Source organism: Mesoplodon densirostris (genome assembly GCF_025265405.1).
Source record: "Mesoplodon densirostris isolate mMesDen1 chromosome Y unlocalized genomic scaffold, mMesDen1 primary haplotype SUPER_Y_unloc_1, whole genome shotgun sequence".
NCBI classification, from domain to species: Eukaryota; Metazoa; Chordata; class Mammalia; order Artiodactyla; family Ziphiidae; genus Mesoplodon; species Mesoplodon densirostris.
In genome coordinates this window covers 4,385,529-4,488,069 of record NW_026778236.1, presented here as the reverse complement: position 1 = coordinate 4,488,069, position 102,541 = coordinate 4,385,529, and the positions used below count along the sequence as shown (strand labels likewise).

At 40.8% G+C, this 102,541-nt stretch overlaps 1 protein-coding gene across 1 annotated transcript; it reads right to left on the bottom strand.

Moving 5' to 3' along the window:
- Positions 1-11,814: 11,814 nt before the first annotated feature.
- LOC132482984 (BCL-6 corepressor-like) lies at positions 11,815-81,042 on the bottom strand. The gene is given in 15 exon segments (XM_060088249.1): positions 11,815-12,103; positions 13,441-13,594; positions 13,814-13,891; positions 15,615-15,760; positions 44,041-44,207; positions 56,686-56,940; positions 57,284-57,597; positions 58,444-58,662; positions 59,002-59,316; positions 62,505-62,688; positions 62,962-63,845; positions 64,296-65,027; positions 66,533-66,539; positions 67,060-67,182; positions 81,025-81,042. Coding segments are annotated over 15 exon segments (3,885 nt in total).
- Positions 81,043-102,541: the final 21,499 nt, after the last annotated feature.

Genomic DNA, 102,541 nt, shown 5'->3' with positions numbered 1-102,541 from the left:
AACAGGTGATGAGCATTATAAGCACTCTTATAATTGTCTTTTTATAAATTGAGATATAACTGACATATAATATTTTGAAGATTAAGGTGTATGAGACATTCTAAGGCTAATTTAATGCATTTATATATGTAGCATACAATGAAGATCTAGTGTCTTAGGAAATCTGAAGTTTATAATACAGTATTGTTGTTTGTTATTGCTATCTGTTATCTACCAGTTGCAAGTCTGTACCCTTCAACATCTCAACTTCTCCATCCTCTAGCTCCTGGAAAGCATCATTCTACTCGTCTTTACAAGTTTGGCTTTTTGAGATTCCATGTAGAAGTGAGATCATACAGCAGTTGTCTCTATCTTACTGCCCACAAGGCTCTTCTGTGTTGTCACAAAAGGCAGGATTTCATTTATTCTCATGGCTGAATAATCCATGCTCTCACTGTTCGTTTTTGTGTTTTAGATCTAAAATGAATTTCTTGTAGAAAGCAAAGAGTTGTATCATGTTTTTGTTTAATTCATTTTGCTCATCTGTCCCTTGATAAGAATTTAATCCACTTATATTGTAAAAGTAGTTACTCTTCAACTATACTTCAACTTAAAGAAATAAATTAAAATTAAAAAAATAAAAGTAGGACTTACCTGGTGGTGCAGTGGTTGAGAGTCCGCCTGCCGATGCAGGGGACACGGGTTCGTGCCCTGGTCTGATAAGATCCCACGTGCCGCGGAGCGGCTGGGCCCATCATCCATGGCCGCTTAGCCTGTGCGTCCAGAGCCTGTGCTCCACAAGGGGAGAGGCCCACGTACCGCAAAAAAAAAAAAAAAAAAAAAAAAAAACTCCCCACAAAGAAAAGTTCTGGATCATGTCCCGGGAAGATGGCGGAAGAGTAAGACGCGGAGGTCACCTTCCTCCCTACAGATACATCAGAAATTCACCTACACGTGGAACAACTCCTACAGAACACCTACTAAACGCTGGCAGAAGACCTCAGACCCGCCAAAAGGCAAGAAACTCCCCACATACCTGGGTAGGGCAAAAGAAAAAAAGAATAAACAGAGACAATAGGATAGGGACGGGACCTGCACCAGTGGGAGGGAGCCGTGAAGGAGGAAAGGTTTCCACACACTACAAGCCCCTTCGCGGGAGGAGACTGCAGGTGGCGGAGGGGGAAAGCTTCGGAGTAGCGTAGGAGAGCACAGCAACAGGGGTGTGGAGGGCAAAGCGGAGAGATTCGGGCACAGAGGATCGGGGCCCTCAGGCACACACCAGCCCGAGAGGCTTGTCTGCTTGGCTGCCGGGGCGGGGGGGACTGGGAGCTGAGGCTCGGTATCGGCTTTCAGTCAGAGCACAGGGAGAAGACTGGGGCTGGCGGCAGGAAGAGAGCCTGAAGGGGTTAGTGCACCACGGCTAGCCCGGAGGGAGCCCGGGGAAAGGGTCTGGAGCTGCCGAAGAGGCAAGAGTCTTTTTTCCCTTTTGTTTCCTGGTGCGTGAGGAGAGGGCATTAAGAGGGCTGCTTGGGGAAGCGCCGGAGACAGATGCGGACCTCGGAGACGGGCGTGGGACGGTGGGGCTGCTGCTGGCGCCGCCGCCGCGGGGCCTGTGTGCAAGCGCGGGTCACTATCCGCCCCGCCTTCCGGGGGGTCTGTGCACCCCGCCACTGCCGGGTTTCCGGGACCCGGGGACGGCTTTCCCGGGAAAGCGCACGGAGCGCCTCGGGCTGCTGCAACGTCACGCCGGCCTCTGCCGCTGCAGGCCCGCCCCACACTGCGCGCCCCTCCCTCCCCTCTGCCTGAGTGAGCCAGAGCCCCCGAAGCAGCGGCTCCTTTAAACCCGTCCTGTCTGAGCGAAGAACGGACGCCCTCCAGCGACCTACACGCAGAGGCGGGGCCAGGTCCAAGGCTGAGACCCGGGAGCTGTGAGAGCAGAGACAGGGAAATCTCTCTGTGCAGCCTTGGAGGCAGCGGGTTAAAGCTCCACGGCCCATTTGATGTGCCCTGCGTCTGTGGAGTGCATAAATGGACAGCGAATCATCCCAAATTGAGGAAGTCAACTTTGAGGGCAAGATTTAAGACTTTCCCCCCTTTTCCTCTTTTTACAACAAATTATCCCAAATTGAGGGGGTGGACTTGGAGAGCAAGATTTTTTATTTTTCCCCCTGCTCTCTTTTTGTGAATGTGTATGTGTAATCTTCTGTGTAAGATTCTCTCTGTATAGTTTGCTTCCACCATATGTCCGGGTTTTTTTTAATAATTACTTTTTAATTTTACTAACGCTACTATATTTCATACTTTATTCTATTTTACTTTACCTGCTCTTTCTTTTTTTGCTACCTTCCCTTCTTCCCTCCCTCCCTACCTTCTTCCATTCACTCTTCCTTTTGCTTTCATTCCTCCCTCCCTCCTTTCTTTCTTTCTTCCTTCCTTCCTTCCTTTCTTCCCTTCTTCCTTTCTTTCCCTCTCTCTTTCTTTCTTCTAATAATTCTTTCTTTCTAATTTTTCTCCCTGTTATTCTAAGCCGGGTGGATAAAAGGCTCTTGGTGCTGCAGCCAGGAGTCAGTGCTGTGCCTCTGAAGTGGGAGAGCCAACTTCAGGACATGGGTCCACAAGAGACCTGCCAGCTCCACATAATATCAAGCAGCGAAAATCTCCCAGAGATCTCCATCTCAACACAAGCACCGAGCTTCAGTCAACGACCAGCAAGCTAGAGTGCTGGTCACCCTATGCCAAGCAACTAGAAAGGCAGGAACACAACACCACCCATTAGCAGAGAGGCTACCTAAAAACATAATAAGGCCACAGGAACCCCAAAACACACCACCAGACATGGACCTGTCCACCAGAAAGACAAGATCGAGCCTCAAACACAAGAACACAGGCATTAGTCCCCCCCACCAGGAAGCCTACACAACTTACTGAAACAACCTTAGCCACGGGGGACAGACACCAAAAACAATGGGAACTACGAATCTGCAGCCTGCAAAAAGGAGACCCCAAACACAGGAAGATAAGCAAAATGAGAAGACAGAAAAACACACAGCAGGAGAAGGAGCAAGATAAAAACCTACCAGACCTAACAAATGAAGAGGTAATGGGCAGTCTACCTGAAAAAGAATTCAGAATAATGATAGTAAAGCTGATCCAAGATTCTATTTCCAAGATCCAAAATCTTGGAAATAGAGTAGACAAAATGCAAGAAACAGTTAACAAGGACCTAGAAGAACTAAATATGAATCAAGCATCGATTAAAAACACAGTAAATGAAATGAAAAATACTCTAGATGGGATCAATAGCAGAATAACTGAGGCAGAAGAACGGATAAGTGAGGTGGAAGATAAAATAGTGGAAATAACTGCTGCAGAGCAAAATAAAGAAAAAAGAATGAAAAGAACAGAGGACAGTCTCAGAGACCTCTGGGACAACATTAAACGCACCAACATTCGAATTATAGGGGTTCCAAAAGAAGAAGAGAAAAAGAAAGGGACTGAGAAAATACTTGAAGAGATTATAGTTGAAAACTTCCCTAATATAGGAAAGGAAATAGTTAATCAAGTCCAGGAGGCACAGAGAGTCCCATACAGAATAAATCCAAGGAGAAATACGCCAAGACACATATTAATCAAACTGTCAAAAATTAAACAAAAGGAAATCATATTAAAAGCAGCAAGGGAAAAACAACAAATAACACACAAGGGAATCCCCATCAGGTTAATAGCTGATCTCTCAGCAGAAACTCTACAAGCCAGAAGGGAGTGGCAGGACATAATTAAAGTGATGAAGGAGAAAAACCTGCAACCAAGATTACTCTACCCAGCAAGGATCTCATTCAGATTTGATGGAGAAATTAAAACCTTTACAGATAAGCAAAAGCTGAGAGAGTTCAGCACCACCAAACCAGCTTTACAACAAATGCTAAAGGAACTTCTCTAGGCAAGAAACACAGCAGAAGGAATATACCTACAATAACGAACCCAAAGCAATTAAGGAAATGGGAATAGGAACATATATATCAATAATTACCTTAAATGTAAATGGACTAAATGCTCCCACCAAAAGACACAGAGTGGCTGAATGGATACAAAAACAAGACCCATATATATGCTGTCTACAAGAGACCCACTTCAGACCTAGAGACACATACAGATTGAAAGTAAGGGGATGGAAAAAGATATTCCATGCAAATGGAAATCAAAAGAAAGCTGGAGTAGCAATTCTTATATCAGACAAAATAGACTTTAAAATAAAGACTATTAGAAGAGACAAAGAAGGACACTACATAACGATAAAGGGATCGATCCAAGAAGAATATATAAGAATTGTAAATATTTATGCACCCAAAATAGGAGCACCTCAATATATAAGGCAAATACTAACAGCCATAAAAGGGGAAATCGACAGTAACACAATCATAGTAGGAGACTTTAACACCCCACTTTCACCAATGGACGGATCATCCAAAATGAAAATAAATAAGGAAACACAAGCTTTAAATGATACATTAAACAAGATGGACTTAATTGATATTTATAGGACATTCCATCCCAAAACAACAGAATACACATTTTTCTCAAGTGCTCATGGAACATTCTCCAGGATAGATCATATCCTGGGTCACAAATCAAGCCTTGGTAAATTTAAGAAAATTGAAATTGTATCAAGTATCTTTTCCAACCACAATGCTATGAGACTAGACATCAATTACAGGAAAAGATCTGTAAAAAATACAAACACATGGAGGCTAAACAATACAGTACTCAATAACGACGTGATCACTGAAGAAATCAAAGAGGAAATTTAAAAAATACCTAGAAACAAATGACAGTGGAGACACGACGACCCAAAACCTATGGGACTCAGCAAAAGCAGTTCTAAGGGGGAAGTTTATAGCAATACAATCCCACCTTAAGAAACAGGAAACATCTCGAGTAAACAACCTGACCCTGCATCAAAAGCAATTAGAGAAAGAAGAACAAAAAACACCCAAAGTTAGCAGAAGGAAAGAAATCATAAAGATCAGATCAGAAATAAATGAAAAAGAAATGAAGGAAACTATAGCAAAGATCAACCAAACTAAAAGCTGGTTCTTTGAGAAGATAAACAAAATTGACAAACCATTAGCCAGACTTATCAAGAAAAGAAGGGAGAAGACTCAAATCAATAGAATTAGAAATGAAAAAGGAGAAGTAACAACTGACACTGCAGAAATACAAAAGATCATGAGAGATTGCTACAAGCAACTCTATGCCAATAAAATGGACAACCTGGAAGAAATGGACAAATTCTTAGAAATGCACAACCTGCCAAGACTGACTCAGGAAGAAATAGAAAATATGAATAGACCAATCACAAGGACTGAAATTGAAACTGTGATTAAAAATCTTCCAACAGGGCCTCCCTGGTGGCGCAGTGGTTGAGAGTCCGCCTGCCGATGCAGGGGATACGGGTTCGTGCCCCGGTCTGGGAGGATCCCATATGCCGCGGAGCGGCTGGGCCCGTGAGCCATGGCCACTGGGCCTGCGCGTCCGGAGCCTGTGCTCCGCAACGGGAGAGGCCACAACAGTGAGAGGCCCGCATACTGCAAAAAAAAAAAAAAAAAAAAAAAAATCTTCCAACAAACAAAAGCCCAGGACCAGATGGCTTCACAGGCGAATTCTATCAAACATTTAGAGAAGAGCTAACACCCATCCTTCTCAAACTCTTCCAAACAATATCAGAGGAAGGAACAGTCCCAAACTCATTCTACGAGGCCACCATCACCTTGATACCAAAACCAGGCAAGGATGTCACAAAGAAAGAAAACTACAGGCCAATATCACTGATGAACATAGATGCAAAAATCCTCAACAAAATACTAGCAAACAGAATCCAACAGCACATTAAAAGGATCATACACCATGATCAAGTGGGGTTTATTCTAGGAATGCAAGGATTCTTGAATATATGCAAATCAATCAATGTGATACACCATATTAACAAGTTGAAGGAGAAAAACCACATGATCATCTCAATAGATGCAGAGAAAGCTTTCGACAAAATTCAACACCCATTTATGATAAAAATCCTGCAGAAAGTAGGCATAGACGGAACTTTCCTCAACATAATAAAGGACATATATGACAAACCCACAGCCAACATTGTCCCCCATGGTGAAAAACTGAAACCATTTCCACTAAGATCAGGAAGAAGACAAGGCTGCCCACTCTCACCACTCTTATTCAACCTAGTTTTGGAAGTTCTAGCCACAGCAATCAGAGAAAAAAAGGAAATAAAAGGAATCCAAATTGGAAAAGAAGAAGTAAAGCTGTCACTGTTTGCAGATGACATGATACTATACATAGAGAATCCTAAAGATGCTACCAAAAAACTACTAGAGCTAATCAATGAATTTGGTAAAGTAGCAGGATACAAAATTAATGCACAGAAATCTCTGGCATTCCTGTACACTAATGATGAAAAATCTGAAAATGAAATCAAGAAAACACTCCCATTTACCATTGCAACAAAAAGAATAAAATATCTAGGAATAAACCTACCTAAGGAGACAAAAGACCTGTATGCAGAAAATTATAAGACACTGATGAAAGAAATTAAAGATGATACAAATAGATGGAGAGATATACCATGCTCCTGGATTGGAAGAATCAATATTGTGAAAATGACTCTACTACCCAAAGCAATCTACAGATTCAATGCAATCCCTATCAAACTACCACTGGCATTTTTCACAGAACTAGAACAAAAAATTTCAAAATTTGTTTGGAGAAACCAAAGACCCCGAATAGCCAAAGCAATCTTGAGAACAAAAAACGGAGCTGGAGTAATCAGGCTCCCTGACTTCAGACTATACTACAAAGCTACAGTAATCAAGACAGTGTGGTACTGGCACAAAAACAGAAAGATAGATCAATGGAACAGGATAGAAAGCCCAGAGATAAACACACGCACATATGGTCAACTTATCTTTGATAAAGGAGACAGGAATGTACAGTGGAGAAAGGACAGCCTCTTCAATAAGTGGTGCTGGAAAAACTGGACAGGCACATGTAAAAGTATGAGATTAGATCATTACCTAACACCATACACAAAAATAAGCTCAAAATGGATTAAAGACCTAAATGTAAGGCCAGAAACTATCAAACTCTTAGAGGAAAACATAGGCAGAACACTCTATGACATAAATCACAGCAAGATCCTTTTGGACCCACCTCCTAGAGAAATGGAAATAAAAACAAAGATAAACAAATGGGACCTAATGAAACTTCAAAGCTTTTGCACAGCAAAGGAAACCATAAACAAGACCAAAAGACAACCCTCAGAATGGGAGAAAATATTTGCAAATGAAGCAACTGACAAAGGATTAATCTCCAAAATTTATAAGCAGCTCATGCATCTCAATAGCAAACAAACAAACAAGCCAATCCAAAAATGGGCAGAAGACTTAAATAGGCATTTCTCCAAAGAAGATATACAGACTGCCAACAAACACATGAAAGAATGCTCAACATCATTAATCATTAGAGAAGTGCAAATCAAAACTACAATGAGATATCATCTCACACCAGTCAGAATGGCCAGCATCAAGAAATCTAGAAACAATAAATGCTGGAGAGGGTGTGGAGAAAAGGGAACACTCTTGCACTGCTGGTGGGAATGTGAATTGGTACAGCCACTATGGAGAACAGTATGGAGGTTCCTTAAAAAACTAAAAATAGAACTACCATATGACCCAGCAATCCCACTACTAGGCATATACCCTGAGAAAACCATAATTCAAAAAGAGACATGTACCAAAATGTTCATTGCAGCTCTATTCACAATAGCCCGGAGCTGGAAACAACCTAAATGTCCATCATCGGACGAATGGATAAAGAAGATGTGGCACATATATACAATGGAATATTACTCAGCCATAAAAAGAAACGAAACTGAGCTATTTGTAATGAGGTGGATAGTCCTAGCGTCTGTCATACAGAGTGAAGTAAGTCAGAAAGAGAAAGACAAATACCGTATGCTAACATATATATATGGAATTTAAAAAAAAATGTCATGAAGAACCTAGGGGTAAAACAGGAATAAAGACACAGACCTACTTGAGAATGGACTTGAGGATATGGGGAGGGGGAAGTGTAAGCTGTGACAAAGCGAAAGAGAGGCATGGACATGTATACACTACCAAACGTGAGTTAGATAGAAAGTGGGAAGCAGCCACAGAGCACGGGGAGATCAGCTCGGTGCTTTGTGACCGCCTGGAGGGGTGGGATGTGGATGGTGGGAGGGAGGGAGATGCATGAGGGAAGGGATGTGGGAATGGATGTATATGTATGACTGATTCACTTTGTTTTAAAGCAGAAACTAATTAAAAAAAAGGAAAAAAAAAAGAAGAAAAGTTCTGGACATGAGGCTTCATTACTAAATTCCACAAAATATTTAAAGAACTAATCCCAATACTCCCCAACATATTCAAAAATACTGAAAAGTAGGGAACACTTCTGTGCTCAGTCTATAGGGGTGCCATCACCCTGATACCAAAACCAAACCAAGACACCCTAAGGAAACTACAGACACATATTTCTTATGAATGCAAACAAACATCCTCAACAAAATACTAGCAAAGTGAATTCGGCAGCATATTAAAAGGATTCAGTGGGAGTTATTCCTGGAAGGCAAGGACAGTTGAAAATTTGAAAATCAGTGTAATATATTTTTAAAAATTAAGAAAATGGCATATAATCTAAATTGATAAAGAAAAAGCATTTAACAAAACTCAACACACGTTCATTACAAAAACTCAACAGAACAGAAACAGAAGTAAACTACCTCAACATAATAAAAGCTGTGAATGAAAATACCACAGAGAACATCATACTCTGTGGTGAAAGCCTGATCACTAACCCCCTAACTACAGGAACAAGACACAGATGTCCAGTCTCATCACTTTTATTCAATGCTAGCAAGAATACTTAAGCTAGAAAAACAGTTGGAAGTATTCAAATTGGAGGGGAAGAAGTTAAATTATCTCTGTTAGCAGATCTGACTTTATATGTAGAAAACCCTAAAGATTCTACCAAAAACACTACTGGACCTAACAAGAAATTCAGCAAATATGAGCTTACCCAGTCAACAATACAAAAATAATGCATTTCTATACACTAACAAAAAATACAAAAAGAAAATAAGAAAAAGCTCCAGTTACAACAGCATCAGAAAGAATAAAATACATAGAAATATACTTAAGCAAGGAAGCAAAAGAACTGTACAGTGAAAACTACAGAACATGCTGAAAGACTTAAGGACATAAATATATAGAAACATATTCCGTCCTCATGAATTGGAAGAATATTGTTAAGATGAGCATACTATCCAAGGCAATATACAGATTCAATGAAATCCCTATCAAAACACCAATGACATTTTTTACAGAAATAGAAAAACCTATCCTAAAATTCACATGGAATTGCATGGGATCCTGAGTAGCTGATATAACTTTGAGAAAGAACAAAACACTTCCCAACTTCAAATATTACTACAAAGGTACAGTAATCAAGACGAATCATACTGGCATGAAGACATTAAGATCAATGGGGCAAAATAAATGCTCAGAAATAAACCCTCACATACACGGTTTTCTACAGGATGCCAAGACCATTTAATTAAGAATTCAACAAATGACGCTGGAAAAACTGGATATATCCAAATGCAAAAAATGAAGTTGGACTAATATCTGACACCATATACGAAAGCTAACTCAGAATGGATCAAACACCTGTATGTAAGAACTGAAACTATAAAGCCCTTAGAAGAAAACTGAGCAAAACCTTCACAACATTATTAGATTTAAAAAATGATTTCTTAGCTATGACCTCAAAAGCACAGACAACAAAAGAAAAAATAGGCAAACTGAACTAACAAAAATGAAAAAAATTTCTGCAATAACAAGTGCTAGTGAGAACGTGGAAATTGGAACTTTTGTTCATGATTGGTTACAGCCGCTATGAGAAACACTGGCAGTTGCTGAAAAAAATTAAAGACAGTATTAAATTATAAACCAGTAATTCAACTTCTGTGTATGTACCTAAAAGAATTTAAAGGGTCTTGAAGAATTATTTTTATACCCATGATCACAGAAACATTATTCAAAATAGCTAAACACAGAAGCAGCCCAAGTTCCATCAACTGATGAATGGATAAGCAAGATGTGGTATACACATACTATGAAATATTATTCAGCCTCAAAAATGAAATTCTGACATATGTGACAACATTGATGAACCTTGAAAACATTAAGCTAAGTGAAATAAGTAAGTCACAAATACTGTATGACACCTCTTTATGATGTATTGAGAATCGTCAAAATCTCAGAGACAAAGAATAGAATTTAGTGGCTAACAAGGAAGAGAAAGGGGGACAGGAGGGTTATTGTTTAATGGGTACAGTTTCAGTTTTACAAGATGAAAAGTGTAATAAGAGATGTATGATAGTGGCAATAGCATAATAATATGAATGTATTTAGTACCACTCCACATTTAACAAACTGCACATGTAAAAATAATTAAGCTAGTAAATTTGACAGTATGTGTGTTTTGCCTCAATTAAAAAATTGGAATAACTTAACAAATAAAATGTATGTAAATAATATATGTTTCTGTATGTTTATATCTGTGAATGAACGTATACATATACACACAGACACTCCTAGGAGTTGAGATTATAGGACAGGAGTGTAGGATGTATTCAGAGTATATTTCCTCTGAAATTTCCAGCTTGCTTTGGTGTATAGAGAATACAAATTGATATAAATATAACTATAAAAATTAGATCACCAACATTTTTTTAAATAGCAGTAAACACCATTTATTTTAGGAACACGATAGGAATTTGGGAATACAATTCTCTCACTTCCTCAATGGATGCCTTTCAGAACATTTCTGTAAAATTGTTAAAAAGGCACAGAATTTACTTATAAAGTTAAAATACAAGAACACAATTCAAAACACTTCCATTTATATACATTTTTAAGCAAACTTCAACTTACAATAATAATTTTCAATATTCTATATAGTAGATAGAAAAAGAGCTCTAAGTCTCCCTTAAATAAGACAATAGAATACATAAACAATCCAGTTAAGGTATGAAAACTAATTTCATAACTTTTAAGTTATGAAATGGAGTTCATACAATTAGTTGTTGTGTACAGATGTGGTTTTAAATTGACTTATATCCAATAACATATACTTGGGCATTAGCATGTAGTCTCTAAACAAAACAAAAAGTTGTTTTCCCAAACATCTTCTCAATTTTGGTGACCTCTCTTAACTGCCTCTGTCACTGGGACTTTGTATGAAAAAAAGTCAGTGAATGAAGATCTGCTATAATTTGTTTTTTCCTTAATAAAAAAAAAAAGAAAAAGAAAAGAAAAACGTTCCATGTAAAACAAACTTATTCCAAAAAACCCGGGCTTCCCTGGTGGTGCAATGGTTGAAAGTCTGCCTGCAGATGCAGGGGATGCGGGTTCGTGCCCTGGTCCGGGAAGATCCCACATGCCGAGGAGCGGCTCCTCAACGGGAGAGGCCACAACAGTGAGAGGCCCGCATACCGCAAAAAAAAAAAAAAAAAAAGCCTCCGTACATTTAAAGGTAAAACACTTGAACTTCATAAAAACTAAAAAGAAAAACAAGCTTGTACGTTTTCCAAATCGTGTTTTAGATAAAGCAGATATATACTTTCATATGTAATAATATCCCTTCTTTACAGACAAAGCTGTATTTAAACAATAATGCACAGGATTAACACCACAACATATTTTGTATACAGTAAAACTAAACTGCTCATTGGTCTTCCAGGGCTACATCACTGGGATTTAACCACTCCATAGAGGAGCTGAGCAGAGTCTGAAGTTCATTTGTTAATTCAACCAAATCTAGTAGCTCTTTGCTTTCAGGATTAAAGGCTTCCAGGTCTTTGGGGCAAGAGAACAAGAGACTTGCAGAAACCTGCCTGTAAAACTCTGCCTCTGCAACTGTGACAATTTCAATATTGGGAAAATTGCAGTGGAATACACAGGAGGACATTTTCAATTTTTTAAGCACATCTGAAAGCAATAACCAGTTTCGTGGCCTACAAAATAAAAAAGAAAGCGGTTCGAGTTTCTGGCAAAAATTACTGACTATCCTGAATAAACCCATCTACAGCCATAACAAGAGCCAGTAGCTTTTTCTAACCACACCCATCATTGACCAATGCTCTCTTATCAAAGTAAGGGAAAGTATTTACTTCTAGTATGAGTAACTCAGAACTCATCTGGTTTTAAGAGAACATCTACAGAAGACCATCTGATTTTTAGAAAGCAGAAGGAACATCTTAATGAGATTCATCAAATGTGATTTTCACTGCTCTCACTGCTAACAGAAATGGGTTAATTCCTATTCACTCAGTTCTGATCACAGTTCAAGTTATAACTCTCTATGTGTTCCACTATATTCACTGAGGGAAGTCTGTATCCCAACACAAGAGGATTGATTACAAACACCTTTTCTGATCCCACCTCCTACCCCCACAATAGAACACATTTTAAACACACATTACACCACATTTCTTTTTACACATGCCACACCCTAACCTTCATCTCTTTCAGCAAACTGTGACATTCCTTACATGCACACTGCAACACAACTTTATGTTTTCTGTTACTATAAAATTTCACTGTTTTAATGGCATATATACTTTTATTTATTAAGTACCTTTGTTAACACAGCAAAGGATTCATCTTTTATGTGTATACGATATATAAAAGCCCATGAATAAATTATTTTTCTAATCCTACACAAGAAGGCAGATTATTGGGCCTCCCTGGTGGCGCAGTGGTTAAGAGTCCGCCTGCCGATGCAGGGGATACGGGTTCGTGCCCCGGTCTGGGAGGATCCCATATGCCGCGGAGCGGCTGGGCCCGTGAGCCATGGCCGCTGGGCCTGCGCATCCGGAGCCTGTGCTCCACAACGGGAGAGGCCACAACAGTGAGAGGCCCGCATACCGCAAAAAAAAAAGAAAAAAAAAAAAAAAAGAAGGCAGATTATCAATACACTGTTACACACTTCATGTGCCTAAGAAGTCCCCTATGTTGGGAGCTCCTTGGACTCTTTCCCAAAGATTTCGTGACCGAAGTCTCCAAGGGAGCAACTATTCTGTGAAACTCCACTGAATGACAACTTCAACACTTTGGGCCCAGGGTCTTATTTGCCTTGGTGGCATTCTATTGAGGATAGTTTATACTGTGCTATGAATCTGATCCCCACTGTGTATAATTAATCTTTTCCAGAAATTTTCATTAAGTGAGGTTCATGGAGAATTAGAAATCATTCACCCACCCTCATCTGCTTAAAAGGGGTTTTAGGTCCTGCTTCCCAAAGAAAACTACTGCAAGCTATTTTTCAACCACATGATATATACATCCTTACCTCTGAGCAACAGACACTTGGATGTTATAACAAGGTAAGAGAGGACTATCTGAAAATTCAAATTCAAACACATCGCTGGAAGCCTTATCATCATCCTCATCCTCTGGTCCTGGAGGATTTGTCAAAACATTAAATCCATCCTTTTTATCTGGTTCTAATGCAGGTAAAAAGAAAGAAAGGAGTCAGTAGGCTCTATCAGATTTCAGCTCTCAATAATTAAATAATTCTAAATAAAAACAGATAATTTCCTAATGATCCCTGCTTACAGTATCCATCACCCATCATCCCCTCACCCATACCAGAAAGAAAGACATATTCTGTAACTCATTCACTTCCCACTGAAAGAAAAATGTGGAGAAAAAATGTTTCTTACCACATACAAAGCTTCCATAAAACTCCCAAAGGCCACCAGGTTCATCATCATTGTGACCCTGTAAGTTCTTTAAATAATCTAGAGAGGTGACAAAATAAAGGTTTTTAAAAAATATGTTAAAAGTAAAAATGATTTCAGCAGAGTTGCATGATACATAGTCAACATACAAAAATGAGTTGCAATTTTACATACTAACAATAAACAATTCAAAAAGGAAATAAAACAATCTCACAGTAGCATTGAAAAAATACTTAAGAATAAAGTTAATAACAAAGGGACATCTAAAAAAATAATGGTTCTGAAAAATCTAGGGGCAGGACAGGAATAAAGACGCAAATGTAGAGAATGGACTTGAGGACACGGGGAGGGGGAGGGGTAAGCTGGGATGAAGTGAGAGAGTGGCATGGACATATATACACTACCAAATGTAAAATAGATAGCTAGTGGGAAGCAGCTGCATAGCACAGGGAGATCCTCTTGGTGCTTTGTGACCAACTAGAGGGGTGGGATAGGGAGGGTGGGAGGGAGACACAACAGGGAGGGGATATGGGGATATATGTATACATATAACTGATTCACTTTGTTATACAGCAGAAACTTAACACACAAGCAGTTATACTCCAATAAAGACGTTAAAAAAAAACAACAAAGGGACAAAGACTTGTACACTAAAATCTACAAAACTTAGCTAAAAGGAATCTAAGAAGACTCATATAAATGGAAAGATATCCCATGTTCACAGATTAAGCAGACTTTATTGTTAAAATGTCCATACTACCCAATGCAGTCTACAGATTCAAGGCAATCTTTGTCAAAATCCCAGCCATTTTCTTTTTTTTGCAAAAATAGAAAAGTCTACCCTAAAATTCACATGGAATCTCGAGGGATTCTGAATAGCCTAAATAATCTTGAAAAAGAATAAAGTTGGTGGCCTCACACTCCCTGATTTCAAAACACACCACAAAACAAAGTAATCAAAACAATACAGCACTGGCATAAAGACAATACACTGTAAAATAATCTTTGACAAGAGTGCCAAGGCTACACGTGGAGAAAGTCTCTTCAGCAAAGGGTGCTGGGGGAACTCCCTGATGGTCCAGTGGTTAGGACTTGGTAATTTCACTGTGGTGGCCCCGATTCAATCCATGGTCAGGGAACTAAGATCCCACGAGCCATGTGGTGTGGCCAAGAAAATAAAACAACAGCAACAAAAAAATGATGTTGGGAAAAGAATGAAGCTGGACCCTTACCTTACACCAAATGCAAAATTTAACTCAAAATGGATATAATAAATAAGACCTAATGCCATAAAAACATAGGAGGAAAGGTTCAGGAAATTGAATTTGACAAACATTTCTTGGATATGACACCAAAACACAGGCAACAAGAGCAAAATCAGATAAATCTGGCTACATCAAACTAAAAAATTTCTCTGTATCAAAGGAAATACAGTGAAAAGACAGTCTACAGAATGGGAGAAAATACTGCAAGTCTGATAGGGGTTTAGAGCCAGAATATAAAAGGAACTCCTTCAAGTCAACAAAAAACAAATAAGCTAATATTAAAATGGGCAAAGAACCTGAATAAACTTTTCTCCAAAGAAGATCTATAAATGTCCAATAAGCATATTTTCATTAATTAGCAAATAAAAACTATAGTAAGATACCACCTCACATCAATTAGAACAAAAAACAGTGAGTGAGAGGATCTAGAGAAATTAGAAGTGTTGCAAATTACCATCTAATTTTTAATTTAAAACATTTGTTAAACTTTGTCATTCCTATTCTTTGAAGTTACCTACCTGCCAGAAACATTTCCATAAGTTTGCTGCGAGTCATACACATGATGGTTCTACCGGAATATGTAGCCAAAGTGGGGTCAGCACCATAGGAGAGAAGCAGGCGAACAATCTCCAAGAAATCCCCCCCAACTGCATCATGAAGAGGCCTAGGAAGAGATGTGTAGTGGGATTAAACTTGTGTACACATACTTGTTTCGGGAGTAGTTTCATTTGACAATAAGCAAAATACGGTGTGTGTACTATGTGTGATAAACCCCCTACATGGAATATTTCACCAAGAAAGTACGTACTTTCAAACCATTCTACACAAAGGGAAACTGAGGCATGGTAACTGACCCAAGATGAAATGATAAATTACTGTTAGTTCTGTATCAGTCATTTATAGGACAGGTGAATGAACAATTTCAGAAATAATTCTCAAATGAAAATCTATTTTAGTCCAAGGCCTAATTCAAGACAAAGATGAAAATATTTTGAAGGAATTTAACTAATGACAGACTGTATAAAGATAAATCAGAGGGAAAAAATCCCATCGTTATGGAAGCCAATAGAAGTATCAATTGTTACACAATTTTTTTAAAATACCTACTCCATTTCAAAAAGAACCAGGATACAAATAACAGTGATCAATGAAAATTTCTCTTGGAAGCTGGGCCCTAGGAACTTATAGACATTAGTGATGAACTCTCTGCCTCAGAACCTCAGTTACTGATGGGGAGAGAAAAAACAGGGTCCAGAGTCAGCCCAGAACCAGAGTCATTATGGTGAGTTCTCATGAGGATACAGAGTCCTCCATCCATTTCCACTAGGGGTTGAAACACTGCCTGCATTTCCAACCTGAATAAGTAGTAATTTGAAACTATAAAATACCACAAACATTTCAATTTTGCTTATTTTATAACTGTGAGGAGAGCCCTAGTACATTGCCTCTCCATAGTATTTCATGTACACAAGCGCAAACTTGGTCCTCAGTCCAATAAATTGTGATCATGTTGGGGATGGGGCCAGGTCTGAGGATGTGGGTTATGACAGCAGGTTGTACACAAAGCCAACACAGGTCTGTACTCTGTACTGTTGGGACTTGAAGATCATATATATTTTGAACACAGTGATTTAAAGAAATGATTAAAGAGTTCAGTGTCTTAAAACTTAGCACTACTATTTATTCATGTAACCCTTGATTATTTCAGGGACTAACGTATGGGGGCATTGTACGACTGACCAATGTTTTATGCCTTGACTCTATAAGCCATCTGAGGAGAAGAAATAGACAGAAAATTAGGAAGAAGCAATAGTGCAAATTGCCAATAATGTGCAAGAGGAGGCCCCAAAACAAAGGCTGGTACTGAACGTTGGAGTAGGAGCTTGCAATTACTGAGAACAGGCATAAAGTGTGGAGAAGGATTATGGAGGCCAAGCAGACCTCATGGAGCAGGACGTTTCTTCTGCTGGACATAGTGGAAAGCTATGTAAATTCAGGGGGAAAAAAGTGGTCAAAATAATGTCTCGTTGCCCTGAACTGAACTGTATCTTACTTTTTATTGCTTCTGAACAGTAAAATAGTTTAGTTACTGACGTTTGGAAAGAAAAAAACTGAAAGACCAAGAAATAAAGTGGAAATGACCAAGGTTTTTTAAAAACAACAGTAAACAGTAATATTACAAAATCAGAACAATAAAATTAGAGTCCATCACTGAAGCATCCCTAACTGGCCTGAACAAGCACACATGCACACATGAACACACAAACACACACACTTATCAACTTAGAAACCATAATCAATCCTATGAGGGTAACTACTTACAGAATGCCTTTTTTTCTTTCAATTTTGTAATTTTATTTTATTTTTTTTTATACAGCAAGTCCTTATTACTTATCCCTTTTATACATATTGGTGTATACATGTAAATCCCAGTCTCCCAATTCATACCACCACCACCCCCATCCCCCACGCTGCTTTCTCACCTTGGTGTCCATACGTTTGTTCTCTACATCTGTGTCTCAATTTCTGCCCTACAAACCAGTTCATCTGTACCATTTTTCTAGGTTCCACATATATGCATTAATGTACGATATTTGTTTTTCTCTTTCTGACTTACTTCACTCTGTATGACAGGCTCTAGATTCATCTACGTCTCTACAAATAACTCAGTTTCGTTCATTTTAATGGCTGAGTAATGTTCCATTGTATATATGTACCACATCTTCTTTACCCATTCATCTGTCGAACAGCATTTAGGATGCTTCCAGGTCCTGGCTGTTGTAAATAGTGCTGCAATGAACACTGGGGTGCATGTGTGTTTTTGAATTATGGTTTTCTCTGGGTATATGCCCAGTAGTGGGATTGCTGGGTCATACGGTAATTCTATTTTAGGTTTTTAAAGAACCTGCATACTATTCTCCAAGTTGGCTGTATCAATTTACATTGCCACCAACAGTGCAAGAGGCTTCCCCTTTACTTCACACCCCCTCCAGCATTTACTGTTTGTAGATTTTTTGATGATGGCCATTCTCACTGGTGTGAGATGATACCTCATTGTCGTTTTGATTTGCATTTCTCTAATGATTAGTGATGTTGAGCATTCTTTCATGTGTTCGTTGGCAATCTGTATATCTTCTTTGGAGAAACGTCTATTTAGGTCTTCTGTTCATTTTTGGATTGAGTTGTTTATTTTTGTCATATTCAGATGCATGAGCCACTTGTAAATTTTGGAGATTAATCCTTTGTCAGTGGCTTCATTTGCAAATATTTTCTCCCATTCTGAGGGTTGTCCTTTCATCTTGTTATGGTTTCCTTTGCTGTGCAAAAACTTTTAAGTTTCATTAGGTCCCATTTGTTTATTTTTGTTTTTATTTGCATTACTTTAGGAGGTTGATCCAAAAAATTCTTGCTGTGATTCATGTCAAAGATTGTTCTTCCTATGTTTTCCTCTAAGAGATTTATAGTGTCCGGTCTTACATTTAGGCCTCTAATCCATTCTGAGTTTATTTTTGTGTAGGGTGTTAGGGAGTGCTCTAATTTCATTCTGTTACATGTAGCTGTCCTGTTTTCCCAGCACCACTTATTGAAGAGACTGTCTTTTCTCCACTGTATATCCTTGCCTCTGCTGTCATAGATTAGATGCATGGGTTTATCTCTGGGTTTTCTATCCTGTTCCACGGATCTATATTTCTGTTTTTGTGCCAGTACCATATTGTCTTGATTACTGTAGCTTTGTAGTATAGTCTGATGGCAGGGAGTCTGATTCCTCCAGCTCTGTTTTTTTCCCTCAAGACTGCTTTGGCTATTCGGGGTCTTTTGGTCTCCACACAAATTTTAAGATTTTTTGTTCTAGTTCTGTAAAAAATGCCATTGGTAATTTAATAGGGATTGTTTGCATTGAATCTGTAGATTGCTTTGGGCAGTATAGTCATTTTCACAATATTCATTCTTCCAAGAACATGGTATATCTCTCCATCTATTTGTATCATCTTTAATTTCTTTCATCAGTGTCTTATAGTTTTCTGTATACAGATCTTTTGTCTCCCTAGGTATGTTTATTCCTAGGTATTTTATTCTTTTTGTTGCAATGGTAAATGGGAGTGTTTGCTTAATTTCTCTTTCAGATTTTTCATCATTATTGTATAAGAATGCAAGAGACTTCTGTGCATTAATTTTGAATCCTGCAACGTTACCAAATTCACTGATTAGCTCTACTAGTTTTCTGGTGGCATCTTTAGGATTCTCTATGTATAGTATCATGTCATCTGCAAACAGTGACAGTTCTACTTCAGCTTTTCCAATTTGTATTCCTTTTATTTCTGTTTCTTCTCTGACTGCCATGGCTAGGACTTCCAACACCATGTTGAATAATAGTGGCGAGAGTGGACGTCCTTATCAGGTTCCTGATCTTAGAGAAAATGCTTTCAGTTTCTTCACCATTGAGAATGATGTTTGCTGTGGGTTTGTCATATATGGCCTTTATTATGTTGAGGTAGGTTCCCTCTATGCCCACTTTCTGTAGAGTTTTCATCATAAATGGGTATTGAATTTTGTCAAAAGCTTTTTCTGCACCTATTTAGATGATCATATGTTTTTTCTTCTTCAATCTGTTAATATGGTGTATCACATTGATTGATTTGTGTATATTGAAGAATCCTTGCATCCCTGGGATAAATCCCACTTGATCATGGTGTATGATCTTTTAATGTGTTGTTGGATTCTGTTTGCTAGTATTTTGTTGAGGATTTTTGCATCTATATTCAGTGATATTGGTCTCTAATTTTCTTTTTTTGTCATACCTTTGTCTGGTTTTGGTATCAGGGTGATGGTGGCCTCACAGAATGAGTTTGGGAGTGTTCCTTCCTCTGCAAATTTTTGGAAGAGTTTGAGAAGGATGGGTGTTAGCTCTTCTCTAAATGTTTAATAGAATTCACCCATGAAGCCATCTGGTCCTAGACTTTTGTTTGTTGGAAGTTTTTAAATCACCGTTTCAATTTCATTACTTGTGACTGGTCTGTTGATATTTTCTATTTCTTCCTGGTTCAGTCTTCGCAGGTTGTGCATTTTTAAGAATTTGTCCATTCCTTCCAGGTTGTCCATTTTATTGGCACACAGTCGCTTGTAGCAGTCTCTTAGAATCCTATGTATTTCTGTAGTGCCTGTTGTAACTACTCATTTTTTATTTCTAATTTTATTGATTTGAGTTCTCTCCCTCTTTTTCTTGATGAGTCTGGCTAATGGTTAATCAATTTTGTTTATCTTCTCAAAGAAGCAGATTTTAGTATTATTGATCTTTGCTATTGTTTTCTTTGTTTCTATTTCATTTATTTCTGCTCTGATCTTTATTTCTTTCCTCCCAATAACTTTGGGCTTTCTTTGTTCTTCTTTCTTTAGTTCCTTTATGTGTAAGTTTAGATTGTTAATTTGAGATGTTTGTTGTTTCCTGAGGTAGTATTGTATTGTTACAAACTTCCCTCTTAGAACTGTTTTTGCTGCATACCATAGGTTTTGTATCATCGTGTTTTCATTTTCATTTTTCTCTAGGTATTCTTTGATTTCCTCTTTGATTTCTTCAGTGATCTCTTGGTTATTTAGTAATGTATTGTTTTGCCTCCAATTGCTTGTGTTTTTGATTTTTTCCCCTGTAATTCATTTCTAATCTCGTAGCCTTGTGGTGAGAAAAGATGCTTGGCGGGTGGAGACTGCGGGTGGTGGAGGGGGAAAGCTTCGGGAGCCAAGGAGGAGACCGCAGCCACAGGGGTATGGAGGGCAAAGCAGAGAGATTCCCGCACAGAGAATCGGTGCCCTCAGGCACACACCAGCCCGAGAGGCTTGTCTGCTCGGCTGCTGGGGTGGGCGGGGCTGGGAGCTGAGGCTCAGATATCGGGTTTCAGTAGAGCACAAGGAGAGGACTGGGGCTGGCGGCAGGAAGAGAGCCTGAAGGGGTTAGTGCATCACGGCTAGCCCGGAGGGAGTCCGGGGAAAAAGTCTGGAGCTGCCAAAGTGGAAGAGATTTTTTCTTCCCTTTTGTTTCCTGGTGCGTGAGGAGAGGTCATTAAGAGCGCTGCTTAAAGAAGCTCCACAGAAGGGCACGAGCCGCGGCTAAAGGCGTGGACCCCGGAGACGGGCATGGGATGCTGGGGCTGCTGCTGCCGCTGCCACAAGGCTTGTGTGCGAGTGCAGGTCACTGTCCACCCTCCCTTCCAGGGAGCCTGTGCAGCCCGCCACTGCCGGGGTCCCGGGACCCAGGGACGGCTTCCCAGGGAAAGCGCACGGAGCGCCTCGGGCTGGTGTAACGTCACGCCGGCCTCTGCTGCCGCAGGACCGCCCAGCACTGCGTGCCCCTCCCTCCCTGCGGCCTGAGTGAGCCAGAGCCCCCGAATCAGTGGGTCCTTTAAACCCGTCCTGTCTTAGCAAACAACGGAGGCCCTCCGGCGACCTACGCGCAGAGGTGGGGCCAGGTCAAAGGCTGAGACCCGGGAGCTGTGAGAGCAGAGAAGAGACAGGGAAATCTCTCTGTGAAGCCACGGAGGCAGCGGATTAAAACTCCACGGTCCACTTGATGTGCCCTGCGTCTGTGGAGTGCATGAATGGACAGCGAATCATCCCAAATTGAGGAAGTGGACTTTGAGGACAAGATTTAAGACTTTCCCCGCTTTTTCCTCTTTTTACACCGAATTATCCCAAATTGAGGAGGTGGACTTTGAGGACAAGATTTAAGACTTTTTCCCTTTTTCCTCTTTTTACAATGAATTATCCCAAATTAAAGAGGTAGACTTTGAGAGCAAGATTTCAGACTTTTTCCCCTTTTCCTCTTTTTACAACAAATTATCCCAAATTGAGGAGGTGGACTTTGAGAGCAAGATTTTCGATTTTTTTCCCCTCTTCTCTTTTTATGAATGTGTATGTCTATGCTTCTGTGTGAGATTTTCTCTGTATAGCTTTGCTTCCACCATATGTCCCAGAGTTCTGTCTGTTTTTTTTCAATAATTACATTTTAATTTTAATAACGCTACTATATTTCATACTTTATTCTACTTTACCTGCTCTTTCTTTTTTTCCTACCTTCCCTTCTTCCCTCCCTCCCTCCGCCCCTGCTTTCCTTCTTTCTCTCTTTCTTTCCTTCCTCCCTCACTCCCTCCCTTCTTCCTTTCACTTGCTTTTTCTTTCCGTCCTCCCTCCCTCCCTCCCTTCTTCCTTTCACTCTTTCTTTTTCTTTCCTTCCTCCCTCCCTCCCTCCTTTCTTTCTTTCTTTCTGTCCTTCCTCGCTCCCTCTCTCTCTTCCTTCCTTCATTCCTTCCTTTCTTTCCTTCTTCCTTTCTTTCTCTCTCTCTTTCTTTCTTCTACTAATTATTTCTTTCTACTTTATCTCCCTTTTATTCTGAGCTGGGTAGATGAAAGGCTCTTGGTGCTGCAGCCAGGAGTCAGTGCTGTGCCTCTGAAGTGGGAGAGCCAACTTCAGGACACGGGTCCACAAGAGACCTCCCAGCTCCACATAATATCAAGCGGCGAAAATCTCTCAGAGATCTCCATTTCAACACCAGCACCCAACTTCACTCATCGACCAGCAAGCTACAGTGCTGGTCACCCTTTGCCAAGCAACTAGCAAGACAGGAACACAACCCCACCCATTAGCAGAGAGGCTGCCTAAAAACATAATAAGGACACAGGCACCCCAAAACACACCACCAGATGTGGACCTGTCCACCAGAAAGACAAGATCGAGCCTCAGCCACCAGAACACAGGCACTAGTCGCCCCCACCAGGAAGCTTACACAACCTACTGAAACAACCTTAGCCACTGGGGACAGACACCAAAAACAAGGGGAACTACGAATCTGCAGCCTGCAAGAAGTAGACCCCAAACACAAGAAGATAAGCAAAATGAGAAGACAGAAAAACACACAGCAGGTGAAGGAGCAAGATAAAAACCTACCAGACCTAACAAATGAAGAGGTAATAGGCAGTCTACCTGAAAAAGAATTCAGAATAATGATAGTAAAGATGATCCAAGATTCTATTTCCAAGATCCAAATCTTGGAAATAGAATAGACAAAATGCAAGAAACAGTTAACAAGGACCTAGAAGAACTAAAGATAAATCAAGCATCAATTAAAAACACAATAAATGAAATGAAAAATACTCTAGATGGGATCAATAGCAGAATAACTGAGGCAGAAGAACGGATAAGTGATGTGGAAGATAAAATAGTGGAAATAACTGCTGCAGAGCAAAATAAAGAAAAAAGAATGAAAAGAACAGAGGACAGTCTCAGAGACCTCTGGGACAACACTAAACGCACGAACATGCGAATTATAGGGGTTCCAGAAGAAGAGAAAAAGAAAGGGACTGAGAAATATTTGAAGAGATTATAGTTGAAAACTTCCCTAATATAGGAAAGAAATAGTTAATCAAGTCCAGGAGGCACAGAGAGTCCCATACAGAATAAATCCAAGGAGAAATACGCCAAGACACATATTAATCAAACTGTCAAAAAATAAACACAAAGAAATCATATTAAAAGCAGCAAGGGAAAAAAAACAAATAACACACAAAGGAATCCCCATGAGGTTCACAGCTGATCTCTCAGCAGAAACCCTACAAGCCAGAAGGGAGTGGCAGGACATAATTAAAGTGATGAAGGAGAAAAAACTTCAAACAAGATTACTCTACCCAGCAAGGATCTCATTCAGATTTGATGGAGAAACTAAAACGTTTACAGACAAGCAAAAGCTGAGAGAGTACAGCACCACCAAACCAGCTTGACAACAAATGCTAAAGGAACTTCTCTAGGCAAAAAACACAACAGAAGGAAAATAACTACAATAACGAACCAAAAGCAATTAAGGAAATGGGAATACGAACATACATATCAATAATTACCTTAAATGTAAATGGACTAAATGCTCCCACCAAAAGACACAGAGTGGCTGAATGGATACAAAAACAAGACGCATATATATGCTGTCTACAAGAGACCCACTTCAGACCTAGAGACACATACAGATTGAAAGTAAGGGGATGGAAAAAGATATTCCATGCAAATGGAAATCAAAAGAAAGCTGGAGTAGCAATTCTTATATCAGACAAAATAGACTTTAAAACAAAGACTATTAAAAGACACAAAGAAGGACACTACATAATGATAAAGGGTTCGATCCAAGAAGAAGATATAACAATTGTAACTATTTATGCACCCAAAATAGGAGCACCTCAATACATAAGGCAAATACTAACAGCCATAAAAGGGGAAATCGACAGTAACACAATCATAGTAGGGGACCTTAACAACCCACTTTCACCAATGGACAGATCATCCAAAATGAAAATAAATAAGGAAACACAAGCTTTAAATGATACATTAAACAAGATGGACTTAATTGATATTTATAGGACATTCCATCCAAAAACAACAGAATACACATTTTTCTCAAGTGCTCATGGAACGTTCTCAAGGATAGATAATATCTTGGGTCACAAATCAAGCCTTGGTAAATTTAAGAAAATTGAAATTGTATCAAGTATCTTTTCTGACCACAATGCTATGAGACTAGACATCAATTACAGGAAAAGATCTGTAAAAAATACAAACACATGGAGGCTAAACAATACACTACTCAATAACGAAGTGATCACTGAAGAAATCAAAGAGGAAATTAAAAAATACCTAGAAACAAATGACAATGGAGACAAGACAACCCAAAACCTATGGGACTCAGCAAAAGCAGTTCTAAAGGGGAAGTTTATACCAATACAATCCCACCTTAAGAAACAGGAAACATTTCGAGTAAACAACGTGACCCTGCACCTAAAGCAATTAGAGAAAGAAGAACAAGAAACCCCCAAAGTTAGCAGAAGGAAAGAAATCATAAAGATCAGATGAGAAATAAATGAAAAAGAAATGAAGGAAATGATAGCAAGGATCAATAAAACTAAAAGCTGGTTCTTTGAGAAGATAAACAAAATTGACAAACCATTAGCCAGACACATCAAGAAAAGAAGGGAGAAGACTCAAATCAATAGAATTAGAAATGAAAAAGGAGAAGTAACAACTGACACTGCAGAAATACAAAAGATCATGAGACATTACTACAAGCAACTCTATGCCAATAAAATGGACAACCTGGAAGAAATGGACAAATTCTTAGAAATGCACAACCTGCCAAGACTGAATCAGGAAGAAATAGAAAATATGAACAGACCAATCACAAGCACTGAAATTGAAACTGTGATTAAAAATCTTCCAACAAACAAAAGCCCAGGACCAGATGGCTTCACAGGCGACTTGTATCAAACATTTAGAGAAGAGCTAACACCCATCCTTCTCAAACTCTTCCAAACAATTTCAGAGGAAGGAACACTCCCAAACTCATTCTACGAGGTCACCATCACCTTGATACCAAAACCAGGCAAGGATGTCACAAAGAAAGAAAACTACAGGCCAATATCACTGATGAACATAGATGCAAAAATCCTCAATAAAATACTAGCAAACAGAATCCAACAGCACATTAAAAGGATCATACACCATGATCAAGTGGGGTTTATTCCAGGAATGGAAGGATTCTTCAATATACACAAATCAATCAACGTGATACACCATATTAACAAATTGAAGGAGAAAAACCATATGATCATCTCAATAGATGCAGAGAAAGCTTTCGACAAAATTCAACACCCATTTATGATAAAAACCCTGCAGAAAGTAGGCATAGACGGAACTTTCCTCAACATAATAAAGGCCATATATGACAAAACCCACAGCCCACATTGTCCTCAATGGTGAAAAACTGAAACCATTTCCACTAAGATCAGGAACAAGACAAGGCTGCCCACTCTCACCACTCTTCTTCAACCTAGTTTTGGAAGTTTTAGCCACAGCAATCAGAGAAGAAAAGGAATCCAAATTGGAAAAGAAGAAGTAAAGCTGTCACTGTTTGCAGATGACATGATACTATACATAGAGAATCCTAAAGATGCTACCAGAAAACTACTAGAGCTAATCAATGAATTTGGTAAAGTAGCAGGATACAAAATTAATGCACAGAAATCTCTGGCATTCCTGTACACTAATGATGAAAAATCTGAAAATGAAATCAGGAAAACACTGCCATTTACCATTGCAACAAAAAGAATAAAATATCTAGGAATAAACCTACCTAAGGAGACAAAAGACCTGTATGCAGAAAATTATAAGACACTGATGAAAGAAATTAAAGATGATACAAATAGATGGAGAGATATACCATGCTCCTGGATTGGAAGAATCAATATTGTGAAAATGACTCTACTACCCAAAGCAATCTACAGATTCAATGCAATCCCTATCAAACTACCACTGGCATTTTTCACAGAACTAGAACAAAAAATTTCAAAATTTGTTTGGAGAAACCAAAGACCCCGAATAGCCAAAGCAATCTTGAGAACGAAAAACGGAGCTGGAGTAATCAGGCTCCCTGACTTCAGACTATACTACAAAGCTACAGTAATCAAGACAGTGTGGTACTGGCACAAAAACAGAAAGGTAGATCAATGGAACAGGATAGAAAGCCCAGAGATAAACACACGCACATATGGTCAACTTATCTTTGATAAAGGAGACAGGAATGTACAGTGGAGAAAGGACAGCCTCTTCAATAAGTGGTGCTGGGAAAACTGGACAGGCACATGTAAAAGTATGAGATTAGATCATTACCTAACACCATACACAAAAATAAGCTCAAAATGGATTAAAGACCTAAATGTAAGGCCAGAAACTATCAAACTCTTAGAGGAAAACCGGCAGAACACTCTATGACATAAATCACAGCAAGATCCTTTTGGACCCACCTCCTAGAGAAATGGAAATAAAAACAAAGATAAACAAATGGGACCTAATGAAACTTTAAAGCTTTTGCACAGCAAAGGAAACCATAAACAAGACCAAAAGACAACCCTCAGAATGGGAGAAAATATTTGCAAATGAAGCAATTGACAAAGGATTAATCTCCAAAATTCATAAGCAGCTCATGCATCTCAATGGCAAAAAAACAAACAACCTAATCCAAAAATGGGCAGAAGACTTAAATAGGCATTTCTCCAAAGAAGATATACAGACTGCCAACAAACACATGAAAGAATGCTCAACATCATTAATCATTAGAGAAATGCAAATCAAAACTACAATGAGATATCATCTCACACCAGTCAGAATGGCCATCATTAAGAAATCTAGAAACAATAAATGCTGGAGAAGGTGTGCAGAAAAGAGAACCCTCTTGCACTGCTGGTGGGAATGTGAATTGGTACAGCCACTATGGAGAACAGTATGGAGGTTCCTTAAAAAACTAAAAATAGGGCCTCCCTGGTGGCGCAAGTGGTTGAGAGTCCGCCTGCCGATGCAGGGGATACGGGTTCGTGCCCCGGTCTGGGAGGATCCCATATGCCGCGGAGCGGCTGGGCCCGTGAGCCATGGCCGCTGAGCCTGCGCGTCCGGAGCCTGCGCGTCCGGAGCCTGTGCTCCGCAACGGGGGAGGCCACAACAGTGAGAGGCCCGCATACCGCAAAAAAAAAAAAAAAAAAAAAAAAAAAAAAACTAAAAATAGAACTACCATATGACCCAGCAATCCCACTACTGGGCATATACCCTGAGAAAACCATAATTTAAAAAGAGACATGTACCAAAATGTTCATTGCAGCTCTATTCGCAATAGCCCGGAGCTGGAAACAACCTAAGTGTCCATCATCGGATGAATGGATAAAGAAGATGTGGCACAAATATACAATGGAATATTACTCAGCCATAAAAAGAAATGAAATTGAGCTATTTGTAATGAGGTGGATGGACCTAGAGTCTGTCATACAGAGTGAAGTAAGTCAGAAAGAGAAAGACAAGTACCATATGCTAACACATATATATGGAATTTTAAAAAATGTCATGAAGAACCTAGGGGTAAAACAGGAATAAAGACACAGACCTACTTGAGAATGGACTTGAGGATATGGGGAGGTGGAAGGGTAAGCTGTGACAAAGCGAAAGAGAGGCATGGACATATATACACTACCAAACGTAAGGTAGATAGGTAGTGGGAAGCAGCCGCAGAGCACAGAGAGATGAGCTCCGTGCTTTGTGACCGCCTGGAGGGGTGGGATGTGGAGGGTGGGAGGGAGGGAGATGCATGAGGGAAGGGATGTGGGAACAGATGTATATGTATGACTGATTCACTTTGTTATAAAGCAGAAACTAATAAAAAAGTTTAAAAAAATATGTGGCACATATATACAATGGAATATTATTCAGCCATAAAAAGAAACGAAACTGAGCTATTTGTAATTAGGTGGATAGACCTAGAGTCTGTCATACAGAGTGAAGTAAGTCAGAAAGAGAAAGACAAACACCATATGCTAACACATATATATGGAATTTTAAAAAATGTCATGATGAACCTAGGGGTAAAACAGGAATAAAGACACAGACCTATTTGAGAATGGACTTGAGGATATGGGGAGGGGGAAGAGTAAGCTGTGACAAAGTGAAAGAGAGGCATGGACATATATACAATACCAAACGTAAGGTAGATAGATAGTGGGAAGCAGCCGCAGAGCACAGGGAGATTGGCTCGGTGCTTTGTTACCGCCTGGAGGGGTAGGATGGGGAGGGTGGGATGGAGGGAGATGCAGGAGGGAAGGGATATGGGAACAGATGTATATGTATGACTGATTCAGTTTGTTATAAAGCAGAAACTAATAAAAAAAAAGAAAAGATGCTTGATATGATTTCAATTTTCTTAAATTTACTGAGGCTTGATTTGTGACCCAAGATGTGATCTATCCTGGAGAATATTCCATGCACACTTGAGAAGAAAGTGTAATCTGCTGTTTTTGGATGGAATATTCTATAAATATCAATTAAATCTATCTGGTCTATTGTGTCATTTAAAGCTTGTTTCCTTATTAATTTTCTTTTTGGATGATCTGTCCATTGGTGTGAGGTGTTAAAGGCCCCCACTATGATTGTGTTACTATTGATTTCCTCTTTTACAGCTGTTAGCAGTTGCCTTATATATGATGTGCTCCTATGTTGGAGGCATATATATTTATAATTGTTATATCTTCTTCTTGGATTGATCCCTTGATCATTATGTAGTGTCCTTCCTTGTCTCTTTTTTTTTTTTTTTTTTTTTTTGCGGTATGCGGGCCTCTCACTGTTGTGGCCTCCCCCGTTGCGGAGCACAGGCTCCGGACGCGCAGGCTCCGGACGCGCAGGCTCAGCGGCCATGGCTCACGGGCCCAGCCGCTCCGCGGCATATGGGATCCTCCCAGACCGGGGCACGAACCCGTATCCCCTGCATCGGCAGGCGGACTCTCAACCACTTGCGCCACCAGGGAGGCCCCCTTGTCTCTTTTAACATTCGTTATTTTAAAGTCTATTTTACCTGATATGAGTATTGCTACTCCAGCTTTCTTTTGATTTCCATTTGCATGGAGTATCATTTCCATCCCCTCACTTTCAGTCTGTAGTGTCCCTAGGTCTGAAGTGGATCTCTTGTAGACAGCGTATATATTGGTCTTGTTTTTGTATCCATTCAGCCACTCTGTGTCTTTTGGTTGGAGCATTTAATCCATTCACATTTAAGGTAATTATCAATATGTATGTTCCTTTTACCATTTTCTTAATTGTTTTGGGTTTGTTTTTGTACACCCTTGTCTTCTCTTGTGTTTCCCACTTAGAGAAGTTCCTAAAGCATTTGTTGTACAGCTGGTTTGGCAGTGCTGAATTCTCTTCGCTTTGCTTGTCTGTAAAGCTTTTGACTTCTCCATCAAATCTGAATGAAATCCTTGCCAGGTAGAGTAATCTTGGTTGTAGGTTATTCCCTTTCATCAGTTTAAATATGTCATGCCATTCCCTTCTAGATTGTAGAGTTTCTGCTGAGAAATCAGCTGTTAACCTTATGGGAGTTCCCTTTTATGTTATTTGTTGTTTTTCCCTTGATGCTTTCAATAATTTTTCTTTGTCTTTAATTTTTGGCAATTTGATTACTTTGTGCCTCAGCATGTTTATCCTTGGGTTTATCCTGTATGGGACTCTCTGTGTTTCCTGGACTTGGGTGGCTATTTCCTTTCCCATGTTAGGGAAGTTTTCGACTATAATCTCTTCAAATAACTTCGTGGGTCCCGTCTCTCTCTCTTTTCTTTCTGGGACCCCTATAATGCGAATGTCGGTGCATTTAATGTTGTCCCAGAGATCTTAGGCTCTCTTCATTTCTTTTCATTCTTTTTTCTTTATTTTGTTCCATAGCAGTGAATTCTACCATTTTGTCTTCCAAGTCATTTATCTGTTCTTCTGCCTCAGTTATTCTGCTATTGATTCCTTCTAGAATATTTTTCATTTCAGTTATTGTATTGTTCATCTCTTTTGTTTGTTCTTTAATTCTTCTAGGTCTTTGTTAAATATTCTTGCATCTTCTCGATCTTTGCCTCTATTCTTTTTCCGAGGTCCTGGATCATCTTCACTATCATTATTCTGAATTCTTTTTCTGAAAGGTTGCCTATCTCCACTTCATTTAGTTGTTTTCCTGGGGGTTTATCTTGTTCCTTCATCTGGTACATAGCCCTCTGCCTTTTCATCTTGTCTATCTTTCTGTGAATGTGGTTTTTGTTCCACAGGCTGCAGGATTGTAGTTCTTCTTGCTTCTGCTGTCTGCCCTCCGGTGGATGAGGCTATCTAAGAAGCTTGTCGAACCCTTTTTATTAACACCTTCTTAGGTACAAATTTTCAATTAACTTCTCCTGTTATTTTCCTTCTTACTGAATGTATCCTTTGACAATTAGAAATTTATATAATCCCATTTATCTGTTTTTGCTTTTACTGCTTCTGCTTTTGATGTCATATCCAACAAATCAATACCAAGTCAAATGTCATAAAGCTTTACCCCTAGTTTTCCTCTAGCAGTTTTATAGTTTTACGTCTTACATTTACATACTTAATCCATCATAAGTTAACTTTTGTATATGGAGTAAGGTAGGGATTCAACTTCACTGCTTTGCATGTGGACATGTAGGTTTACTTGCAACTGTGGATGAAGAAATTTGTCCATCCCATGAGAAATCTGGGCACACCTGCAGAGCCTCATTTAACTATATACACAATGGTTTATTTCTCTATTTTATTCCATTGGACAATATGGCTGTCTTTATGCTACTCACATGCCTCTTTTATTAGTGTAGCTTTGTACTAAATTTTGAAATCAGGACAAATCAAGACAAAAAAAAACCTTGCCTTTTAAAACAGATTTTTAAAATTATTCAGGGCTCCTTGAAATTCAATATGAATTTTAAGATGGGTTTTTCTCTCTCTTCAATAAATACTGTTGGTACTTTCATAAGACTGCACTAAAATCATAGAACTGAGTAACATTGACAAGACAGAGGAATCAGAAGCCTTAGGCCATCATTCCCCAACCAAGAGACACTGACTTAACAACAATATACAGACTGAATTGTCTTTATGATAATGCCAGAAACTGGTTAAGAAGCTGTAGCAACCCAAGCAAGTGCAAAATCAAGAAGAGCTGTAATGAAGCAGGTAAGAATATCTGTTCCATTTACATGTGAGGGACTCCCACCCCCTACTTAGCACAATGCAGGAACAATCAGGCAAAAGTTCTCAGCTTCTTCCTAGAGAGGGAAAGGCAAGAATGGAATGTGTAGCAAATGTTCTAGCATTGCAGTGGGTCTACCTGAGGGATTGACTGAGGGACTGAGTCTATATGCCTGACTCAGAACACTGAAGTGAACAGAGGTATTCTTTGGATGCTATATTAGTCTGTTCAGGCTACTGTAAATTAATAAAGCAAAATGGGTGGCTTAAATACGATAAATTTATTTCTTACAGCTCTGGAAATTGGCAAGTACTAGATTAAGATTCCTAGTGATTGACTCACCTCCTGATTTGCAGGTGGCTACCTTCTCACTGTGTTCTCATATGATAGAAAGAAAAAGAGATTCCTCTTTTAATAAGGCCACAGGCCTATTGTATTAGGGGTCCTACTCTTATGACCTCAGTTCCTTTTATTCATGTCGTATTTTTTTTCTTTGTGGTTACCATGTGAATTATTTACCTCTTCAATTTATACTATATGAAAAATGGATGAAATGAGCTAGTTGTTTGAAAAGATCAACAAAACTGTCAAACCTTCAACAAGACTCAAATAACATCAGAAATTAAAGAGGAAATGTTACAACTCATGCTATAGAAATAAAAAGAAATAATTTGCTCTGAAATTATTTAATATAAACAGTTAAATTTCCACAAATTGGATAACCTGGAAAAAAAGGTAAGTTCCTAGAAACATGAAACATTTCAAAGGTGAATCGTAAAGAAACAGGAAATCTGATCGAGTAATGAGTAAGTAATCAAGTTTCCCAACAAGCAGCCGCATAGCACAGGGAGATCAGCTCAGTGCTTTGTGACCATCTAGAGGGGTGGGATAGGGAGGGTGGGAGGGAGAGTGACACAAGAGGGAAGAGATATGGGTACATATGTATATGTATAACTGATTCACTTTGTTATAAAGCAGAAACTAGCACACCATTGTAAAGCAATTATACTCCAATAAAGATGTAAAAAAATAAATAAATAAAAGTTTCCCAACAAAGAAAACCCCAGGGTCCAATGACTTCACTGGTAAATACCAAACATTTAAAGTCAAATTAACAACATACCCCTCAACTCCTTCCGAAAAAAATGGAAAAGCGGGATCACTTCCAAACTTCATGGCCCAGCTTTGCAGGATCAGGGGAATGTATATAAGCTTAAGAATTCTGCCTCAAGAGGGCGCTAGAAGCATGGATCAGGTATAGCCTATCTACACAAGGTCTAAGAAAGCCTCAGAATCTATAGCAGGACTGACTTAAATGTATTTCCACCCTGAAGGAAATTAGCAAAAAAGTGGAGGAGGTGACTGTGCCAACATGAAAACTGCAACACTAAATTCCAAGGAACTTGAAAAGTCAAGGAAACATAAAATCACCAAAGGATTTCAATAATCTTCCAGTAACCAACCCAAAGACACAGACATCTATATTTACTAATTAAATAATTCAAATGAGCTATTTAAGGAAACTCAATAAGGTACAAGAAAAGACAGAAAAACAATTCAATGAAATAAAGAAAACAAAACATAATCCAAATGTGAAATTTAACAGAGACAAATCATAAGAAGTCATAGGGAAATTCTGGATCTGAAGAATTCCGTAAATGAAATGAAAAATGCAACAGACAGCACCAATATCAGAACACACCAAACAGAATACAGAATCAGTGAGACAGAGTCAATGAAAGGAAAAGAGTGAATAACACCTACATGATCTAAGAGATACCATAAAGCTAACAACAACAACAACATCCAAATCACCGAAAGTCCAAAAGGAAAAGAGAGGGAGAAGGGAACAGAAAGTTTAATATTGAATCACTATGCTGTACATCTGAAACTAACATAATATTGTAAATCAACTATAATTCAATGAATGAATCAATGAATGAATGAATGGAGGGCCAAGAACTTCCCAAACCTGGGGAGAGACTTGGAATCCAAAAATCATGAAGATATATATCACCCCATTATTTCAGTTCAAAATGTTTTTCTCTGAGACACATTTTAGCAAACTGTCAAAAATCAAAAATTCTAAAGGAAACAAGAGAAAAAAATTTTGTAACTTACAAGAAAATCCCATTAGGCTACCAAAAGATTTCTGAGCACAATTACAGGCCAGGAAAAAAAATAGAATAATATATTCAAAGTGTTAAAACAGAAAAGCTGCCAACTTATCCTTTAGAAACAGAGATGAGAGAATTCATCACCACCAGACACCTGTCTTAAAAGAAATGCTGAAAGGAGTTTTTCAAGCTGATATGAAAGGATGCTAATTAGCAATGAAAACATATGAAAATATACAACACACTGGTAAATGCAAATATATAGTCGAATTGTGAAACTCTAATACTGTAACATGAGGGTGTGTTAAACCATTTAACTATATTAAAAAGGTTAAAGGTATCAAAAATGACTCAGGCTACTATAATCTGTTGAAGAATATATAATATAAAAATCAAAGTGCAACTCTAAACACTTGAAGGAGTGCATAAAAGGATAATGTTTTTGTAAGGCATAGACAAGGTGTTGCTGACCACATAAAATAAACTGTTATACCTATAAGATGTTTAATGTAAGTCTCACGGTAACTACAGAGCACTAACTATAGACTCACAAAAATAAAGACAGGAAATCATAGCAAACTACCACAGAAAATCAATAGTTCACAAAGAAACATGCTGAAAGAATAAGAAAGTAACAACATGACTACAAAACAGCCAGAAAACAGTTATATGGCAATAGTAAGTCCCTACATATCAGTAACTACTCTAAATTTATATGGACTGAGTTGTCCAATCAAAAGGTACAAAGTGGCTGGATGCATAAAAAAACAAGACTCTACTGTATGCTATCTACAAGAGAGTAACTTCAGTTTTAAGGATATACACAGGCTCACAGTTAAGGGATTAAAAGAGGAATTCCATACAAATGAAAAAGAGAGTAGTGGTAACTATACTCATATAAGAAAGAAACAGATTTTAAGCCAAAAAGCATAAGAAGAGACAAAGCAAGTCATGATATAATGATAAAGGGTCAACCTATCAAGAAAACATAACAATGGTAAATACATGTGCACCTAAGATAAGAGTACCAAAATACATTAGCCAAATACTAACAGATCTGAAAGAAGAAATACACAATACAGTAAGAGCAGAGGACTTCAAAACAACACGTTCAGCAATGGACAGAAATCCAGATGGAAAATCCGCAAGAAAACACTGGACTTGAATCATACATGAGATCAAATGAACCTAACAGAGATATATATATTCCATCCAAAAGCAACAGAATACATTGAATTAAAGTGGAAAGAGTGGGCACACCCTTCTCTTGTTCCTGATCTTAGAGGGAAGGGTTTCAGCTTTTCACTGTTGAGTATGATATTAGCTATCAATCTGTCATATATGGCCTTTATGTCTGGTAAAGTTCCAGGATACAAAATTAACACACAGAAATTTGCTGCATTTCTATACACTGACAACAAACTATTTGAAAGAGAAATTAAGAAAACAATACCATTTACCATAGCATCAGAAAGAATAAAACACCTTTTGCCTCCTCGGTAGGAATAAACCTACCGAGGAGGGCAAAGACTTGTACTCAGAAAACTGTAAGGCTCTGATGAAAGAAACTGAAGACTACACAAACAGATGGAAAAATATACAATGTTCTTGGATTGAAAGAATCAATAATGTCAAAATGACTATACTACTCAAGATGATCTACAGATTCAATGCAATGCCTATCAAATTACTAATAGAATTTTTCACAGAACTGGAACAAAAAATTTTTAGATTTGTATGGAACCACAAAGACCTGGAATAGGCAAAACAATCTTGAAAAAGAATGGAACTGAAGGAATCAGGCTCCCTGACTTCAGAATATACTACAAAGCTACAATCATCGAAACAGTATGGTAGGGCAGAGTCAAGATGGCAGTCAGGGAGGACGCAGAGTTTGTGTCTCCCCACAAATAGGGCACCTGCTGGACACTGGTGGTTGCCCTCGACGCCCAAGGAGACAGCAGGAACCCCCGAGTGACTGGGTAGGATGCGGGGAGAGGAGAAGTTGAGACCAGACAGCACCAGTGCCCCTGAGGGGTGGCTGGGAAGGGGAGGGGTTCCCAGGCCTGGAGGGACCCTCAAGGGCTTGGAGAATCAGGCATTTCCCCTGCCCAGTCGGGGCCGGGAAGTCTGCGGGGCTCCTGGGCCGGGTACTCCACCCTCCAAAGCCTCCTCCAGGCCGTGTTGATCCTAGGACATAGGAGGGAGGGGGGTGAGAAGAAAAGAGGTGGGTGGGAGGGGTCCTCCAGGACTGGAGAATCAGGGGAGGTGCAGCAGGCATTTCTCCCACCCACTGGGGCCCCAGGAGGCCTGCTAGGCTCTTGGGCCTGGTCCTCCATTCTCTGGGGCCCCCTCTAGCCTCGTGGGTTCTAGAGGCATGGGAGAGAGGGAGGAGGGGGAAGAGGAGCAGAGGGGGCCTGTTGGGGGGGAACCATCCAGGACCAGAGAGGATCAGGGGAGGCATGGAGGGAGCTTCTCCCGCCCACTTGGGCCCAGGGAAGGATACTGGGTGCCCAGGCCTGGTCCTCTGTTCTCCATGGCCCCCTCTGGCCTCTTGGGTCATAGGGGCATGGGAGGGAGGGAGGCAGGAGGAGGATGGGGAGCAGAGGCAGACAGTGTAGGGGGAACCCTCCAAGACCAGGGGACCAGAGGAGGTGGAGCCAGCGCTCCCCCACCCACTCAGCTCCAGGAACCCTCTTGGGCTTCCAGGTATTGTCCTCTACCTTCTGGGGTCCCCTCTAGGAGCATGGGTCCTGGGGGCATAGGAGGAAGGAGCAAGAAGAGAGCCCAAGGGGAAGAGGCCCTCTGGGATTGGAGGATCAGGGGGAACGCACCTAGTGTTTCCCTTGCCCACTTGGGCCCAGTGAGCCTGTTGGGGTCCTGGACCTGGTCCTCTGCCCTCCAGGGTCAGAGGCACTCCTAGGCCCCTCTTCCTGCACTGAGCCTAAGCCCCACCCCCAAGACCCCCCCAGGGCCTTTTCCGGCCCTGTGGGTCCTAAGCATAGACTCCCCACAAGGGCCTAAAACCCGCCCCTGCCTAGGCCCCGCCCCCCACAGCCAAGGTCTTTTCTGGCTTTTGTTTGGTTTGGTTTGGTTTCACTCCTCTTTTTTTTTTACTATTGTGGTTCTGTTTTATCTTCCAGTTATTGTGTCATATATATTTTTATTTTTTAATTCTTTGTAACATATCTGTTAGTTATCTAATCTTATTTTATGTTTTTACTATTTGTTATTCTTCTGCTCCTTTGTTTCTTTTTCTTTTTTTTCCCCCACCCCATGTGGCTTCTGGGATCTTGGTTCATGAGCTGGGGATCAAGCCAGAGCTCCTGTAGTAGAAGCACTGAGTCTGAACCACTGGACTAACACAGAACCTCAGACTCCAAGGAATATTCCTCAGAGTGAGGTCTCCTAGAAGTCCTAATCTCGGTACAAAGACCCAGCTCTACCCAACAGCCTACAAACTCCAGTTCTGGAAGCCTCAGGCCAAACAGTAAGACAGGAACACAGTCTCACCCATCCAAAAAAAAAAAATTAGACGACAAAAAATATGTCACAGATGAAGGAACAAGGTAAAAACCTACAAGACCAAATAAATGAAGAGGAAATAGGCAACCAACCTGGAAAAGAATATAGAGTAATGACAATAAAGACCCAGAATCTCAGAAATAGAATGGAGACACGTATTGAGAAAATATAAGAAATGTTTAATAATGATCTAGAAGGACTAAAGAATAAACCAACAGAGATGAACAACAAAATAACTGAAATGAAAAATACACTAGAAGGAATCAATAACAGAATAGCTGAGGCAGAAAAACGAATAAGTGAGCTGGAAGACAGAATGGTGGAAATAACTGCTGAGAAGCAGAATAAAGAAAAAAGAATGAAAAGAATTGAGAACAATCTCACAGACCTCTGGGACAACACTAAACATACCAACATTCGAATCATAAGGGTCCCAGAGAAGAACAGAAAAAGAAAGGCTCTGAGAAAATATTTGAAGAGATTACAGTGAAAAACTTATGGGAAAGAAAATAGTCAATCAAGTCAGGGAAGTGCAGAGACTCCCATACAGGATAAGCCCAAGAAAAAACACTCCAATACACATATTAATCAAACTATCAAAATTAAATAAAAAGAAAAAAATATTAAAAGCAGCAAAAGAAAAGTGAAAATTACAAAGGAATCCTCATAAGGTTATCAGCTGATTTTTCAGCAGACACTCTGTAGGCCAGAATGGAGTGGCAGGATAAACTTAAAGTGATGAAAGAGAAAAACTTACAGCCAAGATTACTCTACCCAGCAAGGATCATTCAGATTCAACAGGGAAATTAAAACCTTTACAAAAAAGCAAAAGCTAAGCAAACTCAGCACCACAAAACCAGATTTACAACAAATGCTAAAGGAACTTTTCTAGGCAGGAAACAAAAGAGAAGGAAAATACCTACAAAAACAAACCCAAAACAATTAAGAAAATGGTAATAGGAACATACATATCGATAACTACCTTAAATGTAAATGGATTAAACCTCCAACCAAAAGACACAGACTGGCTGAATAGATAAAAAATAAGACCAATATATATGCTGTCTGCAAGAGACCCACTTCAGACCTAGGGACACATAAAGACTGAAAGTGAAGGGATGGAAAAAGATTCCATGCAAATGGAAATCAGAAGAAAGCTGAGCTGCAGTACTTGTATCAGAATAGACCCTAAAATAAAGATTGTTACAAGAGATAAGGAAGGACACTACATAATGTTCAAGGGATCAATCCAAGAAGAAGATATACCAATTATAAATATTTATGCACCAACATAGGAGCACCTCAATACATAAAGCAAATACTATCAACCATAAAAGAGGAAATTAATAGTAACACAATGTTAGGAAACTTTAACACCATTTACAACAATTCACAGATTATCCAAACAGAAACTAAATAAGGAAGCACAAGCTTTAAGTGACATGATAGACCAGATAAATTTAATTGATATCTATAGGATATTCCACCCAAAGGTGTGAGAATACACTTTCTTCTCAATTGCACACGGAACATTCTCCAGGAAGATCACATCTTGAGTCACAAATCAAGCCTTGGAAAATTTAAGAAAACTGAAACTGTACCAAGCATCTTTTCTGACCACAATGCTATGAGACTGAAAATCAATTACAGGAAATAAACTAAAAAAATAAATATATGGAGGCTAAACAGTGCGCTACTAAATAACCAAGAAATCACTGAAGAAATCAAAGAAGAAATAAAAAAAATACATAGAAACAAATGACAACGAAAACACAACAACCCAAAACCTATGGGATGCAGCAAAAGCAGTTCTAAGAGGGAAGTTTATAGCAATTCAATCTCACCTCAAGAAACAAGAAAAATATCAAATAAACAATCTAACCTTATATGTAAAGCAACTAGAGAACCCAAAGTCAGTAGAAGGAAAGAAATTAATAAAGATCAGAGCAGAAATAAATGAAATAGAAAAGAAGAAAACAATAGCAAAGGTCAATAAAACTAAAAGTTAGTTCCCTGAGAAGATAAACAAAATCGATAAACCTTTAGCCAGACTCATCAAGAAAAACAGGGAGAGGACACAAATCAATAAAATTAGGAATGAAAAAAGAAAAATCACAACTGACAATGCAGAAATACAAAGGATTATAAGAGACTACTACAAACGTGTATACGCCAATAAAAAGGACAACCACGAAGAAATGGACAAATTCTTGCAAAGGCACAATTTTCCAATACTGAACCAGGAAGAATTAGAAAATATAAACAGACCTATCACAAGTAATAAAATTGAAAACATAATTTAAAGTCTTCCACCAAACAGAAGTCCAGGACCAGATATGGCTTCACAGGTGAATTCTATCAAACATTTACAGAAGAGCTAACACAGATCCTTCTCAAACCCTTCCAAAAAACTTCAGAGGAAGAAACACTCCCAAATTCATTCTACGAAACCGCCAACCATCTGATATACCAAAACCAGACAAAATATCACAAAAAAAGAAAATTACAGATCAACATCACTAATGAATGTAGATGCAAAAATCCTCAACAAAATACTAGCAAACAGGGGCCTCCCTGGTGGCGCAAGTGGTTGAGAGTCCGCCTGCCGATGCAGGGGATACGGGTTCGTGCCCCGGTCTGGGAGGATCCCATATGCCGCGGAGCGGCTGGGCCCGTGAGCCATGGCCGCTGAGCCTGCGCGTCCGGAGCCTGCGCTCCGCAACGGGGGAGGCCACAACAGTGAGAGGCCCGCATACCGCAAAAAAAAAAAAAAAAAAAAAAAAAAAAAAAAAAAAATACTAGCAAACAGACTCCAACAACAAATTAAAAGGATAATACACTATGATCAAGTGGAATTTATCCCAGAGGTGCAAGGATTCTTCAATATGCAAATCAATTAATGTGATACAACATATTAAAAATTTGAAGGGGCTTCCCTGGTGGCGCAGTAGTTGAGATTCCGCCTGCCAATGCAGGGGACACGGGTTCATGCCCTGGTCCAGGAAGATCCCACATGCCGCAGAGTGGCGGGGCCCGTGAGCCATGGCCACTGAGCCTGTGCGCCCGGAGCCTGTGTTCTGCAACAGGAGAGGCCACAACAGTGAGAGGCCCACGTACCGCAAAATAAATAAATAAATAAAATTTGAATAAAAACCAATATGATCATCTCAATACATGCAGAAAAAGCTTCTGACAAAATGTGACATCCATTTATGATAAAAACTCTCCAGAAAGTGGGCATACAGGGAACCTATCTCAACATAATAAAGGCCATATATGACAAACCCACAGCAAATATTACTCTCAATAGTGAAAAACTGAAAGCATTTCCACTAAGATCAGGTAGAAGACAAGTATGTCGACTCTCACCACTCTTACTCAACATAGTTTTGGAAGTCCTAGCCACGACAATCAGAGAAGAAAAAGAAATAAAAGGAATACAAATTGGAAAAGAAGAAGTAAAACTGTCACTGTTTGCAGATGATGTAATACTATACATATAAAATCCTGAAGATGCCATCAGAAAACTACTAGAGCTAATCAATGAATTTGGTAAAGTTGCAGGATTCAAAATTAATGCACAGAAATCTCTGGCATTCCTATACACTAACAACGAAAAATCAGAAAGAGAAATCAAGGAAACAATCCCATTTACTATCACAACAAAAAGAATAAAATACCTAGGAATAAACCTACTTAAGGAAGCAAAAGACCTGTACTCAGAAAACTATAAAACACTGATGAAAGAAATCAAAGATGACATAAACAGATGGAGAAATACACCATGTTCTTTGATTGGAAGAATCAATATTGTGAAAATGACTACTGTGCCCAAAGCCATCTACAGATTGAATGCAATCCATATCAAATTACCAATGGAATTCTTCAAGAATTATAACAAAAATTTTACAATTTGCATGGAAATACAAAACACCCCGAATAGCAAAAGCAATCTTGAGAAAGAAAAATGCTGGTGGAGGAATCAGGCACCCCAACTTCTGACTATACTACAAAGCTACAATAATCAAGATGGTATGGTACTGGCACAAAAACAAAAATATATATCAATGGTACAGGATAGAAAGCCCAGAGATAAATTAGGTGACCATATGTGAATGGCTTTATGACAAAGAAGGCAGGAACATACAATGGAGAAAAGATAGCCTCTTCAATAAGTGGTGCTGGGAAATTACTTCCTAGAGTAATGAAAATAAAAATAAACAAATGGTACCTAATGAAATTTAAAAGCTTTTGAACAGCAAAGGAAACCATAAACAAGACAAAAAGACAACTCTCAGAATGGGAGAAAATATTTGACAAGAAAGCAACTGACAAAGGATTAATCTCCAAAATATATAAGCAGCTCATGAAGCTCAGTATCAAAAAAAGCAAAAAAACCCAATCCAAAAATGGGCAGAAGACCTAAATAGACACTTCTCCAGAGCAGACATACAGATGGCCAAGAGGCACAAGAAAATATGTGCAACATCACTAATTATTAGAGAAATGTAAATCAAAACTACAATAAGGCTTACACCAGTCAGAATGGCCATCGTCAAAAATTCTACAAACAATAAATGCTGCAGAGAGTGTGGAGAAAAGGGAACCCTCTTGCACTCTTGGTGGGAATGTAAATTGATACTGCCACTATGGAGAACAGTAATGAGGTTCCTTAAAAAACGAAAAATAGAACTACCATATGACCCAGCAGTCCCACTACTGGGCATATACCCTGAGAAAACCATAATTCAAAAGGACACATATAGCCCAATGTTCATTGCAGCATTATTTACTATAGGACATGGAAACAACCTAAATGTCCAACAAGAGATGAATGGATAAAGATGTGGTACAAATATACAATGGAATATTACTCAGCCATAAAAAGGAATGAAACTGGGTCATTTGTAGAGACATGGATGGACCTAGAGTCTGTCATACAGAGGTTAACCGGAAAAAGAACAACAAATATCATATATTAACGCATATATGTGTAATCTAAAAAAAATGATACAGATGAACCTATTTGTAGGGCAGGAATAGAGACACAGACATAGAGAATGGATATGTGGACACAGCGGGGAAGGGGAGGGTGGGACAAACTGGGAGATTAAGTTTGACATAAATACACTACCATGTGTAAAACAGAGAGCTAGTGGGTCGTGCTGTATATAGCACATGGAGCTAAGCTGGGTGCTCTGTGACAACCAAGATGGTGAGATGAGGGGGGTGGGAGGGAGGTCCAAGAGGGAGGGGATATACGTATACACATAGCTGGTTCACTTCCTTGTACAGCAGAAACTAACAGAACATTGTAAAGCAATTTTACTCCAACAAAAATAAATAAATAACAGAACATTGTAAAGCAATTTTACTCCAATAAAAATAAATAAATAAAAATTTAACAAAAAAAACCCCAAACAGTATGGTATGGGCATAAAACAGATAAAGAGATCAACAGAACAGGGTAGAAAGCCCAGAAATTAACTCATGCACTTATGGTCACCTACACTATGAGGAGACAAGAATATGTACTAGAGAAAAGCTAGCCTTTTCAATAAGGCATGGTGGAAGAACTGGAGAGCTCCATGTAAAAGAATATAATTAGAACACTGTCTATCACCATATACAAATATAAACTCAAAATGGATTAAACACCTAAATGTACGATGGGACACTATAAAACTCCTAGAGAAAAACATAGGGAGAACACTCTTTGACATAATTGCAGCAATATCGTTTTGGTTCTATCTCCTAAAGTAAAGGAAATGACAGCAAAAATTAACAAACAGAACATAATTAGACTTAAAAGATTTAGTACAGTACAGGAAACCAACCACAAAATTAAAAGACAACTTTTGTGCACACTGGTGGGAATGTAAATTGGTATAGCAACTGTGGAAAACAGTATGGAGCTTTCTAAAAAGAACTAAAAACAGAACTACCACATGATCCTGCAATCCCACTCCTGGGCATGTATAAGGAGAAAACTCTAATTAGTAACAATACATGCACCCCAATGTTCATAGCAGCACTTTTACAACAGCCAAGACATTGAAGCAAGCTAAATGTCCTCTGACAGATGAATGGATGGAGAAAATGAGAAACATATATACAAAGGAATACTACTCAGCCATAAAAAAGAATGAAATAATGCTATTTGCAGCAACATGGATGGACCTCGAGATTGTCATAGTAAGTGAAGTCAAAGACAAATACCATATGATACCACTTATATGTAGAATCTAAAAAATGATACAAATGAAATTATTTATAAAACAGAAATAGACTCAAAGACATAGAAAACAAACTTATGGTTACCAAAAGGGTAAGGGGGGAAGGGATTAATTAGGAGTTTGGGATGAACATATACACACTATTATATATAAAATAGATAATCAACAAGGATTTAATGTATAGCACAAAGAACTATACATCTTGTAATAAACTGTAATGGAAAAGAATCAGAAAAAATATACATATATTTATAGGTATAACTAAATCACCTTGCTGTATACTTGAAGCTAACACAACATTGTAAATCACTGATACTTCAACTGAAAAAAGTAAGAAAAATTGAAGTAATACTCAACTTGGCCAGAAATACACATTTGATTCAATTCTGGAGTACTTTGTCATCAATGTGATTACTCATATTTCCTTAAGTGTTTCTCACATACCTGAGGACCACTGCTAGTGCCCTAGCAAGACACACCACTAACCTGGTTCCATCCTGGGCACTGCAGTTGACGTCAGCACCATATTTAAGAAGATATTCAGCAATTTGGAGCCACCCTTCTGCACAAGCTTCATGTAGGGCACAGTAACCTGCATTGTCCTGATGATTAACGTCACAAATCTTGTTTTCCAGGCAGTGCAAGACCAATTTCTATGTGGAGGAGAAAAGGGGATGCCATCAGATTTCACACAATAAACCTCATAATAATGATCTCTCCATAGCTTGGTAGTATCCATTTTCAAAGACGTCCACCCTCAGACCTGAGACCCCACTGTAGCATGGGCAGGCAATATCTACCCTGGTGAAAGGTAACAGCATGTGTAAAAGTCTTGATGATGGAGACAGTGTTGTCAAGGGCTGCTAATACCTTAGACGATGCATTGATAAGTACAAAAGCACTCCCATTTGATGGGTATACTTGGTAGGTGGTAGTGGATGACAATACAAGTTTAGATAAAAGTATAGAAAACCAATACACAAGAAGAGAGTAAATGAGGTAAAGAACATCCCTAACCTTAAAGAGGGAGGGAAACCCAGGAGGTTAGCCAGGTCCTCATGCTCCTGTAAAGATCAGAACCTGGGAAGCAAATGCTTCTGTTTTTATATTAAAGAAGAGTCTCTCTCGAGAATGCTCGTAGAGAGAACCCAGATTGTCACAGAAGCAAGGGGCCACTGTTGAGTGACACACAGGAGTGGAGTCTGTTATCACAGCTTCTTTCTCCATGTGCTGGCCCCATGCCCTGCCAGGCACTACGAAAGTCCCCATCAGGGCTGACCTTCTCATGCCTGTTACCAGGAACTAGGAAAAGCCCCTCCAGGGCTGACCTTCTCATGCCTGTGGCCAAGGCTAAGAAAAGCCTCCTCCAGGGCTGACTTTGTCACACCTGCCACTAGGCACAAGGAAAAGCCCCCACCAGGGCTGAGCTTCTTGTGCCTGCAGCTAGGGCTAAGAAAAGCCCCCTCCAGGGCTAACCTTCTCACACAAATGGCCAGGTATTAGGGCTACATCTATTGTGCCCATGGCCTCCAGCTTTCTCATGCAGCTGTCACTGCCAGGGTCCCTGCAACCCAGGGAGTTGTGCCACCTCCACAACCTGCCCTCACAGGGGCAGACCCGAGTGCTCCAGGGCAGCCTCAGAAGCATAAACCTGTGGGTGGCCCACACACAGAGGTGGGGCTAAAACCACAGCTGAGCCCCAGGAGCAGGGCAACTAAGGAACAGGAACAAAAATCTTTCTGAGCAACTGCACAAGCTGCAGATTAAGTCCCTACAATCAGCTTGGTAAACCCTGCATCTATGGAATAATTGAATGGATTAGTGTTCACACAAATGACACTGGTCTAGCTCTAGCAGCTATGGACTTTGGATACTAGTACATGCAGGAGTTGGGCCAGGACAGAGTCCAAGCTGCCTCCACAGTGCCCAGAGGGGAAACAGAGACCTACTGAGAGGTTTTGGAGGGCCTCCTGGGGAGGCGGATGTTCGCCATGCCTCATGGTGGAGGCAAGAACACTGACAGCTGAGACCCAGGAAAATATTATTATTACTATTTTTTATGTTTTGTTCTGTTCTTTTTTGTTTGTTTTTATTTTTATTTCTATTGTTTATATTTTCCATATATTTTTAATTTTTTATATTTCTATTTCTCTGTTACTTTTTCCTTGTTCTGTGTTTCTTGTTTTTTCTTTTCCTTTGTTCTACTTTCTTTTTATCTTTTTTCTTTGTTCAATTTGTTCTTGTCTTTTCTTACTTTTTTTATCATTTGTGTGTTTGTATTTTTTGCTTTTTCCTTCAGTTTGCATTCTGCTTTTGTATTTTTTATTTTTGGTATTTCTTAGTTCTGTTTTTAATTGATTGATTTCACATTGGGATTCTTTTGTTTGTCTAGTTGTCCTCGTTTTTTGTTTTCTCTGTTTTTGTTTCTTATTTTGTATGTGTGTATGTTCTGTTCTGTTGTTTTTTAAAAAATTATTTGTTTTTATTTTCCTTTAGTTTTTAAAATTCTTTTTCAGATTCTTAAAATTGTTTTTATATTTCATCTCTGTAACTTTTTTCTTGCTCTGTGTTTCTTCCTTGTCTTTTTCCTTTCCTTTGTTCTATTTTGTTATTTTTTTCTATGTTCTATTTGTTCTCATCTTTATTTTTTGTTTAATCATTTTTCTGTTTGCTTTGTTTTCTTTCCTTTTTCCTTCAGTTTGCATTCTCCCATTTTATATTTTTGTTTTTGTCAGTTTTGCTTTTAATTGTTTGACTTCATTTTGGGGTTCTTTCATTTCTGCTTTTTCTCATTTTTTGGTTTCCCTGTTTTTATTTTTGTTTTTTTGTATGTGTGCGTGTTTCTTTGTTTTTTTGTTCTTGTTTGGTTCTGCTTTAACATCTGTCTGGGGTCTTGTCTGTCTGTTCATTTGTTTGTTCTTAATTGTTGTTGTTGTTTGCTTGTTTTTGTCATTGCTATTTGTCTTGGGGTTGAATGTTTGTTTTCATTCAACCCTTTCTTTTTTTTTTTTCCTTTTATGCCAAGGTGTGTGGCTTGCTGGGTCTTAGTTCCCAGGTTGGAGGTCGAGCCTGAGCCTCTGGGGTGGGAGAACCAAGTCCAGGATGCTGGAACACTAGACAATTCCCAGCCCCAGGGAATATTAAACAGCTAGAGCTCTCCTGCAGGTCTCCATCTCAACTCCAAGACCCAGCTCCACCCAACTGCCTGCAGGCTCCAGTGCTGAATGGCCCACGCCAAACAATAAGCAAGACAGGAACACAAACCCACTCACCAGCAGACAGGCTGCCTAAAGTACTAAGCCCATAGACACCCCAAAACACACCACCTAATGTGGCCCTGCCCATTAGAGGGAAAAGATACAGCTCCACCTACCAGAGTGCAGACACCAGTCCCTCCCACCAGGAAGCCTACACAAGCCACTAGACCAAACTCACCCACTGGGGGCAGACACCAGAAGCAAGTGGAACTATGATCCTACAGCCTGCAAGAAGGAGACCCCAAACACTGTAAGTTAAACAAAATGAGAAGACAGAAATATGTTGCAGATGAAGGAGCAAGGTAAAATCCCACAAGACCAAACAAATGAAGAAGAAATACTCAATCTACTGGAAAATAATTCAGAATAATGACTGTAATGATAATCCAAAATCTCAGAAACAGAATGAAGAAAATACAAGAAATGTTTAACAAAGACCTAGAAAAACTAAAGAACAAACAGAGATGAACAAAACAATACCTGAAATTAAAATATTCTAGAAGGAATCAATAGCAGAATAACTGAAGCAGAAGAATGGGTAAGTGAGCTGAAAGATAGAATGGTGTAAACAACTTCTGCTGAGCAGAACAAAGAAAAAAGAAAGAAAATAAATGAGGACAATATCAGAGACCTCCGGGACAACCTTAAATGCACCATATTTGAATTATAGATGTCCCAGAATAAGAAAGAAAGAAAGGGTCTGAAAATATTTGGAGACTGTAGTCAAAAACTTCCCTAACATGGGAAAGGAAATAGTCAATCAAGTCCAGGAAGTGCAGAGAGTCCCATACAGGATAAACCCAAGGAGAAACATGCTGAGACACATATTAATCAAATTAACAAAATTAAATAAAAAGAAAAAATATTAAAAGCAGCAAATGAAAAGCATAAAAATAATATACAAAGGAATCCCCATAAGGTTATCAGCTGATTTTTCAGCAGAAACTCTGCAGGCCAGAAGGGAGTGGCAGAATATACTTAAAGTGATGAAAGAGAAAAGCTTACAGCCAAGATTACTCTACCCTGCAAGCATCTCATTCAGATTTGATGGAGAAATCAAAAGCTTTACAGACAAGCAAAAGCTAAGAGAAATCAGCACCACCAAACCAGTTTTACAACAAATAATAAAGGAACTTCTCTAGGCAGGAAACACAAGAGAAAGAAAAGACCTACAAAAGCAAACCCAAAACAATTAAGAAAATGGTAATAGGAACAAACTTATCAATAATTACCTTAAATGTAAATGGATTAAATGCTCCAACCAAAAGACACAGACTGGCTGAATGGATACAAAAACAAGACTTCTATATAGTTGTCTACAAAAGACCCACTTTACTCAGGAACACATACAGACTGAAAGTGAAGGGACGGAAAAAGATATTCCATCCAAATGGAAATCAAAAGAAAACTGGAGTAGCTATACTCGTTTCACGAAAAATAGACTTTAAAATAAAGACTGTAATAAGAGATAAAGAAGGACACTATATAATTATCAATGGATCAATGCAAGAAGAAGATATAACAATTATAAATATATATTCATCCAACATAGGAGCACCTCAATACATAAGGCAAATGATAACAGTCATAAAAGGGAAAACTGACAGTAAAACAATAAGACTAGGGGAATTTAACAACCCACTAACACCAATGGATAGATCATCCAAAATGAAAATAAATAAGGAAACACAAGCTTTAAATGACACATTAAAAAGATGGACTTAATTGATATTTATAGGACATTCCTTCCAAAAGTGGCACAATATACTTTCTTCTCAAGTGCACATAGAACATTCTTCAGGACAGATCACATCTTGGGTCGCAAATCAAGCCTCGGTAAATTTAAGAAATCAGAAATCATATCAAGCATCTTTTCTAACCATAATGCTATGATATTAGAAATGAATTACAGGAAAAAACTGTAAAAACTACAAACACATGGAGGCTAAATAATATGCTACTAAATGACCAGTGAGATCACTGAAGAAATCAAAAAAATACCTACAAACAAATGACAATGAAAACATGACAACCCAAAATCTATGGGACACAACAAAAGCAGTTCTAACTAGGAAGTTTATAGCAACACAATCTTAACTCAAGAAACAAGAAAAGGGCTTCTCTCATGGCCCAGTGGTTGAGAGTCCGCTGCCAATGCAGGGGACACGGGTTTGTGCCCTGGTCTGGGAAGATCCCACATGCCGCGGAGAGGCTAGGCCCGTGAGCCATGGCCACTGAGACTGCGCGTCCGGAGCCTGTGCTCTGCAACAGGAGAGGCCACAACAGTGAGAGGCCCACGTACCGCAAAAAAAAAAAAAAAAAAAAAAAAAAGAAACAAGAAAAGTCTTAAAGAAACTAAACTTACACCTAACACAACTAGGGAAAAAAGAACAAACAAAACCCAAAGTTAGTAGAGGAAAGATCATAAAGATCATAAGATCAAATCACAAAGATCAGAGAAGAAATAAATAAAACAGAAATTTAAAAAAATAGCAAAGATCAATAAAACGAAAAGCTGGTTCTTTGAAAAGATAAACAAAATTGATAAGCCTTTAGCCATACTCATCAAGAAAAAGAGGGAGAGGACTCAAATCAATAAAATAAGAAATGAAAAAAAAAGTTACAACTGACACTGCAGAAATACAAAGGAAATACAAAGGATCAAAGGCTACTGCAAGCAGCCATATGTCAATAAAATGGACAACCCGGAAGAAATGGACAAATTCTAAGAAAAGTACAACGTTCCAAGACTGAACCAGGAAGAACTAGAAAATATGAACAGACCAATCACAAGTAATGAAATTGAAGCTGTGATTAAATATATTCCAACAAACAAAAGTCCAGGACCAGAAGGCTTCACAGGCTAATTCTATCAAACTCTTTTTTATTAGTTTCTGCTTTATAACAAAGTGAATCAGTCATACATATACATCTGTTCCCACATCCCTTCCCTCATGCATCTCCCTCCCTCCCACCCTCCCCATCCTACCCCTCCAGGTGGTCACAAAGCACCGAGCCAATCTCCCTGTGCTATACGGCTGCTTCCCACTAGCTATCTACCTTACATTTGGTACTGTATATATGTCCATGCCTCTCTTTCGCTTTGTCACAGCTTACACTTCCCCCTCCCCATATCCTCAAGTCCATTCTCAAGTAGGTCTGTGTCTTTATTACTGTTTTACCCCTGGGTCCTTCATGACAATTTTTTTTCTTAAATTCCATATATATATGTTAGCATACGGTATTTGTCTTTCTCTTTCTGACTTACTTCACTCTGTATGACAGACTCTAGGTCTATCCACCTCATTACAAATAGCTCAGTTTCGTTTCTTTTTATGGCTGAGTAATATTCCATTGTATATATGTGCCACATCTTCTTTATCCATTCATCCGATGATGGACACTTAGGTTGTTTCCATCTCCGGGCTATTGTGAATAGAGCTGCAATGAACATTTTGGTACATGTCTCTTTTTGAATTATGGTTTTCTCAGGGTATATGCCTAGTAGTGGGATTGCTGGGTCATATGGTAGTTCTATTTTTAGTTTTTTAAGGAACCTCCATACTGTTCTCCATAGCGGCTGTACCAATTCACATTCCCACCAGCAGTGCAAGAGGGTTCCCTTTTCTCCACACCCTCTCCAGCATTTATTGTTTCTAGATTTCTTGATGATGGCCATTCTGACTGGTGTGAGATGATATCTCATTGTAGTTTTGATTTGCATTTCTCTAATGATTAATGATGTTGAGCATTCTTTCATGTGTTTGTTGGCAGTCTGTATATCTTCTTTGGAGAAATGCCTATTTAAGTCTTCTGCCCATTTTTGGATTGGCTTGTTTGTTTTTTTTGCTATTGAGATGCATGAGCTGCTTATAAATTTTGGAGATTAATCCTTTGTCAGTTGCTTCATTTGCAAATATTTTCTCCCATTCTGAGGGTTGTCTTTTGGTCTTGTTTATGGTTTCCTTTGCTGTGCAAAAGCTTTGAAGTTTCATTAGGTCCCATTTGTTTACCTTTGTTTTTATTTCCATTTCTCTAGGAGGTGGGTCCAAAAGGATCTTGCTGTGATTTATGTCATAGAGTATTCTTCCTATGTCTATCAAATATTTACAGAAGAGCTAACAGCTATCCTTCTGAAACTGCAAAAAATTACAGAGAGGAACACTCCCAGACTCATTCTACAAGGCCAACATCACCTTGGTACCAAAACCAAAGATACTACAAAAAAAAAGAAAATTACAGACCAATATCAAATTTTTGAACACTGATGCAAAAATCCTCAACAAAATACTAGCAAACCAAATCAAACAACACATTAAAAAGATCATACACCATGATCAAGAAGGGTTTATCCCAGGAATGCAAGGATTCTTCAATATACGCAAATCAATCAATGTGATACACCATGGTAACAAACTGAAGGATAAAAACCATATGATCATCTCAATAGATGCCGGAAAATTTTTTGACAAAATTTAACAGCCACTTATGATAAATTCTCTCTAGAAAGTGGGCATAGGGGAACATTCCTCAATGAAATAAAGGCCAGATATGACAAACCCACGGCAAACACTATTCTCAGTGGTGAAAAACTGAAAGCATTTCCTATAAAATCAGAAACAAAAAGGTGCCCACTCCTGCCACTGTTATTCAATATAGTTTTGGAAGTCCTAGCCATGGCAATCAGAGAAGAAAAAGAAATACAAGGAATCCAAATTGGAAAAGTAAAACTGTCATTGTTTGCAGATGACATGATACTATACCTAGAAAATCCTAAAGGTGCCACCAGAAAAATACTAGAGCTCATCCATGAATTTGGTAAAGTTGCAGGATACAAAATTAATGCACAGAAATCTCATGCATTCCTGTACACTAACAATAGAAGATCAGATAGAGAAATCAAGGGAACATTCCCATTTACAATTGCAACAAGAAGAATAAAATACCTAGGAATAAATCTACCTAAGGAGGCAAAAGACCAGTACACAGAAAACTACAAGATACTGATGAAAGAAATCAAAGATGACAGAAACAGATGGAGAGATATACCATGTTCTTGGATTGGAGGAATCAACATTGTGAAAATGACTGTACTACCCAAAGCAATCTACAGAATCAATGTAATCCTTATCAAGTTACCAATGGGATTTCTCACAGAATTAGAACAAAAAATTTTACAACTTGTATAGAACCACAAAAGACCTCAAACAGCAAAAGCAAACCTAAGAAAAATGGAGCAGCAGTAATTAGGCTCCCTGACTTCAGACTATACTCCAAAGCTACAGTAATCAAGACAGTATGGTACTGGCTGAAAAGAGAAGGATACATCCATGGTACAGGACAGAAAGCCCAGAGATAAATCCACACACCTAAATTATGACAAAGGAGGCCAGAATATACAATGGAGAAAAGACAGCCGCTTCAATAAGTGATGCTGAGAAAACTGAACATCTACATGTAAAAGAATGAAACTAGAACACTCCCTAACATCATACACAAAAATAAACTCAAAATGGATTAAAGACCTAAATGTAAAATAGAACACTATAAACTCTTAGAGGAAAACACAGGAAAAACACTCTTTGACATAAACCACAGCAAGATCTTTTTTGCCCAGCTCCTAAAGTAATGAAAATAAAAACAAAAATGAAGAAATTGGACCTAATTAAACTTAAAAGCTTTTGCACAGCAAAGGAAACCATAAACAAGACAAAAAGACAACCCTCAGAATGGGAGAAAATATTTGCAAATGAAGCAACTGACAAAGGATTAACCTCCAAAATATACAAACAGTTCATGGAGTTCAATATCAAAAAAAACAAACCCAATAAAAAAATGGGTGGAAGACCTAAATGGAGAAGAACTAAATTTCTCCGAAGAAGACATACAGATGGCCAAGAGGCACATGATTATTAGAGAAATGCAAATTTCTAATCACTAATTATTAGAGAAATGCAAATCAAAACTACAAGGAGGTATAACACCTCCCTTCAGTCAGAATGGCCATCATCAAAAAATCTACAAATAATAAATGCTGGAGAGGGTGTGGAGAAAAGGGAACCTTCTTGCACTCCTGGTGGGAATGTAAACTGATACAGCCACTATGGAGAACAGTATTGAGGTTCTTATAAAAACTGAAAATAGAACTACCATATGACCAAGCAATCCCACTACTGGGCATATACCCTGAGAAAACCATAATTCAATAAGAGTCATGTACCACAATGTTTATTGCAGCTCTATATACAATAGACAGGACATGGAAGCAACCTAAGTGTCCACAGACAGACGAATGGATCAAGAAGATGTGGCACATATATACAATGGAATATTACTCAGCCATAAAAAGAACTGGGTCATTTGTAGAGATGTGGATGGACCTAGAGGCTGTCATACAGAATGAAGTCAGTCAGAAAGAGAAAAATAAATATCATATATTAACTATATATGTGGAATCTCAGAAAACTTGTATAGACGATCTTATTTACAAAGCAGAAACAGAGACACCAATGTAGAGAACAAACATATGGGATGCCAAGGGGGATGGGGGGTGAGTGGGATGAACTGGGAGTTTGGGATTGACATATATACACTATTATGTATAAAACAGGTGATTACCGAGAACATACCGTATAGCACAGGGAACTCTACTCAATGCTCTGTGGTGACCTAAATGGGAAGGAAATCTAAAACAATGGATATATGTGTATGTATAACTGATTCACTTTGCTGTACAGCAGAAACTAACACAATATAGTAAAGCAACTATACTGCAATAAAAAATACAGAAAAAAAGAAGAGTCTCTCCCCATGGACTACATAAAGTGCTGTATTTTGCTTCATTCTCAATCCCAATTGGGGTTGAATCAATATAATATTTCATATTTACTAATGTTAGTGACAGGGAATCAAGCTATGCATTTCAGGTATTAAGTAAAAGTGTATTCCTCCTACTTTTCAGAATGTGAACAGAATATAAAGAGTCTGTATTAGAATCACTGTTACTAATTTCATTTCTTTGGTATGTTATAATATCAGTAGTTAATCAAAACCAGAGCCTGTAGAAAACAGAGTGAACTTCAATGTAAACTATGAACTTTAGTTACTAATAATGCAGCATTATCAACATATCAACTGTAACAAAACATTAATAATAGGAATTTGCGAGGGAGAAGTTTGTACAAATACAGGGAACTCTGTATTTTTGCTCACTTCTAAAAATCTAAAGCTGCTAAAAAATAGTTTATTAAAAATGTGTAAATATATACACAAATATACTCCCACTAAACAAGAGCAGCAACTTATTCAATGTTTTATTACCTTGGTTAAGAAAGTTTCATAAACATAGAACAAAATGTGCCACCAATAAACAAGTTACACTGTTTTCCTAAAAGTCATGCTCAGCAGAGAGCTATCATGTTCTGACAACAAAGGAAACAAAGTAGATAGAGTCTACAGGGGACCCAATACTTGTTAAGGGGGAGCTCACTGGAGTCACAGCAGGCCTCATTGTGACAACTCTTAAATAACTCACCTGCTAAATTTAAAACAAGGGCCATTCTAGCCACTCACAGAAGTGAGGTGGGTTGTGAGAAGCCTTTTATGACTTTTCAAGGACACATCAACCAAAGGTGACCACCCACTTGGGAGCTAACAAGTATATTCCATTTGCTCATCCCATGAACCTAATGTGACATGCTGGCAAACCTGGTCAGCAGCACCCTGTTACTTTGGGTCACTGTGGCAGCCCCCTTCCAAAACAAGAGAAGAAAGAGAGAACGCACGCCCACAAATGGATTCCTTCATTCAGATCCTAACCTGCCAAAGAGCCCACAATCCTCTGGACTCCCAGGCCACCTGCACTGAAGCCCTGGTTACTGAACTAGGATACCGTATGAAGCTGCTCTTTTATCAGGCCCTCACTAGGCAGACTCGAGTGAACACCTGCAAAGCCAATGAGTTTTGTGCCCCAGCCAGGGTGAGGCCCTGTCACAAGGCTCTGAAAGGTACTGACTGCTCTGTACAGATCAATTTACCCAGATCTTGGCAGCCCACCTGGTATCCTATCAACCCAAGGTTTATTTGCTCTGACAATTATGGCCTTCACCTGGAGACCTTCATCACTACTATAGCTGATTCAAGGGTACACATAAACAAAAAGACATGATAACTAATGGCTATTTCAACTCTCTTCATGTGGAGGGTGGCAGCAAAGCATCAGTAACCAGGTCAGACTTTCTGCCATCAACTGTCAACTCAACTGTATTACTATCACACAGTACTTTTCATTTCTGCAAATGAATGTATCTTATGTTATCCCACAGAAATACCTATGAGATACCAGAAACAGGATTATTCTTACACAACACCTAGGGAAATTGCAGACAAGAGAGGTCAAACCCCAACTTCAAGTTTACATGACCTATGAAACTCATAACTCATGTCTAGTGTTGAGAGTCAAAAGGTCAAATCAATAGCCCTGGCTAGAGAGATGTAACCTAAATGTGACAACCACCTGAAAAACCTTCTCTGTTGCAGCCAAGTTGGTTAAATACATGCCTCATAGTTTTTAAGGGTGGTGGCTTCTAAACAAATGATAACTGCTCTCACCAAAAGTTAGAATGGTTAAGAGGCCAGGCAAGTCTCTCTATACATTTCTGGTTTATTTTTTAACACTAGAAATTGGGAATGTTTGAAGGTTACCCCACCCATTCCCAAACAAAATCAAACTGTTTTTGTTGCACAAATTTAAAATATCCTAGACTAAGAAAATGCTATTGTTTCAAAGGACTGTCCCACAGGGTGCTAGCTTACTTACAACTTCCCACCCACTCATGAAGTGTGCTCAGGGTCAATGGGAGACCTACAACTGGGCACTCAGAAAGGGCTCACAGGACAATGGACAGCAGCACAAATCTGGCCAAGGTGAAGGAGACACAATTTCAGTTCAATCCTGTGTGGTGGTAAAGACGCACAGTGGCAGTAATCTATTTCACAGATATTTCAAATTGTAAGTAGGACAATTCCAATGTGACGCAGTCCTTGGAGAGCAGAGGGGTAGGGGAGAGAAGGGAAGGTGGGGGGCCTTGGCTTTTGAGCCATACTGGTGAACTGCTACCTGCATAAGTATCATTTAACCCCTCTGGGGTTCAATTTCCTCATCTGAAGTCAAGATAACACTTGTTACTACCACACAAAAAGGTTGAAAGGATGAAATGCGTTACCATGATCTTGTGGGCTTAGAACAAGTGCTGAGACAATACAATCTACCACTGACATCAGCCACGTTAGGTGGGGAAATGCAGGTGAAATGGGCAGGGAGTTCGGAGCAAAGTCTTAGTCCCTCCTGTCACCTGCCCTTGGGCTCTCCTACCCTCTCAGGAATAGAGGTCTGTCCCCCTCCATTTCCACAGCCCTGCTGCCTCAGCATCTACACTGCAGACACTGACCAACAGCTGACCCCAATATGTATCTGTTCATAAACAAGCCAAAATGGGGCTACTAAGTTCTCTTCCCCTTGCTAATCAGAATCCAAAAGGCTTATTTCCACAAGCCCTGGGTTATGTCAAATTTGATAGCAGACATAAGTGAGCAAGACTAGAGGATGCCAAACCAAGCTACCTGCTTAAACAAAGTAAATATCAGAGCAGCCTTTCTTTTCACACCTTGACTGAACAAGTCACCAGCAGGGCTAATACAAATATCCTGGTAGAATACCTAGCCCAGCTCCTAATCTTAAGGGGGCTGGGCTCTGAATGCCATCTCCTCCCCTGCCCTGGTCCCAGGCAGTGCACCCTCCTACCCCATGTCACGGAGCAGTGGCCAGTGATTTCTGAATCCAGGAACCCACAAAAATACACACAAGGACACCCACCTCATAGCCAAGTCGGGCAGCCCGCTGCAGGAGGGTCTCTCCAGTATTCTTATTGACAGTAAGTCTCTGTGCTTTTGGGTGCAAAGGGTGACACTGGGTTGTCTGTGGAGATGACCCTGAGTATAGCAGCTGTGAGGTCTGTGAAGCTGGCAGCAATTGCTGAGAACCATTGAAGCACTTCTGGTCCTGCTTGGCTGGTGACCATTCACAGTTAGAAGTGAGCTCAGGCTCATTTTGGAATCTCTGGATGTTCACCTATCACAAAACCAGGCAGTACAAACATTTAAGGCCATCTTCCAAAAGCTTATTCTTGCCCTTCTCCCTGACATACAAACCTGAGAATGAGGCACTTTTTCCTTTTCAGTTTTTTGGAGGAGGGAGGGGTGTCTGAGGGTATTGGGGAAAGGATTTCATTCATACTAGTTTGAAACTTTGTCACCACCTAGGAGATATGTTCCCTAGGACAAGTGAGTGAACTTGGGGAAGGAGATCAGGAAAAGGAAAGCTTTATTCTTTGAGAAGCAGGGAACAGGTAGGCAAGCAATAACTTATGGAGTGCCTGCACAAGCCTGATTCAGGAAGAGATGTCAAAAGGTACCTTGCTATCTGCACTGTCGTTTTTCAGTGAGGTGCACTGCCTGGGCCCCTGAGGAATCAAATGCTTGGTTTTGCACAGTCTCTTCCCAGATGTTTTCTCAGTGTCATTAGTGTATTTCTGCAGCAGCATGGCACCCTGGCAATCCTCGTGATCATCTCTGTACAGTACATCTGGCTTATGGCTTTGTTTAATTCTCTGCTGTTTGATATGCATCATCAAGCCTGATATGCAGCTTGGCTGGGTCTGCATTTGATTGCCCACAATGGTAGATAAAAGCCTCTTCGTGGGCATGGAGCTGGAGAATACAGGAAAGTCTAAAAAGGGGGGTGGAGGGGTGAGGTGTAGGGAAAGCAGAAACAAGCGTTACAAGTTTTAGCTGGTACAGGAAGAAAAAACTACGGTTAACACTGATCACTTCAGTTTTCAAAGATATACTAATTACATTTCAAAGCCTTAATTTTTTTTTTTTTTTTTTGTGGTACGTGGGCCTCTCACTGTTATGGCCTCTCCCATTGCGGAGCACAGGCTCTGGACACGCAGGCCCAGCGGCCATGGCTCACGGGCCAAGCCGCTCCACGGCATATGGGATCTTCCCGGACCGGGGTACGACCCGTGTCCCCTGCATCGGCAGGCAGACTCTCAACCACTGCGCCACCAGGGAAGCCCAAGCCTTAATATTTTAATGACTCAAATTCAAACAGCAAATAAGTTAACCCACAAAATGACAAGTGTCATGTTTGTTCAAAGAACCATGACAAGAGAGCAAGAGTCAACTCTTCATGATTTTACACCCCCACCTAGTGGGCTCAGATGCAGGACCTTCCCAACCAAGGACAACCAGCCTACATTCTAAGGAACTACCAAATTGACATACTAAGATGCTGGAATGAGGGCACTTTCATGCCACAGGGTCAACAAGACTTACCTTCCTGAGCAGCCATGGTCTGGGTAAGAAAAGCCCAAGAAATAAAGTTCCCTCCTTTCAACTGAGCTCCTCACTGTACATTGCAGAAGGAAGTATGGAGACTAGTAGGACCTCAGGAGAGAACTCCCCACCTACCACGTACTACTCAGCCAACTTCTATGATGCTCAGGCCCCGTCCACGGCCCTTTGCCACAGACAACAGGTGACCCACCCTCCAGGAGAGGCTCCCGTGTACCTTGATCATTGTCACTGGATTTGAGGAACTCCTCCGACCAGCTTCTGTTGCCTTTGGCCTCTGCACTCTTTCTGCTGGGTTTCTCTTCAGAGATTTCACTGCCCTGGGCAATGACCTCAGGTTTAACAGCCTGGGTCACTTCCTTCCTGCCTTGCCAGGCAGGTTTGCTCTCTGATGCCAACATTTCCCTCTCAGGCCAGTCATCTAATGGAGAAATAACTACAAATTAATCAAAAAGTACCCTGGGGGTGGGTGTTAGCCTGTCTTACACATCAGTAATTGGAGTATAGGAAGGGAGGAGGAGTGTGGTCACTCTCTTTGCTGGAACATAAGTCTTGGGAGACTTTGTCTCTCTGTCTTTAGCTATCTTGGGGCTTAAGCATCTAGCAACGGGGAAGAGGAGGTATGAGCATCTTTCCAAGGGCCTGTAGGTTATATGTAATCATTAGTATACTGCCCTGGAGGTGGTATGAGAACAGAGCCCTCCACTTCTCCACCCTAAGACTTCCCCTGGGCATCCTGAGGCTAGCATGGGCAGCATGCCTCCTGTCAGTTCACCTTTGGCCTCCTGTTCAGGCCACTAAGCAGGCAGCCAAAGATGAATGAGCTCACCTTTGGAGATACGTCTCTTCTTGGCTTTCTGCAAAGAGTCTTCTGGCACCTCTTCTGCAGTGCCCTCAATGTGGTTGGTGTCACTCAAGATGCTGTGCTTTCTGTTAAGCCAAAGGGTGGGGCTGTGCAGCATGTTCAAGGCTACATGGTTGGAGGGTGGCTCACTTACAGGCTGCCTGTCCATGAAGCACTTCTCCATAGGAAGATCTCTATCCTCTGGGGCTTCAAAGGGGTGCTGTTTGTTTCCAGCACTATAGTTGACTGGGGGAGGGGAGACAATAATACAGAAATGAAGGTCCAAAGGTCATGATGAGAAGGCAGGATCTGGGGAGCATGTGTGACCTCCATACCCAAGGTAATCTGTTTTTAACAGTCTTCTACAGGGACTGGGGCATTATACACTGGAAGTAAAAACTCCTTACAAATAGAATTTCCTAAAGGAAGGGTAGCTGAAAAGAATCAGCATGTAAAGCAGAGAGCAGTATCTTCCACTACAACTGTTCAAAATACAAATGCCTTATCTTCTATACTGACTGGACTAGTAACTTTATGTTTTTACAGTTGGGGGCATGAAGAAAACAGCCAACATGAGGCATGAAGCATATGCAGTCCTTTTAAGCATACACGGTCCTTTCTTTTGGCAGCAAAATCTAAGCAAGCCAAGACTGACCTAAAAACCTCTATGAAAACATATGCTGAAGTCCATATTTTCAATTAAGTGAAGGCTGATATAATAAATAGACCAAGTATCTACCAAATATAACCTACAGAAAGAAAAACACTAATACTCACTTGGGTCAACAGGAAAAATGATGAAGGAAAAGGGACAGTAAACAAAGTGGTGAAAAACAGCTCACATCCTTTATGGGACAAAGCATATGGTCTCTACTATATGTTCTGGGCCTACAGCCCAGGCTACTACTGCAACCTTCAAGATAAGCAGAGGAATGCAGGGAACCTGAGAAGACCAATGGCACCAGGGCAAGGAACCCTTTAGCAAAGTTTATTAGTGTATGTACAGGTTCAGAGGCAACCTCAAAGAAATCAATCTAGTTACTGCTAATGCTTCTCTGTCCTCTCGTCACACTTAAAGGGAAAACCGTATCCCTGAAACAATGTAACTGTTACCATTTCCTGTCCAGAAGAAAGGTCCTTGATATCTCAGCACCTCAGTGACACTATGTACTTTCAACCCTTTCACTGGCACATATGCCTTTCACAGATGTCTCAAGACAGGTGGTTTGAAGACTGATTAGTTAGGTGATATTTTGTGTCTTCCAGATGAACAGCAAAACAGTTGTTGAATAGACAGGACCCTATCTTCCTTGCCATATAACTTATCATCAGATTAAGAATCAGTTTATCAGCACAAGTGTTTCAGATTCCAAATCCAAATTTTACATTTCAACTTCAGGTGTCATGTAGTCACCTGTATCTCTAATAACAGTTTCAACCATTCCTAAACAGGCATCATTCTCAAGGAGAATATTTTCTACTTAAGTTTTCACCCTCATGAAAACTTTGTAAAAGTGATATTAGTTTATATCTCACCCACCTGATTTTTTGGCTGGCATCTTCTGCCCACAGAAAATACCCAGAACATTTGTGATGACTTATTTCACATGTGCTGGCAAAGAGTGATGCACTGGTAACCTTATCTCCCTGCTCCTCACTGAATGACAGAACCCACACAAAATAAGCCCTTTCCTGACAGTCTCTGGGCTTCCCACCTGGTAAAACCTGCCTGGGTGCAGAGGGTGCCCCTTCACCCACCAGGTCTGGGAGCATGCAGCACATGTGTTGCCCTTCCCGCTCAGCCAGGCATGAGACTCTTGTGCCTGAACTTACAGACAGTCTCCTCATGCTTTGTCCCCAGGGACCCCAAAGTGTAATGTCTGTGGTGCCTCATTCTGAACTATTATCAGAAAGCTCCATTGCTAAAGTCATGGTTCACCGAAATCACTCACCCACACACACAGTTTAGTTGTTTTCTTCCACATTTCACAAGAGGATCTTTTTGCAAACTAGGCCCACCCACCCTTTCCCCAAATACCCACTTAAGACACTACGAGAAAAAAATAATTGAGACCTTTTCAGTGCTGCCTCTCAGAGCAGAGATTTGGATTCTCTTAAATGAAGCCCCCTCAAGAGGGCTCCTGAAGAACACCTATGACTGTACAAGATACACAGGCTATACAACCTACATGGGAGAGAAGCTATACGGCACATTCCTACAGACCTCAATTTAGTCTTTTGCAGTTGAGGTCATTTTAAGGCCTATCCAAATGACTACGCTTGAAGACAAAGAAGACAGACAAAGAGATATGTAGGGGTACTGACCATGAGGATCTGCCATTGTAGCTACTTTTCTAAAAACAGAAAGTCACATGTTCTTGGTCTTGCAGTCTAGGCAGATGTTACCATGTCTATGTTTTTTGTTTTGTTTTGTTTTGTTTTTTTGCGGTACGCGGGCCTCTCACTGTTGTGGCCTCTCCCGTTGCAGAGCACAGGCTCCAGACACGCAGGCTCAGCAGCCATCGCTCACGGGCCTAGGCGTTCCACGGCATGTGGGATCTTCCCGGACCGGGGCACAAACCCGTGTCCCCTGCATCGGCAGGTGGACTCTCAACCACTGCGCCACCAGGGAAGCCCCATGTCTATGTTTAACACTTGTTTCCTGCAGCACAGTTATATGATTCATAGCACATATGTCCCATAATATATCATGTTGTACAAACTTATTTCTTCTACAAAAGAGGCATTGGGAATCTCTGTTCAAAACTCAAAGTAGTTTACAAAACATACACATGCTGTAGTGTAAGAGAGATTTCCTGACCTAAAAAGTTTCATGAAGCTCTTTGACTCAGGCTTCTTCCAATTCCTGCCCAGCCATTTCCATTGAGAAGGTCCTAAGTCTGACCCAGACAAACAGCTGGCAAAGAAGACCTTCACTGCATGTTTGAGAAGGAAGGGATGAATGCCTCCTTGTCCTTCCCACTGATGGTTCCTATTTATGCACGTCCTAGTTTTAAGAACCTAACTCATTTGTTTTCTTCTGAAGTGAAAATTTAACTCAACTGCCTATACGATCATGGAGTAAATGAAAATCTTGACCACCATATTTTCAAGTTAATTCACCTTTTTGTAGGCCACTGCCACAGAGATGTACCCAGATATGTACCATATTAGAGTATTTCTAACTTCAGGGCCAGTGCTTCTTTGAAAAAGGATATGTGTCCCAAGAAATAATCCACCCTAGGTGCTTCTTTCTTGGATGGCACAACTTTCAAAAGGACAATCAACCCTTCACTCTGCAGACTGAAAGAGCAGCCTATTTCCCCCTGCAACCACCAAACTGCAAAGTGAATTCCTTCCTCTCACCTCCCTCAACTCTGAGAGTAGACTCAACCCCATTCTCATAGATGTGGTTCCACAATCAAGCTACTTACATCTCTTACTATCATTCTGGTTGTCAATGGCCTCCAGGGTTACCTTCTTCTGCTTTTTGTCCTGATTTCCTTTCAGCCTTTCCCAGTCTGCAGGGCTGAACTTGCACACCTCAGAGTCTTTGGTTGCAGGGTGGCCACATTTTCTCTCTTTCATCTCCAGCTCTGAGAAGCGAAACATTGCATGCTAGAAAGAGAATGAATATGGAAAAAATACACCTTACCATAAAAGATAATTTAGTTGCCTTATCTTAAAGGAAAGTATCTCCAAAAAACTGTTTGCCTGAAAACAAGTACAGTTTATGAAATAGAGCTGTTTTACCATATCCTTGTCATAAAATTTGGTATGCAGATACATATGCTGTATGTATGTATATTCATGAACACACTATTGCAAAAATACATTCTCTTTTGGAGATAAATAAAAACAAAGATAAAACAGTAGTAAGAAGAGATGCACAATGAACAAAGACTGGCCTGGAGCTTGTTTGAAAGTACAGGCTTTCTGAAAGTCACTGATCTGCCCCAATTCCTCTTTCAGGGCAATGAAATCCTGGCGTGGATGCAGGGCTGGGTCAGTTGGGGGTTTGGTGGGCTCAGCACTCTGGCCAACACTCTCAGCCGTGAACCTGACTTTGGATATGTCTGCATCAGTTTTCGCAACTGGCTCTTTCTGGAGAATATCTGCACAGATAAGACTGTCACTCCTGATGAGAGTTTTCCCTTGATTCCAGATAAGGCTTGCATTTAGGTTCTTGTCAGTGGAGACTTCTGGATGTAACGTGGTGTTGTTAGCTTCCAACACCTCCAGAAACTGATTCTGAATGGTTGAGTCCTCATAGGAGGCTCTGCTGTGGGACCAGGACAACTTCTCTGGTTTCTCTTCTTTAGTGGACATAATGGGCTGCACCATGTCCAACACATCTTGGTTGGTCATAAACTCCGGCTGGACCAAGGGTACCCTGTAGGGCAATCTAGGCTTTGTGGCAAGGTGCCCGGGAAAGAGAGTACTGTTTGGCAACAAAACTGGGTGAGGGTAGATAGGTCCCTCACCATGTAAGGAGATGCGACTCAGATGCGTGGTTTCAGGTGCTGGGTAAGGGAGGTAACTCCTAGGGTAAGAAATTGGTGGGGACCTGAACGCCTCATTTGGAGATAGAAATATTGAATTTGGTGGGAGGCCATTCTCATCTGCTTTGAAACTCGGTTCTGGGTTGCTGGCTTTGGTGCCCTTGCTGCTGATGCCACTGCCATGCTTGGCAGCTGTGGTCAGGGGCTGGTCCATGTGTTGATTAAAACATGCCATTGAGGGCCTCCCTGGTGGCGCAGTGGTTGAGAGTCTGCCTGCCGATGCAGGGGATACGGGTTCGTGCCCCGATCTGGGAGGATCCCACATGCCACGGAGCGGCTGGGCCCGTGAGCCATGGCCGCTGGGCCTGCGCATCCGGAGCCTGTGCTCCGCAACGGGAGAGGCCACGACAGTGAGAGGCCCGCATACCGCAAAAAGAAAAAAAAAAAAAAAAGAAAACAAACAAACAAACAAAAAAAAACATGCCGGGCCTCCCTGGTGGCGCAGTGGTTAAGAGTCCACCTGCCGATGCAGGGGATACGGGTTCGTGCCCTGGTCTGGGAGGATCCCATATGCCGCGGAGCGGCTGGGCCCGTGAGCCATGGCCGCTGGGCCTGCGCGTCCGGAGCCTGTGCTCCGCAACAGGAGAGGCCGCAATAGTGAGAGGCCCACATACCGCAAAAAGAAAAAAAAAAAAAAAAAACATGCCATTGAATCCATGGGGCTCCTGCTAGTCTTGCTGCCATCTGCACTGGCATTTGGGACTGGCAACACAAAGGCTGGGTGGCCCGTGCTCAGCACTGACCCCAAAACGTTAGTGACTGCAGCACCTGTGTTTCCAACTTGGAGACATGAAGAACTGTGCTGTTGCGAGATGGCCCAGTCCAAGGCCTTGTTTTTCAGTGGCAGGCCTTTGCCATTGTTCTCTTTGTTACAACTTGGTCCAGGCACCACCCAGGATGAGGTAGCCATGTTACTGATCTCAGATCTATAGGCAGTATAGCTGTTTCCTGGAGGAGACAGTGTTTCTTTCAGAATCTCACTTCTGGAGAGCACGTGGCTACTTCCAGTTCTGCTGTAAACCAGGACCTTGGGAGCCATCTTTTTCATGTGGTCAGCTGTGGAAGCATCTACATCCACCACTTCAGAAGACAAGTCTAGGGGCTTATTAGTGACATCTTTGGTAACTATCTGCTTCTCCAACACAGGAGGTGAGCAGACACCTTTTTTGTGTTCACCTGCTGTTTTCCAGATGGGCTCAAGAACTGGCTGAGCACTTCTGCCTCCTTCTGGAGTCTTCAGATATTTGCTTCTGCAGAGCCTGGCCACGGGGAACTCGCTGCTGACTGTCATATATGGCTTTGACAGGGAAATGGAGAGCGAGGTGGGAATCATGGCATAGTGCTTATGAAATTCAGAGTAGATGTCTGCACTGGGCTGGGAAGGAAAGTGGACTCCTGGTAAAGGCCATGGGCCATGGCCACTGGGCCTGCGCATCCGGAGCCTGTGCTCCACAATGGGAGAGGCCACAACAGTGAGAGGCCCGTGTACCGCAAAAAAAAAAAAAAAAGAATATACACAAAGGAAATAAGAAGGGAATCAAAGCATATCACTACAAAAAGTTGACAAAACAAAGTGAGGCATTAAAAGAAGAAATGAGAGACCAAAACACTCAAGGCATACAGAAAATAGCAAAGGTAACAGTAAATCCTTCCCTATCAGTAATTATTTCAAATGTAAATTAATTAAACTCCAGTCAAAATAAATACATTGACTGACTTGATAAAAACACAGGATCTAACTATATACTGTCTAATAGAGACTCACTTTAGAACACTCATAGGCTGAAAGTGAAAGGATGGAAAAAGATACTTCATGTAAATAGTAACCAGAAGACAGGAGAACTGGCTATACCAATATCAGAAAAAAACAGACTTTAAGTCAAAAGTTGTCAAAAGAAAAAAATAAAAAACATAAACAAAACAAAAAATTATCAAAATTGACAAATGAACACACAGTATACAATGATGAAAGGGCGAATTGACAAGGACCAGGAAGGAATAACAGTTTTAAATATAAATAAATATAAATGCATCAAACACCAAAACTGCTAAATATTTAACCAAAACACAGACAGAACTGAAGGTAGGAATAGGCTGCAATTCAATAATAGTAACTTAATAATAGATAGAATAACCAGACAAAAGATCAATAAGAAAAAAAAGAACTTAATTCCAAAGGCCAACTACAGCTTGCAGACATATACCAAACACTACATCCAACAGCAGAATATTATGCATTCTTCTCATGAGCACGTAGAACATGAGAACATGGTCCAGGACCGACTATGCATTAGTGAACAAACCAACTCTTACTAAATCTAAAAAGACATAAATCATACCAAACATCTTTCCAGACCACAATAGAATGAAATCTGAAATCAACAGAAGGAAACTGAAAAAACGCCACAAATATGTGGAAATTAAACATCACTTTCACTCTGTAAAAAATGGGTCAATGAAGAAATCCCAAAAGAAACTTTAAAATACCCAGAGACAAATGAAAATGAAAACACAATATATAAAACCTTATGAGATGCAGTGAAAACAGCACTAAGAGGAAGTTTATAGCTGTAAATGCTTAGAGTAATAAAGAAGAAATCTCAAATCAATAACTTCACTTTATACCTCAAGAAAAGTAAGAACTAAACCCAAAACTAGCACAAGGTAGGAAATGATAAAGATGAGAGTAGAGATCAATGAAACCAAGAAAAGAAAAGCAATACAAAAAAATCTAGGAAAGTAAGCCTTTTTTATTAAAAGTACCAGCAAAACTGACAAATCCTTAGCTAAATTAACCACAAAAAAATAGATTCAAATTAACTAAAATCAAATGAAAGGGAGAACATTACAAATATTATCAGAGAAATAAAAAGAGCTGTAAGCAAATAAATAAAACCTACCAATTTTCTATGAAGAAACAGAAAATCTAAACAAATTTACAACCAGTAAGGAGACAGAATCAAAAACCTCCCAATAAAGAAAAAGCCAGGATCACTTGGCCACCGTGGAAAGTATTACCAAGCAATTTAAAAAGATTTAACACCAGTCCTCCTCAAACTCTAACAAAAGTTGAAGAGAAGGGAAGACTTCCAAATTCATTCTGTTAGAGCAACACTGTCTCATGCACATGAGACACACTGCAAAAACAATAACTACAACTATCCCTAGTGAATATTTGTACAAAAAATTTTAGCAAAACACTAGATTACAGCTTGATGACATTTTTATAGGATTATGCTGTATGACAAGTTACATGAGATTGATTCTTGGATGCCAGCATGGCTCAACATATTGAACCATCAATGTAAACACCTTACCAGAATGAAGAAAAAAACATAATCATCTTGACTGATGCAGAAAAAGCTTTGACAAAATTCAACACTATTTTAAAATAAAGAGAATTCAATGGGAAATAGAAGGAAACTACCTGAACAATATAGAAGCCAAATATGAAAAGTCCACAGTTGACTTCATACTCAATGGTGAAAGACTGGAAGCGTTTCCACAGGAACAAGAAAGGTACAAGACAAGGATGTCCGCTCTCTTCCCTCTATTCAACACAGTATTGAACGTCAAAGTGAGACAAAATAATCAAGGGAAAAATAGCAACAAAAGTGATCCAAATTGGATATAAAGAAATAGAATTTCTCTGTTCATAGATGACATAATCTTCTATGCAGAAAGCCCTACATCACCAAGAAAAGGGCTGTTAGAAATAGTAAATGAATTTTCAGCAGTGCTGAAGATATAAAATCAACACACAAACGTCAGCTGGATTTTTCTGTACACTAACAATAAATAATCATAAAAGGCAATTAACAAAGAAATTATATTACAACAGCATTAAAAACAACACAATACTTAACAAAGGAAGCAAATGACTTGTATGCTAAAACTACAAAACACTGCTGAAAGAAAAAAGATACAATATATTGAAAGATATTCTATGTTCATGAATTGGAAGACTTAATATTGTTAAGATATCGGTACTTCTCAAAACAACCTGCACATTCAACACAATCTCTCTCAAAATCCCAACAGCATTTTTTTCAGAAATATTTTTAAAATCCTAAAATTATATGGATTCTCAAGAAACTCCAAAAAGCCCAAACAAACTTGAAAAGGAAGAAGAAAGTTGGAGGACTTACACTTTATGGATTTAAAACATATTACAAAGCTACGGTAATCAATGTAGTGTGGCACCAGTACAAGGAAAGAAACAGACCAACAGAACAGATAGAAAGCCCAGAAATAAACCCTCATATTTATATGATCAGTTGATCTTCAACAACAGTGTCAAAACCACACTGGGTACATAACAGTCTCCTCGACAAATGGTGTTGGAAAACTGGAATTCACATGCAAAAGAATAAAGCTGGACCCTTATCTTATAACATATTCAAAAATTAAATTAAATGGATTAAACAGTTAAACATAAAACCCCAAACTATACTCCTAGAAGAAAATATAGGAAGGCTTCGTTAGAGTTGACAATAATTTCCTGGATCTGACACCAAAATAGATAATGGAACTAAATCAGTGAAAAACATCTCTGTATCAAAGGACATAGTCAACACAGTAAAAAAGAAACCTATAAAATGGGAAACATATTCGCAGATTGTATATCTGATAAAGGGTTAATATCCAGAAAATACAAAGAACTTCAACAATTTAGCAATAAAAAAAGCAACTTTTAAAATGTGGAACCAGCTTGAACAGACATTTCTCCAAAATGATATACATATACATATACAAGCCACAATGAGCTAGCATTTCACATCCATTAGGACGGCCATTTAAAAAAAACCAAAAAACAAGCAAAAAATAGAAAATAACAAATGTTGGTGAGGATATGGAGTAACTGGAACCCTCCTGTACTGTTTTGGAGAAAGTAAATGATGCAAGTTCTACAGAAAACAATATGGAGGTTCCTCAAAAAATTAAAAATTAAATTACCTATAGCTAAATATATATCCAAAAGAACAGAAGGCAGAGTCTTAAAAAGACATTTGCACAACCATCATCCTTGGAGCATTATTCATAAGAGCCTAAAAGAGGAAACCATTATCCATTTCTCAATAGATGAATGGATAAACTGTGTTATATACACATATGGAATATTATTCAGCCTTAAAAACTAAAAAAATCCTGTCACATGTTACAAATAGCCAAGACACGGAAGCAACTTAAATGTCCATCAACAGATGAATGGTTAAAGAAGATGTGGTGTGTACACACACACACACACACACACACACACACACACACACACAATGGAATATTACTCAGCCATAAAAAAGAATGAAATAATGCCATTTGCAGCTACATGGATGGACCTAGAGATTATCATATCAAATACAGTAAGTCAGACAGAGAAAGACAAATTTCATATTAGATCACTTATATGTGGAATCTAAAGTAACGATACAAATGAACTTATTTACCAAAAAGAAACAGACTCACAAACACAGAAAACAAACTCATGGTTACCAAAGGGATATCACTGTTGTGGGGAGATAAATTAGGAGGTTGGGATTAATACATACACACTATTATATATAAAATAGATAAATTACAAAAGATCTACTGTATACCACAGGGGACTACAGTCAATCTCTTGTAATAACCTAAAATGGAAAAAAATCTGAAAAAGAACATATAATATATATAACATATATATATAACTGAACCACTTTGTTGTACACTTGAAACTAACACAACACTGTAAACTAACTGTATTTCAATTTAAGAAATGGTTAAAAGAAAATAACAAAGGAACCTAAACATCACGCTAAAGAAAACCGTCAAAAACACAATGGAAGACAGAAAGAGATGAAAGGAACAGAGATCAACTACAAAAACAGTCAGAACACAATTAACAAAAATGGCAGTGCATAAGTACACACCTATCAGTAATACTTTAAATACATATAAACTAAGTACCTAGAGACAAATGAAAACAGAAATACAACATACCAAAATCTATAGGTTGCAGCAAAAGCAGTTCTAAGAGGAAAGTTCATAACAATAAAATACCTAACTCAAGCAACAAGAAAACTCTCAAACAACCTAACTTTACACATCAAGGAAATAGAAAAAAGAAAAACAAAGCCCAAAGTTTCTAGAAGGAAGAAAAAAAAAAGATCAGAGTGGAAATAAGTGTGATAGAAACTCAAAAGAAAACATAAAAGATTAATAAAACTAAGGGCTGTGTTTTTTTAAAAAAATAAAATTGACAAACCTTTGGCTAGACTTATCAAGAAAAAGAGAGGGCTTAAATAAATTATGAAATGAAAGAGAAGTTACAACTGATACCACAAAAAATACAAAGGATGATAAAAGGGACTACTATGAACAATCATATGCCAACAAATTAGACAACCTAGAATAAATGGACAAATTCTAGAAGCATATAATCTTCCAAGACTGGATAATGAGAAAATAGAAAACAAGAATAAGGCTTCCCGGGCCTCCCTGGTGGCGCAAGTGGTTGAGAGTCCGCCTGCCGATGCAGGGGATACGGGTTCGTGCCCCGGTCTGGGAGGATCCCATATGCCGCGGAGCGGCTGGGCCCGTGAGCCATGGCCGCTGAGCCTGCGCGTCCGGAGCCTGCGCGTCCGGAGCCTGTGCTCTGCGACGGGGGAGGCCACAACAGTGAGAGGCCCGCATACCGCAAAAAGGAAAAAAAAAAAAAAAAAAAAAAAAAAAAAAAGAATAAGGCTTCCCTGGTGGCACAGTGGTTGAGAGTCCGCCTGCCGATGCAGGGGACACGGGTTTGTGCCCCGGTCCGGGAAGATCCCACATGCCGCAGAGAGGCTGGGCCCATGAGCCATGGCCGCTGAGCCTGCACATCTGGAGCCTGTGCTCTGCAACAGGAGAGGCCACGACAGTGAGAGGCCCGCGTATGGCAAAAAAAAGAATAAACTAAGTATTAGTAAGGGGATCAAAAATTAAAATCAAAAATCAAAAAACCTTAAACAAAAGACCACAAACAGTGGTTCACTGGTGAATTCTACCAAACAAAGATGTAACTTTTCCAAAAACCTGAAAAGGAGGGATGGCTTCAAACTCATTTTACAAGACTGGCATTACCCCTTTTGAAACTTTTCCAAAAACCTGAAGAGGAGGGAGGGCTTCAAACTCATTTTACAAGACTGGCATTACCCCAATACCAAAATCAGACAAGGACACCTCCCACCAAGAGGGAGGAAGGGAGGGAGGGAGGGAAAATTATAGGCTAATGTTCCTGATGAATGTAGATGCAAAAGTCCTCAAAAAAGTATTAGCAAAACTGAATACAGCAATATATTAACAAGATCATACACCACGTTCAAGTGGGATTTATTCCAGGAATGCAAGGATGGTCAACATCTGCAAATCAACATGATACACCACATTAATAAAATGAAGTATAAAAATCATAGGAACATCTTAACAGATGTGGGAAAAGCATTTGATAAAATTCAGCATTAACTTATGATAAAAACTCCCAAGAAAGTGAGTACAGAAAGAATGAACTTCAACACATAAGGGTCATATATGACAAAGCCATAGTTAACATCAAACTCAATGGTGAAAAGCTGAATGTTTTTCCTGTAAGATCAAGAACAAGACAAATGCCCACTCTTGCCACTCTTATTCAACATAGTATTGGAAGTCTTAGAGCAACACAGCAAGAAAAAGAAATAAAAGGCAACCAAATTAGAAAGAAAGAAGTAAAATTGTCACTATTTGAAGCTGACATGATAATACATATAGAAAACCCTAAAGACTCCATCAAAAATCGATTAAAACAAATAAATGAGTTCAGTAAGTCTGCAGGATACAAAACCACTACACACAAATCTGTGACATCTGTATACACTAATAATGAACTATCAGAAAGAAAAATTAAGAAAATATGTTTGATGCAATTGCATCAAAAAGAATAAAATATCTGGGAATAAATTTAACCCAGGAAGTGAAATGTCTGTACACTGAACACTACAAGACACTGATGAAAGAAACCAAAGAAGGCACATTAAATGGAAAGATATTTCCTACTCGTGGACTCGAAGAATTAATATTGTTAAAATGTCCACAATGCCCAAGGCAATCTATAGATTCAATGCAATCCGTATAAAAATTCCAATGGCATTTTTCATAGAAATAAAACGGTTAATTCTAAAATTTGTATGGAACCAGAAGATATCCCAAATAGCAAAATCAGTATTGAGAAAGAAAAACAAAGCTCTAGGTATCACACTCCCTGGTTTCAAACTATATTACAAAGTCATGGTAATCAAAACAGCATGGTAGTGGCAGAAAAACAGATACACAGATCAGTGGATCAGTACTAAGCCAGAATAAACCCACATATACACAGACAATTAATTTACAAGGGAAATTAAATTAAATTAAATTGTATAAATTTACAATTTAATTTACAGGTGATCACTGTACAACGGAAAAAGGGCAGTCTATTCAATCCACGGTGTTTGTAAAACTGAACTGCCACGTGCAAAAAGAAAAAAGGAAAAGAAACTAGACCACTATCTTGTACCATACCAAAAATTAACTCTTTAAAGACTTGAATGTAAGATCTGAAACCATAACATTCCCAGAAAAAAAAAAGTGTGGTAATTAGCCTGCCATGTTTTTGTAGTCTGACTCCAAAGGCAAGGGAAATTAAAGGAAAAATAAACAAATGGGACAACAGCAAACTGAAATGTATCTGAACAGCAAAGGAAACTATCATCAAAATGAAAAGGCAACCTCATGAATGGGAGAAGATATCTGCAAATCATATATCAATAAGGGGTTAATATCCAAAATAAAGGAAATCATACAGCAACAAAAAAATCCAAACAACCTGATTTTTGAAACTGGCAGGGGGCTTCCCTGGTGGCACAGTGGTTGAGAATCTGCCTGCTAATGCAGGGGACACAGGTTCGAGCCCTGGTCTGGGCGGATCCCACATGCCGTGGAGCAACTAGGCCCATGAGCCACAACTACTGAGCCTGCGCGTCTGGAGCCTGTGCTCCGCAACAAGAGAAGCCGCGGTAGTGAGAGGCCCACGCACCGTGATGAAGAGTGGCCCCTGCGTCCCACAACTAGAGAAAGCCCTCGCACAGAAATGAAGACCCAACACAGCAATAATTAATTAATTAATTAATTAACTCCTACCCCCAACATCTTCTTTTTAAAAAAAAAAACTGGCAGAACATGAATAGACATTTTTATAACAAAGACATTTTTATAATCAGGTACATGAAAAGATGCTCCAGATCACTAGTTATTAGGGAAATGCATATCAAAGCCACAATTAGAAAGATTATTACCTCACACCTGTTAGAATGGCTATTATCAAAGAGACAAGAAATAATAGATGTTGGAGAGGAGATAAGGGAACCCTTGTAAACTGCTGGTGTAAATGTAAATTAGTTCAGCCACAACTGAAGACAGTATGGACTTCTCAAAAAATTAAGAATACAATTACCCTATGGTCTTGCAAATCCTGGGTATTTATTTTTAAAAACCCAAAACAATAATCAGAAAAGATATATGCATGCCTATGCTCATGGCAGCATTATTTACAATAGCCCAGCCATGGAAACAACTTAAGTATCCATACATGTATGGAGGAATGAAGATGAATGAAGAAAAGCGTGTGTGTGTGTGTGTGTGTGTGTGTTTATTTGATATATACATATCAAATACTACTCAGCCATTAAAAAAAAAGAAATCTTGCCATTTGGGACAATATGAATGGACTTTGAGGGTATTATGTTAAATAAGTCAGTCAAAGCCAAACACTCATGTAGAATCTAAACAAAACAAATGAACAAACAAAACAAAACAAAAACAAACTCACAGATACAGAGAATTGACTGGTGCTTATCAGAGGGAAATGGTGTTGGAGGTGGGCAAAATGGTGAAGGTGGTCAACTGTATGGTGATGGATGGTAACTAGACCTTTAGTGGTGATCACTTTGTAGTGTATACAGATTTCAAATTACCCAATGTTGTACACCCAAAATTTATATTATATATCAATTTTACTTCAGTAAAGAATGGGCAATGGATATGAATAGACATTTCTCCTAAGAAGACACACAGTTTCTACAAATGCCACTGTTTCCTAAGTCAATACATTTCCTTTATTAGTAGGAAAAATATACAAATGTGTGTTTTTATAAATGAAACAGAGGAGCAGACAAAAGAAAGTGTCAGCGGAAACAGGGTACTCAGGAAGGCAAGTAGGAGGCTGTAAGAGCACTTTGGAAAGTTGAACCTAGAAGCATAGCTATCTTGCATTTCTTTGTCCTAACTACATCTTTTGTCCCCCATCAACCTCTTAACCTACAAAACAGTATCTATTAATCAATATCCACATACACATGCGTACCATGCATAGAGGTCAGCAATGAAGCTGAAGAAAGAAAAGGAGCCTGACAAGAGGCAGAAATGTTCAGAGAGGTGATCACTGTAGCAGGCTTCTGAAGAAACCTCCCTATGGAAAGTTTCCTTTTTCAAAGGGTTTACAACAGGGTAGCCAATGAATCCCCCCACCCAAAACCAACTAGGTATCAATAAAGGTTTTGGAGGGCCCCATGAGCTTTACTGCATCTTCCAAATGTACAAATCAAGTTGAGGGAAGGCTGTAACTAGTGGTAGGCAGATCACAAAGTGCAATCTAACAAAAGGAAAATATTCTGAGTGGCTTAATATAGAAAGTAAAGGAACATAAAGAAAAAAATTGAAAAGCATCTGTTGTTGGATCCTGCTGTGGACTACATACACCTAAGCTTTCATCATTTTTACTACTTCATGAGTTTTTTGTGAACTGCTTAAAAGTCAAGGTCTGTTGAGCAAACAACAGTGCCATTGCCCGCCATAATTTCTGGTGAAATAGAGGAGGAGTTCAGGAAAAAGAGAAGATCGGCCATTACAAGTAGACAGGTACCACAGTTTAGAGTGAACCTGGCATTCCACAAGGGTAAGAGAAGGGGGTGGGCTATCCTCCTCTTCCCACCTCCCTTCTCCTCTCCTTCCCCAAACCAGGCTCAGTTTCCCCCACACCTGGTACGCACCAACCAGCTTCTCTGGTCCAAGTTCCTTTGTCCTGAGTCTCCGCCAGAATATGTGATAAGAAGAAACTTTAGGTGGATGGCAATGCAAGTCCACACACATCACTGCACAGAGACAACCATAAAACCCAAGATCTCCTGGGAAATGCCACAAAGTCCACCAAATGGAATGGGCTCTTCAGACTCCTCTATGCCATCACCCTGGGCTTCTTTTGTACCATACTAAAGTCTTAATCCCCAGGGATGCCAGTCAAACATAATCAACTGTTGGGGGAGGGCGATGCAGGGCCATGGAAAGTTCTGGGTGAAAGGTGCTAGTAGGAATCTACTTAAAGAGCTACTGCCAAACTGGGACTGCCAGTGGCACCTCCACCCAAAACAAAACCTCTCCAAGCTCACCTATCACTTAGGAAGTACCTTTTTCACTGCTGACCTCCCCAGGTCACTGCACTGTTCTCTTCACTTCTCTTACATTGTGCCACATACCAGTCTTTCAGGGAACCACGTACATATTTCAGACTGAAGGCATTTGGGTGTTGGGGTCTCTCAACAGGAGAGGTTCCAGCAGAGGAAACATTTATCAAACATGATGAATCAACCATATTTCAAAAACGCAAACGGGGCTTCCCTGGTGGCGCAGAGGTTGAGAGTCCGCCTGTCGATGCAGGGGACACGGGTTCGTGTCCCGGTCCTGGAAGATCCCACATGCCGTGGAGAGGCTAGGCCCGTGAGCCATGGCCGCTGAGCGTGTGCGTCCGGAGCCTGTGCTCCGCAGCGGGAGATGCCACAACAGTGAGAGGTCTGCGAACCGCAAAAAAAAAAAAAAAAAAAAAAAGAGAGAGAGAGAGAGAAGCACACAGGAACTTTCCCTGCAGGAGTTCTGCGATCTGCAGTTTCCTTGCAGATTATGTGGCATCTGGGAAGGCTGGTGATAAGGTAAACGTTACACCCACTTTTGTTTACAAGAAATAATAAAACCCACATGTGTGCTGCTCACTCTTGGAACTCTGAACACCTCAAAGCCCTAAAACAACTGCAGTATCCTGGGACCCCTGATTTTTGTAGCTATTCAGAGGTTAATTTCCTGTTTGCTCCATAGGACTAGATACAATAGAGGTTAAAAGGCTTCAAACAGCATAAAGCAGATGTGAGTGAGCTAGTAATAAATGTAAAAGTCCCAGCCTTAGAGCATTATAACAGGTGACGAATACACTGTATACCATTAAAGAAAATTATTTTTGTACAATTTGCTATTTCTTGGGGGGAAAGAAAAAGCCAACCCCACTCCCTTCTCACAAATCTAATCCTAGACAGCCCAGCTGGAAAGAGGAAAAGACTGCCTTTGTTTTAGAGCTGCAGGGTTGTTTATCTTTCCACCTTTTTGAAAGTAACCTCCCCACACAAAGTGATATACAATAAAAAGAGACCAATTTATACAAGTGGCACCAATGTACATATATCACTCAAGAAGCACTGCCCAGATCCCCACTAGGGACTCAGCCAGATGTGAAAATCCACATTATAACTCCAGAGGACTGGACCTGAAAAGTGAGTTAGGGCAGGCGTCCCCAGCTTCCCAGGAACAGGCTGCACAGCAGGAGGTGAGCAGCAGGTGAGCCAGCGAAGCTCCATCTGTATTTACAGCCGCTTTCTATCGCTCACATTACCTCCTGAGCTCTGCATCCTGTCAGATGAGCAGCAGCATTAGATTCTCATAGGAGCACAAATTGTACTGTGAACTACACACGCAAGGGACCTATGTTGCGCGCTCCTTATGAGAATCTAATTCCTGATGATCTGAGGTGGTTATGCTAGCGCTGGGGAGTGGCTGCAAATACAGATTATCATTAGCACAGAGGTTTGACTGCACAGAGACTATAATAAATCAACTGCTTGAAGACTCATATCAAAACCTTATCAGTGAGTAGCAAGTGAAAACAAGCTCAGGGCTCCCAGCGATTGTACATTACGGTGAGTTGTATAATTATTTCATTATATATTACAGTGTAATAATAATAGAAAGAAAGTGCACAGTACATGTAATGCCCAGGAACCATCCCACCCCGCCCCGCTCCGTGGAAAAACTGTCTTCCACAAAATTGGTCCCTGGTGACAAAAAGGTTCGGGACCGCTGGGTTAGGGGATAATGATTTGCAAGTATCCTGTTGGTTGTTAGCCCAAGAGCCAAAGTCATATAGAAGGGCAGGATGAAGAATTAAGTCATCTAAAAATGATCCTACAAACGCAGGGGCCAGGGCTGTGAAGGCTTCAACCCTGGAATTCCTAGAGGGTGAATTTTTAAACACATCTTTCTACAGAACATCCCAGAGAGAGGCCCAAGTTCCTAGACATCCCAAGCTTGTCTGCTTTGGCTAGCTAGGCATTTCAACAACTGACTGGGCAACTGCTGCCACCAACTGCTATTCATCCCACCCTGGTGCCTTCCTGCAGTCCTGTGGGAATCTAGTAAGTCACTGAGTAGAAGGTATAGCAAGCTGACCTCAGGATTGTACCTCTGCATCCTATAACTGAAGGTAAATGTGATCTTGAAAATGCGAAGGCTAAGAAAGGATGTAGATAATCAAAATCCAACTAACACCCTTTCCCTTCAAATCCCCCTTTGGGTCCTGAACCTGCACGCTTGTATTTCCAATCTGGGAAACCATGCCAAGTGCACAGAACACAGCACCTACCTTTTTCGAGACTGTCTGAAAACAGGGCCATTTCAGAGTGGAATAATGACCTCCAGAGACTCTGCAATTTCCAAAATGTCTTTGGTTAATACCACATTTTTTTCCAACAAACTTACTTAGGACTTAAAGTTATATCCAAAATCTTAGAAACTCTGTGATAAGGACCTGAGGACCCAGGTCCATGAATCCTGGCCAAACCTCTCCAAGACAGTAATGCTCATGACCAAGTAGGCCTTTTTCCATCATCTTTTCCTAACAAGTTTCCTAAACCACAACCAACTAACTATCCCACACCTCTGTGCCAATCCTGGGAAGCCATAAATATCTGTGTTTAGGGGAAGGGGCTCAGCTGAGCTTTGTCTCATCAGAGGAAGCCATCTCTGCACCTCCTCCACACTGCATATAAGTGCTTTGTTTAAACGTCCAGTAGAGGAAACACACCACTGCTCCTGCAGCAAACTATTACATTATTTGGACTCACTGTAAACACCCTTCACATTTCCCTCTTATGACATACAATACAGTATGTAGAGACTAACAATACACTTGGAGATCAGACCATAATAGCAGTCCCTATTTAGCTGAGCTCAGCAGCTGGCAGGTTTCTCCTGAACAAAAGATTCTCCCTCATCCACTCCCCAGTCTCCAGCAAGGCTAGTCAAGGAAGAAATTAGTGGTCTCTGTCAAAGAAAAAGAGCACCATTATTTCCCATAGATTTCTGTAGGATTATCAGCCTTCCCTCAGAAATTTCTTCTTTTGGTAACTTGGGGAAGTAACTTTCCCTCACGCATTTCCTCAGATGAGGATAAAGTTTGTTCAGACTTCCAAGGTTGATTTCTAAACTCAGCAAAGTAGGAGCTGGCTTGCCCTGACAATACTAGAGTGGAAGGAGGGAAGCCTGTAGCTCTCTATGTATGCCATGTTTCAGAAGCCAGGCACATCTATCCCTCTACAGCCCTGTCTCTTGAAATTAGAAAGTGTCCATCTCACTGAATATTAACTGGTGCCCCCATGAATCAAAATGTCTCCTTAGTGATTTTTTACTAAGTTGAATATTTCCAAAATCAGCATCATTAGTGCACATTACATGACATCGATCCTTAAGTAAACTTTTAACTAAATAATTATACAAGGCAAATTTTACAACTTAAGAAAGGGCATTACTTTTCATTATAAACTTTACATTAGAAGTATAGCTTCCTTATGCACAAATTCCTAGTCCCTCTCTAAAGAATCCACAGCCTTTATGGACATTGTTTTGGGAATAAGTGAGTTTTAATCCCATCTTAACTCACTGTTCTAGAGGCAGTATATGGACAGGATGTACTAACTGCATGAATTCCACAGTGTGTAGCCTGGCTTAACTTTGCCCAAGTGCCCTCAGAAGGGGTGAAGGTGGGCAATGCAATGGCATGTGATTACTTTCAATCAAGAGTCTACTTGTTTTCCCTAGCAACAGAGGCTGAGGGTACAGTTGAGCAAGTCAGAATATGTTCCAATTTTTGCTTTTACTTAAAAACTCACTTGCATACAAATGAATATTTGATTAGCTCTAGGCCTACATCATTTAGGAAATAAATTATGTTTGGACAAAAACATCCAAACTGTGCCACATTAAACTAGTCTGCCCTTTCATAAACACATGACAAGTGCCAAGGTAATTCCACCCAAACACTTTTGGAACTAGCAGCCTTCATCCTTTGTATTTACTGTTTTATTAACAGCATTTTACATCACATTAAAAAAGGACAGTGTGCCTGCTTTGCATTAAGAATATCCGTGCAGTTAGAGATGGAAAAGGGGTGAGAGTTGGGAGAAGTGATACACAGAAGAGCTTTGTTACTGATAAAAATCTCTTCAAATGGATAAGGATAAGTAGCATTGGGGCATTATTTCTACAGCTCAAAGTAGAAATAGTATAATATACACTATGAAATGTAAAATAGATAGGTAGTCGGAAACAGCTGCATAGCACAGGGAGATCAGCTTGGTGCTTTGTGACCACCTAGAGGGGTGGAATAGGGAGGGTGGGAGGGAGACGCAACAGGGAGGGGATATGGTTATATATGTATGCATACAGCCGATTCACTTTGTTATACAGCAGAAACTAACACAACACTGTAAAGCAATTTTACTCCAATAAAAATGTTTTTTAAAAAAGTAATTATTTGAGGGAAGAAATGCCCTTTTATTTCCCTAGTAGCTATAAGCAAGAAAAACTGTACAGATATAGTGTCTGTAGGTCTAAGCTTCCATGACAGAAGGTAAAACAATATTTTTACAATAGTCTGCCAAACACTCATTGGTAATTTTCAAAGAATACAGACCAGATTTTCTCATGCTAGTAACTTTTTTAAAATACCTAACAATAGGGGCTTCCCTGGTGGCTCAGTGGTTGTGGGTCCGCCTGCCGATGCTGGGGACATGGGTTTGTGCCCTGGTCCGGGAGTATCCTACATGCCGCGGAGCGCCTGGGCCCATGAGCCATGGCCGCTGAGCCTGCGCGTCCGGAGCCTGTGCTCCGCAACGGGAGAGGCCACAACAGTGAGAGGCCCGCTTACTGCAAAAAAAAAAAAAAAAAACCCTAACAATAAAACAACAATCTCTGTCACACTTTATTGAAAACCATACCGAATCATCATAACATGCAGATTTAATCCTTATCAAACAAACCACAGCCATTCTGGCCTCTGCAGTAGGACATCGCTTTGAAAGGATTATGGAATCCTTTAAAATGAATGCAAATAATTATAATAAAGTGAATGCAGCAAGCCCAGAGGAATATCCTCAAAGGAGAGTTTCAACTAAACAGACCGACCTAGCCAATCTCGGAGGGAATTAGAGGCAGTAAGGAATGGAGAAACAATCTGTAGGAATATGACCCATCGATCTAAGCAATTAATTTTCCATTAAGAGAATCCTCAGCCAGAGTGTGATGGTGGTGCCAGGCTTAAACACTGATAAAACAAAGGGAGAAGGTGAGGAGTGGGTACCTGAGCACATCCCCGTGACCAGGTAGCCCCTGGCTACCAGTCTTTCTTTTAAACTTTTCAGCCTCGGCAACTCAGGCAGAGCATCTAGCTTCCCTACAGCTCCTTTACCACTCCTTGCAGGTCCTTACGATCTCGGGGGTGACTACTCCCTGCCCCCAGCACCACGAGTTGGGGGTCTGCAGCCTGAATCTTAATGGGGCCACCTGGAGCCAGTGGCTTCCTTAAGCTATCTCTGTCAAGCCTAACCTGGGATCTCTGCCTCTGGGGAGGAACTCTCTCAGCTTCCAACGGTTTGAGCCTTCTGCACCTCGCCTGTGGTGTACCCTTAAGAGTACTGCATTCTCTTCTAAAGATCTTAAGCCAGAGAGTGGAGGGGAGGGGGCAGGGAAATGGGAAGAGGAAGGGGCTGCTTTTTTAAAATTTAATTCTTAAGATCCAAGTTTTTGGTCCCCTCGGCATACTGCGAGTGCTCAGCAGAACAAAAGAAATTAGATCGGGCAAGAGGAGTGCCAGAAATGGTGCCAAAAGATGCATCCTAGGATCCTATAAACATCCCCTACACCACCACCCCCAAATTTGCACAGGGCAAAGACTGCTCCCAAAGTTGTGACCACCAGAAGTTCTTGGACCTCTCACCTGCTCTGCCTCTGCCATCTTGACCTGAATTATCCACTCCCCTCTGTTTGCACCTAAACAAATTTAATTTCACTTATGGTCTTTAATTTTAGCATGACCACTGCATGTAAATCAATATGACGATCACCATCTAAATTGTCCCCTAACCCTAAATCAGGGTAAACTGATCACTGTTCGCCTCCTGTCTTTTAGCTCACAAATTATATTTTGTCCTGTTAGGACCTTCTCCAACCTGACTTCCCACATCCAATCACCGAGTGTGCAACACAGAGGTGCCGAGTGCCAGTGTTAGCTTGGGAGACACAGTTCGATTCACTCTATTATAAGGCAGAAACTAACACACCATTGTAAAGCAATTATACGTCAATAAAGATGTTAATGAATAAATAATTAATTTTAAAAAATAAAGGAAGAACATTCTACTTTCTGTTATCCTCAATGAACTCTTACTCAACAAAAAATCAGATATTCCTCCCGAGGAACACCTTGGGGACAACCAGCAAGCCTGGCCTGACTTTAAAGAGGTCAATGGATCACTCACTCCCCTGGGCAAACTGAGGAGTCCATCACTCCAGCCCCAGATGCTTCTCATCATGGTGGCCACCACCTAGGAGTCAGCAAGGTACACAGTTGCAAAACAGACAGACTCCCACAGGCCATAGACATTGGCAAAGAAATTGTGGCAGCCCAAGTCAGCATCTGCCTCCATTCCAGGCCCTAACCATGTGAGGGAGTGGCTAGGGCCCTGAAGCAAGAAGAAGGTGTGTATTTGCTGAAAGCACCACCTTCCTTCCCATCTGAGGCTCCCAGGGCACCAATCTGACCTGAGGCCTAACAAACAAAAGGCCTTTCCTCCTTAGGACAGTGGGAGAAGAGTGAACCCACTGCCCTCCATGAAGCAATGTCATGAGGACCATCCCGGCAATGCTGGAGTTTGAGAAGCACTGCATCCCACTCTTCCCTGCCCTGCCTGATCCCACACAAGCTTCATCTATGTGTGAGCCTCCCAATAAAAACTGGAATGCTGGGCTGGGCTCAAACAGAGGCAAACAGACTCTGCAGGCAAACCAGGCTGGAATTTAAGTGTGCCTCTAGGGTTGTCAGGCACCTGCTAATCCACCCTACAAGTGCCATATTCCCTTGGTCTCCTCCAGAAAAAAAAAAAAATAATAAAGCATCCCAAATTAAAAGGCAATAATTACCATTTATTCCTTCCAGAAGCAGTACTTCTTTCAGTTCAGTCCTTGTCCACTAGGCCCTGCTCCACCTAAGCAACAGAACCACAAGCAATATACACTCCCCATGACAACAAAGTAGAAAGATATTCCTCTTTGTCCACCACCATCCATCCACTAAAGGTCAATAACTCAAAATCTCTTAGAAGTGTTCCTTTATATTTAACACATACCCTATCCCCAGCTTGAGAGAAGAAAATATAACCAGAAGCAATTGAAGGCCATCCAACTTAGCTAGAACACTTTGCCCTTAGTTTCCTTCCTGGACAAAGATGCACTACTTCACTGTAAGTGAGTTTGTGAATGAATAGTGGGGCCCAAGCTTCCCTGCCTGTGTTGCTTTCACTGAGCAGGAAAGTTTTTGTCAAGCACTGAGGAATTTTTGTCATTTAGACTGTGTATCTAACCATGAATATTTGTATTTGAATTATTTTTGTTTCCAAGTGACCCTCTTCACATTTTTTAAATGATTTTTGTCTCTAGAAACATCTTATAAAAATTCTGCCCAGTTTTCAATTCAACAAAATCCTGTATTTCATCTTAGAATATAGCAATACCTTATGTCCTCTGTATTTACATACCCATGTTTACTTCTCAACTGGCCAGTTATCTCTAGTTTTGTACATCATCCAAGTCCACCTGTCTTGATTTGTTCCAGCACATGTTAATCAGGGGAACTTCTTAATCTAAATATTCCTAACATATATAGCTTTCTAGGTCCTTATGGCGTTTTTGTTCTGCCTATTGCTTACACCATTACACACTCCTAAGCCAGAACAACATAGGTTTACAAGGGAAAAAAGAGAGAGTCGATTCAAGAATTAGCAACTTTTATTTCTATTACACATTGTAAAATGTGTTATCTGTACTCCACCCACTAAAATCAAGTTTTGGAAAGAACTAGACAAATACCTGCATCAGTATATTAAGTTTTTAGACCAATCCAACACTGGGCCCAAAGCATCCACTTATTAGTCTCCAATTCCTGTTTGAGGGCTGTCTCCCTGCCCATTTCTCATCTGTCTCCCCCAAAAGTTCATGGTTGAAGGTGTGTCTATTTATACATATGACTCAAGGTCCTCTTTGTTCTCTCCAGTGGCAACCTGTACACACTGCTCTGGTATTTTAGGCTTAGGTCTTCCTTCTGCATCAACATTGGTCGGGGTCTCTATGCAACCACAGAGCTCTATGCAGACTTTCCTGTATTTGAACACCAGCATGAATCCTTTTGTGAATACTGGGGTTAGTATGCCAAGTTCCATTCCTTAAGGGAGCATGCCTATTGTATATGTTCACTGTTACCCCACTAAGAATAACCAAGTAAAACTAGACACTCTAGCACCTGCTTTTGGTACGTCAAAGAGTTAAACCCCATGCACCTGGACGTGAACAGAAAAGAAAAGAAAGTAGTAGGTCAAGACTGCCATCCTTTCCCTATGGAGGATACTCTGCTTGCAGGAATATCCATTAGGCTTTGTTCCACCACCTTGTCCATTATATAATTTCCAGTTCCTCTACAGGGTTAAGAGAAAAGAAAACCCAGAAGACTTCCTTCCACTTTACTCCATGAGACCTGGAAGGCAGGGTTGCACAATCCTGCTAGTGGGTGCTGGCCAGCGCTTCTGCATCCCACCCTTCCCCCAACTGCCAGTCTTCCTCCTCTCCCCCTTCTTTAGCCAGGAGGAGTGTCCGTTTCTGTCGAACCGATCTATTACAAGCACACCAACAATCCTCTTGAGGGCGCGGTACAGTTCACGGCGGACACAACCAGGTGACCCTGATGACGCCTACGTGGTGGGGGTCGGGGACATACACGCACCCGAAGGCACTAGTGCATAGCTGTTCCTTCCCGGGCCAGCCTGGCCGCCTGCGCAGTAACAGTGCTGCATTCTAGGATATACACACACGTATGTATTCTGTGTATAAAGTTTGTTTACTTATTTATTTTCTTGCCTAATCCCCAAGCGGGCAAGGAGCACAGGCATAGTGCTTCGACAAGTGTTTAGCGAGGGAGGCAAGGAGGAGCAGGTCGGCAGCGACGCGAAGCCGAGCAAGTTAGACGTGTCCAGGCGACTAAGAGCGGGAACAAAGGGCTGAGTCCTCGGCCGGCCTTTAGGCGCAGTGTATAACGCGTCAGTCGGGATAAGTTATGCTAGCCTCATGGCCATCCTCACTGCCAGTCACCCTCCACTTGCCAGCGGCGCTTTTCTCAACCGGTGCCTCAGGGGCCCAGCCCAGGAGACACAGACCTGGCCCTCACTTCAAAAGTCTAGAGAGAATGGCCAATGACCTGTCGAATTCATTCATCAGGACATTTATTAACTCTCAGGCACCCAGGGCCTCAAAGGGCCTCGCTGTGCCCCTCACAGTACCAGCCAAAAGCGCCAAAAAGCCTCAGAACCTCCTTCCCAACCGAGGCAATCCCGGTGTAGGATGGCATATAGTTAGTTACACAAGGGCGACCAGTCTAGAAATAAACATCAACTACCTATTAATAATCGCCATGTCCTCTAAGCAGTGAAATAAGTGTCCAAAGTAAATACGAGAGGACACATGAGAAAGTATAGACCACACAACGGGTGGGAGTGTAGTGCAAAGGCTGGAGAAGCTAGTTATAATTGAAATCTCCAAGTATAAGCATTTATTTAATGACCTACCATTTAAATGTCCTCCACTCACGGAATTCTGTCACAGCAAAAGAAATCCAACAGACGCAGCATCCATTTTCAGAGGTAAGGAAAGTGTCAGAAATAAATATATCTGTGCTGGCCACTCAGCACACTTACTGGAATGTTGCTGTTTCTTCCTCATTTTTAGTCCCATGTCAAGACACTTCTCCAGGAACCCAATACCACTTGTCCTGCCCTAGCCTCATCCCCAAAAGGGAACAAATGCAGCTATAACACAGAGCTGTCTCATTTACACTACTCTATACAAATACCTACTTGAAGCGAGCTAATTCCTCTCTAACCTTTGTTTTAAAATACAGTCCTCGCGTATTTAAATACACCTCTTCAAATACTTCTCCTTTTGCTTTCCTCTTCCCCCTCATCCATTCTGCAAGCGAATGGTAAATTAAGCCCTGCACGGCCTGAGCCTACAAGCCAGGGAAGGTGTTTGTCTCCAGAACCCCAGAATGTGCCGTCTGGCAAGCGACAGGCGGTGAGCCAGCCGGAACAATGCTTGCGTCCAGCCGCACACCTTGCACACAACAGGGGAACCAAGTATCCACCCCCAAACCCCAACCCACGACCTCACGCCGCATACGGATATTCTTCTTCCAGTCCCAGGAACTTATAACCAAAAATTCAAAACAGCAACGCCTGAGAATGGAGACCGTTAACTGTATTTACTTATCAACATGTCTAACCCGACGGTGGATCAACCGAATGGGAACCCCTTACTTTGTTCTGTTTCCTGGCAGTTGGTTTTTCCAGTTTACGAGATTAACGCTCCGGAGCACGCTGACAGAAACTCGGTCTCTCTCACAGAGCTGCGCGCCGAGCGCAACCGTTACCGTAGGTGTCGCTCCGCCGCGTTCTGCACGCATGCCGTACAACTAATTCTAGAGAACTATCCATCCGCCAAGAGGTAAGGCCGCGGAGGCGGCGTGTTTTCAGAGAATCAAGTCCAAAAAAGAAAACTGTGGAAATCCGCTGCCTTCTTTTTCCTGCTCTCGAGAGAATTCAGCAGAGCTTCCATCCCAGCTCTCTCCCCTTAGGCGAACATCTGCCGCAGCGCAGTCCCCAGGAAAATGGCGGGGGTCCCTTTCACACCCTCCCGTTCTTCCCGGGTTTCCATGCGGAGCTGCTTAAGTTGGCTGCATTTTTAATTACTTATAGCTATGAAATGAAAACGATAGCGAACAATGCAGCCAAAGGGACGCGCGAAGGAGAAAGCCTCATAGGATGCGTGAAAGAATACGAGAAGAATCCTGTGCGGGAGTCCGAGGAAAGGCAGCCAACGACAGCCCGAAGCTCGTTGAAAAAAATATGAAGCTACGGCCTCCTGAGTGAGAGGATTCCGGCGCTGACCTGAAGTCCTCAACTAGGGACTGGCGAAAAGCGGATCGAGAGGGAAGTTGCGTAATTGGGGAGAGGTTTGGGTCATGGAAAGGGGTATGTTAAGAAGCGAAGGAGTCCGGCTAAGGAAGCTTCGGGAGCAACAAAGTTTGCCATCTCCGAGTGCCCGACGTTGCTTTCGCCCCTGTCACCTGTTTTTAGCCAGGTGCTGTCAGGTCCGACTAGTAGAGGTGTGGGCTCTGGGCAGAGGTGGAGACAGCGGGCTCTGCCACTTTAGGCAAGTGACCTAACCCTACGGGACCCTGCAGGACCCAGCGACTAGGCGGGGCCCCAGCAGGCTCATCAGCTTCCTCTATGATTTCTGCCTTGTTCCAGCTCTCGGTGGCTGTCCGAGCCCCAGCGCCTCTTTTGCGAGGCCGCGAAGTTACGCCTGCCTTCAACGAGGAATGCATATCTGCCTCACCTTTTTGCTAAGATCCGGAGTTCAGTCAGCCGGCCGCTGCACCCCTCGATCCCAGTGCGTCTTCCTCGTGGGTTAACTGCACTCTCTCCGCCAGCCCTCCTTCTCCGCCAGCCCTCCTTCCCACTAGCCGCTCCCTCCCACGCCCTCCCTCCCCCCGCCCCGCCTCCCAAGCAAATGTAGCAAGAGAGACAAAAGCTCTCCCGCCACCGCCTCCAGTTGCAGGGTTTTTTTGTTTTTTTGCGGTACGCGGGCCTTTCACTTCCGTGGCCTCTCCCGCTGCGGAGCACAGGCTCCGGACGCGCAGGCTCAGCGGCCATGACTCACGGGCCCAGCCGCTCCGCGGCATGTGGGGTCCTCCCGGATCGGGGCACGAACCTGCGTCCCCCTCATCGGCAGGCGGACACCCAACCAGCGCGCCACCAGGGAAGCCCTCCAGTTGCAGTTTTGATCTCCCCCAGCCTTCCCTCACCTCGGCCTCCTCGGTCGTTGGGTTTTCTGGACGGGTGATTCACAAGGGGAGGTGTGCCTGAGTTTCCCAGGACGTCGACAGCCTGACCCGTTTAGTTTCTCTGATCGCAATCCCCGGCCACTCCGGGGCGTTCCCCCTCTTCCCCCTGTTCTCCCCTCCCCCACCAGGCAAAGTTGGCAGCACGCGTACGCACCTGCGGCGAGAGCTGCCCCTAGGAGCCTGAGCAGGGGACTAGTGGGGAGCATTCCTAGCCGTGCTCCAAGGATCCCCTGGCTATGCAGAAGGCCTGTAGAGGACCACAGCTGCCATAACTCACCTAGTACTCCACTCAGCCAAAGTTATCAGATACCATCGGCAGCAGTCTCTTGTCACCTGCGCTACGTTCTCCAGGCCTCGAGTCCTCTCTGGGACTATGGAGAACTTGGCGAGTGCTTGTCAACGCCAACCCGCACGCCAGATCTCCATTTCCTCCCAGTGGCGCCCATTCTCATTTCCCTATCAAGTGCTCAAGAAAACACTACCTAGAAAATAGTAGCAGTTCCCCCGAACTCAACGCCCGAATTCCTGGGATGTATTGATGGTACAGTAATTGTTTAAAGAGTGGGGAGGAGAAGGGGGAATACCCGTGGGGCACTAGGTGAGCGGATGACAGAGTAGAGGAAATCCGCCTTAATTTCTCACCGTTCGCAGGCACCTCAGATGGTTGCTGGATCTGCCCTGCTTCCTATCCCCGGCCGTGGGAAATTTTCTTCAGCGTTTTATTTTTCTTGCACGGAGCAATTTTTGGCTTTCAATGTTCTCTAATACCTTTCATCTTGTATGGTGGCGCTAGTCTGTGCTTGAGCTCCATGTGTAGCCTGCACTGTGCGGATCGATTTTATTGGCACGTATTGAGACCCTCTTGCCCAGCTGCTAGGGAAGGATCCGGGGACGGAGCAAGGGCGAGAGCCGGTAGGCGGCAGCGGAAAGCAGGGAGGCAAGGTTCCCACCTCCTCCGGCTCAGGGAGGAGTGCTCCAGTTTAAGCCTCAAAGGCTGCAGACAAGGACATCGCTGACAAAGATGTCCCAGTCATTTCCTCCTGAAGGTCTTTTTTTTGCTGGGGTCGGGAACTCTCTTCCTGCCTAAGGCCAGAATTACGCAGGGTCGATGAGAATATCAATTTGAAATGGAAGTAACTCGTGAATCCACACTGAAAGCTTTAAAATACCCTGGCGTGTCCTCATTCTAAAAACAAGCAATAGTAAGTTGACTCCTAAGTCAAGATCAAGATTGAAACCAGATCTAAGTACCAGATATTTACCTTTAAAAACTCGAAGTGTTATTCACAGCAGGATTTAGGTTAGAGAGTATTCGTTCTGTTTACTTCTCAGTGCATAGCTATAACAACAGGTCTTTTTGAAGTGAAACATCTCTGTTGAAACCGTAAACTTCAGGCGCAACTACACCTTCACAGTCCAAACCTGCTTATAATCACTGATACAAAATGAGAACCTACTATATAGCACAAGGAACTCTACTCAATATTCTGCGGTGACCTAAATGGGAAGGAAATCCGAAAAGGGGGATATATGTATTCACATAGGTGATTCACTTCACTATACAGCAGAAACTAACACATTGTAAAGTAACTATACCCCAATTAAACAAACAAACAAAAAAGACAGTTGGGCAGTTGCCCTCCGACCAGTACCCAATTTGGGCTGGACTGTCAATGCAGGTAACTGTGCACACTTTCACCTAGGAGGCAAAAGAGAATGCATACCTTTTTCTTTTCTTTTGTGGGGGTGGATGTCTCTGAAAGCTAACCCACACATTTTTGTTAATCCCTGGTAACAAGCAGAAAGACAGCTAATTTTTATAAAGACATTTCCGTCCAAATATTACAAGTTCTTAGACTGAATGTGAGTTACAGACACAGAAAGGCCTCTCGTTGTATTATATACTAACATTTATTTTTAAGCATCTCCTTTTATTCAAAACAAGTCTAAAATAATCAGATGACTGAGTTGGGAATTTCTGAGGAAATCCTCTGAATGTGCCTCCAGGTAAGGAGGCGCTATCCCTCTTTGAGCTGCTGAGGAGCGCTGACCTGGGTGAGCACAGGTCATGCCAGCCTCTTCCATCTGGATTAGGCTACACTATGGACATGTAAAAACCTCTTCCTCCACCCCTTGCTTCTTCAACTCCTCCTCAAGCTACAGGCTTTCCCCAGAATTACAAGTAATAGGAAAAACCAAGAACTGAGCAAGAGCTTGGAACCTGTTGCTTCTCTGAGTCCGAGGGCCTCTAGGGGTGAGGGTGGGGTAGGGCTGACAAAAGGGCCTGTTTGTCTACCTTTCAAAGTTCTGGAGGTAAAATGAATAGGAAAGGAGTATTTTAAAGGGGGCAAGCGTGCAAGGAGGGCTGACTGTGGGAAAAAAAAATTGCTGCTGAAGACAAACAGGCCAGTAAATTTGCCTTTGAGGTAATTTGCTCTTTAAGCCATCCTTTTTAAAAGTGAGCCTGGGGCTTCCCTGGTGTCCCAGTGGTTGAAAATCTGTCTGCTAATGCAAGGGACATGGGTTCAAGCCCCGGTCTGGGAAGATCCCACATGCCACGGAGCAACTAGGCCCGTGAGCCACAACTACTGAGCCTGCGTGTCTGGAGCCTGTGCTCCGCAACAAGAGAGGCCGTGGTAGTGAGAGGCCCGCGCACCGCGATGAAGAGTGGCCCCCACTTGCCACAACTAGAGAAAGCCCTCGTACAGAAATGAAGACCCAACACAGCCAAAAACAAATAAATAAATAAGCCAAGCATTTAAAAAAGAAAAAGTGAGCCTGGCTCCACTGTGTTCTGCACAGGCTGGTGGAATTAAAAGTGTTTCTTTTTCATCTCTAAAAGAATATATTTTCCAACTCCATTGACTTTTTAAAGTATTATTATAAGGAAATCCAACTGTATCCTACATTCTAAAGAGTTTGGAATGATTTAAGAGAAATTCTAGGGACTTTCCTGGTGGTCCAGTGGTTAAGACTCCATGCTTCTCAGGGGGCCTGGGCTCAATCCCTGGTCAGATCCCTGGTCAAATCTTAGTTCCCACATGCTGCATTACATGTCAAAAGAGAGAGAGAGAGAGAGAGAAAGAGAGAGAGAGAGAGAGAGAGAGAGAGAGAGAAATTCTAAAGAGGATTGAATGGGATTTAATGGAAATTAAAATGTGAGATTTTCTTTATCCATTTGAGATATTTACAGTTTGTTATTAGTCCTGAATCTGGTTAGGTGAAACTGTTTGAGAGAAATAAGTCACAAAGCTGCAAAAGAACAATTTATACAATTTATACACCATCTCCAACGATTGCCACTGTCAAGGAACTGAGGCTGAGCTTCTCCATGATGGCCTTATAGACTGCTTATTGTGCAGCATCACCAGACCCTTCTTCTCCCTTTCTCTCTCTGCATCCTAACCCTCTGCTAGCCCCTTAAAAACTGAGAGGGTAGTCAGACTGCTCTACTTGACACTCAGCAAAGGGGAAATTTTAATGAAATTGAAGGAGAAAGAGAGAACTAGAATCAGAGAGAACTAGAATCAGCAAGGTGGAGGGAGTAGAGGACATCAGATAGCAGAGAAAAAAAGAAAGATGTGAGGTTCCACAGGCAGAAGATCCTGTGATTATAAAACATGGCTCCATCTAAGGTACTTTCCTGATGCAGATTCTTATTCAGTCTCTAACCCGCTTATACTCTGCTTGATGCTACTGTATGCAGGCCTCCCTATCCTAGTTACTGCTTTCAGACCACACTGATGTTGCCAGATCAGCCAAGACCCTTTTGCTCCTCTCACGCTAAAGGGCGAGGCCACTACACCTGTGGTAAGGCCCTTACCCTGTTTATATTGGAGACTGGTGGCTCCCAACTCTGTCTTGGGGTTGATTTGTAATAGGCAACCTCACAGGCTTGCCCAGTGGTCCTTCCCAGAAGCTTTGCTCTGGGCTCGGAGACACCAGTATTTCATCAGGAGGATTTGGGTGACTACAGATATTGTGATTTTACTTTACGTAGTATAAAGTAGCTTGTTCATGTAAAACAACAATATAAGACAACAAGACAAACACAATGAAAGTCTTGCAGTCATTTTGTAAAAGAAGTGTAAGCAGCTACTGAATGGCACTAAAAGATTCATTGACCCCAGGTCTTCTTCTCCACCTGCCAGCTACTTTCAATCATATTTTTGTTTGCCTTCCTTTCCCTGGTAAATGAAATAATATCTGAAGATTTATTCTTTCTCAGGGATTTCTGTACCAGGAAGTATCTAAGGTCACTGTCTTCCTGGGAAACCTACCTAAACTAGAGCTTGGATCTGGGGCCCAGAGAATGAAACTGTTGGAATCAGGGGGGTCACTAGGGAGAAGATGGCTATTCTTTCTGCCTGTCATTTTTGCAGGATTATTGAGCATTTTAGGAAAGAGGCCCTAAAAAGCAGGCCCAACATAGTATCAGTAATATTGTCTCAGAATTTCCAGCCTGGGCTTACTTTAATGACAGACCTTTAGTGCTCCCAAATTGAGGCACCAGTGGGTGAGTTGGTGTCTATACTGCAGAGTCAGACAAGAGTTCTAGTGTCAGCTCAGTCGCCATAAATACAGGCTGCGCAGGGATTTAGTGAGTATGGAGACTCTGAGGAGGTGATCTCTTTGCTCAACCCAGCCCCTGGAATCTGCTGTGCTCAGACCAGTACTCCTTTACTGGATTGGGGGCAGTAAATGGGAACCTCAAGAAACGGGGCAACTAAGACCAACCATACACATCTTTGCTCTTCTACTTCCGCAGGGCCTCCTCAAAGAGGCACCATCCCTAGACTTTTAGTCAGCACCATTCTGGGACTGGAGAAAAATAGACGACTCTGCCAGCCCTGTGTCCATATTCTTAACCTCTTCTGGGTTAGGAATTAGTTAGTAGCCAGCAAATACAACCTTGGCATGTCTCCAAGTAACACAAAAAACAACAGAAGTGAGTGGCACAGGATGGTTACCTCAGGAAGTTTGAAGCCAAGGGCAAAGCTCTTGCTCATGCAGGGAGTGGATGGGGGTCACGGGTTGTCAAGATTATTGTATTAGAGGCTGGACAGAACACTGTGTGCATCAAAGGAGGAGCTAACACATAATACACAGCACCTGGAAGTCTGGCCATTAAAGGCCTGTGGATGACACAGGAAAAAAACTGAATGGGAAGAAATGCAATTCACTCTGATGTTTAAATATACCAGTTTAGAGGGGAAACACCATTTAAAACGTGTTTGCATTATAGCGCAGGTACTTCTATGCAATACTCTGTGATAAACTATATAGGAAAAGAATCTGAAAAAGAATAGATATATGTTTATGTACAACTCAATCAATTTGCTTTACAACTGAAACTAACAAAAGATTGTAAATCAACTATACTCCAAAATAAGATTTTTAAATTTTTAAAATTATTCATCTTTAAAAAAATTTTTTTTAAGTGTTTGCAGACGCTTCCATGTATCTTTACATTTTACAGCATGTCATGTCTCCCAGCCTTGCTCAAAAAAGGTATGTTTGGGGAGAGGGAATGAAGTCAGAAGGAAATCCACTCAGCACTTCAGCAACGGGGTTTGGGTTCCAGATGCTCTCCTGGGGGATAAGACTGTTGTTTACTGAGGTGAATGGAACCAGGGACGTGCCACAGTTAAGGAAACCATAAGCCCTTGTGCCACCAGGAGCTGGCCTTCGGGTCAGCCACACAGCACCCCCATCCTGGCCTCAGGCAACAGCCCACTTCCCATTTAAACTATCTAAGCTGGGAGTCTTCTCTCTGCTACTGGACCAGGCATCTTCTCCACCTTACTCCCCACCTCCCCACCCCAACATACAACCCCTCTACCAAGCTCCAGGCTAGGAGGGGCTAGGAGGCGAGGGCCGCAGAGCCTCTGCATTCATGTCATGGAACACTAGCTCCTAAACACTGCACATAGTGATGCACAGCCAGGAAAAACTGCCCAGATGTGGAAGAGAAAATAGAGCTCTGAAGCTCCAGGTGAAGCACGACCCATCTTGGCCTCTGGCTTCTCTCTCTGGGTTATCCAGCTCCAAGTCGGTTTTCCTGCTAGCGGTCCAGGTGTCCTTCCCAGGGTTGAGGACATGCTGCCTCAGTATCAGGCTGTAAGATATGAGGGCATTCTTTAAGACAAAGTAGGCAGAAACCTGCTGTGGGAGCCTTCTGTTTCTGCAAACAAGAGTATTCATTTTTACCTCAGCCTCAAACTAACCTTCAGTATGGGGCTTCATTGTGTCCTGGTGGCGCTGACACCCTCTCAGAACAATCAGCTACCAGTGGAAAAATATTAATGGGTACATTCCCCATCCTCATTCATTCCTGAACTACACACCCTGGCTTCTCTGCCACACTACTACCACCCGATTCCTGATCTGGATGGGAAGAACTGGGGGAGTTCAACATAGACAACCCTCTTTACACTAATGTAAGTGCACACAGCTAGGCAGCATGGAGGAGGACTATTTCTAGGCAGGTGAGATGCTAGCAGAGACTACAGCAACTGCCTGCCACCAGCCCAACTGGGCTTTTCAATTTTAACACCCTGCTTTCCAGTTTTCCACAGCTTCACACATCTTTTTCACTAGTATTTTGTACTCTACACAGAACATCTGCATTTGTACTAATGTCTCCTAAAACCAAAGTTTTGTCAGCGAAATTAGCACAACAACACAGCAGAAATTGGGGGGAACCACAAACTAACAGGCCCTCCTACCTGCCACCTACCCTCACTTCCTCCCTCTTTCCCTCTCTCCTCCAGAAGTCTTAGTGGCCCAGCAAATTAATCCTGAGGAACTGTGACCAGTAAAAGGAGTCCATGGTTTGTGTCAGTTAGCATACAGTTTTGGGCACTGGGTGATCTCAGTCTTTTGCAGCTGACACCTATCTTTTTTTTTGCCACTCACTTTTGTTTGTTTTTTGTTTTAACTGTGTTTCTCTTTTCTTTAAAGCATAACAAAATTTACCGTCTAAACCATTTCTAACTATAGGGTTCTGTAGTGTTAACTATATTCACACTGCTGTGCAACCAAAGCAAATTGGAGATCATAGAAGAATTAAACTCAGAATATGATCAAGAATCATGTCCTAAAATCTCAACTCTTATGTGTGTGTACAATACATATGTTGTTTACATAAATATTTATTTACTTATCCAAAATTGTATTGTGGAAAAGCACATATAACATCTACAATGGACAGCTTAGAGTTATTAAATACATCCATAATGTGCTACCACACCACCATCAAACTCCAGAACTCTTTCATCTTCTAAACTAGAAACTCTATACCCATTCAACAGTAATTCCCCATCCCCCCTCTTCTTCACCCTCTAGTAGTGGACTATTCTACTTTCTGTCTCTATGATTTTAATCACTCTAAGTACCTTGTATAAGAGGAATAACACAGTAGTGTATGAGTGTGTATGTGTGTGTGTGCGTGTGCGTGTGATGGGCTTATTTCACTTAGCATAATGTCATGGGTGAGGTTCATCCATGTTGTAGCATATCGCAGAATTTCCTTCCGTTTTAAAAGTGAATAATATTGCATTGTATATATGTATAAAACACATTTTGTTTATCCAGTCATCCATCAGTGGATGCTTGGGTAGCTTCCACATTTTGGCTATTATGAATAATGCTGCAATGAACATGGCTATACAAATATCTCCTCAAAACTTGCTTTCAATTCTTTTAGATATATACTGAGAAGTGGAATTGCTGCACCATATGATAATTCTATTTTTAGTTTTTTTGATGGACTGCCATACTCTTTTATTTTTTAATTTTTAAATTATTTTAAAAATTTTATTTTATATTGGAGTATAGTTGATTAACAATGTTGTGTTAGTTTCAGGTGTACAGCAAAGGGATTCAGTTATGCATATACATGCATCTATTCTTCTTCAAATTCTTTTGCCATTTAGGTTGTTATAGGGTATTGAGCAGAATTCCCTGTGCTACACAGTAGGTCCTTGTTGGTTATCCATTTAAAATACAGCAGTGTGGGGCCTCCCTGGTGGCGCAAGTGGTTGAGAGTCCGCCTGCCGATGCAGGGGATACGGGTTCGTGCCCCGGTCTGGGAGGATCCCATATGCCGCGGAGCGGCTGGGCCCGTGAGCCATGGCCGCTGGGCCTGCGCGTCCGGAGCCTGCGCGTCCGGAGCCTGTGCTCCGCGAGGGGGGAGGCCACAACAGTGAGAGGCCCGCATACCGCAAAAAATAAATAAATAAATAAATAAAAATAAAAATAAAATACAGCAGTGTGTACATGTCAGTCCCCAAATCCCTAACTATCCCTGCCCCCAACTGCCATACTGTTTTCTACTCATTTTTCTTTTTTTGGCTGTGTTGCACAACTTGTGGGATTTTAGTTACCCAATCAGGGATTGAATCTAGGCCCCGTGCAGTGGGAGTGTGGAGTCCTAACCACTGGACTACCAGGGTATTTCCCATACCGTTTCCTATAACAGCTGCAGCAATTTACATTCTCACCAACAGTGTACAAGGGTTCCAATTTCTCCATAACCTCACCAACACTTGTTATTAAAAAAAAATTAGCCATTCTAATTTCATTGCAGTTTTGATTTGTATTTCCTGTATGATTGGTGATGTACAACATCTTTTCATATGTTGACTTATATTATTTGGGAGATATGACTGTTTACCTATTTTTAATTGTTTGTTGTTGTGATTGTTTATTGTTGTTGAGCTGTAAGAGTTATGTATTCTGGACATTAACCCCTTATCAGATAAATGATTTGCAAATATTTTTTCCTATTCTGTGAGTTGCCTTTTCACTATGATTACTGTGGGGTTTTAATGCACTAAGTTTTTAAGTGTAATGTAGTACCATTTGTCTATTTGCTTTGGTCGACAATACTTTTGGTGTTATATGCCCAAACCCCTTGCCAAATCCAATGTCATAAAGGTTTTTCCCCACTTTTTCCTTAGGATTTATAGTTTCAGCTCATACATTTAGGTCTTTGATCCCTTTTGAATTAATCTTTGGTGTGGTGTAAGGTAGGAGTCCAATGTCATTCTTTTCCACATAGATATCTAGTTTTCACAACACTGTTGAATAGATCGTCTTTTCCTCATTGCACGGGTTTTACCACCATTAACCACATTTGTGAGAGTTTATTTCTGGACTTTTTATTCTTTTAATCTATTGCCTGTCTTTATGCCAGTCAAACCCTATTTTGATTCCTGTAGGCTTGCAGTATGTTTCAAAATTAGTAAATGTGAGACCTCCAACTTTGTTATTTTTCAAGATATGTTGGCTATTTAGGGTAAAGGACACTCTGGTTTCGTATTTGCCAATGGAAAGGGGTTTCAGGTGTATGATTTTAAGGATTTGTTGGCATTCTTCCTCCACAACTCAGCTTGCCTCCTTTATAGTATCCAGAGAAGGAAATGTAGGTTTAAAGGAGAAAGAAGATGAAAACTAGTTTTCGGGGCTGGATCATATCATCCACATTCATTTAGGAGGTTTTTGCGGCGACTCTACAGACTGCGGGGAGTGACAGCCAGTCTCCCCCATCTAAGAGACGGCAAACCCAAGGCTGTGGTGTCGGACCCCTCCAGCGGCGTTCTACCCTGGCGCGCACCTCCTATTCAGCAAAGTGTGCCTTTTCCCCTGCTAATATGGATCCTAACAGTCGCACGTGGTCTTGGAGCTCCATTTTAGGTCGCTTCGCTGCTTCCCTAATACACTTTTGCTGGCAGGCTGAGGCGCCACAATTTTGACCGCTCTGGTGGGGAGATAAGGCGGGTCGGACCTGGCCAGTGCCGGCAGCTTTGAGTTCTGCTACGCCCGAGGACGTGAGGGTCTCTGAGTGTGGGTTTGGCAACTTTGACCCCGTCATCTCTTCTTAGCTGGGGGTTCGGTTTCTTTAATCCCCCTGCCCCTCTCCCCCACCTGCGAAATCTTTTGGGGGGCATAATCTGCATAAAAATAAAGCAAGTGTTTCGTGCGTTGCACGGAGGAGAACTCTTTACTGATGCCTCATGTTTGGAGTTTTCGGTTGTTGGAAAGAGTTCAGGGTGTTTGTACTGCCTCTGGCGAGAAATAAGAGGAGTGCGATTACCCCAGGATATCCTTCCCTGTGCCTGCCCGGATCTGTACATCTCCTGGGCCCTGCCGCGCTGCGTCCACGGTAAGCAGGGGACACTGGGCGGCATATTAGGACTCAAGTCAGGGCTGCCTAATCACCAGCTGCCAACACGTGTGGCGCTACCCGGTGCTCCCTTTCTCTCCAGCGGGTTCGACCCACATTTGGGCAACTGGCCGCTAGTTTTAGTCTGCACCACTGCTTCTTTCCCCGGGCGACCCCCCAGCACTTGCGGCCTTTCTGTTGCTCGCCAGCAGCTCCTCTTGCTTGGACAAGTAGCTGGGATGGCGCCAGCCACGTGGAGCCAGTAAATCAATCATTAACCCCAGGCGAGGTTTGGCAAGGGAGCTGCGATCAGAGCCAAGTCATCGGAGCCAGGGCAAGGCCCTCACCCTGGGTTGGGAGCCGAACTCTTGCCAGCAAACTGGAAGCCGTAAGGGAGAGGGCGGGTCCTACCAGGACATTGGGTCGTCCCCAGGAACTACCGTTCTCCAGGGCTTTCAACTGCGCACCTTGCCGCGGTTGGCAAGTCAGTTATTGCGACGCCTCAGGGCAGGCTTGAACATTAACAAGCTGCCCCTGGCTTTGCAGTCTATTGTCCCCAGCAGAGACTACTTCTTTACCTCCTATGCTTGTAAATTAAAGTTATTTTAAGATTTTCACATAAGGTTATTTAGTGCAGCTTTTTTATAGCATAAGATTAGAAACAATGAACATGTCCAGCAATTACTTTGATGATACATTCATACAACGGAATATTCTCTAGATGAGAATATCAAATCTATTCTGGATTAAATAGATCTGTACTTTAAAATGATCCCTTGATAATGATTCCAAGGACTGTTACTAAGAAAAAAGGGGTGGCATACAACAATTTGTATAAAATGTGTCTTAAATATCTCATTGGAAAAAGCAAGAAATTGGATCTGGGAGGTCATGCAGCAAGAATAGGAGACACGTGCCATTTCTCAGCCGTTTCTCTATAGACTTCCCTTGGTTAACAGTGTACAAACAAGCATGAAGGCATGTTTCTCCCTCTGTTTTCATAAATGAGAACCCGTTATTGCTGTTTGGTATCTCCTTTGTGAAATTTGTAGACATGTCTTACAGCATATCTTTGACAATGATAACAGAATTTTGTGGTGCTACAGATAATATCAATTTCAACTAACTCCTCCATCTTTCCACCACATTCTGCAGAAAGTATTCAGTATCAGTACATACTTCCTTCTTTTCAAAAGTGATGGGCATTTGTCACACCTCCCCTTACTTTTCTGGCCTTTCAGGAACACTCAACAAACATGAGCACTACTTCTATAAATTACTTGATTCTCTTGGTTTCAGCAGACACAGCCCTGCCCTTATAGAGAAGTGTATACAGTCTTGTTGGTGAGATAACTGTCCAAGGAAGAACTCTTAGAACCGATTAAGGAGCCGACAAGTGGCCTGTGTGGTTGGCCCTTGGACAATGAGGTAAACCGTGGCAAGCACTGAAGTGGCAGAGAGTGTAAGCTTTGCTAAGAATTTGGTATTTTGTTTCCAATGCCACAGGAACTACTAGGACAGTGACATTCGACATGTTTTTAAAAGATCTTCCTAGTTGCCCTGTGGAGGATGGCCTAGAGGAGGATGAAGCAGAGATCAACTGGAATAATAATCATGGATAATAAATGTGTATGTGAGAGAATGAAGAGAAGTTAGGCTTATTACAAAATTTGGAAGTAAGTTTATCTTACTTTCTGTTCCCTGGGTTTCTGAACTTTTTCCAGTCTACTTATTACTCTTCTCTGTACTCTACCATTGCCTTGGGCCTTGGGCCTCCCTTGTTCCCCACCACCATAGTATCCAAGCCCATGGCTTTAAATATCACCTATTGCTGATGACTCCTGGACAGAGAAGGAACTACATTTCAGGGAACAAGTTGGTTGTAGGTATGTGCTATAGGGAAAGGGTAGTGCCTGGATTTTCAGGTAGGGCCTTTGTAGTTCTGCTGAGGATTGAAGCAGAAAAAGGTGGAAAGTGAAATTTGAAATCAGAAGATCCTTCACCCTCTGAGGAAGGCCCAGGAGACATCCATGGGAATATGTGATGCCCTATAAATCCTATGCTTGCAGGATATCACGACCAAGAGATGAGAGAAGAACACCCTAGCCATGAGCAAAATGAAGCCAAAAATCAAAGCCTTGTTATAACACTGTGCCTGTTGCAAAGCACTGGGTCCTTACTTGACAGCAGAAGACCACAACTGTCATTCCCTGTGACCTGCTAAAACCAGAAGAGTGAGTTGAGATCACATTTGACCTTTGGGTGTCTGAAGTACTTTGAATTTATGCTATTTTAACTGTAACAGTAACAATATGTCTACAATGCATTTGATAGCAAAACAAGTCCTTCTTAATTATGAGTAATTTCTGCATGAGTGCCTCACTGTTGTAAGTCACATTATTAGGTACATTTTGCTATGCATTTAATCCCCAAAGTAAGCCTATTTGAAAGGTATTAATATTCACATTTTATAATAGAAAAAAACTGAGGTCTTACAGTTACCCCCAAAACAAATATAGCTTCTACAGGCATCTACCTATTTCCAAACCTCGGATCTCTCCAGTAGAGTGTACTCTTTGCTCCCACATACCTGCACCATTCTCCCAAACCTTAAACTCTTTCTGGGATCAGATCTTACATAACTTCTCCAATTATGTACTTCCATACCATACTGGCAACTTGCTAACTGTGATAAATACCACAAAAGAAGTCTGTTCATTTCTGGGGTCAGCAGGTGTCAGATGATACATTTTGATCACCATAGGACATAAGAATTTATAGTATCTATTATCCAACTAAAGAACTGCCTTCCCCAGAGGATTCTGGGGAATTGCAGAGTAGAAGCACCAGAAATCTGTCTCCCCACATAGACAACAATAGCACTGACAGAGTCTGTAAAACTATTTTGGAACTCTAAAGTCTATTGAGGCTTGCAAGTTCCAGAAGACTTTTATGGTAAAATGCAGATAATTTTGGTCAACTTCTGCTCTTAGAAAAACAGCAGCTATCCAGTCAAAATGCTGGTGGCGGGAAGCTGCCCATGTTCCAGGAGGAGCTTGCATACAGCATGCAGGAACAGGGTGAGCAAAAATGACCTTGTCTCTAAATGTTGATGTCAATTGCTGCTTATGATCACAAGGTACAAAGAAGCTGGCGGCCACTGCTGTTTCTCTTACTCTCATTGGTGTAGGTCCATCCCTTTGTACCTGAAATGACTTCTAGAGGATTTAAAGAACCTGTGCCTTTTTAGTTACTCTTCGTTCCCTTTTTCTACTTTTGACAGCCAGACATTAAAGACTATGATATTAAAAAACAACTGCATAATGGGGAAAATTAGAAAGTGACTGCATATGCCCCGGAAAGACTCAGAGAAGACCTTAATTTATACCTTAGGTTGATCCCTGGGCACAGAGACAGCCTACAACAATCAAAAATAAATAAATAAACAAAAGCAATAACAAAATACAGTTGACCCCTGAAAAATGCATGAGTTAGGGGCACTGACCCCTACACAGTTGAATATCTGTGTATAACTTGACAGTCAGCCCTCCATATCCATGATTGTGCATCCACAGACTCAAACAAGTGTAAATCATGTAGTACTGTGGTACATACTTATTGAAAAAAATTTGCATATAATTGGACCCACAGTTCAAACTGTGTTTGAGGGTTCTTCAAGAGGTGACTGAAGAACAAACCTTGACAAGGTAAGAATATACTTTCTAAAGTTACCATTTTATTAGATTCAAATGTCCAGTTTTCAAAACAAACAAGAAAAAAAGGCATACAAAGAAAGAGGTAAATATGACTCATTCAAAGAGAAAAAAATAAATCAACCAAAACTGCCCTTGAAAAATAACTAATGGCAGATATAATAGACAAAGACTCTAAAGCAACTGTCTTAAACAGCTAAAGAAACTAAGGAAAATGTGGAGAAAATCAAGAAAATGATGTATAAACAAAATAGCAAATCAATAAAGAGATAGAAAATCTAAAAAGAAAACAGGGCTTCCCTGGTGGCGCAGTGGTTGAGAGTCCACCTGCCGATGCAGGGGACACGGGTTCATGCCCCGGTCCAGGAAGATCCCACATGCCACGGAGCAGCTAGGCCCGTGAGCCATGGCTGCTGAACCTGTGCGTCCAAAGCCTGCGCTCCGCAACGGGAGAGGCCACAACAGTGAGAGACCCGCATACCACAAAAAAAAAAAGAAAAGAAAAAAAAGAAAAGAAAACAGTTCTGGAGCTGAAAAGTACAATAACTAAAATGAAAAATTCACTAAAGGGATTCAAAGACAAATTTGAGCAGGCAGAAGAAAGAATCTGTGAACTTGAAGATAGGACAATGGACATTATCAGGAACTGAAGAAAATTTGAGTGTTATAATTTTTAGATGTTAAATATAATTGCCATAATAACCAGAAAGAAAATAGCTACATAATATATAAAAAAGGGAAAAAGGAATTAAAATATTTCACTATAAAGTAACAATTTTTTAAACACAGTAACAGGAAAAAAAAGGACAAAAATAGTTATAAGGCATATAGAAAACACATGGCAAAATGATAGAAATAAGTCCCTTCTTATCAGTAATAATTTTAAATATGATTCAACTCTTCAATCAAAAGAGAGAGATTAGCAGAATGAATTTTTAAAAAACATAATTCAACTACATGCTTGCTATAAGAAATTTACTTTAGATCCTCAAACACAAAATGGTTGAAAATAAAAGGATGCAAAACTATATCCATGCAACTAGTAACCAAAAGAGAGCAAGACTGATGTACTAATATCAGACAAAATAGAGTTTGTTTCAGAAAAATGGTTACAAGAGACAAAGAAGGACATGATATTGCCTATGAATAAAAGGTTCAAATAGCAGGATGATATAACAGTTGTTAACATTATGTACACAATGACAGATCATCAAAATATATGAAACAAAAACTGATAGAATGTGAGGGAAAATAGACAATTCTACAATAAAAGTTGCATATTTCAATACCACACTCACAATACTGAATAAAACAGCCAGGCAGAAGATAAGCAAGGAAACAGAGGACTTAATACTGTAAAGATGTCATGCTTCCACTGCAGGGGTTTGATCCGTGGTCTGGGAACCCA